The sequence below is a fragment of the Oncorhynchus kisutch genome, linkage group LG8, assembly GCF_002021735.2.
Source record: "Oncorhynchus kisutch isolate 150728-3 linkage group LG8, Okis_V2, whole genome shotgun sequence".
NCBI classification, from domain to species: domain Eukaryota; kingdom Metazoa; phylum Chordata; class Actinopteri; order Salmoniformes; family Salmonidae; genus Oncorhynchus; species Oncorhynchus kisutch.
Genome location: NC_034181.2, coordinates 8,820,975 through 8,925,123, shown reverse-complemented (window position 1 = coordinate 8,925,123; position 104,149 = coordinate 8,820,975). Strand labels below are relative to the sequence as shown.

The 104,149-nt window shown below is 42.6% G+C and overlaps 6 protein-coding genes across 17 annotated transcripts; 4 read left to right on the top strand and 2 right to left on the bottom strand.

The window, feature by feature from the left end:
* Positions 1-4,051: 4,051 nt before the first annotated feature.
* Positions 4,052-16,512, bottom strand: rad17 (RAD17 checkpoint clamp loader component). Of its 2 annotated transcripts, XM_020470582.2 has the most exons (17): positions 16,366-16,512; positions 15,917-16,011; positions 15,549-15,815; positions 15,377-15,457; positions 14,864-15,044; positions 14,359-14,501; positions 14,124-14,176; positions 13,893-14,018; positions 13,677-13,746; positions 13,291-13,402; positions 12,640-12,840; positions 12,220-12,314; positions 12,000-12,146; positions 11,170-11,298; positions 10,859-10,979; positions 5,253-5,310; positions 4,052-5,130 (listed from the first exon to the last, which is right to left on the bottom strand). In XM_020470582.2, the coding sequence occupies exons 2-17, from the start codon at positions 15,959-15,961 to the stop codon at positions 4,836-4,838; spliced, it is 2,124 nt and encodes a 707-aa protein (XP_020326171.1). In that variant the 5' UTR covers positions 15,962-16,011; positions 16,366-16,512; the 3' UTR covers positions 4,052-4,835. The 2 variants fall into 2 exon arrangements, with proteins under 2 accessions (XP_020326171.1, XP_031685493.1); XM_031829633.1 differs by lacking the exon at positions 5,253-5,310.
* Positions 16,513-16,525: 13 nt separating this feature from the next.
* On the top strand, positions 16,526-23,632 carry ak6 (adenylate kinase 6). Its single transcript, XM_020470583.2, has 5 exons — positions 16,526-16,803; positions 17,207-17,299; positions 21,201-21,259; positions 21,410-21,555; positions 22,121-23,632. The coding sequence occupies exons 1-5, from the start codon at positions 16,767-16,769 to the stop codon at positions 22,308-22,310; spliced, it is 525 nt and encodes a 174-aa protein (XP_020326172.1). The 5' UTR covers positions 16,526-16,766; the 3' UTR covers positions 22,311-23,632.
* Positions 23,633-24,291: 659 nt separating this feature from the next.
* Positions 24,292-37,395, top strand: marveld2b (MARVEL domain containing 2b). Of its 4 annotated transcripts, none has more exons than XM_020470572.2 (8): positions 24,292-24,763; positions 26,073-26,166; positions 26,827-28,069; positions 28,187-28,222; positions 28,532-28,710; positions 34,643-34,814; positions 35,448-35,498; positions 36,077-37,395. In XM_020470572.2, exons 3-8 carry the CDS (start codon positions 26,843-26,845, stop codon positions 36,194-36,196), a joined length of 1,785 nt encoding a protein of 594 aa, XP_020326161.1. In that variant the 5' UTR covers positions 24,292-24,763; positions 26,073-26,166; positions 26,827-26,842; the 3' UTR covers positions 36,197-37,395. The 4 variants fall into 4 exon arrangements, with proteins under 4 accessions (XP_020326161.1, XP_020326162.1, XP_031685491.1 ...); XM_020470573.2 differs by having other exon boundaries at positions 24,538-24,763; positions 26,822-28,069; XM_031829631.1 differs by lacking the exon at positions 24,292-24,763 and adding an exon at positions 24,820-24,937.
* Positions 37,396-38,951: 1,556 nt separating this feature from the next.
* Positions 38,952-56,927, top strand: oclnb (occludin b). 3 transcript variants are annotated; one of them, XM_020470555.2, is made up of 9 exons: positions 38,952-39,128; positions 40,869-40,980; positions 41,335-42,031; positions 42,781-42,948; positions 48,029-48,144; positions 49,051-49,158; positions 50,866-51,037; positions 55,124-55,165; positions 55,294-56,927. In XM_020470555.2, exons 2-9 carry the CDS (start codon positions 40,928-40,930, stop codon positions 55,390-55,392), a joined length of 1,455 nt encoding a protein of 484 aa, XP_020326144.1. In that variant the 5' UTR covers positions 38,952-39,128; positions 40,869-40,927; the 3' UTR covers positions 55,393-56,927. The 3 variants fall into 3 exon arrangements, with proteins under 3 accessions (XP_020326144.1, XP_020326146.1, XP_020326145.1); XM_020470557.2 differs by having other exon boundaries at positions 39,008-39,128; positions 40,874-40,980; XM_020470556.2 differs by having other exon boundaries at positions 39,127-39,189.
* Positions 56,928-59,915: 2,988 nt separating this feature from the next.
* Positions 59,916-65,286, top strand: gtf2h2 (general transcription factor IIH, polypeptide 2). 5 transcript variants are annotated; one of them, XM_020470579.2, is made up of 11 exons: positions 59,916-60,142; positions 61,299-61,402; positions 61,888-62,002; positions 62,098-62,184; positions 62,307-62,357; positions 62,708-62,762; positions 62,980-63,085; positions 63,226-63,316; positions 63,850-64,045; positions 64,143-64,313; positions 64,632-65,286. In XM_020470579.2, the coding sequence occupies exons 2-11, from the start codon at positions 61,347-61,349 to the stop codon at positions 64,883-64,885; spliced, it is 1,182 nt and encodes a 393-aa protein (XP_020326168.1). In that variant the 5' UTR covers positions 59,916-60,142; positions 61,299-61,346; the 3' UTR covers positions 64,886-65,286. The 5 variants fall into 5 exon arrangements, with proteins under 5 accessions (XP_020326168.1, XP_020326170.1, XP_020326167.1 ...); XM_020470581.2 differs by lacking the exon at positions 59,916-60,142 and adding an exon at positions 60,319-60,340; XM_020470578.2 differs by lacking the exon at positions 59,916-60,142 and adding an exon at positions 60,569-60,794.
* On the bottom strand, positions 65,286-100,786 carry erap1b (endoplasmic reticulum aminopeptidase 1b). Of its 2 annotated transcripts, XR_004210730.1 has the most exons (21): positions 100,556-100,778; positions 99,752-100,137; positions 99,213-99,383; positions 97,852-97,990; positions 96,360-96,494; positions 95,959-96,079; positions 95,609-95,763; positions 87,998-88,111; positions 87,295-87,426; positions 86,857-86,988; positions 86,680-86,763; positions 85,299-85,456; positions 81,142-81,221; positions 80,861-81,044; positions 78,897-79,053; positions 78,531-78,715; positions 78,243-78,404; positions 67,226-67,366; positions 66,885-66,966; positions 66,359-66,624; positions 65,381-66,325 (listed from the first exon to the last, which is right to left on the bottom strand). XR_004210730.1 is itself a non-coding variant. In XM_031829629.1 (20 exons), exons 2-20 carry the CDS (start codon positions 100,105-100,107, stop codon positions 66,439-66,441), a joined length of 2,874 nt encoding a protein of 957 aa, XP_031685489.1. In that variant the 5' UTR covers positions 100,108-100,137; positions 100,556-100,786; the 3' UTR covers positions 65,286-66,438. The 2 variants fall into 2 exon arrangements, 1 of the variants encoding a protein (XP_031685489.1); XM_031829629.1 differs by having other exon boundaries at positions 65,286-66,624; positions 100,556-100,786.
* Between the last annotated feature and the right edge of the window lie 3,363 nt (positions 100,787-104,149).

The window sequence follows — 104,149 nt, the reverse complement described above, 5'->3', positions numbered from 1 at the left end:
TAACATTTGCCTACTACATCTAGCTACATATTTAACGTCCATCCTCTCAGGCCAGGGGCACAACGATGTATGTATGAATTAATTAATGGTTGGATCAGAATCACTGTTATAATCATTGGCCAGTACAGAGAATTAAGTAAAACCACCAGCGGTGGGGAAAGTACCCAAATGTCATACTTGAGTAAAAGTAAAGATACTTTAGTAAAATACTACTTGAGTAAAAGTCAAAAAATATTTGGTTTTAAATATACTTAAGTATCGAAAGTATAAATCGTTTCAAATTCCTTTATTAAGCAAATATTTGTAATTTACAGATAGCCAGAGGCACACTCCAACACTCAGACATAATTTAGTCCATCAGATCAGAGGCAGTAAGGATCCCCAGGAATGTTACCTTGATTAGTGTGTGAATTGGACCATTTTCCTGTTCTGCTAATCATTAAAAACGTAACGAGTACTTTTGCGTGTCCATGAAAATGTCTGGAGTAAAATGCGCGTACGTTTATTTAGGAATGTAGGTATAAGTACAATTAGTCAAAAATATGAATAGTAATGTATAGATACCACAAAGAAACAACGTAAGTAGTACTTTAAAGTATTTTTACATAAGTACTTTACACCACTGAAAACCACAAATCCAAATCCCTATCTCAATCCATGGCTAGTTTAGCCACAGGAAGACAACACAACACGATGCAAGAATTCAAGTTTTTCTGTCAATGAGGTATTGCTCTCAATGGGATTTGATAGTAGAAAACCCAAATCCAAGCTGGCTTCCATTGACACATTTTTTTTTTGGGGTTCGCCAGGACCATTCACAGTCGAGCTCGCTCAGTTTAGATCAACGATGATTTACATATTTTTAATTGTTTTCTTTTGTTGAGAGGCCAGATGCTCGTTGGCTTCCCTTGCATTCAATGCTACTGGCTGCAACAATGTCATACTCGTTTGGACCAGACAGCATCAGATAGATGACCTACACATACGGAGACAGAGGGGTGCTGTTTCGCTCGCTGGGATGCTTTCTCCTGTTAGATAAATTCAGCCTCTTGCGAATTGAAGGAAACTTATGAAACACAGAGAGATGAAAGATACATTATTTTCCTTTTTTCTTGGTCCATTTCTTTGGAAGCCTAGCTACCCTTGACATCCATGAATACACCCCACTGTTAATGTGCAACATTGGGCTAACCTAATCAGGTAAAACTCCAGACTCAAGTTAAGTTGTAGGGTATGACATAGTAATAAATCAGCTGTAAAACGGTCTTATATGGTGTTATGACATTTTAGCATTGGGCACCAATTTGGGTTTAGAAAAGTGGGGGGACATAACCTGACGGAGGGGTCCTGGGGGACCTCAGACATCATTTTATGAGGCATCTAAAGCTCATTTCCTGATTTTTTTACACAATCCGATATGACATCTCTAGTTAGAACAAACATTTAAGCAGAAATGGCGACAGTCATCAAGCTAGGTAAGAGATTATTATTAAGCATGTTTAAGTGATTAATGATAACTGGATCATAGGTAATTCAACAATAAATATTGTCTTGCACCTTTAACCAATAGCCTGACCAATGAACAACTCTTAATAAAATGCAAAGACTTGATTGTCTTTATTAAGATCCTCTATTATCAAATTCCAGCCAGATCAACCAGCCAGCCAGCAACCAGCCAGCCAGATCAACCAGCCAGCCAGATCAACCAGCCAGCCAGCAACCATCCAGCCAGATCAACCAGCCAGCCAGATCAACCATCCAGCCAGATCAACCAGCCAGCCAGATCAACCAGCCAGCCAGCAACCATCCAGCCAGATCGACAAGCCAGCCAGATCAACCAGCCAGCCAGATCAACCATCCAGCCAGATCGACAAGCCAGCCAGCAACCATCCAGCCAGCAACCATCCAGCCAGCAACCATCCAGCCAGCAACCAGCCAGCCAGATCAACCAGCCAGCCAGATCAACCAGCCAGCCAGATCAACCATCCAGCCAGCAACCATCCAGCCAGATCGACAAGCCAGCCAGATCAACCAGCCAGCCAGATCAACCAGCCAGCCAGATCAACCATCCAGCCAGATCGACAAGCCAGCCAGATCAACCAGCCAGCCAGATCAACCAGCCAGCCAGATCAACCAGCCAGATCAACCATCCAGCCAGATCGACAAGAAAGCCAAATCAACCAGCCAGCCAGATCAACCAGCCAGCCAGATCAACCAGCCAGCCAGATCAACCATCCAGCCAGATCGACAAGCCAGCCAGATCAACCATCCAGCCAGATCAACCAGCCAGCCAGATCAACCATCCAGCCAGATCAACAAGCCAGCCAGATCAACCAGCCAGCCAGATCAACCAATGAGCCAGCCAGCCAGATCAACCAATGAGCCAGCCACCCAGATCAAACCAGTCTAGTCAATAACTCAACTCTCTCCTGACACAATTTCCTTCCCAGTTCACACCTTGATTTTTTTGTTCCAAGAGAAAGGTTTGGAAACACAAAAAAACATACACCTCAAATATACATTAATACACACAGAAACAGCAACTTCCTCCATATAATTAATCTCATAGGACTAATAGTACTGTAGAGGTATTTTTACTTACACACAATATACGTAGCTGGGTCAACCCCCTGTCCTGTCCCTAGGTGTCCATCACCCTGCAGCGCCCCAACACACTCCACTCAGCTTTAGGATCTTAGTGAAACATTAATTATTGGTTTTGGTTGTGTAAGGCCAAGGCCAGAGTGACAATCCACAGGAGGGCAGACCCCCAGGGCCAGGACTGAGCAGCCTAGCAGCTAGGGATTGCTTAAATAAGGGTTGGCGGGTAGCCTAGTGGTTGGGTCAGTAACCGAAAGGTTGCTGGATCGAATCCCTGAGCAGACATGGTAAAAAGGCAGAACGAGCAAGGCATCTGATCCTGCTAAGACATGATGAGCATAGTGTTCTGTACTGACTGCACTAGAGGGCTGCATTCCCGAATTTTTTATGCTGTGAGCGGGAGGGAACGGTCAAACAGACGATTTTGGGATGAAAATAATTTTGTTTTGTCGCGGATTATTCGGAAATGGTCCTCTTTCGGCTTTGTGTGCGTTAGCCTACCTACTGGATTAAAAACACATTTTTCGCATTATTCACACACTCAGAATTCGCTGCATCAACTACAGTAGCCCTACCTCTCCTAGATGGGCGTGAGAGTTCAAATGTGTGGCTTTCTACATGGGCGGAGAATCACGTAGCAGTTCACTTGAATAAAAAATAAAACTTAAATATGATTAGACTGTAGTTTACCACAGAGTCTGTAAATAAATATTGATCATGGAAAGAAGTGGAGGACGCTCAACCAACGTGAGGCGAAGTACAATAAAAAATGTAATCCTAATTGAAAAGAAAAAGACAACGTGCACATAGGTTAGGCTACTACGGTGAGCGAGCGTTGCGCCTTTTCATTTTCAATTAGTATCGATTACTCATTTGTCTCTGCCAGCAAATCGTGACCCCCCCCCCCCCCCCCCGCCCAGTCAGTTGCGCCCCTTGCATTTTAGGATGGGTAACTGAATAGTCCGAAAAATGTATCATGCGGCCAACACCGCGCCATTAGGCAGAACCTGTTTTGATTTAAACGAAATACAGGAAGGCCTTATACACTGTAGTTTGTTAACACCATCTGCTCTCATTTTCTCACAAAACAGTCATTCAAAAAATATCTAAATGCCTATTTCCATGAATCTGATTGAGATCAAACGATTGGTATGCATTCTGTCGTTCTGCCCCTGAACAAGGCAGTTAACCCACTGTTCCTAGGCCGTCAGTGTAAATACGAATTTGTTCTTAACCGACTTGCCTAGTTAAATAAAGGTTAAATAAAGTAAAATAAGACCTATCTCACCATAACACATTGATATTTGTTTAAAATGACTGTTATTCACTGCTTAGCTTGCTGTAGTTCTATAGGCATCTTAAACTGGTTATGACATATTGGGGTTCTCTGATATGATGCCCATAAATGGAAGAGACTTGGATTACATTATTTCTATACTCAGAGGAAACATTACATTTTAACAAAATACTTTATTTCACTTTCTGTTTTACACTTCCGTTGAGTTAAGATGGAGGCCACAATTTTTTTGTAATCTTTTCTTCAAGATTCAGTGGAAGCTAGAGAGGGGTGAATGTTAACTTTTCACTGCCAAGCACACTAGGCATGGTCATTTACAAAAAGACAAGGATGAAGAAAAAAATCTAATTGCAAAGCCAGGCATGTATAATAAGCCAGCCTACCACTGTACACATCTCCATGTTCTCAACAGTTCTAAAGCCAAACAAAATATATTCCAAGATAAGTGCTCTAAAACAAACAAATAAATAAACACTAACAAACACACAAAGTCTGCAGTAAAGCTATCCACAACATCTGTCATGTGTGTTTTGTTAATACATGTTTCAAATAAATCAGTGTGTCAGGTCCAATTCCATTTCAATACAAGTCACTTGTTCAGATATGGAATCAGACAGGAATTGGGATGGAATTTGACCCCCCCCCGAACTCACTGAGGAAAAACACAAATGAATAATACCAGAAATTCATTGATATGAAAACTATGGTCATTACCATAAGATACAATAACAGATACAGTGACAGTCAGACATATAACAACAACGAACGCAAACTTCTTCTGTTCTGTCCTGTAAGTGATCACAGTTTTTAAGTAAGGCAGGAGGGCGGGACAATGTTAGAAGTCCTCTTATTGGAACGTCGGCTCTGTCAATCACAAAGTCGGGAGGTGACTGTATCAGAAGTCTCTGTACTGTGATTGGAGTGTCAGCTCTGTCAATCAGAAATCACTGTCGTATTCCTCTATGACTACGTCCTCCTCCTCCAGAAGGGCTGAGGTGGTAGTGGGCTGAGGCTGGGAGGCAGGGAGGTCTCCACCTGGTCCCCCGGCCCCTGGGCCCTGGCTGCCTGGTAGAAGAGGCTCCAGGGAGGGATCCCCCTGGTCTCCTGTCTCCCCAGAGAGGGTGCCCGAGGTTTGGTCGACAGATGAAGACACGAGCCCCCCCTCCTCCTCTTCCTCACTGTCCAACTCCAGCAGCCCTGGGTCTTTGTCTGTCAGAGCCTCCAGTTTCAACCTGAACAGATGTAGAGAGAGGAATACAATTTTTTTTAATAGAGGTCAGTGTCATAGAAAATATGGAAGACAACATCCCACTATGGCGCAAATATAGTAAAAGATCGCTTATAGGTGATGTACCTGCCAGGCAACTTTCTGCGGGAAAGACAACCCACATCCTGAATGAAGGCTATCTGAGCTGTATGGGAGAGACCAAGAAGGAGGGAGGGGGGGCAGAAAGAGGGACACGGAGACGTGGAAGGAGAGAGGGAGTCAGATGTCTTAGTACTGGGCTGTAACAAAAACCTGCACACACAACAGCTCACCAGAACCGTAGGTGGAGAACCCCTCTACTGTTCTAACACAATACTCCAATTAGTTTAGCAAGCTAGACTAGCATAACATGCTACAGGTGGGTTATCTTAGTAGCATGCAAGCTAATCAAACCTGCCTGGTGGCTCGTTTCCTTAAAAGCAACCTTGATTAACACCATCAAATGGAAACTGAATTAAGAACAATGATATTCAGCAAGAACTATTGTACATGTTACTGACATAGACAGTAGGGGTGTGCCAACCTGGCCGTACTTGTAAATTGACAGTTGAAAGTTGGATGATACTCGTGATCGTAAAGTGTTTAAATATGCCTAAATAGATTGTTGTCAAAATACCCGTCTGCAAGTTTATAGACCAAATAGCCTGCAGATTATGAGCAGCGTGGAGGGGTGCATGTCTGTGTTTTCAATTTGCGGCGGCAGTTTGCTGTTACTAAATCATAATGCTCATTGGCAGTTCATATTTTGTCCCTAATTATCGCCCCCACTAAGCTATCACACGTCCTCACCGTTTGATTTATCATAGTACCAGGCTAACACGAGGCAGCGTCGATATAAATGATCAGACCTTAAACATGCGAGGAGAAGTGATCGGGTGAAATTATGAAGCAAAGCGAGTTGACCATGCCTAAAATTAACACCAGCCACCTGGCAAATGTGGGTTGATTTTGGCATTGTCACATTGGTTGGCGGGTGGTCAGGGCTCCACGGTGTGAGCATTTCACTAGCATTTGTGAATTGAAATAGTCAAGTATGATCACGTTCATAATAAAATAAATGCTGCAGTAGCTGTTTTGTTTCACAGCTGGAAAATGTTTATTGCCCAAAGAACTACGAATCCTTTATCCTATCCGACCTCCCGCTGCAACACTGCCTGGCAGGGGGCTGTGCGCACGTGAACAGCGGAATGAAATATACATTTTTAGAAGCGCTGCTTACAGGCACAACAATTGGTCTAATTTATTTGAAACGAAAGTCTACTGAAGTGAGACGTTGTCCTTGTGTTTCTTGGCTATTTACCTTGTTTTGTTCACAAGCTATGTTGTTTTTCACTGTTTGAGTTTCAACTGTTAGGGAAGAGAAGGCTGCTAACTGGTCAGACTCTCAATCTCACAGGCACAAACACGTCTGAGTCGCGTTACCAAGGTAATCGTCAACCCTTTAAAGGGCAGGGGAACATTTTTGTCCCATCTGTGATATTTCGGTTGAGACTAAAGTCACCAAAAAATGTAATGAAACAATAGACCACATTACTATATTGAACGAAAAATATTTAAATATAAATCAGAAATGTTCCATACACACAAAAAGCTTATTTCTCTCAGATTTTGTGCACAAATTTGTTTACATCCCTGTTTAGTGAGCATTTCTCCTTTGCTGCTGGACCAAAAGGTTCATTTTAGGCCCTGGAGTGGACCGAGAAATAAAGCGTCGCTCTAACCAATCAGAGCAGCAGGATCAACATACAGCCCCGCCCTTCTCTTTAGACAGGCAAACTAGCTATTCACAACATGTACCACCTCACACTTGATTTAACTGGCACCTGAAAATATATATATTTTTTTATCACAGATGATTACAACAACAACAAAAAAATACTCAGATTATAATCATGTCAGGAAAATTGCCCATATCCAATTCAATAGTGGTTTTATTGGACTACTCAACACACCCCTAGTCGTCAGACACTAGTAGCAATAGCAACACAGGTTCAAGAGCAACATGGCTTTCAGATGCAAATCAACCACCTGCACTCTGCATTACTCATAAGTATAGTCAAAACAACGGACCCTGTCCTTCATTTGAATGTGATCTGCATGTGTTTAACCTCGTAAGGAGGACAGAGCTCTTTTGTCTGCTGGTGTGGGCAGGCAAGAATAACAAGGACATTCTGTTCAGAACTTCCAGGCGTCCTGAGACACCAGACCCTGTCTCAGGGACAGAGATCCTGTCCATCTCCACTCAGTTAGGTAAAGCTGCTTTAAAATGTAGCTTTGTTGTACCTTACTTTTGTAATAATCTCCAAGGCTCTCTAAAATATTAGAAATTGTGTGCATCTAGGGCATGGGTTGATAACAGGTGGCCCACAGGTCCAAAACCTGTTATATTTTATGCCCCTAAAAGTGCGTCGCCGGGAATGAGTTTAATTTAGGAAATCCGTTCCCAAGTTTTCCCACAAATCATTTTTATTTTTATATGTTATCGTGTCTCAATGTAATCAAGGTATGAAATGATTGTTATTTTCAAATACGAATCTCTTTTGGGGTTTAGTTGGTCAATTTGAGTTGTACAAATGATTTGAATTATCTTGCAGCCTCTGACCATCCGCTCCGACAGAAAAAGGACAGGCCGTGGCTGAATCTAGTTGCCTACCCGCTGTAGGGAAATTCAGATGGCTGACTGAGGACCTTTTTAACTGAAGAATGGGTTTGTTTTCTATCATTGTGTTTTGCCCTATGTGTACTGATGTGAATATAGATGTGTACTGATGTGAATATAGATGTGTACTGATGTGAATATAGATGTGTACTGATGTGAATAAAGATGTGTACTGATGTGAATATAGATGTGTACTGATGTGAATATAGATGTGTACTGATGTGAATATAGATGTGTACTGATGTGAATATAGATGTGTACTGATGTGAATATAGATGTGTACTGATGTGAATATAGATGTGTACTGATGTGAATATAGATGTGTACTGATGTGAATATAGATGTGTACTGATGTGAATATAGAGGTGTTTAGATGTGAATATAGATGTGTACTGCTGTGAATATAGATGTGTACTGCTGTGAATATAGATGTGTACTGATGTGAATATAGATGTGTTTAGATGTGAATATAGAGGTGTACTGATGTGAATATAGATGTGTTTAGATGTGAATATAGAGGTGTACTGGTGTGTTTAGATGTGAATATAGATGTGTACTGATGTGAATATAGATGTGTACTGATGTGAATATAGATGTGTACTGATGTGAATATAGAGGTGTACTGATGTGAATATAGATGTGTTTAGATGTGAATATAGAGGTGTACTGGTGTGTTTAGATGTGAATATAGATGTGAATATAGATGTGTACTGATGTGAATATAGATGTGTACTGATGTGAATATAGAGGTGTACTGATGTGAATATAGAGGTGTACTGGTGTGTTTAGATGTGAATATAGATGTGTACTGATGTGAATATAGATGTGTACTGATGTGAATATAGATGTGTACTGATGTGAATATAGATGTGTACTGATGTGAATATTGATGTGTACTGATGTGAATATTGATGTGTACTGATGTGAATATAGATGTGTACTGGTGTGAATATAGATGTGTACTGGTGTGAATATAGATGTGTACTGATGTGAATATAGATGTGTACTGATGTGAATATAGATGTGTACTGATGTGAATATTGATGTGTACTGATGTGAATATACACTGCTCAAAAAAATAAAGGGAACACTAAAATAACACATCCTAGATCTGAATGAATGAAATATTCTTATTAAATACTTTTTTCTTTACATAGTTGAATGTGCTGACAACAAAATCACACAAAAATGATCATTGCAAATCAAATTTATCAACCCATGGAGGTCTGGATTTGGAGTCACACAAAATTAAAGTGGAAAACCACACTACACGCTGATCCAACTTTGATGTAATGTCCTTAAAACAAGTCAAAATGAGGCCCAGTGGTGTGTGTGGCCTCCACGTGCCTGTATGACCTCCCTACAACGCCTGGGCATGCTCCTGATGAGGTGGCGGATGGTCTCCTGAGGGATCTCCTCCTAGACATGGACTAAAGCATCCGCCAACTCCTGGACAGTCTGTGGTGCAATGTGGCGTTGGTGGATGGAGCGAGACATGATGTCCCAGATGTGCTCAATTGGATTCAGGTCCGGGGAACGGGCGGGTCAGTCCATAGCATCAATGCCTTCCTCTTGCAGGAACTGCTGACACACTCCAGCCACATGAGGTCTAGCATTGCCTTGCATTAGGAGGAACCCAGGGCCAACCGCACCAGCATATGGTCTCAAGGGGTCTGAGGATCTCATCTCGGTACCTAATGGCAGTCAGGCTACCTCTGGCGAGCACATGGAGGGCTGTGCGGCCCCCCAAAGAAATTCCACCCCACACCATGACTGACCCACCGCCAAACCGGTTATGCTGGAGGATGTTACAGGCAGCAGAACGTTCTCCACGGCGTCTCCAGACTCTGTCACGTGCTCAGTGTGAACCTGCTTTCATCTATGAAGAGCACAAGGCGCCAGTGGCGAATTTGCCACTCTTGTTGTTCTCTGGCAAATGCCAAACGTCCTGCACAGTGTTGGGCTGTAAGCACAACCCCCACCTGTGGACGTCGGGCCCTCATACCACCCTCATGGAGTCTATTTCTGACTGTTTGAACAGACACATGCACATTTGTGGCCTGCTGGAGGTCATTTTGCAGGGATCTGGCAGTGCTCCTCCTTGCACAAAGGCGGAGGTAGAGGTCCTGCTGCTGGGTTGTTGCCCTCCTACGGCCTCCTCCACGTCTCCTGATGTACTGGCCTGTCTCCTGGTAGTGCCTCCATGCTCTGGACACTACGCTGACAGACACAGCAAACCTTCTTGCCACAGCTCGCATTGATGTGCCATCCTGGATGAGCTGCACTACCTGAGCCACTTGTGTGGGTTGTAGACTCCGTCTCATGCTACCACTAGAGTGAAAGCACCGCCAGCATTCAAAAGTGACCAAAACATCAGCCAGGAAGCATAGGAACTGAGAAGTGGTCTGTGGTCACCACCTGCAGAACCACTCCTTTATTGGGGGTGTCTTGCTAATTGCCTATAATTTCCACCTGTTGTCTATTCCGTTTGCACAACAGCACGTGACATTTATTGTCAATCAGTGTTGCTTCCTAAGTGGACAGTTTGATTTCACAGAAGTGTGATTGACTTGGAGTTGCATTGTGTTGTTTAAGTGTTCCCTTTATTTTTTTGAGCAGTGTAGATGTGTGTATTGATGTGAATATTGATGTGTTTAGATGTGAATATAGATGTGTGTATTGATGTGTACTGATGTGAATATTGGTGTGTATAGATGTGAATATAGATGTGTGTATTGATGTGTACTGATGTGAATATAGGTGTGTATTGATGTGTACTGATGTGTGTATTGATGTGTACTGATGTGAATATTGATGTGTGTATTGATGTGTACTGATGTGAATATTGATGTGTGTATTGGTGTGTATTGATGTGAATATAGATGTTAATATTTTAGAAATGTATGTATACAGGGCTCATGTGGAAACTATCAAATAAAAGGTTCAACAAAGATGAGGATGTTTCTGTTATGGTAATCTATTTCTATAATTGTAAGGTTGTAGGGCAATGCAGGGTCACGTGTGTGTGTCTAACCTGGATTCCTCAAGGGGTTGCTGAGCTGGGCGAGGTAAGGAAGTAGCTCTGTCTGGAGACTAACAGGCGTCAGGCAGAAACTGATGAAGAGGGACTGGGCGGCCTGGCAGTTCTCACGGTACTGAAATCACACACACACACACGAAAGTCTCCTCATGTTACTGGTGTCAACCCCAATGTGTGTGTGAGTGTTTCCATCATAACCCTCTGACCTTTCACCTTATCTTGACCAGGAGCAAGTTGGGTTTGAGCTTGGGCCTGAATATGTTTGTGTGAGTGACCGTGTAAGCGCTTGTGCGTGTTAAAGTTACCTTCTTGTTGACCAATAGCCAGTTGGGTTTGTGCAGGGGTCTGAAGCCTCCAGCCACGTGACCAGAGTTGGAGTGTAGAAGACCTCTGGTGGCAACAGAAGAGCCGTACTCCCCCATGGTGCTACGGGACTACACACACAATGACACTGCCTGCTAGCCAGGAAACATTTTGCAACAGTAACTCAATAAGCTTGTGATATGATACCAGTGGGGCATCATATGAAAAACTTGACTTGACTACAGTGTCCCAAATCCAAGTACTCAATGTTAGATTTAAATATTTCATAGTCTCACGGTCCTGACATTTTGACATCCGAGTGCTCGATGTTGTCATGTACATTTGGACAACGGTGTTTTTTCTATTCTAGAAATACTAGAAATATAAAGATTAGCATAATGTTGATGAGACCGGTGTTAATGTTCTATAGTGCCTGCTACATGTAGTCACTCATTATTAGTCAATGTGCATTATGCATGGTTCTGGTAAAACATAGTTTTTTATAAAAAGGCCATTTTCAGAGACTTGACAGCCAGATCAGTGATGAATTGCAACAAAAAAAAGCTGGTTAAACTATTTTGATCAAATAATTACATTATTAGTGGGTCTTATGATTGTGGAAGGCTTAAATTTAGCCTAGGTACAATTTCACAAACTCTGAATTCATTAGATTATTGCTGACGGTTTGAAATGCAGTTTCTTTGACCTTTAATATTGTACAACAAAGCAAATTTAGAGAAAATGTTATGAAACAAAAAATGTAGATATATATCGTGAAATCGGCCATGTTTGATTTTTTAGGCCAATAATGCCCAGTCCTAGTGCTACTCACACTCCACTCGGCAGTGAGGAAGTCAGCATCAGACAGGTACTCTGAGGCCCGGGCCACATCCTCCACATCAGAGAAGAACTCAAGGTAATTCTGCTGCAGGTACAGGCTGAAGAACTCTCCTGACATGTGGGAGCGTTCTACAACAGCCTGATAGGGGAGAGGGAGATGGGGGTTACACAATGACACGTTAGGTCTGTCTATGTGTTGGTCTGTGTTGTACCTCTGGGTCCACCAGTAACCTGTCTCTGTGGTGCTCTGAGAGATGTGCAGGCAGACTGGGTCCCTGGGAACCTTCTGAACCCTCAGGGCTCTCCCCTGTCAAATCATAAACACACCAGCCAATCAAAATCCATCCACTTCAACAGAGCCCCTCCTCCCAGCAATGTAACATTGTGGAACATCACTGCTATAATTGTGACGAGCAGAGCTGTTCCGATTCCTTATTCTACATGTCAGAGACGCACGTTCTCTATAATACATCTCTATCTGAATGTTCCCCAATGTTGTATCCCTGCTGAATCTAAATGCTAAGAAAAGGCTTCCTCTCCATCGCTCTATTCCACTCACACTGGACAGGTAAAAGCTATTTCCCTGATAGGCTTTCACCATGTACTGCCCATTTCCCCCTGACGTCACTCACTCTTGCAGTAGAGGATCTTGCCGAGTGCTCTGAAGAGAAAGAGGGAGGAGTCTTTCCCCCCTATTGCCAGCTCCTTGTCCTGCCCCTCTGAGTCTTTGGCCTTCCTCTTCCCACGCATTGCCTTGACAACAGCTCTCCCCGACGAGGTCGCTGTGGCCTTTCCCCTTTCCACCGCCGAGAACCCCTTCTTCATAGACTGGTCTGGAACATTATAACCGTGGAGAACAGCTTTTACAAGGTGGTTCACTGACATTAATATATGAATCACTTCAGCAGTTCATCAGTAGACTACTGGTCTGTAACCTTTCAGTCAGCAGTTCTTCATCAGTAGACTACTGGTCGGTCATAGTCTATTACCTTTCAGTCACAAATTAAGTCTGGGTCCTGGCTAAAGAGGCCGGTTTCTCTGACAGATTACGCCTAGTCCTATACTTAAAAAAAATACTCTTTAAAATTGAGAATTTCCATTGAATATGTGTCTTAGCCCAGGACCAGGCCATATGTGTCGAGGAAAGCAAAAACCCAAAAGTTCTAGGTGTGTCACAATGCTATACGGTTCGGAAGCCATTGATTTTAGACCAGCAGGATTAGGAGCAGCAGGTGACTGACCACTGAACCGTTGTGTGGCATTTATGGGTGTGGCGCCCTCACCTGTGAGACAGGAGAACTGCAGGCTGTTGATGGCACTGCGGATGTCCCCGGAGGATCCTGAACACAGCAGTTCCAAAGCAGCCTTGTCAGGAACACACATCTTTCCTCCACTCTGTGGACACACACACATCCAGAAAAGAACAGCACATACACACTCATGTACATTATTATTATTATTTATTACATTTAACCAAGTTAAGAACAAATTCTTATTTACAATAACGGCCTACTGGGGAACAGTGGGTTAACTGCCTTGTTCAGGGGCAGAACGAAAGATTTTTACCTTGTCAGCTCGGGGATTCAATTCAGCAACCTTTTGGTTACTGGCACAACACTAACCACTAGGCTACATACACTCCCATGCATACAAAGACATGTTGTTTCACCTTTACTGCCTGTACAGACACAATCCGGCTCAGAACCTTCATCATACTGGTGGGAGCCACAGGGTTAAAACTGGAAACAGAAGAAGAGGGCCACTGGGTTAGAGAAAGATAACCTGTCAATCTACCTGATGATGCTCATGTTCACTTCCTCCTGTACATGTTTAGGGAACAGTGGGCGGTGTGTTGGGTTAGTGTACAGAGTTTACTATAAAGTACCTTATGTTGCAAACCCCCAGCTCTTCCTGTATGTGTTTAGGAAACAGCAGTCTGGAGCTGCTGTCTCCACTCAGACTGTCAGACACGATGAACAGCAGGGGACGCCGGCACGTCTTCACAAACCGCCTGACAGAGGAAGAATATGTACATACACACACAAATTAATACAGAACAAAACCTCAGTATTAACATCTTCTGCAGTCACAGCGAGTCGCTCAACGGGGAGCTCACCTCAGAACATCATGCAGGGACCCAGGCTGTCTGTAGAACTGGTTAGGAAAGTCCTGAGAGCGTGTGAGAGAAACAAACGGAGAAATTAACACCAGATACACAAATGATTTACTCAACGTCAAGAAAGAAACGTCAAAAATACGTAAAGCTTTTCCTTACTACTGTAAATGTTTAAGTGCCGTGTTGTCATGGCAACGATACTGTCTGTAAGTACTAAGTAGGTAGTGTACTGTACCTCCACCAGTATGAGCTTCCTGTCTGAGTCCGAGGCCCCTCCCTCTCCGCTCATCTGCAGGCGGTTGTACTTGTTGGCCCTGAGAAGGAACTCCTGGAACAGGCCTGTTTGAGAGCTGCCATAGAAACAATTGAACCTCGAGTCTGGGGAGGAACAAAGAAAACGGTAAAGTTCATGTGATTATGTGTTGGATGTACGCTGGCAATCCAACTGTTATTTGTCCAATGACATTTATTGCGTGTAGGTCTTGAACATACAGTACAATAAAATGAATGATCAACAAAAAAAACAAAAAAAGGGAAAATACAAAATAGGAGGTACAAGCCTGTTTGGTCCAGACAGACCTCGGGCCTGTTTAGGAGGGTGCAACGTTACAAAAATGTACTAAACAGATAGGATAGTTTGTTATGTAGAATAAGGAATAATGTCAGACCCACACAATCAATTTCTATCTGCAACGTTCAGAAAGTTTTACACCACTGAATAGACACCAGGTTTTTCTCACCTGGGTCGAAGGTCTGTCTGTAAGTGTCAGGGTCTGCGCGGTCTGCGCTGGGTCGGTACTCTGAGAGGCTGGATGGGTTGCTCCACTCCTGCACCCTGTAGCCCAGTTCCTGGGCCAGAACCTGCACTGTAGCTGACTTCCCACACCCCGACGGACCGGTCAGCAGCAGGACAGCGCCACCCTGTGGACACGAGGGCACAGTTTGAGTACAGAGAGCTTTCAGAAAACTTGTGTGTAGATTAGATATCATAGAAATGGGAAATGTTTGGGGCGGTGCAATGAAATGTGCTTGTGCACTATATATATATATATATTCATATTTTTCATGGGGTGCTGTTGGTATAAATGAGCAGTAATGTTTTAGCTTTGATTTGGTGTATTATTCTCAATTGAAAACACAACCATTCAGAATTTGAAGTGATAAAAGTGTCTTTAAAACTGTAATGAATGCATAGTGACATAAACAGTGATCTATAGGCCATATTTTGAGCTTTAAAAAAATCAGAGCCAAACCTTTGCAGTCTTGGGGTCCACGTGTACTCTCATCCAATCCTCCACCTCTTCAATCTTCTTTTTGTGGACGGCCAGTTCAGCCTACACAAGGCCAAACAGAGAAGTGTGTGATGAATAAACCACTTCACTCCAGTGGGGTCTGGTGGTCTAGTCTTTCCCCCATGATGGTTACCTGAGAGTGGGGTTTGTGTGTGTCCACCCAGGGCTCATCCTGGTCGCCCTGTGCAGGCTCTGTGGAGGTAGAGGTCTGGAGCTTGGAGACGTTGGGATCTGCCCTCCTCTTACGGAGGCGTTTGCTGCTGTTGAGGTCGGTGCTGGACGGCCGGGCCTTGCCAACCCAGGTACCTCCAGAGAGGGCTACGCCTCCAATGCCTGAGGAGAGGGAGAGGTTGGCATTGCCGAGGTGTTCACCGAATGATGGCTCCACCCAACGATCCAGCTGGGGGGAGAGAGATGTTAGTGAAGTGACAGTGACTCCTTAACGTGCTAGCGATCTACTTTGACCTCGCTCACAGACCCGCACCCACACCATGAACTCACTTTATTTGAAGCTACTTTTCCTCTCAGAGAAAGTTTTGACATCATAAGATGTGGTACTTCACATTGACAAAAGGCGCCAGCTGGTCAATGCAAGGCTGAGGAAGATGGAATAGAAAACAATCATTAACTTATATCATAACGAATGCAGAAAACAGACTAGCTAGCTAACGTAGCCACCTAGCGCTAATTCTACTAACGTTTGCTAGCGATTGAGTTTGCTACTGAGTAATAGCCATCTACGTGGCATAACTAAGTAGGAATAAGGTCGATTATGTCACCAGAGCTGCAATAGTAGCGAACACATCCAACGTTTCGTCTACCTATCTCTAGTTGGCAAACAAGTTAACAAAGTAACGTTAAGCTAAAGTTGCTAGTTAGTTAGCTACCGACGCAGACTTCACTTCTCACGTAACAAACCAAGCTAGATAAACGAAACAAAGTACGCATACCATTCTTGGCCATCCTCTGAAGTAATTCCAAACTTTGAAAGTCACATGTATTATAACTTAAGTCTGTAACAGAAACGCAAATGCATAACAAACGTCGAATCAAAACACCACACAGCAAGGAGCGTTTTCCCTTTAAAATCGAGGTCCTTCTTGACAACTCGGCGCGCAATACTGACGTCACATCGCGCACACGGGGTTCGCGTGTTCTCCAAATACACGATTCACGAAGCTTTGTTGTATTTTACTCATAAGTAACTTTGATTGAGTGGGTTACTGATTGTTACAAGTGGTCTGGTTTTGTTAACAAAAGTAACAAACAAAATAGGAGAACTTTCCAAGGTCTACGGTACCTTTGTAATTGGTCACGTGTAGAGCACGCAAGGCAAGAAAAAAAAACAGCGATGAAAATCATGAAGCGACCAAATATTCTACTGACAGGTAATGTTAAACAAGTCTCCATCCAACGAGTTAACTATCTATTTAACTACCACTGTATACCCGCCTCTATAACGATATTTAATTTGTAAGTGTATAGACCGTTCAGGGCGATTTATGTGCTTGTGGCTAGCCAATGATGCACCACAAATAAGCTCGAAAGATGCTGCGTGGTCGAAATTCCTGGCGTTAGCTAGCTACTAGTAGGTGCTGTACCTAACAACCCCCTTCGTAACTTTAGCATCATTCACTTGCAAATGGTTTGCATAGATACCACATGTAGAAATAGAAAAGTATGATGTTTGGGACGTGGTTGCAGATGTACAACGGCGAAGTAGGCTAAATGTGAGGTAGCTACCCACCTAGTTAGCACGTTGTTTATGATGATTATGCCGTCCTCTGACAGGCACCCCTGGCGTAGGGAAGACCACCCTGGGGAAAGAGCTTGCCCAGAGGACAGGACTAACCTATGTCAATGTAGGCGACCTGGCACAAGAAGGTAAGAAGACACACTAGGGGTCTATTCATTAGTCTGATCCCGCTGCAAAACGTTGTGCAATGGAAACCGTTAACTCCAAACGGAAAATGTTTTGCAGTGAAAACGAGTTTCTATTAGTCAGTTAGGACCGTTCTTTGCATTTGGATCATAAAGGATTTCTGTTGCGGGAAAAAAAAATTAAGTTTTCCAAACGTATTCTGACTAATGAATAGACCACAGATGACCAAGTACATAAGGGTACACTAGCTACGTTCTCTTCAGAAAGTATTCACACACCTCGTCTGTTTCCACATTTTGTTGTTACAGACTGAATTTAAAAAGGATGAAATTGAGAGAGAAACATTGTCACTGGCCTACACACAACACCACATAATGTCAGCGGAATTATGTTATTTGACATTTTTACTAATTGATGAAAAGGTTACATTTCTTGAGTCAATAAATATTCAAATATTTGTTATGGCAAGCCTCAATAAGTTCAGGAGGAAAAATGTGCTTAACACGTCACGTAATAAGTTGCATGGATGCACTCTGTGTGCAATAAGTGTTTAACATGATTGTTGAAATAACTCTGTACCCCACACATACAATTATCTGTAAGGTCCCTCAGTTGAGCAGTGAATTTAAATCACAGATTCAACCACAATGACCAGGGAGGTTTTCCAATGCCATGCAAAGAAGGGCACCTATTGGTAGATGGGTAAACATTTTTAATAAGCAGACATTGAAATATCCCTTTGGGCATGGTGAAATTATTAAAGATACAGGCGTCCTTCTTAACTCAGTTGCCGGAGAGGAAGGAAACTGCTCAGGGATTTCACAATGAGGCCAATGGTGACTTTAAAACAATTACAGAGTTTAATGGCTGTGATAAAAAACTGAGAATGGATCAACAACATTGTAGTTACTCCATAATAATAACCTAATTGACATAGTGAAAAGAAGGAAGCCTGTACAGAATAAAAAATATCCTGTTTGCAACAAGGCACTAAAGCTCTGTGGCAAAGCAATTAACTTTTTGTCCTGAGTACAGTGATCTGTTTATGCAAATGCAACACATTACTGAATACCACACTTTTTTTTATTTCAACTTTATTTAACCAGGTAGGCCAGTTGAGAACACGTTCTCATTTACAACTGCGACCTGGCCAAGATAAAGCAAAGCAGTGGGACACAAACAACAAAGAGTTACACATAAACAAACATACAGTCAATAAACACAATAGAAAAGTCTATGTATAGTGTGTGCAAATGTAGAAGAGGGAATAAATGGGCCCTAGAGGCGAAAATAATTAACACTGGAGTGATAGATGTGGAGATGATGATGTGAAAGTAGAGATACTGGGGTGTAAAAGAGAAAGAGGATAAGTAACAATATGGGGATGATAGTTGGGTGTGCTATTTACAGATTGGCTGTGTACGGGTACAGTGATCAGTAAGCTGCTCTGACAGCTGATGCTTAAAGTTTGAGAGGGAGATTTTAGACTCCAGCTTCAGTGATTTTTGCAATTCATTCCAGTCATTGGCAGCAGAGAACTGAAATGAAAGGTGGCCAAAGTAAGTGTTGGCTTTGGGGATGATCAGTGAAATATACCTGCTGGAGCGTGTGCTATGGGTGGGTGTTGCTATGGTGACCAGTGAGCTGAGATATGGCGGGGCTTTACCTAGCAAAGACCTATAGATGAGCATAGTGATGGCAGCGTCATGTTATGGATATGCTTCTAATCGGACTGGGGAGTTTTTCAAGCTAAAAAAGAAACCGAATGAAGCTAAGCACAGACAAAATCCGAGAGGAAAACCTGTTACGTCAGCTTTCCACCAGACACGGGGAGATTAATTCACCTTTCAGCAGGACAATAACCTAAAACACAAGGTCACATCTACACTGGAGTTGCTTAACAAGACAGTGAATGTTCCTGAGTGGCCGAGTAAGTCAAAACTGTAACATTACCAGTCAAACGTTTGGACACACCTCATTCCAGGGTTTTTCTTTATTTGTAATATTTTCTACATTGTAGAATAATAGTGAAGACATTAAAACTATGAAGTAACACATATGGAATCATGTAGTAACCAAAAAAAGTGTTAAACAAATCAAATATATTTTCTATTTAAGATTCTTCAAAGTAGCCACCCTTTGCATTGATGACAGCTTTGCACACTCTTGGCATTCTCTCAACCAGCTTTGACATAGTCACCTGGAATGCATTTCAATTAACAGGTGTGCCTTGTTCAAAGTTCATTTGTTAGTTAGTTCATCTGTGGAATGTATTATCTTAATGCGTTTGAGCCAATCAGTTGTGTTGTGACACGGTAGGGGTGGTATACAGAAGATAGCCCTATTTGGTAAAAGTCCAAGTCCATATTTTGGCAAGAACAGCTCAAATAAGCAAAGAGAAATGACAGTCCATCATTACTTTATGACATGGTCAGTCAATCTGAAAACTTTCAAGAACTTTGAAAGATTCTTAAAGTGCAGTCGCAAAAACCATCAAGCGCTATGTTGAAACTGGCTCTCATGAGGACCGCCACAGGAACGGAAGACCCAGAGTTACCTCTGCTGCAGAGGATAAGGTCATTAGAGTTAACTGCACCTCAGATTGCAGCCCAAATGAATGCTTCAGAGTTCAAGTAACAGACACATCTCAACATCAACTGTTCAGAGGAGACTGTGTGAATCAGGCATTCATGGTCGAATTGCTGCAAAGAAACCACCACTAAAGGACACTGAAGAAAAAGACACTTGCTTGGGCCAAGTAACACGAGCAATGGACATTAGACTGGTGGAAATCTGTCCTTTGGTCTGATGAGTTTTTGGTTCCAACTGCTGTGTCTTTGCGAGATGCAGAGTCTGTGATTTATTTAGAATTCAAAGCACACTTAACTTGCATGGCTACCACAGCATTCTGCAGCGATACGCCATCTTATCTGGTTTGTGCTTAGTGGGACTATCATTTGTTTTTCAACAGGACAATGACCCAAAACACACCTCCAGGCTGTGTAAGTGCAATTTGACCAAGGAGAGTGATGGAGGGCTGCATCAGATGACTTGGCCTTCACAATCATACAACCTCAACCCAATTGGGATGAGTTGGACCGCAGAGTGAAGGAAAAGGAGACAAGTGCTCAGCATATGTGGGAACTCCTACAAGACTGTTGGAAAAACATTCCTCATGAAGCTGGTTGAGCGAATGCCAAGAGTGTACAAAGCTGTCATCAAGGCAAAGGGTTTCTACTTTGAAGAATCTCAAATATAAAATATATTTTGATTTAACACTTTTTTGGTTACTACATGATTCCATGTGTGTTATTTCATAGTTTTGATGTTTTCACTATTATTCTACAGTGTAAAAAAAAAAAAAACTTGTAGGTGTGTCCAAACTTTTGACTGGTACTGTAAATCTACTTGAAAGTCTATGGCAAGACGTGCAAATGGTTGTCTAGCAATGGTCAGCAACTAATTTGACAATGCTTGAATAATTTAGTTAATAATCATGGACAAATGGTGCACAATCAAGGTGTGAAAAGCTCTTAGAGACTCAAAGATTCACAGCTTTAAATCACTGCCAAAGGTTTGACTTGGGTGTGAGTACTTTTGTAAATTAGATATTTCCTATATTTCTCTTCAATACATTTGCTAAAATTTCTAAAAACATGTTTTTACTTTTTAGTGAGGAACCCCCCCCCCCCCCACAGATTTAATCAATTTTGAATTCAGGCTGTAATACAAATGTGTAATATGTCAAGGGTATGAATACTTTCTGAAACCACTCTGTATCTACCATAACACTACCCCATCACGACTCATTGTGTTGTCACATGACGGGAGTATAAATAGGCCTGTCTAATTAGAAGTTTCGGAGAGCATGCTGATGACGTTGTTTGTCTTGGTCTCTTCTAGGGCAGCTGTTTGATGGATTTGATGAAGAGTACCAGTGCCCAGTGTTAGATGAGGACCGGGTCAGTCTTATCTCATCTAAAACAGTCTATTCACATCTCATGACAAAAGCCTGTGTATTTTTAGGTGCTGCAGTTACCCTGCCACAGGACTTGTGTTTTTGTTTCCCCTCGTGTTTTTTTAAGGCTGACTGTTTCACTACCTTGTTCCAGGTGGTGGATGAGCTGGAGGATAAGATGGGCGACGGAGGGGTGATAGTGGACTACCACGGCTGTGACTTCTTCCCAGAGCGTTGGTTCCAGATTGTTTTCGTGCTCCGCACAGACAACACCAACCTCTACAGTCGGCTGGAGGGCAGGTGGGGTTTCCTCCTGGCAAATTGGAGAAAAAAAAAAGAGTTTTTAACAGTGTATTTGCTAGACGTCGAGAACACGAACTACATTATCACTACCGTGCTGTTTTCCGGGCTACAGGCACTATGACCCTGTGTGCGCCTCCTTCTTACTTTTTTTCCATTCTTTCTTACTGTCGTGCCAACCTAAATCTTTTTACGCTGGCTCAGCGGTTCTATTTGCTCATTGTGCTTTCAGCAAGGTTCCAGCTACTATGGTTGGCGCATTAACAGGCCAGTGGCTCACAACCCAGTATGGCTCGGGCTCAGTAGTCTAAGAAGGGTCTCTCTCCCTCTCCTACCACTGGCTGGCATGCTCCTCCCTTTCCTTCTCCTTCATCGGGGGGGGGGGGCTACATAGGGAAGTGTTTTGTACAATCTCTTATTTCTCTGTGTACCCCCTATAGAAGAAATGCAAAACACACAGAGGGAGAGACTGTACAGAACACTTTCCTCTTCCCTGGTAAGACCCTATAGGGGATTCAGAAAGCTCTAACACATGATGTGTATTTTTCTCTCTCTCTCTCCACAGGGGCTACACAGGGAAGAAATTGCAGGACAATGTCCAGTGTGAGATCTTCCAGACCATCTACGAGGAGGCCATGGAGGCCTACAAGGAGGAGATTGTCCACCAGTTGCCCAGCAACGAGCCTGAGGACCTGGAGCGCAACCTGGAGCAGGTAGTCCAGTGGATCGAGCAGTGGGTGAAGGACAACAACTAGCATGGACACAAACCCTAGAAACCAAAACAGTGCATGGCTGGAATCTTCTTCATACTAAAAAAAAAACATACCAATGGACTCTTTATGTTTGTTGAAAAAAAAAAATAATAATAACTATATGCCTTTAACTTATAGCAATCACACACATACTAGGATAGTACTGAGGCTTTAAGTCCTGGTCCTGGTTTTGGTTCGAGCACAAAATGTATCACACCTGATTCTGAATTGATCAACCAATCATTGAGTTGTTGAAATGGGTGTGATAGTCTTGGACTGGAACAAAAATATGCCCCAGGTCTGAAAACGAAATTCATCTAGCATAGTTGACAACATTGATGACATAAAATTGGTAAACAATACACACTCTATTGTAGACATGTTTACAGTCTAAGACATGGACAAGCGTGGTTACCTCACTGAGTAGAGGCCCAGTGGAATGATAATAAATATCTACGTCTCAAATGGCAGCCTGTTCGCTATATAGTGCACTAATTTTGATCAGGGCCTAGGACACTGGTCGACGGTAATGCACTATATGTGGTAGCTGGCGTCAGTTGAGACTGTTGGCTGTGTTTATTCCCTGCTTGGACTGTATGGTTAACCACACCTTCATTTAGGATGAAAGCTAGGGCAGTAAGCATGTTTGGATACTGACTTGTGTTGCAAGAGCTGTTCATGGACAAGCTAGATGTCATGAAACACCATGTCATCACAAGATTTGGGCAGTATTCAAGTCCAAATGCATGCGTCACTATATCTCTACTCTCCTAAGGGAAATGTTTTGTCATTTTAGAGTCTTAAGGATGGGCAAAATTGAATGTGTAGTTAGTTAGTTAGATGCATGCTGCATTTTCTTGTGGCATAGATTGATTTAAAACCGATTACAATTTATTTTGCATTTATTGCATTGCAATGGTTTATCTACATAACACAAAAAAAACATGCCTTTTGGTTAAATGTGTTTTTTGTTTTACATTTATTTTTGAATTGTATCTTTTAAATTCATAATTTTTTGTGGACATTGGTAGCCATAAACCTAGTCATGTCATTCAGATTTCAACAACACAGGCCATAATGCAGGAATTATGTTTTTGCCAGAAGTTTATTTTTTTTTAAATTTTAGGTTTCATATTTCCATTTTATTTAAGAAAAGATGCATGAAACATTTCATTTTGTCCTCATACCGCTAGTATTTCCATGAAATACTCACAGGTTTTAACAGTAGACAGTGGTTGTTTTTGTATGGCTAAAGCTTTATACTGTACAAGGAAGGAATGATGGTGGAACAACATAATAAAGAATACAAATGCATTTACGATGAACTGGGGATTTTATTGGATCTGAGGCTAAAGGCCAGGGGTGTGTATAAAGGCCAGGGGTGTGTATAAAGACCAGGGGTGTCTATAAAGACCAGGGGTGTCTATAAAGGCCAGGGGTGTCTATAAAGGCCAGGGGTGTCTAACTCATTTTGCGCTGGAAGCTGCAGTCGGTCTCGGACGAGGTCCGGATTGGTTATATTTCCTCCCCATCAAAACGTTTTGGTTCCCTGACTGTCGAGTTTTAATTTCTGGGATTATTAGTGAGCTGATGAATGTTGGTCCATTTATAATTTCTACCCAGGGATAATCTCAATTGCATACTCCTCACCACCTCTTCTCGACTCCTCAAAATCCATTGGAGGAGAAGGTCAGAGGGACCCCCTGGCATATGTTTCACACCCCTGCTACAGGCTATAAACTAAACTGAGCTTTTATTTCTCTTGATGTGTTGCATCTAACTGAAATAGCCAGCTGGAGGAGCAAGTCTAGTCTGCAAAAAAAACGAGTAAAATGCAAATTAGAGTAACGGCAGAAAAAGTAGCAATTAGTAGTCAGAAGGGCCAAGGGGGGTTTCAGATCATATCACTGGTTTCGATCCCCGTTTTAAGAGCGTGCCAGTTACACCCACCGCACCAGGGGTGCGTTCAGTTCGATTGAACATGTGCTACGTTGCGTAAGGGCTTGTACTGAACGGCACGTTTCCCCAAACCGCAACCAAACCCCTCCCCGTTTTTAACCTAATCGCTTAGAAACGAGCCGTAATTGAACGTTGCATTACGTTTTTTCAGCCCAGTTAAGTCTGAGTTGTATGCATTGCGTCTTGCAACAGGTCGTTTATCGTTTAAGAAGCAAACGAAACGGTGAGCGACCTACCTACCTAAAAAGTCCAATAGAAACTCGTTTTCGTTGCAAAATGTTTTCCGTTTGGAGTTGGCCTTGAACAGTTTCGCAACAGACGAACGTTTTGCTAAATAATTGGCGTAATGAATACACCCCTGGTTCGACCGGACAGCCCAGGTGTTGTTCTTGTCAGACGGCTATGTCACGCACAGGGACTGGTTGGTCACATGGTCCAGCTCCTACGTTCTGCGGAAATTAATTAGCGGAAGAAACAGGTGAATGTATCATCCGCAGGTAAGCGAAATTCAAATACATTTCGTAATAAAACGTCAACTGAGTTGTCACATTTAGGAATATATATATATTACAGATGTTTTAATATATGTGCTTATCAGTTTTATGTAGGTTATATGTGATGATGCGAGTAACAATTTCATGGGGATGGTAAACTGTCTGGACAGCAACCTGGTAATGTTACAAATCAGGTTAATATTAATAAAAACATAGATAATGCCGTGAGAGATCAGTAGTTCTGTACTCAGAGGTTAGGCCAATAATAATAATAATAAGTGTTTGTAGAATGTTCCCGAAGCTCCTATTCGCCATGTGGTGGACTGCAATGCCAAAATGAAATTGTGGACACGAGTTTTAGTTCAGATTTGATGTAGCCTTGTCATGTGGTTTAGATTTTTTTTTTTATGTCGACAAAGACGCACACCTAACTTCCAAGTTGTAATGGAGTTGTAAATCGGCTGCTACAGTCTCTCTTAAAATTGCTATGTTAGGTCAGAACAAATAAGGTCATCAGATTGAGCCTTTTTGCAAACCTAGAGTACAGTTATTAAAGTATGTAGGATATACTGTAGATATTCAGTACACAACCTTGCTCCCGCTTTACCCCAACCTACATGTACAAATTACCTCGACTAATTAGTACCCCTGCACATTGACTCGGTACCGGTACCCCCTGTAATATAGCCTCGTTATGTTGTAACTTTTTTTTCCTTATTTACTTTAGTTTATTTAGCAAATATTTTCTTAACTGTATTTTTTTTAAAACTGCATTGTTGGTTAAGGGCTAAGGGCTTGTAAGTAAGCATTTCACGGTAAGGTCCACACCTGTTCTATTCCCGAGCACGTGACAAGTAAGATATTTGATTTGATGCGTGTAGGTCATTGAGGGAGTTGTATTACGCGGGCCCGGGATGAACTGGGCAATGGCCAGTCACGTTATTGGGCAAAATCGGAGAGGGAGGAGCGCCCTTCTCAAATCAAACAGTAATCTTCGCTGCTCGGTCATGTTGTCAACAAGGCAGCATGGCGCATCATCCAGAAACATGCATACCTTTTCCATAAAATACATTTTATCAATTGCGTTTTTATCAAAATCACATCTGAATGTGAAAAACACATACTTAATTATGACACGTTTGTTTTCATCCGATTTCGCCATCAACGAGAGAGAGCAGGCACTTGGCTCACGTCGGGAGGCAGCCTGGCGTCACTTTTCTCCTGGTTCAAACTTCTTCCACCGGGGTAACCCGGGCCAGATAAACAAACTCCCTCAGTGTAACTGACTGTCGCCTGTTTGTCCTCATTCCAGGTGACACAGCCAGAGAGGAAATCAGAGCCATATAAACATATTCATACTGAACAGCAAGGCCATGTGAGTCTGGCCCGGTGACTGTGTAAAAGAGGTATTATTCCAACTATTTTCCTTTTTTTTTTTTGCGATGTTACTATTGATGCAATATACAACAATGCCAAAATTGTGAAGAGATGTTGATATTGTGGTCCTTTGGTGATGGGAGTTTTACTTGAGTTACTTGACATGCTATAGAAAACTATAAACTTGTTACCAAATTTTCCCCACATTGTTCTGTTTGTGGGAGACAGACATTTTTTTAAATTTCATTTTTTATTGATTTAACCACCAAGATAGTCCACTCACTAAAAATGTATTGCTTTCCAGTAATCCTCATGAGGTTTAGGTGAATCTGGGTAGGTTATTTGTGTTATACTGTTACCCCCCCAGATATCTGGCATTGCCAATAACCAGGAAGCCCCTGATTGAAGACTGTGCCCGTTTGCATGCAACTACTGCACACACACACACACACACACACACACACACACACACACACACACACACACACACATTGTAATGGTAATCCAGATCATGTCTCATGTCTTGAGGTTAACAATCTTTGTCCTGTTATGCTTTTGTAAAGGTAGTTTAGAGGTCAAACAAAGTATACGGCATAGATTTGAGACTATCAAGCAGCTCATCCTTTGGCAATATTGTCCTGCATTTTCTAACCACAGCCTCTCTCCTCTCTGTGTCTGTTCGAGGGCAGAGACCAGTGCGTCCCCATGTCTGCTAGAGGAGGTTCCTCTGGCCGTTTCAACATTGTCCGGGATGCAGAACCTCACTACGACCAGGTCCCAGTGGGCTCCTTATGGAGGGACCAGGACCTCCCTCCTCCTCCCCGCTCCCTTGGGGGTTTCAGGGGGGCAGACTTGGCTGTGAGCTCTGACCCCCTCCCCCCCCCTCCCCTCCCAGACCAGCCCCCCGTGGGCCCTGACTTCTATCCCCCTAGTGACGGTGCCTCGGAGCGCCTTGACAACGACAGTGCGGCCATGGACATCAAACCCGTCCGCCGCTTCATTCCTGACTCCTTCAAGAACTTCTTCCGCGGCAACAGTGTCCGTGGTAGCAGCAACAAGCCCTTCTCCTTACCCCCCTCCCCACCGCTGACGGAAAAAGACGACCTCAAACCAGGAACCACTAGAGGTGTCCCCTGCTCCCCTCCCCCCTCTCCCTCCCTCCCTGGCTCCTACCTGGATCCGTACGGCGGCTCTGGCGGCAGCTACAACTCCAGAAAAGAACGTGACGCCATGTTGCTAGGAACCGATGCATTCGAGTCTGTCTCAGGCGTCACATTCCGCTCAGCCAAGACCTACAGCGAGCGGGTGGAGGATTACCACCAGCGCTACGCCTATATGAAGTCCTGGGCGGGGTTACTGCGCATCCTGGGCTGCGTCGAGCTCCTTTTGGGCGCTGTCGTCTTCGCCTGCGCGTGTGCTTATGTGCACAAGGACAACGAGTGGTTCAATATGTTCGGCTACTCCCAGCCACAGTTGTTTGGGGGGTTAGGGGGCGGCGCAGCAGCGTACGGAGGCAGCGGATCGTTCAGCTACGACGGACCCAAAACCCCCTTCATCTTGGTAGTGGCTGGCCTGGCCTGGATAGTAACAGTCATTATGCTAGTCCTGGGGATGACCATGTACTACCGTACCATCCTCCTAGACTCGTCTTGGTGGCCATTGACTGAGTGTGTAATTAACCTGGCCCTTGGGTTTCTCTACATGGTAGCAGCGGTCATGTACGTCAGGGACACAACCAGAGGAGGCCTCTGTTACATCCCTGTCTTCAACAACGGAGTCAATGGAGCCTTCTGTCGCACAGAGGCCGGCCAGACCGCCGCCATTATTTTTCTGTTCGTCAACATGATGATATATTTTGTGGGCGCCGGTGTGTGTCTGAAGCTGTGGCGGCACGAGGCGGCGAGGCTGAGGAGGGAGGGGTTAGCGCAGGAGGTGAGGGCGGGATTAGACACACACACACACACAGTTGTCCTTTTGGGCTGAATTTTTTTTGTGTTCCATGACAAATCCTTTGCCTCATCCTTTCCCATTGGTCTTCTTTGTTCTCAGATGAAAACCATTGGATCTTCCCTGCCAATATCTGCTGTAAGTCTCTTAGTACACTAGTAGAAAACTTTAATTCATATTTATTCATTTAATTTGGAAAGTTCTTTTTTTTTTTCACAACCAAGGTGCAAATGTCACATTCTTCATTCCATTAAGCTGAGTATACATACTGACAACCATGTTAAATTCCAGTTAATTCAGGAAGCACACTGACACACTTGACTTTCCTCTTGAACTTTTGGAATTGGAATTTGGGTTACTTTCTGAATTGACATGAATTAAAATGGAATTGACCTCAACCCTGCTGACAACTCAGTAATCATACCGCCGATCCCCATCCTTCCCCAGCTGGGCGGTTCCAGGACCTCAGCGCAGACCCCTCTCCCCACCCTCCAGACTATCCCGGAGGTGTTGGACGGCCATGTTACCTCTCCAGCCGCCCCTCTGATGATGGAGCCAGAGATCCTCCGAGGACACATCCCCGCAGGACACATCCCCAAACCTGTAATCATCGCAGACTACGTGGCGTGAGTACTGACCACCCATCTAACTTTAGTTGACCTGTTCTCTGACAGATAGAGTTTGTATTGTTGTGTATCATACTACTGCCTTTGTTCGTTGTCATTTGAATCACTGCTTCCTTATTATGTACTTTGTATTTGCTTAATTTTTTGTGAAGAAAAATAGACTTCAGTCTCAATGGAAATTCCCTATATATATATATATACACATGTGTGTGTATATATATATATGTGTGTGTGTGTGAGTGTGTGTGTGTGTGTGTGTGTATATATATATACACACACACACACACACACACACACACACACACACACACATATATATATATGTATGTATATATATGTATATGTATGTATATATATGTGTATATATATATATGTATGTGTGTGTGTGTGTGTGTGTGTATATATATATATATATATATATACACACTGCTCAAAAAAATAAAGGGAACACTAAAATAACACATCCTAGATCTGAATGAATGAAATATTCTTATTAAATACTTTTTTCTTTTATATAGTTGAATGTGCTGACAACAAAAATCACGCAAAAATTATCAATGGAAATCAAATTTATCAACCTATGGAGGTCTGGATTTGGAGTCACACTCAAAATTAAAGTGGAAAACCACACTATAGGCTGATCCAACTTTGATGTAATGTCCTTAAAACAAGTCAAAATGAGGCCCAGTAGTGTGTGTGGCCTCCACGTGCCTGTATGACCTCCCTACAATGCCTGGGCATGCTCCTGATGAGGTGGCGGATGTTCTCCTGAGGGATCTCCTCCCAGACCTGAACTAAAGCATCCGCCAACTCCTGGACAGTCTGTGGTGCAACGTGGCGTTGGTGGATGGAGCGAGACATGGTGTCCCAGATGTGCTCAATTGGATTCAGGTCTGGGGAACGGGCGGTCCAGTCCATAGCATCAATGCCTTCCTCTTGCAGGAACTGCTAACACACTCCAGCCACATGAGGTCTAGCATTGTCTTGCATTAGGAGGAACCCAGGGCCAACCGCACCAGCATATGGTCTCACAAGGGGTCTGAGGATCTCATCTCGGTACCTAATGGCAGTCAGGCTACCTCTGGCGAGCACATGGAGGGCTGTGCGGTCCCCCAAAGAAATGCCACACCATGACTGACCCACAGCCAAACTGGTCATGCTGGAGGATGTTGCAGGCAGCAGACCATTCTCCACGGCATCTCCAGACTCTGTCACGTCTGTCACGTGCTCAGTGTGAACCTGCTTTCATCTGTGAAGAACACAGGGCGCCAGTGGCGAATTTGCCAATCTTGGTGTTCTCTGGCAAATGCCAAACGTCCTGCACGGTGTTGGGCTGTAAGCACAACCCCCACCTGTGGACGTCAGGCACTCATACCACCCTCATGGAGTCTGTTTCTGACCGTTTGAGCAGACACATGCACATTTGTGGCCTGCTGGAGGTCATTTTGCAGGGCTCTGGCAGTGCTCCACCTACTCCTCCTTGCACAAAGGCGGAGGTAGCGGTCCTGCTGCTGGGTTGTTGGCCTCCTCCACGTCTCCTGATGTACTGGCCTGTCTCCTGGTAGCGCCTCCAAGCTCTGGACACTACGCTGACAGACACAGCAAACCTTCTTGCCACAGCTGCATTACCCGAGCCACTTGTGTGGGTTGTAGACTCCGTCTCATGCTACCACTATAGTGGTAGCATTCAAAAGTGACCAAAACATCAGCCAAGAAGCATAGGAACTGAGAAGTGGTCTGTGGTCACCACCTGCAGAACCTCTCCTTTATTGGGGGATGTCTTGCTAATTGCCTATAATTTCCAGCTGTTGTCTATTCTGTTGGGAATTCACTGAGTTCCCTGAATTCCTATCGGACCTTGTAGTCATAGCAGATAATATTCTAATCTTCGGTGACTTTAATATTCACATGGAAAAGTCCACAGACCCACTCCAAAAGGCTTTCGGAGCCATCATCGACTCAGTGGGTTTTGTCCAACATGTCTCTGGACCCACTCACTGTCACAGTCATACGCTGGACCTAGTTTTGTCCCATGGAATAAATGTGGTGGATCTTAATGTTTTTCCTCATAATCCTGGACTATCGGACCACCATTTTATTACGTTTGCAATTGCAACAAATAATCTGCTTAGACCCCAACCAAGGAACATCAAAAGTCGTGCTATAAATTCACAGACAACACAAAGATTCCTTGATGCCCTTCCAGACTCCCTCTGCCTACCCAAGGACGCCAGAGGACAAAAATCAGTTAACCACCTAACTGAGGATCTCAATCTAACCTTGCGCAATACCCTAGATGCAGTTGCACCCCTAAAAACAAAAAAAATGTCTCATAAGAAACTAGCTCCCTGGTACACAGAAAATACCCGAGCTCTGAAGCAAGCTTCCAGAAAATTGGAACGGAAATGGCGCCACACCAAACTGGAAGTCTTCCAACTAGCTTGGAAGGACGGTACCGTGCAGTACCGTAGAGCCCTTACTGCTGCTCGATCATCCTATTTTTCTAACTTAATTGAGGAAAATAAGAACAATCCGAAATTCCTTTTTAATACTGCAAAGCTAACTAAAAAGCAGCATTCCCCAAGAGAGGATGACTTTCACTTTAGCAGTGATAAATTCATGAACTTCTTTGAGGAAAAGATTATGATTATTAGAAAGCAAATTACGGACTCCTCTTTAAACCTGCGTATTCCTCCAAACCTCAGTTGTCCTGAGTCTGCACAACTCTGCCAGGACCTAGGATCAAGAGAGACGCTCAAGTGTTTTAGTACTATATCTCTTGACACAATGATGAAAATAATCATGGCCTCTAAACCTTCAAGCTGCATACTGGACCCTATGTGCACAAGGACAACGAGTGGTTCAATATGTTCGGCTACTCCCAGCCACAGTTGTTTGGGGGGTGACCCAGGAGCTGCTTCCTGTGCTTGGCCCTCCTATGTTGAACATAATAAACGGCTCTCTATCCACTGGATGTGTACCAAACTCACTAAAAGTGGCAGTAATAAAGCCTCTCTTGAAAAAGCCAAACCTTGACCCAGAAAATATAAAAAACTATCGGCCTATATCGAATCTTCCATTCCTCTCAAAAATTTTAGAGAAGGCTGTTGCGCAGTTTTAGACCCCATCATAGCACTGAGACGGCACTTGTGAAGGTGGTAAAACATTTTAATGGCATCGGACCGAGGCTCTGCATCTGTCCTCGTGCTCCTAGACCTTAGTGCTGCTTTTGATACCATTGATCACCACATTCTTTTGGAGAGATTGGAAACCCAAATTGGTCTACACGGACATGTTCTGGCCTGGTTTAGATCTTATCTGTCGGAAAGATATCAGTTTGTCTCTGTGAATGGTTTGTCCTCTGACAAATCAACTGTAAATTTCGGTGTTCCTCAAGGTTCCGTTTTAGGACCACTATTGTTTTCACTATATATTTTACCTCTTTGGGGATGTTATTTGAAAACATAATGTAAACTTTCACTGCTATGCGGATGACACACAGCTGTACATTTCAATGAAACATGGTGAAGCCCCAAAATTGCCCTCGCTAGAAGCATGTGTTTCAGACATAAGGAAGTGGATGGCTGCAAACTTTCTACTATTAAACTCGGACAAAACAGAGATGCTTGTTCTAGGTCCCAAGAAACAAAGAGATCTTCTGTTGAATCTGACAATTAATCTTAATGGTTGTACAGTCGTCTCAAATAAAACTGTGAAGGACCTCGGCGTTACTCTGGACCCTGATCTCTCTTTTGAAGAACATATCAAGACCATTTCGAGGACAGCTTTTTTCCATCTACGTAACATTGCAAAAATCAGAAACTTTCTGTCCAAAAATGATGCAGAATAATTAATCCATTCTTTTGTCACTTCTAGGTTAGACTACTGCAATGCTCTATTTTCCGGCTACCCGGATAAAGCACTAAATAAACTTCAGTTAGTGCTAAATACGGCTGCTAGAATCCTGACTAGAACCAAAAAATGTGATCATATTACTCCAGTGCTAGCCTCTCTACACTGGCTTCCTGTCAAAGCAAGGGCTGATTTCAAGGTTTTACTGCTAACCTACAAAGCATTACATGGGCTTGCTCCTACCTATCTCTCTGATTTGGTCCTGCCGTACATACCTACACGTACGCTACGGTCACAAGACGCAGGCCTCCTAATTGTCCCTAGAATTTCTAAGCAAACAGCTGGAGGCAGGGCTTTCTCCTATAGAGCTCCATTTTTATGGAACGGTCTGCCTACCCATGTCAGAGACGCAAACTCGGTCTCAACCTTTAAGTCTTTACTGAAGACTCATCTCTTCAGTGGGTCATATGATTGAGTGTAGTCTGGCCCAGGGGTGGGAAGGTGAACGGAAAGGCTCTGGAGCAACGAACCGCCCTTGCTGTCTCTGCCTGGCCGGTTCCCCTCTTTCCACTGGGATTCTCTGCCTCTAACCCTATTACAGGGGCTGAGTCACTGGCTTGCTGGGGCTCTCATGCCATCCCTGGAGGGGGTGTGTCACCTGAGTGGGTTGATTCACTGTTGTGGTCATCCTGTCTGGGTTGCCCCCCCCCCCCTTGGGTTGTGCCGTGGCGGAGATCTTTGTGGGCTATACTCAGCCTTGTCTCAGGATGGTAAGTTGGTGGTTGAAGATATCCCTCTAGTGGTGTGGGGGCTGTGCTTTGGCAAAGTGGGTGGGGTTATATCCTTCCTGTTTGGCCCTGTCCGGGGGTGTCCTCGGATGGGGCCACAGTGTCTCCTGACCCCTCCTGTCTCAGCCTCCAGTATTTATGCTGCAGTAGTTTATGTGTCGGGGGGCTGGGGTCAGTTTGTTATATCTGGAGTACTTCTCCTGTCCTATTCGGTGTCCTGTGTGAATCTAAGTGTGCGTTCTCTAATTCTCTCCTTCTCTCTTTCTTTCTCTCTCTCGGAGGACCTGAGCCCTAGGACCATGCCCCAGGACTACCTGACATGATGACTCCTTGCTGTCCCCAGTCCACCTGGCCATGCTGCTGTTCCAGTTTCAACTGACCTGAGCCCTAGGACCATGCCCCAGGACTACCTGACATTATGACTCCTTGCTGTCCCCAGTCCACCTGGCCATGCTGCTGCTCCAGTTTCAACTTCCACCTGACTGTGCTGCTGCTCCAGTTTCAACTGTTCTGCCTTATTATTATTCGACCATGCTGGTCATTTATGAACATTTGAACATCTTGGCCATGTTCTGTTATAATCTCCACCCGGCACAGCCAGAAGAGGACTGGCCACCCCACATAGCCTGGTTCCTCTCTAGGTTTCTTCCTAGGTATTGGCCTTTCTAGGGAGTTTTTCCTAGCCACCGTGCTTCTACACCTGCATTGCTTGCTATTTGGGGTTTTAGGCTGGGTTTCTGTACAGCACTTTGAGATATCAGCTGATGTACGAAGGGCTATATAAATAAATTTGATTTGATATTCCATTTACACAACAGCATGTGAAATGTATTGTCAATCAGTGTTGCTTCCTAAGTGGACAGTTTGATTTCACAGAAGTGTGATTGACTTGGAGTTACATTGTGTTGTTTTAAGTGTTCCCTTTATTTTTTTGAGCACTGTATAAAGGTTGAATAAAATGAAACGTATGAACCTTAAGTACCAAAGGCTGACTGCCACAGTCTGCTTCCTACTAGACTTATCTATCCACGGTCATACGGCGCAGAACTCCATCTCACGAGGGCCACACTCAGTCCTGCTTTTTCTATCTCTCTCTGCCACTTAATTGATCCGTTGATGTCATTGCTGGGCTTGGCAAGAGTTCACACACACCTGGTTGCCCAGGTGGTAGACATTTGTTTCTACATATAAAGGCCTTAAAAAACCAACCCTGTGTTTGTGTAGGACGAGTCATTTTAGACTATTTGAGATGCTTGTTGATGACCTCTGCTTTGTATTTGTTGTGTGAACAGGAAGTACCCGACAATCCGTACGGAGGAGGAGAGGGACCAGTACAAGGCTGTGTTTAAGGACCAGTATGCTGAGTACAAAGAGCTGCATGCTGAGGTCCAGGTCATGGCCAAGAAGTTTGACGAGATGGACGAACTGATGAGGAACCTGCCTCCACGGCCCTCCAGTCAACTGGTACTGAGACCGAGAGAAATACACAAGCACGTCACACGGAGACTTCTCACACACACACACACACACACACACACACACAAAACATAAAGCTCCCTGGGCCTCCCAGGTGGCGCAGTGGTTAAGGGCGCTGTACTGCAGCGCCAGCTGTGCCACCAGAGACTCTGGGTTCGCGCCCAGGCTCTGTCGCGACCGGGAGGTCCGTGGGGCGACGCACAATTGGCATAGCGTTGTCCGGGTTAGGGAGGGTTTGGCCGGTAGGGATATCCTTGTCTCATCGCGCACCAGAGACTCCTGTGGCAGGCCGGGCGCAGTGCACGCTAACCAAGGTTGCCAGGTGCACTGTGTTTTCTCCGACACATTGGTGCGGCTGGCTTCCGGGTTGGATGGCCAGTGTGGCTTGGTTGGGTTGTGTATCGGAGGACGCATGACTTTCAACCTTCGTCTCTCCCGAGCCCGTACGGGAGTTGTAGCGATGAGACAAGATCGTAGCTACTAACAATTGGATACCACGGAATTGGGGAGAAAAAGGTAAAAATACATTTAAAAAAACATAAAGCTCCCATAAATTATAGCCTCATGTCATTCTAGTGCTTTTTACCAATCCCTTGTTCAAAGTTAAAGATCTTCTTTCAGGAGAAGGAACGCATCAATACCATAGTATCGGAGTACCAGAGAAAGAAAGCGGTAAGTGATTTTTGAGTCTTATTTGAATAGAAAATGTATATAAGTAGGGGACCCACTACAGGTCCTGAGCCTTAATGATGACCTGTAGAGTAGTTTTTAGGTTTCAGTAATATGTTTATGGACGATGCCCAGTAGAAGCTGATCTGTAGAACCGGTTTGTGTAGGCGGGGAGTTTTACATAGTTTCAGGTAGTTTCCCTTTCAGGTAAACCAATGATGTGTGACGGACTGACAGTAGATCAGAGCACTTCCTATTCGCTCCTCTCTCCTCTTTCCTCACTCCTCACTCCGCTCTCCTCACTCTTCACTCCTGTTTGAAACGTTTATCTTTGTCCTTTCTACACTCACACTGCAGACGAGGACATTTGTAAGATACATCAAATGCAACTATGCCCTTATCCTGATGGCTTTCGGTTCCACCATTTATTACCTTATGAAATGACAAGACGGGATATGGGACTTGTTGCCACAGTTGTGTGTGTGTGTGTGTGTGTGTGTGGGATAGATGGTGAAAGAGAGAGATGGAGACAGGAAATGAACAAACAAATGTTAACTTCTCTCTCTCTCTCTTGTTGTCAGGATCCTACGTTCCTTGAGAAGAGGGAGAGGTGTGAGTACCTGAAGAACAAACTGTCCCACATCAAACAGAAGATCAACGAATACAACAAGGTCATGGACTGGAATGACGGATTCAACTAGACGAACACACACTCTGAACTGTGCAGCTTAACTGAGCCAGGTCAAGCCCGAATGCTGAAGTTTACCCTCCACTACATTATGTTGGATGCCATTCCTTGCCAGTTATATGCATTATGTGGATATGCCATGGGTCAAATCATATAAAGATTTTAGTGCCACAAAAATTGATATTGAGGCTGGTTTTATAATCTACACGTTTTCTTATCTGATCCATTTTGTTTTTATTGATGTCGGTGATATTTTTGTTCACTGCCATAATTGTAAGTTGGTTGCCACTGCCACTGCGGCAGCGTAGCCTAGTGGTTAGAGCGTTGGACTAGTAACCGGAAGGTTGCGAGTTCAAACCCCCGAGCTGACAAGGTACAAATCTGTCGTTCTGCCCCTGAACAGGCAGTTAACCCACTGTTCCCAGGCCGTCATTGAAAAAAAGAATATGTTCTTAACTGACTTGCCTAGTTAAATAAAGGTAAAAAAAAAATATATATATATAGAAAATTAAAAACCTGAAGGACAGATCAGTCTCTACACAGTACCCCAACATCAATTTGATCATGTGGGCAGATGTCATTCTTTGTTGTGTTTAATTATTTATCTCTATTGTACCATTTTGTAAACTCTAGATACTGTAACAGTATGAATCTTAACAAATCTGTTATGTTTTCCTCAACAGACTTTTCTGCAATAATTGTTTAAATTAAGTGACAAAGCATCTCCTATGTCGTTGTTGACTTGTGTTTTTCAAAAATTATTTTTGCAGCTTCTGGGTGTACATGAACACAGTCCAATGTTGTACACTGATGTCAATCGAGGTGGTTTATTTGGAACACGTGGCCTCTCTGGTATAGTTTGTACATTTATGTGTAGAAACATTATACAGTATCATATATTTCTGTTTTGACTTGCTTACCGATGTACTTGTAATTTCTTGATAATTGAAGGAAAGTCTGTAAAGTTTGATTTCAGCACAGTTTGATAAAGATCCTAAAAACTATGATGCCTTCCCCCCCCCCCCCCCCCCCAGTAGTAATGACCGTTATATTAATCACAGAAGAGTGTGTGGGTGACTGACTATGTCAATGGTTGATGAATGTCAGAGAATAATGGAAATTGGATCCGTTTTCTGTCAGTCAGTGTCTGTTACAAAAGGGCATCTTGCCTAAACAATGTCTCTCTCACACACTCACACACACACACACACACACTTCCTGTCGGTGTGGAATCTTGCCTAGTCCTCATGACATGGCTGTTGTTGGTCTCGTTAAAGCCTGGAGGACTGGTTTGGTCATGATGGACACGAGGGGGGAGAGGGCGTTGGGTATCACAGTCCCCTATTCAAATCAACGGTGTAGAGTTCTGGCTCCACTGCAACTCCCACCAAGGTGTCATCTTACACACACACCATAGGCCCTTATAGTTTGAAGATACACAGGCAAGTTACGATTCCACGCGGAAGCTTTTAAAATTAACAGATTCATCGAACCAGCGCTGTTGCTAAATAGCATATCTGGTTCCTTAGTTTAGAATTTGTCCTTATTTATGCAAAGAGTTCTGGGATATTAGAACCCTCATGACTTAACCTTGGCTATCTTCAACCTAGCATAGGACCAGGAAGTTATTTTTAATAATAATATATATATTTTTATTGCAACAGTAACAATATTACACATCAATACAAATCAAATTGTATTAGTCACATGCGCCAAATACAACAGGTGTAAACCTTAGAGGGAAATGCTAACTTACGAGCCCTTAACCAACAATGCAGTTTAAAAAAAATACGGATAAGAAAAAAAGTAATTAAAAACAGGGACATTACTGTGAATACAATGAAAGAACTGAAATAATAGAACATCAGGCAAATTCAACAATAAGTGGATACGACTGGCAGTTAATGAAGCCATTTTTGGTGATTCTAATTCAATATATTGCTATGGAAGTGACCAACCCATGCTATGGTCAAAAGCGACAACCTTTTATCCAGTTATCCCAAAAGTTAAAGAAACTCATTTTAAAATATTTCCTTCCATCTAACCTGTTAATGATTTCTTGCACAAAAGATTCAATTTTGACAAAATGCCTGGTGTTTTTTGTTCCTCTGATTCAGAATCTGTAGAGCATTTTTTTCCCCATGTCGCCATTCTAGTAAACTGGATTGAAATCCATAAATTCTTATGTATATTACCTATGTTTACCTTTGACGATGTTAAATGCTTATCCTTGTAATTCCGAACGATCATAACTATTTTATTAACATTATTATTCTCTTGGACAAATATTATATTCACAAATGTAATTTCGTTATTTTTTAAAAATTGAACTGTTACAATTGTATAAATCCCTCAAACTTGTGAAACTTAAAAAGTCGGGGAAATTATTAGAAGTCATGTCTCTGAATGTCTGTTAATGTTGCCTTGTCACATATTAAAGACCAGGAAGTTAACAGATGTCAAGGCAACATAGCCTATCTACTTCTGTATCACATACTCTGTCAGCGAACATTCTGACCCAACGTTTCAATATTATCTGCATCCCGTTTTATCCATTATTGATTAATAAACACATGGGTGACAAACAACAATGATTTTGTGTGTCCAAATGTACCTAAACTCTCCCACCGTCAATTTGTTCTTGATCTACTACCTGTTTTTGCGTATTCGATGTTGGTGGATATTAGGCCAAAAAGGAAGACTAGTCGATAAGGAATGTCATACATTTCAAACAAAGATTGTAGGCACAGACAGGTTAGTTTTCCTTCACAATAGTAACCTGTTCTGCATAGGGGAGTGACAAGGAGGAGAACTCACGACTGTCATCTCCAAGAGAGAGCGACCTGCACGCAGTTTTGATCGGTGACGTGCATAGGCGTGTTCGACAACAGCATAGGAGTTTCAGCATCCGTAATCAAAAGAAACGCAGATTCTCCTCGGAACAGGTGAGTTTGCCGTAAATGTTTTTTGAAACTTTAGGTGATATATTCATCTGTAATTTACCATGTAGGTCTACCAAATTACATTTTTCTTGGATTTTCAATCATGTGGTGTATTTTTGCTGGTCTGTGAATTTTAGATAAATGTTTATTTTATCGCAAAGCTGGAGAGTAGGCTACCATTGCGGGCATGATTGAAGTTGAACTGGATCATGTACATATTTTATTCTGTAGAATTACATTTAAAAACGTCCCTCGACTGTGTTGATCTTTGGGGCGTTTGCTATACACACAGATCATTATTTCCTACAATTTACAAACTGAGGTGTAAAAAAAACACAAAAAGGCACTTTTTCCACCCTCATTCATCAGGTTATTTTTATTGCAATCTAATTCAATTCAAATCATGACATTGTTTTATGACCCCCCCCCCCCCCCCCCCCCCCCAACATTAAAAAATATCAGGGAAATTCATTCTAAGTATAGCCTATAATACACAACTATTGTATAACGGCACCCAACTCCAGCCTGTTATAATACCAAGCAATTCTGTAGGTCAGGATTATCCCTTGATCATGAGTCTGTTATTACATTACACACAAAGTCATTGGACAATTGCATTTTCTGTAAGAGAGTTTGTTAAGAGCTCGGACGCTCAATCTAAACATTAACACTTTACTTTGCAGTAAGGTTTTGGAACCATAAGAACCTTATCTTTCGTAGCAGCAATACATTATTTTCGAAAGACAAAAGGTTAAATTGATACACATCTTGCTAGGGTTAGCGTTTCTGTTTCCACACCGCCATATTTCCATGTTACAGCGCTTGTTTACGGAAAACAGATGGAAGACAGAGTGGACTACCTGTGCTAACTAGCTATCTGCGTCTCTGAGCACCTGTGTGTAAACGGATGCCACAAACGCGTTGTCACTGAAAAACACTGTCGGTTGCAGCTGCGTTACAACCAATTAGAACAATGTACATTAAGTGTCTATTTCTCATTTATTTTGATTTGCTATGAAAGTATAGGGATTTATGTTTATAGAACGGTACCGCAATTGAGAATCGATTCACGTTTAGAACGAGTATTTGGCTCCAAACAGAACACGTAATGTCCTTGGACTATAAGGAGTAACGTTAGGCTCCTTTAGTCTATTGGGCTAGTTTCTGGAAAGAAAGACAACATGTGGAGAGCATGGTATTGCTGCTGTGCTCATAACCTCTATTAGGTTGCAGAAGGGCCTACTTACTATGCGGTAGATGTTTGCGTAGTCAGTGCATTTATCCCAAATGGCACCCCGTTCCCTACATAGTGCGCTACTTTTGGCCAGATTCCTTTAACCGGGATCTATAGTGGTGCACTATAGAGAATAGAGTGCCATTTGGGAGATTTCCTTTGTGTAGTCAGTAGTAGCAGCAGGACACATTTGGAAAGGCCATCTCTCTTCAAGTCATGTTCAAGTGTTTTCACTACATTCCAGGGTTTAGACGATTCTTCTTCTTTAGGAAAAGGTTAAAGATAATATTTGGGGTGTCCTGATCTCGATATAAAAAATATAAAAACCTTTTTTTAAAGTAATGTACTTTAACGGTAAACCACATTTTCTTTGGAAATTAACGGTAACATACTGTACCTCATTTGCAGGTAACTGGCTTCCAATAACCGGAAAAACAACCAGATTATTTTTACAGTGTACTGTTTTTGTTGTATTTGCTAAGGTGATTTCTATTTAATTTTTTTATTAGTGCAGCAGTGACTGGATAAAGTGAAGAGCTGAGACCTAGGTGGACCAGAGGATCCCAGTATGCCCTCTCACAACAAACGCACCTCTCCTTCCTACCATCCCGGCAGCAGACGGTAAGTCCTCCTTCTCTCTCATCCTATGTCCTCATCCCACACAACTCTTCACCCATCTATCGACACTCATCCTATGTCCTCATCCCATCTCACTCTTCTCCCACCTCACTTACCTCATCATCGCCAGCATCCCCATCACTCTACATTAATATACACAACCCACCTGTTGTTCTCCTCCATCAGATCATTCATACCACCCTACTCTTCCACCCCACCATCCCCTACAACCCACCTAAAACCTACCCATCTTTGCAAGTTAATAGGAGTAATACATTTTATATGTCCACCCCTCTAACATCTCCTCTCCTCCTCTTCTTCTCTGTCCTCCTCTCCCTCCCCTCCCTTTTCTTCCAGCCATGAACACAGGCACAAGCATAGCGAGCATGTCTCCAACCCAGCCTACTCTTTCTACCCAGAGGAGGAGCTCCTCCACTTCTACCGCTGGACCTCTCCTCCAGGGGTGATGAAGATCATCTCCATCATCATCATCATCATGTGCGTAGCGGTCTTCGCCTGCGTGGCGTCTACGCTCGCCTGGGACTACGACATGAGCATGATGGGAATGAGCGGCGGCGTCGGCGCCGGGATGGGCATCGGAGGCGGAGGATACGGTGGGAGCTACGGCAGTAGTTACGGCGGTGGCTCGTCCTACGGCGGCGGTATCGGCGGAGGCTCGTCCTACGGCGGAGGTAGCTACGGAAGCGGGACCCAGACTGACCCCCTGGCGGGGAAGGGCTTCATCATTGCCATAGCAGCCATCACCTTCATCGCCGTGCTCATCATCTTCATCCTAGTGGTGTCGCGGCAGAACGCGTCCCGCTCGCCTAAGTTCTACCTGGGGGCCATCATTGTGTCTGCCATCTTGGCGATACTAATGCTCATCGCTACTATAGTCTACCTGGTGGCAGTGAACCCCACAGCCCAGTCCTCAGGGTCCGTCTACTACAACCAGATCATACAGCTGTGTTCCCAGTACCAGAATCAGAACCAAGCCCAGGGCATCTTCATCAACCAGTACCTCTATCATTACTGCGTGGTGGAACCTCAGGAGGTAGGTACTATCTTCATCAACCAGTACCGCTGCCATTACTGCGTGATGAAACGTCAGGAGGGGGTCATTAAGTGCTGCATCTCTGCTAGCCTATGGGACATTTTCCTGCAGTCTCTGTTAGAGATCCAGCAGGTGCTCCTGTCAGATTGTGTCAGAGATGTGCTTAGAGAGAGCTATTAGCTAAAGACTCCCTATCGCCGATAACACGTTTCACCCTGGTGCATTATCCTTCTTCCTGTGTGGAACATGCTAACCCACTGACCCTCCTCTCTGTCCCAGGTCATAGCCATCTTGTTTACATCGTCTCTCTCCCCTTCTCTCTATAGGTCATAGCCATCTTGTTTACATCGTCTCTCTCCCCTTCGCTCTATAGGTCATAGCCATCTTGTTTACACCGTCTCTCTCCCCTTCTCTCTATAGGTCATAGCCATCTTGTTTACATCGTCTCTCTCCCCTTCTCTCTATAGGTCATAGCCATCTTGTTTACATCGTCTCTCTCCCCTTCTCTCTATAGGTCATAGCCATCTTGTTTACATCGTCTCTCTCCCCTTCTCTCTATAGGTCATAGCCATCTTGTTTACATCGTCTCTCTCCCCTTCTCTCTATAGGTCATAGCCATCTTGTTTACATCGTCTCTCTCCCCTTCTCTCTATAGGTCATAGCCATCTTGTTTACATCGTCTCTCTCCCCTTCTCTCTATAGGTCATAGCCATCTTGTTTACATCGTCTCTCTCCCCTTCTCTCTATAGGTCATAGCCATCATCCTGGGAATCTTGGTATTCGTGGGTCTGATCATCCTGCTGGTGTTTGCTGTGAAGACGCGTCAGAAGATCAGACGTTGGGGCCCAGACAGAATCCTCTGGGAGGAGACCAAGGTTATCAGCAACAGCCTGCGCACACACACCATCGGAGAGTGGGTGAGTGTATGTGTGTGTTTCCAGATAGGGGATGTTTACAGAGGTGTGTGTGTGTGTGCTGTTAAAACAAGGACAGGGACTGACTGTAAAGTCAATGTAATCTGTGATGATTTGATGTACATAAAACATTTAACTACTTCCATGGTTACCAGGGAAACTGCATTCTACTAGTGTACATCCACGGCTAATTGTGTGTGTGTGACAACATGACAAACATGCAATGGAATTAACTCTCACAGTGACAGTATAGAGTAATGGAACACTGTCCTAAAGAAAGTATTCACACCCCTTGACTTATTCCACATTTTGTTGTTACAGCCTGAATTTAAAATGGATTCAATTGTGATTTTTGTGCCACTGGCCTACACACAATACCCCATAATGTCAAAGTGGAATTATGGTTTTACAAATTAATTACATTAAAAAGCAAAAATGTCTTGAGTTAATAGGTATTTAACCCGTTTGTTATGATAAGCCTAAATAAGTTCAGGATGTGCTTAACAAGTCCCTTAATAAGTTGCATGGACTCACTCTGTGTGCAATAATCGTGTTTAACATTATTTATGAATGACTACCTCATCTCTGTACCCCAACACATACAATTGTCTGTAAGGTCCCTCAGTCGAGCAGTGAATTTCAAACACAGATTCAACCACAAAGACCAGGGAGGTTTTCCAATGACTCACAAAGAAGGGCACCTATTGGTAGATGGGTAAAACAATTGAAAAAGCAGACATTGACTAACCCTTTGAGCCTGGTGAAGTTATTATTACACTTTGGATGGTGTATCAATACAGCCAGTCAGTACAAATATACAGGCGTCCTTCCTAACTCAGTTGCCAGAGAGGAAGGAAACCACTCAGGGATTTCACAATGAGGCCAATGGTGACTATGAAACAGTTAGAGTTTAATGGCTTTGATGGGAGAACTGAGGATGGATCAACAACATTGTAGCTATTTCACAATACTAACCTAAATGGTGGAGTGAAAAGAAGGAAGCCTGTACAGAATACAAATACTCCAAAACATGCATCCTGTTTTCACGAGGCACTAAAGTATAACTGCAAAAAATGTGGCAAAGAAATGATCACAATGTACTGAATACAAAGCATTATGTTTGGGGAAAATCCAACACATCACTGAGTGCCACTATTCATATTTGGTGGTGGCTGCATCATGTTATGGGTATGCTTGTCATCGGCAAGGACTAGGCAGTTTTTCACGATAAAAATAAACAGAATAGAGCAAAGCACAGGCAAAATCCTAGAGGAAAATCTGGTTGTCTGCTTTCCAACAGACACTGGGAGACAAGTTCACCTTTTAGCAGGACAATAACCAAAAACACAAGGCCAGATTTACACTGGAGTTGGTGACCAAGACAACTTTGAATGTTCCTGAGTGGCCTAGTTACAGTTTTGTACCTGAATCTGCTTGAAAATCTATGGCACGACTTTAAAGTGGCTGTCTAGCAATGATCAATATCCAACTTGAAAGAGCGTCTAGAATTTTTTCTTTAAGAATATTGTGCAAATATTGTACAATCCCGGTGTGAAAATCTTAGACTTTTCCAAAAAGACACAGCTGTAATCGCTGCCAATGGTGATTCTAAAATGTATTGACTCTGGGTTGAATACTTACGTAATCAAGCGATATTATAGTTTTATTTTTCATCAATATTTTACAAATGTTATAATTTTTCTTCCACTTTGACATGAGTATTTTCTGTAGATTGTTAAACCCAAAAAAATGAATATTCAATCCATTTTAATCCCACCTTTTAACACAACAAAATGTGGAAAAAGTCCAGGTGTATGAATACTTTCTGATGGCACTGTATCTGTGCTACAGGGCCAGTGTTGAAAGTGTTTTGGGAGAAGTAGTCGAGTGCTGATCTGGGCTCAGGTCCCCATCCCCCCGTCCGTCTGTGTGTGTTTATCTAAGCAGACGGTCACAGCAGAAGCATATCTTTCACCACAGGTGCTTTAGGACAGATGAAGTGTATAGGTATGTGTTGTGTCAGGTGCAGAGGGAGGGGGGGAGAGTTTCAAGTCCAGTTTCTGGGAGTGGCTTCCCAAGGCACTATTTTCATTTGTAGCTATGTCATGGTAAAGAGTTGGTTGATAAAGAGCGACTGCCCCTAAAAAGCCACTTCCCGTTATGAAAATGGCCTATGTTGCATCGATATGAGTCAGTTATTTTCCACTCCCTATATATATATATATATATATATATATATATATATAGCCATGATATTTTTATTCACTGTCTCTATTTATTCCTTGTCACATTATAGTTTAAAACAATCTCATCTTTAACTCATCATTGTTGGAAAAGGACCCGTAAGTAAGCATTTCACTGTTAGTCTAAACCTGTTGACTACGACGCATGTGACAAATACAATTTCATATGAAACATTTATTCTAGTGTCAAAATTAACTGTAATATAAAGTGTAATATAGGATCATTTTGGTCGTAAAGTAAGTCAGGGATTTGCGTGATGATGGGGAAACGACGGTATGTCACAGAATGAAGGGTACTGCAACAGTTGTCAGTGGGTTGGGGTTTATTTCAATCCTGCCCACAGCTGGCAGCACCCAAGCAATCCTCAATTCGGAACGATCGTAAATGTCCCATGGTCAATTTGGTTTGCCATTCGATATCCGTATGGGGCTAGTTGGGGGACCATCAGTAAATTTACACCATGTACATGGGACCATATTTCTAACAGGTTCATAGCAAAACACTTTCAATGACTTAACGTCAAACCAACTTTAACGAGACGACTAAAAGACGTGGAACAAGAAAATATTATTATCCCGTTTACATTTGTTCTTTATTGACGGTCCCCAAACTATCCCCAGAGAGGAGCAATCCAAAGTCTAAACAACAACAAGCAAACCAGCCAGCTGAATCTAATTGGCTAAATGATTTGGATAACTCTTTCCAACTGCGAACACACATAAGAGACATCCACATCAAGGTACACCCCGAAATTAACTCAAGTTTGAATTCAGTCATGGCAGCTAGCGTTCCTTAATGAATCAAATCTAAAAACGAGGCCTAATCAGGAAGTGCAGTCGCCCTCAAAAATAACATTCTAAAGGAAAGGTGCTTTCATGTTTCAAAATGGACAAAGCATTGTTTTTATTAAAACTGGAAACTTGACAGACATGGTTTGCGCATATTTAATGTTTCGACTGTGATTAGCTATAAGCTGTTGTTCCAGGGTTTCTTCCCGTCTCTGGTTATGATTGTATCTGTTGGTGTTTGGGCTGTGGAGGATGGAGTGAGAAGTGGAGAAACCGGTCGGTCCTGTGTGGGAGCGCTCAGACTGCCACACCATTTTACCTCACAGCGACAACAATTAATGGCACACTGTATCTGTGCTACAGGGCCAGTGTTCAAAGCGTTTTGGGAGAAGTAGTCGAGTGCTGATCTGGGCTCCGGTCCTCATCCCCCCCCGTCCGTCCGTGTGTGTTTATCTAACCAGACTGTCACAGCAGAAGCATATCTTTCACCACAGGTGCTTTAGGACAGATAAAGTGTATAGGTATGTGTTGTGTCAGGTGCAGAAGGAGGGGGGGGGGGGGGGAGTTTCAAGTCCAGTTTCTGGGAGTTGCCTCCCAAGACATGAGTCTCGTTTGTAGCGATGTCATGGTGAAGAATTGGTTCTTAAAATAGCATTCTGATCATGTAGTACAAGGAGCAGTTGTGATTGGCTATGAGGTGTTGTCCTAGTGTTCCTCCCTGTATCTCGTTGTGATCAAATCATCTGTGTTATTTAGGCTGTGAAGGCTGGAGGGGGGGAAGTGGAGGAACTGGTCGGTCCCGGATGAGAGCGCTCAGTCAACCACACTATTTACCTCACAGCGACAACCACACCTCTGAGTAATATGTGAGAGGAGGGGGAAACCTTACGACAACCTCCAAGTAACCATACAAACAAAACCACTTTAGCAACCCTAAAGCTATTGGATTCACAAAAGATTCAGATTCAATGCGTTGTTGGATTCACAAAAGATTCAGATTCAATGTGTTGTTGGATTCACAAAAGATTCAGATTCAATGCGTTGTTCGATTCACAAAAGATTCAGATTCAATGCGTTATTGGATTCACAAAAGATTCAGATTCAATGCGTTGTTCGATTCACAAAAGATTCAGATTCAATGCGTTATTGGATTCACAAAAGATTCAGATTCAATGCGTTATTGCCATATCAACTTAATAGACTTGGTGCAGCTATAAAACTAGGCAAACTGCACATACATGGGTTACAGCCATACCTGGTAGCCTAGGCATAAAGTCAACATGAGACACCGTTCAACACCATGCCATATGTGTTTTAACGAAGACAATCTGGTCCTGTAGTTGTCAGGCCATCCACGTTGAACTAAAGACTGGTTTGGTTGGATCATAAGTTTGATCTCAAAGGTTTCTTCAGTCGACAAAGTTGGTTCATCATTGACTTGCTTTCAAGGCGTGGCCTGAAATTATGAGTAGAAGTTTATTCAGGAATTTCATAAATGTGATGTTTACATTGACGATATGCATAATGTTTTCTGGTAATTGTGTTTATACCTCTGTTCCTGGATGATTGGAATGCTCTTGAGCCTTTTGTTCTTACCCACCTGTGGTGTATTATTTAAACACACGCTGTGTGAAGGTGTGTGAAGGCCACTTTAACTATGCCACTTTGTTTACATACTCATCTCATATGTGTATATACTGTACTCAATACCATCTACTGTATCTTGCCTATGCCGCTCTGTACCATCACTCATTCATATATCTTTATGTACATATTCTTTATCCCCTTACACTTGTGTCTATAAGGTAGTAGTTTTGGAATTGTTAGCTAGATTACTTGTTGGTTATTACTGCGGAACTAGAAGCACAAGCATTTCGCTACACTCGCATTAACATCTGCTAACCATGTGTATGTGACAAATGCAATTTGATTTGATTTGACATTAGTGGCTGTTTGTTGCCCTCTGTCTCAATATGATGTCTGACTCTTGACCTCCTCTCTGTATTGAATTCAATTGAATAAACTTTATTGATCCCTGTCTCTTCCTGTAGGTGAATAACGTGTCTGGTCAGCCGGACACTCTGGTGAATGAATACAACGACAAGGTGGGGGGCTCCAGGAACTTCCTGGACCAGCTGCCAGACCACAGACCTCTGTATCTGCCTGGGTAAGGTCACCTTCACACTGAGATTTTTGCAGTGTCAAAAACTGATCCAGAGAAATGCATTTCAATGAGAACCTGAAGTTGGTAAGGGCCGACCCCATAGGTATGAGCTGGAACAATGCTCTGCTGCACATTTTAATTAATTAAACTTTTTTTTTAAGAATCTGTGGTCAGCTAATCGTAACCTTTAGTGGGGGAATACCCAAACGCTGACCTGTCCACAGGCATCTTCATCATTCTCACTCAGTAGAATAACCATTTTGTTTCCTTTGGCGAAAGTTAAAGGGCTCTGTTTGTTTTGGGTTGTTTCACCCGCATGTTTTCACCCGGCAAAGAGAAAGTATTTCCTCAACACAAAGAAGTGTTACTCAATAAATTATTTTGGCAAGGGAAGACCATTAAGCTATTTGTTATAACATACTTAGATAAATGAAGAAGCACGTCAGATCACCTTTTTCCACCATCGATGGTTGTCTGCCACCCCAATATACTCGGTGTATTTACCATGCCAAATGAACTCATGACATAATCATGAATTAGTTGTTCCATTTGTCACGTTAGAACTGGAAATAAGAAAGTGTATTTCCTGGTTGAATGCTGTGGCTTTTTTATGCACTTACCAGAAGTTGGTAGAATGTTGGGAATGTGTTCTTTGGTTCAATCTTGTTGTCGGATGATTTGAGGTTTTGTGTGACACCGTCATCCTGACATCACTCGATCAGGATGAGCTTGTTTCAGAGAAAAACAAACACTTCTGTTATGAGAAGACAGATTCTAGTGCTATACAGTCCTCTAATACACAGTTTTACTGATTCCATTCAAATGGAGTTTATTAGAATAATTGTGATGATATTTAGGTTATATGCAACAAGGTGTATTATTGAATAATATATATATTTTTTTTTTCAGGAGCTCAGACATAACAAGTTCGTTGGGAGGACTGAAGAGCAAGCTGAGGGACTACGACACTGGTGCAGAATCGGGAGGAGAGGATCTGGATGAGATCGACTTTAACTCGTGAGTGGAGGGACGACTGGTGGAATGAAAGTTGCCTGCTTTCAGATCTGTTTTGTAAAGTATAGCCAAATCCTGAACAGTTTGCCATACTTAACAGATCTGGGATCAGGCTAGAATGACAGTAGAATCAGGGTCTGAACGAGATCCTAATAAACTGCATTCATTGGGGTGGCAGGGTAGCCTAGTGGTTAGAGCGTTGGAATAATAACCGGAAGGTTGCAAGTTCAAATCCCCGAGCTGACAAGGTACAAATCTGTCGTTCTGCCCCTGAACAGGCAGTTAACCCACTGTTCCTAGGCCGCCATTGAAAATAAGAATTTGTTCCTAACTGACTTGCCTAGTTAAATAAAGGTACAATTAAAAAAAAAATGACAGACATGTATTTGTTTGAAATATAAAATTGATGGTTTCATTTTAGAGAGACAGAGTTGAGAGAGTTGTTGCTAAACGCTATACCTCCACCTCCCTCTCAGAGAAACACGTTCACCCTGATTCTACTAGGTTTTACACTCAAATGTAACTTTTTTTTTTTTAAATAAAGAACTACAAATGATACATTTGCGACATCAATATTGTAAGAAATAAAAATAATCAATACAGTAATGAGATCTGTATGTAAAATATTTACATTTGACATTTTATTAATTTAGAAGATGCTCCTAACCAGCACCAGATGCTCCTAACCTGCACCAACTCACAGTTAGTGCAGTGAGACAATCACAGATCAGTCAAATCCACAGGATACCAACTTTCCATTTCAGCTAAACAATGGATATACAGTGGGGCAAAAAAGTATTTAGTCAGCCACCAATTGTGCAAGTTCTCCCACTTAAAAAGATGAGAGAGGCCTGTAATTTTCATCATAGGTACACTTCAACTATGACAGACACACATTGTAGGATTTTTAAACAATTGGTGGCTGACTAAATACTTCTTTGCCCCACTGTATAGCGTTTTTTGCAACAACCAATTTTAATACACATCTATGAATTAAAAATCAGAACAGCAATATTTAACACGCACATAAGCAATCATTTCTGATGAAACAAAGGAAATTGGTGTGTATATAGCGTTTTTTAACTAAACTTCTAATATTGTGGATATATTGAAATAGTATGTACTATTTAGGAAATACTATTAGTTGAAGGCAGCCAATCCAATAGTTTCAGAAAAGTAGTCACTTCCTAAGATCTGTATTAAAATAAAAAAATTTAAGTAGTTGCTTTCTTTGATCTATATTCAAATAGTTTACAAAAATAGTCACTTTCTGAGCTCTGTATTGAAGTAGTTTTGAAAAGTCATAATTTTTGTGGATCTGTATTCAAAAGAGAGTTGTCCCAGGTCTGTAGTTAAAACTAGAGTTGTCCCAGGTCTGTAGTTAAAACTAGAGTTGTCCCAGGTCTGTAGTTAAAACTAGAGTTGTCCCAGGTCTGTAGTTAAAACTAGAGTTGTCCCAGGTCTGTAGTTAAAACTAGAGTTGTCCCAGGTCTGTAGTTAAAACTAGAGTTATCCCAGGTATGGTGTATAGAAGTTTTGGAAGGGTATTTTAGAGGTATTTGTGGGTAGAAAGTTATAGACATTAACTTGAGTTTCCTTTTCACTCTCTTATCTTTGATGGATGGAAACACACTAAGGGAAGGGGTATAATACTGTGTGTGTGTGTATGCATATATATATATAACTCACTCTATCCATCCTGTCTCTCAGCGAGTTCTCTGCCATCATGAATGAGCAGGAGCGTCTGGACTACAAGAGGGAGTTTGACCGGGACCATCTCGAGTACAAAGAGCTGCAGGCTGAGCTGGATGACCTCAACATGGGCCTGGCTGACCTGGACAAGGAACTGGACAGACAACCAGAGGGCAGCCCACAGTTCCTGGTGAGGACTTTAGAGATACTATATAAATGTTATATTTAATGTTCTATGTGTGTGTGTGTGTGTGTGTGTGTGTGTGTGTGTGTGTCAATAGCTATGTTTCCATTAACTTGTCCAGTGATTTATTTATTTTTTGACGACATTTTAGAAAGTTTGCATAGAAACTAGATTTGACAATTCTATGTAACCAGGTTGTGTCGATTTAAAAACACCTGGATATAATGACGTAACTCCTACAGTAACCAGGTTGTGTCGATTTAAAAACACCTGGATATAATGACGTAACTCCTACAGTAACCAGGTTGTGTCGATTTAAAAACACCTGGATATAATGACGTAACTCCTACAGTAACCAGGTTGTGTCGATTTAAAAACACCTGGATATAATGACGTAACTCCTACAGTAACCAGGTTGTGTCGATTTAAAAACACCTGGATATAATGACGTAACTCCTACAGTAACCAGGTTGTGTCGATTTAAAAACACCTGGATATAATGACGTAACTCCTACAGTAACCAGGTTGTGTCGATTTAAAAACACCTGGATATAATGACGTAACTCCTACAGTAACCAGGTTGTGTCGATTTAAAAACACCTGGATATAATGACGTAACTCCTACAGTAACCAGGTTGTGTCGATTTAAAAACACCTGGATATAATGACGTAACTCCTACAGTAACCAGGTTGTGTCGATTTAAAAACACCTGGATATAATGACGTAACTCCTACAGTAACCAGGTTGTGTCGATTTAAAAACACCTGGATATAATGACGTAACTCCTACAGTAACCAGGTTGTGTCGATTTAAAAACACCTGGATATAATGACGTAACTCCTACAGTAACCAGGTTGTGTCGATTTAAAAACACCTGGATATAATGACGTAACTCCTACAGTAACCAGGTTGTGTCGATTTAAAAACACCTGGATATAATGACGTAACTCCTACAGTAACCAGGTTGTGTCGATTTAAAAACACCTGGATATAATGACGTAACTCCTACAGTAACCAGGTTGTGTCGATTTAAAAACACCTGGATATAATGACGTAACTCCTACAGTAACCAGGTTGTGTCGATTTAAAAACACCTGGATATAATGACGTAACTCCTACAGTAACCAGGTTGTGTCGATTTAAAAACACCTGGATATAATGACGTAACTCCTACAGTAACCAGGTTGTGTCGATTTAAAAACACCTGGATATAATGACGTAACTCCTACAGTAACCAGGTTGTGTCGATTTAAAAACACCTGGATATAATGACGTAACTCCTACAGTAACCAGGTTGTGTCGATTTAAAAACACCTGGATATAATGACGTAACTCCTACAGTAACCAGGTTGTGTCGATTTAAAAACACCTGGATATAATGACGTAACTCCTACAGTAACCAGGTTGTGTCGATTTAAAAACACCTGGATATAATGACGTAACTCCTACAGTAACCAGGTTGTGTCGATTTAAAAACACCTGGATATAATGACGTAACTCCTACAGTAACCAGGTTGTGTCGATTTAAAAACACCTGGATATAATGACGTAACTCCTACAGTAACCAGGTTGTGTCGATTTTAAAAACACCTGGATATAATGACGTAACTCCTACAGTAACCAGGTTGTGTCGATTTAAAAACACCTGGATATAATGACGTAACTCCTACAGTAACCAGGTTGTGTCGATTTAAAAACACCTGGATATAATGACGTAACTCCTACAGTAACCAGGTTGTGTCGATTTAAAAACACCTGGATATAATGACGTAACTCCTACAGTAACCAGGTTGTGTCGATTTAAAAACACCTGGATATAATGACGTAACTCCTACAGTAACCAGGTTGTGTCGATTTAAAAACACCTGGATATAATGACGTAACTCCTACAGTAACCAGGTTGTGTCGATTTAAAAACACCTGGATATAATGACGTAACTCCTACAGTAACCAGGTTGTGTCGATTTAAAAACACCTGGATATAATGACGTAACTCCTACAGTAACCAGGTTGTGTCGATTTAAAAACACCTGGATATAATGACGTAACTCCTACAGTAACCAGGTTGTGTCGATTTAAAAACACCTGGATATAATGACGTAACTCCTACAGTAACCAGGTTGTGTCGATTTAAAAACACCTGGATATAATGACGTAACTCCTACAGTAACCAGGTTGTGTCGATTTAAAAACACCTGGATATAATGACGTAACTCCTACAGTAACCAGGTTGTGTCGATTTAAAAACACCTGGATATAATGACGTAACTCCTACAGTAACCAGGTTGTGTCGATTTAAAAACACCTGGATATAATGACGTAACTCCTACAGTAACCAGGTTGTGTCGATTTAAAAACACCTGGATATAATGACGTAACTCCTACAGTAACCAGGTTTCCATCCAACCTTTTCTTTTTATAAGAGTACATGTCAGATAAACAGAAATGTCATGACAGGCCTGATGGAAACACAACAGTTTGTCGGTAAACTTTTCAAATGTCGACAAAACAAAATACACTAGACAAGGTGGGATCTTTCTGTCAGTAAAATGAATTATGTGAGAAATGTCGGTGGAAACACTTACGCCCAAATCTTGATATAACCATAATATTGAAGTTAACTTGGGAGTCATGCGGATGACATGTTGTGTGTCCTCCCACTACAACTCATCGGGAAAGCCTGGAGTTTATTAGGCTACAGATGAAATAAATGAACTCCACAGGGTGGTGAAAGTACAAGGTGATGAGTTTGATGCTCCTTTTCAATAATTATTAAGGGTCTCATTCTGGTGACATGATGATTGATGATTGGCTGCTGATTGACAAATACAAATAATCTCGCTCTTCTGTCCATAATAATCTCATCATGTAGACTATACCCACACAGTATCTCATCATGTAGACCATACCCACACAGTATCTCATCATGTAGACCATACCCACACAGTATCTCATCATGTAGACCATACCCACACAGTATCTCATCATGTAGACCATACCCACACAGTATCTCATCATGTAGACCATACCCACACAGTATCTCATCATGTAGACCATACCCACACAGTATCTCATCATGTAGACCATACCCACACAGTATCTCATCATGTAGGCTATACCCACACAGTATCTCATCATGTAGACCATACCCACACAGTATCTCATCATGTAGGCTATACCCACACAGTATCTCATCATGTAGACCATACCCACACAGTATCTCATCATGTAGGCTATACCCACACAGTATCTCATCATGTAGGCTATACCCACACAGTATCTCATCATGTAGGCTATACCCACACAGTATCTCATCATGTAGGCTATACCCACACAGTATCTCATCATGTAGGCTATACCCACACAGTATCTCATCATGTAGGCTATACCCACACAGTATCTCATCATGTAGGCTATACCCACACAGTATCTGAGCTGTAGGCTATACCCACACAGTATCTCATCATGTAGGCTATACCCACACAGTATCTCATCATGTAGGCTATACCCACACAGTATCTCATCATGTAGGCTATACCCACACAGTATCTCATCATGTAGGCTATACCCACACAGTATCTCATCATGTAGGCTATACCCACACAGTATCTCATCATGTAGGCTATACCCACACAGTATCTCATCATGTAGACCATACCCACACAGTATCTCATCATGTAGGCTATACCCACACAGTATCTGAGCTGTAGGCCATATGTGTCAAACTCATTCCACGGAGGGCCCCGCTCCACCCTTGTAATTGATTGATGAATTAAGGTCACTAATTACCTTGTTGTCTAGGTCTTAATTGAAAGGAAAAAAACTGAAATCCGCGGACACTCGGCCCTTTGTGGAATGGGTTTGACACCTGATGTTGGCCCTTCACTCAACTCAGGACCTCAAAACCAGTTCCACAGTATTTTTTTAATGGTTCCCCTTTACTCAGGGACTGATTTAGACCTGGGACACTAGGTGTGTGCAATTAATTATCAGCTAGAACAGAAAAACAGCAGGTTGAATACCCCTGCTCTGCTGTAGGCTATAAGAAAGTGTGACGCTAATTGTGTTTTTTTTTTCTATCCTTACAACAGGATGCTATGGATAAGTACACCCGGATGAAGAATATGAAGAAGGTATGTTCCACTACACCACTATTACCTTTTTTTGAGTAACTTTTTTTCGTGAGAATTTGATTCAACCAACCCAACCACAGTAGGTTTCAACATGTTTTTTAAAAGTTAACCTCCACTTCTCTCCACAGTCCTCAGACTATCAGCTGAAGAAGAAGAGGTGCAAGCATCTGAAGGCCAAGCTGTCTCACATCAAGAGGAAGGTCAGCGAGTATGACCGCAGACCCTGAACCCTGACCACCAACCCCAGTCCAGAGCAGACTACACCCTTGTCTGTCCAGGAAACTGGCCCCAAAAGAAGGAAGACCATAATGGGAGAGAAGACCCAGAAAAGGCTTTTTTTCAATGTGAAGTAATATGAACTTTTTTTAAGAGGGAGAATTCTCTGGATGTCAAATAATGTTGTTTTATTTTCTTATTAAGCCCCAGGATTGTACCCACAGCCGCGGGAAGTAGGGATGCTGCCACACCCCCTGAAAAATCTTGATGTGGCTCAGTTGCTAGAGCATGGTGCTTGCTATGCTATGGTTCTGGGTTCGATTCCCACAGAGGACCAGTACAAAAATCTGTGCACTCACTACTGTAAGTTCCCTCTGGATAAGAGTGTTTACTAACATGGAAAAGGAATGAATAGACCATTTCAATTTTCACACAGAAATGAGTTGCAAAGTATTTCAAGAAAATGGATAACATATCAATAAAGTTTTTTATATTCCACAAGTATTTTAAAATGACCTGTTTTGTACAGATTATTATCAGACTCAAGTTAAAAATGCTGGTAAACACTCCAATACATTTGGTACATTTTTCCCCACACAAAAGCAGTGCATTGGGCCTGTATTAGCGGACCGACATATAGACACTCCATATACGCTCCCCTTGTCGTCGCAGCAACCCCACCCCCAAACTACTTCCAGCGGCTATGATAATACCTCTAATATGTAGCCTATGCCGAGTCCCCAACAATCGAATGTTCCGGTTTTGGAAAGAGCCTGTGACTCGACTTCAGCTTTTGGACATGAAGGTGACCAGCCATCTTAACTCCTCCACATTTACTGGATTGATTGAACAGTACAGAAGAGAACCTCCCCAGACAGTTATTTTATTTTTTATAAACAATATTTATGGGATCTAGTTTCAGGCGTTTATTTTAAACCTGCTACGTTAGGTTAACAGTTGGGTAATGATGGATGGCGCAAGATGCTAAAGGTTATTAGAGCGCCCTCTAGGGTATAGATACATGACATGGCCAATGAACGTTGTTTTTACATGTTTGTACATTTTTGTTTTAACAAAGGTTCTCAGGGGATGCTCCTGTATCCAAATAAAATATTTTATCTATAAAAAATAAATACCTGGTGTGTCCTTATGGAATTGTACAGTTTTTTTTTATCAGCTTTTACAAATTCATTTTGTCGCGGTCTTTTACTGACATCCGGGCACCGGATGTCTAGTAAGCACCGTCCACTGTATAGTAAGCAAATTAACGATGTTTTCCCTTTTTCGTACCTATATATTTTTGTGAATTTCCAAAAATGTTTTGCCATTCATGTAAATTGTAATTTTCTCAGACATTTCTGTCTGTTTAGTTAAAAAAATGAAATGTGAACATTGTGATGTATTGAAGATATCCATCTTCAACAATAGTCTGAGGTTAAATATTGTCCATACAGAGATGCAGGCAAGTAACCTACTACTATGGTGATTATGTACAATGTAGGATTTATTGTGTAAATGTTATTTAATAAAAAATAAAAACACTTTATTTGCAGCTTCAAAAAATATTTATTTTTATTATTTTATTTAACCAGGTAGGCTAGTTCTCATTTACAACTGCGACCTGGCAAAGATAAAGCAAAGCAGTGCGACACAAACAACACAGAGTTACACATGGAATAAACGAGAGTACAGTCAATAACACAATAGAAGAAAAGAAAGTCTATACACAGTGTTCAAACGGCGTGAGGAGGTAAGGCAATATATAGGCCATAGTAGCGAAGTAATTACAATTTAGCAAATCAACACTGGAGTGATAGATGTGCAAGTAGAAATACTGGTGTGCAAAAGAGCAGAAAAGTAAATAAAAACAATAAGGGGATGAGGTAAGTAGAATGGATGGGCTATTTACAGATGGGCTATGTACAGCTGCATCGATCGGTTAGCTGCTCAGATAGCTGATGTTTAAAGTTAGTGAGGGAAATATAAGTCTCCAGCTTCAGCGATTTTTGCAATTCGTTCTAGTCATTCGCAGCAGCGAAATGGAAGGAAAGGCAGCCAAAGGAGGTGTTGGCTTTGAGGATGACCAGAGAGATATACCTGCTGGAGCGCGTGCTACGGGTGGGTGTTGTTATCGTGACCAGTGAGCTGAGTTAAGGCGGAGCTTTACCTAGCAAAGACTTATAGATGACCTGGAGCCAGTGGGTCTGGCGACGAATATGTAGCGAGGGCCAGCAGACGAGAGCATACAGGTCGCAGTGGTGGGTGGTATATGGGGCTTTGGTGACAAAACGGATGGCACTGTGATAGACTGCATCCAGTTTGTTGAGTAGAGTGTTGGAGGCTATTTTGTAAATGACATCGCCGAAGTCAAGGATCGGTAGGATAGTCAGTTTTACGAGGGTATGTTTGGCGACTTGAGTGAAGGAGGCTTTGCTGCGAAATAGGAAGACGATTCTAGATTTAATTTTGGATTGGAGATGTTTAATGAGTCTGGAAGGCGAGTTTACAGTCTAGCCAAACACCTAGGTTTTTGTAGTTGTCCACATATTCTTAAGTCAGAACCGTCCAGAGTAATGTTGCTAGTCGGGCGGACGGGCGGGTGTGGGCAGCAAACGGTTGAAAAGCATATGCATTTAGTTTTTACAAGCATTTAAGAGCGGTTGGAGGCGACGGAAGGAGTGTTGTATGCCATTGAAGCTCATTTGGAGTTTTGGTAACACAGTGTCCAATGAAGGGCCAGATGTATACAGAATGGTGTCGTCTGCGTAGAGGTGTATCAGGGAACCAGCTCGGAAACCGGATTGCACAGGGGAGACGGTACGGTGGGATTCAAAATGGTCAGTGATCTATTTATTAACTATGCTTTCGAAGACTTTAGACATGCAGGGTAGGATAGATATAGGTCTATAACAGTTTGGGTCTAGAGTGTCACCCCCTTTGAAGAGGGGGATGACCGCTGCAGCTTTCCAATCTTTAGGGATCTCGGACGATACGAAAGAGAGGTTGATCAAACTAGTAATGGGGGTTGCAACAATGGCAGCGGATAATTTTAGAAAGAGAGGGTCCAGATTGTCTAGGCCAGCTGATTTGTAAGGGTCCAGGGTTTGCAGCTCTTTCAGAACATCTGCTATCTGGATTTGGGTGAAGGAGAAGCTGGGGAGGCTTGGGCAAGTAGCTGCTTGTTGGAATAGCCAGGAGGAAAGCATGGCCAGCTGTAGAGAAATGCTTCTTGAAATTCTCGATTATCGTGGATTTATCAGTGGTGACAGTGTTACCTAGCCTCAGTGCACTGGGCAGCTGGGAGGAGGTGCTCTTATTCTCCATGGACTTTACAGTGTCCCAAAACTTTTTGGAGTTAGAGCTCCAGGATGCAAATGTCTGTTTGAAAAAGCTAGCCTTTGCTTTCCTGACTGACTGCGTGTATTCGTTTCTGACTTCCCTGAAAAGTTGCATAACGCGGGGACTATTCGATGCTAGTGCAGTCCACCACAGGATGTTTTTTGCTGGTCGAGGGCAGTCAGGTCTGGAGTGAACCAAGGGCTATATCTGTTCTTAGTTCTAAGGGGCATGCTTATTTAAAATGGTGAGGAAACAACTTTTAAAGAACAACCAGGCATCATCAACTGACGGGATGAGTTCAATATCCTTCCAGGATACCCGGGCCAGGTCGATTAGAAAGGCCTGCTCGCAGAAGTGTTTTAGGGAGAGTTTAACAGTGAAGAGGGGTGGTCGTTTGACCGCGGACCCATAGCGGATGCAGGCAGTGATCGCTGAGATCCTGATCGAAAACAGCAGAGGTGTATTTGGAGGGCAAGTTGGTCAGAATAATATCTAAGAGGGTGCCCATGTTTACGGATTTAGGGTTGTACCTGGTGGGTTCCTTGATAATTTGTGTGAGATTGAGGGCATCTACCTTAGATTGTAGGACTGCCAGGGTGTTAAGCATATCCCAGTTTAGGCCACCTAACAGAATGAATTCTGAAGATAGATGGTGGGCAATCAATTCACATATGGTGGCCAGGGCACAGCTTGGAGCTGAGGGGGGTCTATAACAGGCGGCAACAGTGAGAGATTTATTTCTGGAGAGATTTATTTTTTTAATTAGAAGCTCGAACTGTTTGGGCATAGACCTGGAAAGTATGACAGAACTTTGCAAGCTAACTCCTCCCCCTTTGGCAGTTCTAGCTTGATGGAAAATGTTGTAGTTGGGGATGGAAATCTCCACATTTTGTGGCCTTCCTAAACCAGGATTCAGACACGGCAAGGACATCATGGTTGGCGGAGTGTGCTAAAGCAGTGAGTAAAACAAATTTAGGGAGGAGGCTTCTGATGTTAACATGCATGAAATCAAGGCTTTTTCGGTTACAGAAGTCAACAAATGAGAGAGCCTGGGGACACGCAGGGCCTGGGTTAACCTCCACATCACCCGAGGAACAGAGGAGTAGGATGAGGGTATGGGTAAAGGATATCAAAACTGGTCGTCTAGTGCGTTGGGGACAGAGAATAAAAGGAGCAGATGGGTAGGATAGAACTTATTGCTGTCTAAACTGTCCACTTAAATCCTAAACTTTAAACGTTTTTAATGACAATAGTTTCTGGACATTTACATGCAATTTATGAGCTCATCATCCACAAAAACATAAGTTTACCCATTGCTCCCCCACAAAAAATCTGAGGTCGGAACTATTTTTTCCTTTAGACCATGTTTCCTGGGGCGGGAAGCTCTTCTGTTACACCAAACATGGTTGCTTCCTTCAGCAGGTATGCGAATGTTGTGTTTTTGTTTTAATCTTATTTGAATGTTTCTATATCATATTAAACTAATGTACATTTATTCAGCCTACGATTTAACTAATTTAGTCGAGTAACTCATTCATGAAATGTAGACGATTAATTTAGCAACGCATTCGAATAACATCCGCCAGTTTCACAGCAAGGCGCAGCAGCAACAGTCAATGAGTTAGTTATAAAATATCTTTGGCGCTGCTGAACCAGCATCTTGGGTTTACAGGAGACGTTGAATATGGCGATTTTCCTTTAAGCGCATTCAACTTGCTATTCTCCAGCTTTTCAAGATTAATGTCATATGTTTGGTACTTACCAAATAATTGAGTTTGGCTGAGCAACTAACGTTAGTATTGTAATGACGTTACTGCCGTTCCGGCCGGTATGTACTCCACCCCCCTAAAATAAAAATTCAAAGTTACATGCAACCGAAAATAATCGTATCGTTTTTGAGAAAATGCCAAATCCACCTCTTCTGCACCACCAATAAAATCACCAATTACTACCACGCACAGTTCGGCTGATCCAGCAGCAGAAAGGTCATTGATTTGATCACCTTCAACAGTTTATGAACGCCATACCTATCTGTTGTTTCACCCGCGCTACACCGAACGCAATAATATTTCATGTAAGTAGACAATATAGGGTACTTTTAAAGTTGTATATTTCTAATTAAGCTTTATTTAGTGTTTTAAATCCATTACTAATATTGCAGGATGTGCAAAACTGGCATTCATTCGATTGCATGTGACTTTTTATATAGACTATTTTTGGAAGTACATACCGTCAAAAGGTAGTAATGACGATAGTTGCTCAGCGAAACGCCATTCTTTGGTAAATCCCGAACGTATTTTGACATTATTACGCTTGAAAAGCTGATGAATGGTAAGTGGAATGACTGCTTCCTGGGTTTAAAGGAGAATTGACGGATCGAGTGCTTGTGATTTGCTTGCATAGATAGCTACATTTTCCAACCAATATACATAAGTACTGGTATGGGGATGAGTTGGCAGCTATGTTGTTTTTGAAAATAATTGTATTTGCATGATAATGCCACGGTTTATAATATAATAGCTACAAAGCATTACAAAGTTTTTAAAGCTTCTAATTCACCCTCTTGTCATTTATACAGATACTTCAGGTTTTGATTGAACTGCATTTGGAGGGTGACTCAATCAAGATGGACGAAGAGCCAGAGAGAGCCAAGCGTTGGGAGGGAGGTTATGAGCGAACATGGTAAGGCGCTCACTAAACGTAAGCTTAGGATGAATATAATTATTGGACTGTTGTGTGCGTTTTTACATTTGCTCTTCACCAACTTCAAGAGTAAGAGGCTCTATTGGCAACCAGTCTTTAGGGTGTTATTGTTTGACTCAAGCGAACGTCACCAAAGACATGACTGAAACGGGAACCAATTTGCTGTAATTCATGAGTGGCCCGCAGTGTATAAATACATGTTGTTGAGGCTCTGTCTCACTAATTGGTTGTGTAATATACACACATATGATTTTAGTTTGTGTGTTTAAAAACATTTTTTATAAAGAATGGCAACACTGCCATGTTGATCTGAGCCTCGCTGTTAAAAAAACACATTAGTGTCTGACTTTTGGCTGTCGCAGATGCACCTCCCCCGACTAAACTCCTCGAACTTTGGTCTACAGTGAGGCTGCAACAGCCTTACCACTGAAATGCGGACACTGACTGACTGTCTGTCCATATAGGGAGATCTTGAAGGAGGACGAGTCTGGATCTCTCAAAGCCACTGTAGAGGAAATCCTTTTCCAGGCCAAAAGGAAAAGGGTGTTTGAGAGTCATGGACAAGTTCGGCTTGGGATGGTGAGTTGATTCCTCACCCTCTATTTGCCTTCTCAGATGCCATGTACTTCTTCAGTAAAGTAAGAATGATAACACTACAATATCACGTGTTCCAGATGCGTCACCTGTACGTGGTAATTGACACCTCTAGAACCATGGAAGACCAGGACCTGAAACCCAATCGCCTCACCTCTACACTCAAGGTGAGGAATAGGAGGAGGAAGAGGGGATGGTAGAGATGAGGAGAAATCCAAATACTTGTGAAACATATGGAGCTGAAAAATATTTTGTGATTTGTTTTCTCTCTCTCTCTTCAACTCTGCAGCTGGTGGAATATTTTGTTGAGGAATACTTTGACCAGAACCCCATCAGTCAGGTAGGCCCTCGTTCCACCATTCAATTAGAGTGGGTTTTGTTGTCCCACTGTCATTCGTTCCTGAGCGTTTGTCAATGTAAGCAGCCCTTGGAGCTTGGCTCCTCTCTAGGTTTCTTCCCAGGTTCCAGCCTTTCTAGGGAGTTTTTTTTCTAGCCACAGATACCTCTGCATTGCTTGCTCTTTGGGGTTTTAGGCAGGGTATCTGTAAAGCACTTTGTGACACCTCTGGATGTAAAAAGGTGCTTCATGAAATACATTTGATGGATTGCTACGTCAGCAACGGTGTGTCCTCCTCCTATATGGTCTAGTAATCTAAGAGAACTTAGTCTCTCCTATGGTCTCTTCTTCAGGTGGGCATCATCACCACAAAGAACAAGAGAGCGGAGAAGCTGACTGACCTGGCAGGTGAGAGGTCCGCCTTGGGTCATTCTATGAGGTGTCCCAAGCTTATTCAATATAAGTGCTGTACTTTTTTTGTTGAGATGTTTAAAATAGTTTTCATTTGTATAGATTTATTTTCCATTGTAGGCATTAACGTTTGTGGCTTGCAGGTGTTTTGAGAGTGCATGTTAGTTGTGTGCTGGTTACAGTTCTGCTGACAGTGCTGTTATTCTATCCACAGGCAACCCAAAGAAGCACATTGATGCCCTGAAGAAAGCAAAGGACTCTACGTGTGGAGGAGAACCCTCTCTATATAACTCCCTCAGCCTGGCCATGCAGACACTCAAGTATGCTTCCTGTGTGGTGTGTGTGTGTGTGGTGTGTATATCCATATACTTTTATTTTGTCCCAAGATGTCTGATCCACTTTGTGTTTTCACCCCCTGGCTCTGATCCACTTTGTCTTTTCACCCCCTGGCTCTCCTCAGACACATGCCAGGCCACAGCAGCAGAGAAGTCCTCATCATCTTCAGTAGTCTCACCACATGTGACCCAGCTAACATCTACGAGCTGGTCAAGGTAACAGCAGATCTGGCTGTCTCTGTCTCTTATCACTTACATCCAGGCTGTATCACATTCGTCCGTGATTGGGAGTCCCATACGGCAGCACACAATTGGCCGTGATTGGGCCATACGGCAGCACACAATTGGCCGTGATTGGGAGTCCCATACGGCAGCACACAATTGGCCCAGCGTCGTCCGGGTTTGGCCGGTGTAGGACGTCTTTGTAAATAAGAATTTGTTCTTATTAACTGACTTGCCTAGTTCAATTAAGGTTAATAATTTTCTCTCTCACTTTCCCCAGATGTTTTTCTCTGGTGTTTTCTCTCATGTAGAAACTCTGGTGTAGTTTCTATGTGGTCTTTCTCCTTGTCTCCCTGATCTCTCACTGGTGTCTCCCATTTCATATCTCTGGTGTTTTCTATGTGGTCTTTCTCCTTGTCTCACTGATCTCTCACTGGTGTCTCCCATTTCATATCTCTGATCTCTCCCTGATCTCTCACCGGTGTCTCCCATTTCATATCTCTGGTGTTTTCTCTGTTCTCCATCAGACTCTGAAGGCTCTGAAGATCCGTGTGTCTGTGATTGGCCTGTCAGCCGAGGTGCGTGTCTGCACGGTGCTCACCAGAGAGACCGGAGGGTCGTACCATGTGATCCTGGATGAGAGCCACTTCAGGGAGCTGCTGATGTTTCATGTGAAGCCTCCTCCTGCTACCTCCTCCTCCGAGTGTTCCCTCATACGCATGGGTCAGACACACATAGAGCTTCAGCACATAGACTGGCTCAGTCCTAACCACACAACGTTATTTCTGATCTCCACTGTTTCTATTCTCTCTCCCTCCAGGTTTCCCCCAGCACACCATAGCCTCTATATCAGACCAGGATGCCAAGCCTTCTTTCAGCCAGGCCCATCTGGACAGCACTAGTGGTGGTCCCGGTCTGTCTATGGGAGGGTACTTCTGTCCACAGTGCCAGGCCAAGTACACTGAGCTACCTGTCGAGTGTAAAGTCTGTGGTACGTGGTGCCTAGCTTACTGTGAAGTCTACCGAGTGTTTAAGTCTAGTGTGTGGTGTCTAGCCGAGTGTTTGTCCCAATCGTCTCTCCTTCTTCACTTGTTTACTATTTCCCACATCTTAATGCATTGGTTTGCTGTAGGCACGGGCTAGAGGGAGTTTCTCAAAGCAATAATTTTCTTTCATATCGGGAAGTGAACAAGTGTACACTTCGGGAGGAAGGCATTTTGGGAAATACCTTCTGCGTACATATATTGAGATGACCCGTGTTTGTGTGTGTACTACGACAGACGTGACTAAAGTGTGTGTGTTCCCCCAGGGCTGACACTTGTCTCCGCTCCTCACCTGGCCCGCTCCTTCCACCACCTCTTCCCCCTGGAGGCCTTCCAGGAGAGTCCTCTGCTGCTGCACCACACAGAGAGGTTCTGTGAAGCCTGCCAGGGGGAGCTGAAAGACAAGAGTGTGTTCACGTGTCCGTCGTGCAACAGTGTGTTCTGCGTGGAGTGTGACCTGTTCATCCACGACACGCTGCACTGCTGCCCCTCTTGCATCCACAGCCGCAGTGCCCCCTGAGATGCTGTGGTCAAAAGTAGAGGACTATGTAGGACTTATGGGTAACCTCAGACAAGTGCCAATATATCTGCACACACTTTAAAGATGTTTACTCATTTGGAGGTCCTTCAGTGCTTTGGGCCCTTACAGAATTTACCTCTGGAGTTGTGTTGCTAGGACATTTGGAATTGACTTTGGCTGTATTACTTGGAGTTGATCTTGGAGTTGACTTTGGAGTTGTCCTGTATCCAGGCTGACATCTAAAGCTAGAGGAACGACTTTACCTCAATGATGGTTGGATTGAGATGGAACTGCTGAAACTCTGAGCATCGATATCACCGGTTGGCTAGTGCCGGATGGCTCCGGCAGCAGCATAGAATGGACCAAACCTTTTCAATAAACTTCAGCTCTTTTGTAGAGATCTTATTGTATGTTCTCTTTATTCATGTAGACTCGTCTGTCTGTCCCCATCTCTTAGCCAGAGCCTTCCATTAAATGACAGGGTTTTACAATCAATATTTTTCATTTCAACATTTTAATTCTCACAAAATCTGAAAAACACACAGGCACAACAAACAAAGCCCCAGCAGGGCATCTGAGATCAGTGCATGTACTGCATTGAGACATTACGACGCCAAATCATTACATCGTAAATGCAGCAAAAACACACCAAGATCAGCAAAAACACACAACAAGTGAGGCAACAAATGCAATAGTAGGAGCCTCCTCTGAGATGCAGGACTGGGCTGTTTCTCCTGGGATCAGTAACCAAGATAACGCTTATGTGGAGAAAATCTCCTGGTGGTTATGATCCCCTAAGAAGTGGGGACAACCATTTTATATATATATATATATAAAAAAAGGCACATTTATGCTGACAGTATTGTATAATAAATTCATCACACAAAAAAATGACAAACCGAGTCGTAGACACGTCTGTTTTAAAAGTTGAGGTGAGGATAACTGATTAACTGAGTAAATTCTTATAAATTTACCGAAGATGAAAAATAAAAAAACAAAAATGTGCCAACCGGTGTTACCAACACTGCTCAATGCACTGAGGAAATATTATTCTTTAAAAGGGGAGTCGAGATTGACAAATTTACAAATCATCTTGCATCATAAATAACTAGTCAGTATTATTTCTACATCAGTTAGTCACAATTTCCGCATAATTGATCCCGGTTTTGATGCTCTCAAAAACAGCCATAATCATTCTGCGATCTAGACCAGGGATTATCGACGAGATTCAGCCGCGGGATGATTTTTCTCTTGGGGGGGGGGTACATAATTCCAAATCATTTGTAGACCACAAGAGGCCCAAACATATGTTTGACGAAAACATAATCATTTCGAACCTTGTTTACATTTGTATACGATCATGTCTCCCTATTATGCGTGAAAATCAGCTGGTTGATTTCCTGGGGTTTTTAAGATTTTATGTCCCAACAATAAAAAAAATATTTTCTCAGAAAACTTTGGGGGGGCAAATAAAACCAGCTACGGCCAAATTCGGCCCGCTAGTTGGGGAACCCTGCTCTAGACCCCTCCCTGCCCTGTACTGCATAGAAGGCCTATAGATCCTCGTGGCCCCGTGTCTCTGTCCTGGCTCCCTGGGCCTGTCTGTCCAGCCAGGCCTTTAGCTGGGGCAGGTGCTGGTCCATCCAGCGGATGTTTTCTTCAATGCTCTCATATGTCTGCTGAATACACCTCAGACCAGAACCTGTCTCCTCAGACAGAGAGTCAAAGAACCCGCGAACCTGGGGGGGGGAGGGGAGGGGGGGGGGGAGACATGGGCAGACTGCTTACAATAGATCTTAAACACATCTACTATATACAGCTAAATGTGAGCCTATGAACACGCAGACAGTAATACACTAACAGTAGGGTGTTATTATGAGGGAAACATTTGAGTGCCTTTTGAATTTTGTCGTTATTACAGCTGACAAAAACTATATAGCTACATAATGTAAGGTAATGGTAGTGGTATTATCAAACACCAGAGTAGACAGACTCTTACCTCGTCCATCATCTCCCTGGTGGAGTACTGGTTGGTCACACCGGTCACCATGCCTGAGATAGAGTGGGACCCCAGGTCAAACCTACAGGTCAAAAGGTCATGGGGGTTAGGTATACAGACACCTCAAAGAAAATGACAACTTTATGCAAATGATCAACGCAACCAGATAATCAATCAGAGGGAGGGTTTTGCTAGCTAGTTCTGACACCATGCTGGACAGGCTAACAGCCAACAGTTCCGCTTTGCATGCTGTTCTGAAGATACCATGAGGGGAGATCTTGGTGATTCCTTGCTACAAGGTAGTTTCTAGTATAACCACAGCGTAAGATCATCAGACTCACTTCTTCACCAGTGTGTGCCAGTTGTGTCTGAGGAAGTCCCAGGCCAGCTTGTACCCTTTGGGGTTCCTGCTGACAGAGATGACCACATGAGGAAGGTCCTGAGTCTTCATCACCTCGCCCGCAAGACTCTGCTCCATTAACCTGGGGGGGGGGGGGGGGGGGACACAGGGGGTGTGAGGGAGAGGTCAAACCACCGCATCTGCTATGCAAAGTGGCAGAGCTAAAGCGTTGTTTGTCAGACCAGGAGACATCCCACAAAACAGTCTTCTCATGAAAACGTAGCGCCACGTAACGGTGAGACTCTCACGAACACGATGGCGTTCTCCGCTTTGCTCTACGATGCCCACAAACCCCCCGGGACTCGTCTGAAGGTAACCCGGTATCACTTTAAAACATTTATGGAGGTATGAAGGTCGTTTTGAGACAACACAAAAGGGGTTAAATATGTGATATAGATTTAGGACAGACTTTAATCTTTATTCTGGAATGTCTGTTTTCCATTTATGAATGTTATTCAGTGTATTTCTATTGGCTATAGTAGTAAAGCCCAAATTCATTTTTTTTTTTATACCTACCGGGGTCCTAAAATTCTAAATCAAATAGCTAAATGATCCATGGTATGACCGCACCTCAAAGGTTTAGACTTTTAGAGGTTTAAATGCAATACAGAGCAGCAAGATAGCAGAGCAGCAAGTTCTGAGGACTGTAGCTTACAGAGAGATAGTTCTGAGGACTGTAGTTTACAGAGAGATAGTTCTGAGGACTGTAGCTTACAGAGAGATAGTTCTGAGGACTGTAGCTTACAGAGAGATAGTTCTGAGGACTGTAGTTTACAGAGAGATAGTTCTGAGGACTGTAGCTTACAGAGAGATAGTTCTGAGGACTGTAGCTTACAGAGAGATAGTTCTGAGGACTGTAGCTTACAGAGAGATAGTTCTGAGGACTGTAGCTTACAGAGAGATAGTTCTGAGGACTGTAGCTTACAGAGAGATAGTTCTGAGGACTGTAGCTTACAGAGAGATAGTTCTGAGGACTGTAGCTTACAGAGAGATAGTTCTGAGGACTGTAGCTTACAGAGAGATAGTTCTGAGGACTGTAGCTTACAGAGAGATAGTTCTGAGGACTGTAGTTTACAGAGAGATAGTTCTGAGGACTGTAGCTTACAGAGAGATAGTTCTGAGGACTGTAGCTTACAGAGAGATAGTTCTGAGGACTGTAGCTTACAGAGAGATAGTTATGAGGACTGTAGCTTACAGAGAGATAGTTCTGAGGACTGTAGCTTACAGAGAGATAGTTCTGAGGACTGTAGCTTACAGAGAGATAGTTCTGAGGACTGTAGCTTACAGAGAGATAGTTCTGAGGACTGTAGTTTACAGAGAGATAGTTCTGAGGACTGTAGCTTACAGAGAGATAGTTCTGAGGACTGTAGCTTACAGAGAGATAGTTCTGAGGACTGTAGTTTACAGAGAGATAGTTCTGAGGACTGTAGTTTACAGAGAGATAGTTCTGAGGACTGTAGCTTACAGAGAGATAGTTCTGAGGACTGTAGCTTACAGAGAGATAGTTCTGAGGACTGTAGCTTACAGAGAGATAGTTCTGAGGACTGTAGCTTACAGAGAGATAGTTCTGAGGACTGTAGCTTACAGAGAGATAGTTCTGAGGACTGTAGCTTACAGAGAGATAGTTATGAGGACTGTAGCTTACAGAGAGATAGTTATGAGGACTGTAGCTTACAGAGAGATAGTTCTGAGGACTGTAGCTTACAGAGAGATAGTTCTGAGGACTGTAGCTTACAGAGAGATAGTTCTGAGGACTGTAGCTTACAGAGAGATAGTTCTGAGGACTGTAGCTTACAGAGAGATAGTTCTGAGGACTGTAGCTTACAGAGAGATAGTTCTGAGGACTGTAAGCAGGAGAGATAGTTCTGAGGACTGTAGCTTACAGAGAGATAGTTCTGAGGACTGTAGCTTACAGAGAGATAGTTCTGAGGACTGTAGCTTACAGAGAGATAGTTATGAGGACTGTAGCTTACAGAGAGATAGTTCTGAGGACTGTAGCTTACAGAGAGATAGTTCTGAGGACTGTAGCTTACAGAGAGATAGTTCTGAGGACTGTAGCTTACAGAGAGATAGTTCTGAGGACTGTAAGCAGGAGAGATAGTTCTGAGGACTGTAGCTTACAGAGAGATAGTTCTGAGGACTGTAGCTTACAGAGAGAGAGTTCTGAGGACTGTAGCTTACAGAGAGATAGTTCTGAGGACTGTAGCTTACAGAGAGATAGTTCTGAGGACTGTAGCTTACAGAGAGATAGTTCTGAGGACTGTAGCTTACAGAGAGATAGTTCTGAGGACTGTAGCTTACAGAGAGATAGTTCTGAGGACTGTAGCTTACAGAGAGATAATTCTGAGGACTGTAGCTTACAGAGAGATAGTTCTGAGGACTGTAGCTTACAGAGAGATAGTTCTGAGGACTGTAGCTTACAGAGAGATAGTTCTGAGGACTGTAGCTTACAGAGAGATAGTTCTGAGGACTGTAGCTTACAGAGAGATAGTTCTGAGGACTGTAGCTTACATAGAGATAGTTCTGAGGACTGTAGCTTACAGAGAGATAGTTCTGAGGACTGTAGCTTACAGAGAGATAGTTATGAGGACTGTAGCTTACAGAGAGATAGTTCTGAGGACTGTAGCTTACAAAGAGATAGTTCTGAGGACTGTAGCTTACAGAGAGATAGTTATGAGGACTGTAGCTTACAGAGAGATAGTTCTGAGGACTGTAGCTTACAGAGAGATAGTTCTGAGGACTGTAGCTTACATAGAGATAGTTCTGAGGACTGTAGCTTACAGAGAGATAGTTCTGAGGACTGTAGCTTACATAGAGATAGTTCTGAGGACTGTAGCTTACAGAGAGATAGTTCTGAGGACTGTAGCTTACAGAGAGATAGTTCTGAGGACTGTAGCTTACAGAGAGATAGTTCTGAGGACTGTAGCTTACAGAGAGATAGTTCTGAGGACTGTAGCTTACAGAGAGATAGTTCTGAGGACTGTAGCTTACAGAGAGATAGTTCTGAGGACTGTAGCTTACAGAGAGATAGTTCTGAGGACTGTAAGCAGGAGAGATAGTTCTGAGGACTGTAGCTTACAGAGAGATAGTTCTGAGGACTGTAGCTTACAGAGAGATAGTTCTGAGGACTGTAGCTTACAGAGAGATAGTTCTGAGGACTGTAGCTTACAGAGAGATAGTTCTGAGGACTGTAGCTTACAGAGAGATAGTTCTGAGGACTGTAGCTTACAGAGAGATAGTTCTGAGGACTGTAGCTTACAGAGAGATAGTTCTGAGGACTGTAAGCAGGAGAGATAGTTCTGAGGACTGTAGCTTACAGAGAGATAGTTCTGAGGACTGTAGCTTACAGAGAGATAGTTCTGAGGACTGTAGCTTACAGAGAGATAGTTCTGAGGACTGTAGCTTACAGAGAGATAGTTCTGAGGACTGTAGCTTACAGAGAGATAGTTCTGAGGACTGTAGCTTACAGAGAGATAGTTCTGAGGACTGTAGCTTACAGAGAGATAGTTCTGAGGACTGTAGCTTACAGAGAGAAAGTTCTGAGGACTGTAGCTTACAGAGAGATAGTTCTGAGGACTGTAGCTTACAGAGAGATAATTCTGAGGACTGTAGCTTACAGAGAGATAGTTCTGAGGACTGTAGCTTACAGAGAGATAGTTCTGAGGACTGTAGCTTACATAGAGATAGTTCTGAGGAAAGTAGCTTACAGAGAGATAGTTCTGAGGACTGTAGCTTACAGAGAGATAGTTATGAGGACTGTAGCTTACAGAGAGATAGTTCTGAGGACTGTAGCTTACAAAGAGATAGTTCTGAGGACTGTAGCTTACAGAGAGATAGTTATGAGGACTGTAGCTTACAGAGAGATAGTTCTGAGGACTGTAGCTTACAGAGAGATAGTTCTGAGGACTGTAGCTTACATAGAGATAGTTCTGAGGACTGTAGCTTACAGAGAGATAGTTCTGAGGACTGTAGCTTACATAGAGATAGTTCTGAGGACTGTAGCTTACAGAGAGATAGTTCTGAGGACTGTAGCTTACAGAGAGATAGTTATGAGGACTGTAGCTTACAAAGAGATAGTTCTGAGGACTGTAGCTTACAGAGATAGTTCTGAGGACTGTAGCTTACAGAGAGATAGTTCTGAGGACTGTAGCTTACAGAGAGAGAGTTCTGAGGACTGTAGCTTACAGAGAGATAGTTCTGAGGACTGTAGCTTACAGAGAGATAATTCTGAGGACTGTAGCTTACAGAGAGATAGTTCTGAGGACTGTAGCTTACAGAGAGATAGTTCTGAGGACTGTAGCTTACAGAGAGATAGTTCTGAGGACTGTAGCTTACAGAGAGATAGTTCTGAGGACTGTAGCTTACAGAGAGATAGTTCTGAGGACTGTAGCTTACATAGAGATAGTTCTGAGGACTGTAGCTTACAGAGAGATAGTTCTGAGGACTGTAGCTTACCGAGAGATAGTTATGAGGACTGTAGCTTACAGAGAGATAGTTCTGAGGACTGTAGCTTACAAAGAGATAGTTCTGAGGACTGTAGCTTACAGAGAGATAGTTATGAGGACTGTAGCTTACAGAGAGATAGTTCTGAGGACTGTAGCTTACAGAGAGATAGTTCTGAGGACTGTAGCTTACATAGAGATAGTTCTGAGGACTGTAGCTTACAGAGAGATAGTTCTGAGGACTGTAGCTTACATAGAGATAGTTCTGAGGACTGTAGCTTACAGAGAGATAGTTCTGAGGACTGTAGCTTACAGAGAGATAGTTCTGAGGACTGTAGCTTACAGAGAGATAGTTCTGAGGACTGTAGCTTACAGAGAGATAGTTCTGAGGACTGTAGCTTACAGAGAGATAGTTGTGAGGACTGTAGCTTACAGAGAGATAGTTCTGAGGACTGTAGCTTACAGAGAGATAGTTCTGAGGACTGTAGCTTACAGAGAGATAGTTCTGAGGACTGTAGCTTACAGAGAGATAGTTCTGAGGACTGTAGCTTACAGAGAGATAGTTCTGAGGACTGTAGCTTACAGAGAGATAGTTCTGAGGACTGTAGCTTACAGAGAGATAGTTCTGAGGACTGTAGCTTACAGAGAGATAGTTCTGAGGACTGTAGCTTACAGAGAGATAGTTCTGAGGACTGTAGCTTACAGAGAGATAGTTCTGAGGACTGTAGCTTACAGAGAGATAGTTCTGAGGACTGTAGCTTACAGAGAGATAATTCTGAGGACTGTAGCTTACAGAGAGATAGTTCTGAGGACTGTAGCTTACAGAGAGATAGTTCTGAGGACTGTAGCTTACAGAGAGATAGTTCTGAGGACTGTAGCTTACAGAGAGATAGTTCTGAGGACTGTAGCTTACAGAGAGATAGTTATGAGGACTGTAGCTTACAGAGAGATAGTTCTGAGGACTGTAGCTTACAAAGAGATAGTTCTGAGGACTGTAGCTTACAGAGAGATAGTTATGAGGACTGTAGCTTACAGAGAGATAGTTCTGAGGACTGTAGCTTACATAGAGATAGTTCTGAGGACTGTAGCTTACAGAGAGATAGTTCTGAGGACTGTAGCTTACATAGAGATAGTTCTGAGGACTGTAGCTTACAGAGAGATAGTTCTGAGGACTGTAGCTTACAGAGAGATAGTTATGAGGACTGTAGCTTACAAAGAGATAGTTCTGAGGACTGTAGCTTACAGAGATAGTTCTGAGGACTGTAGCTTACAGAGAGATAGTTCTGAGGACTGTAGCTTACAGAGAGATAGTTCTGAGGACTGTAGCGTACAGAGAGATAGTTCTGAGGACTGTAGCTTACAGAGAGATAGTTCTGAGGACTGTAGCTTACAGAGAGATAGTTCTGAGGACTGTAGCTTACATAGAGATAGTTCTGAGGACTGTAGCTTACAGAGAGATAGTTCTGAGGACTGTAGCTTACAGAGAGATAGTTCGGAGGACTGTAGCTTACAGAGAGATAGTTCTGAGGACTGTAGCTTACAGAGAGATAGTTCTGAGGACTGTAGCTTACATAGAGATAGTTCTGAGGACTGTAGCTTACAGAGAGATAGTTCTGAGGACTGTAGCTTACAGAGAGATAGTTATGAGGACTGTAGCTTACAAAGAGATAGTTCTGAGGACTGTAGCTTACAGAGATAGTTCTGAGGACTGTAGCTTACAGAGAGATAGTTCTGAGGACTGTAGCTTACAGAGAGAGAGTTCTGAGGACTGTAGCTTACAGAGAGATAGTTCTGAGGACTGTAGCTTACAGAGAGATAATTCTGAGGACTGTAGCTTACAGAGAGATAGTTCTGAGGACTGTAGCTTACAGAGAGATAGTTCTGAGGACTGTAGCTTACAGAGAGATAGTTCTGAGGACTGTAGCTTACAGAGAGATAGTTCTGAGGACTGTAGCTTACAGAGAGATAGTTCTGAGGACTGTAGCTTACATAGAGATAGTTCTGAGGACTGTAGCTTACAGAGAGATAGTTCTGAGGACTGTAGCTTACCGAGAGATAGTTATGAGGACTGTAGCTTACAGAGAGATAGTTCTGAGGACTGTAGCTTACAAAGAGATAGTTCTGAGGACTGTAGCTTACAGAGAGATAGTTATGAGGACTGTAGCTTACAGAGAGATAGTTCTGAGGACTGTAGCTTACAGAGAGATAGTTCTGAGGACTGTAGCTTACATAGAGATAGTTCTGAGGACTGTAGCTTACAGAGAGATAGTTCTGAGGACTGTAGCTTACATAGAGATAGTTCTGAGGACTGTAGCTTACAGAGAGATAGTTCTGAGGACTGTAGCTTACAGAGAGATAGTTCTGAGGACTGTAGCTTACAGAGAGATAGTTCTGAGGACTGTAGCTTACAGAGAGATAGTTCTGAGGACTGTAGCTTACAGAGAGATAGTTGTGAGGACTGTAGCTTACAGAGAGATAGTTCTGAGGACTGTAGCTTACAGAGAGATAGTTCTGAGGACTGTAGCTTACAGAGAGATAGTTCTGAGGACTGTAGCTTACAGAGAGATAGTTCTGAGGACTGTAGCTTACAGAGAGATAGTTCTGAGGACTGTAGCTTACAGAGAGATAGTTCTGAGGACTGTAGCTTACAGAGAGATAGTTCTGAGGACTGTAGCTTACAGAGAGATAGTTCTGAGGACTGTAGCTTACAGAGAGATAGTTCTGAGGACTGTAGCTTACAGAGAGATAGTTCTGAGGACTGTAGCTTACAGAGAGATAGTTCTGAGGACTGTAGCTTACAGAGAGATAGTTCTGAGGACTGTAGCTTACAGAGAGATAATTCTGAGGACTGTAGCTTACAGAGAGATAGTTCTGAGGACTGTAGCTTACAGAGAGATAGTTCTGAGGACTGTAGCTTACAGAGAGATAGTTCTGAGGACTGTAGCTTACAGAGAGATAGTTCTGAGGACTGTAGCTTACAGAGAGATAGTTATGAGGACTGTAGCTTACAGAGAGATAGTTCTGAGGACTGTAGCTTACAAAGAGATAGTTCTGAGGACTGTAGCTTACAGAGAGATAGTTATGAGGACTGTAGCTTACAGAGAGATAGTTCTGAGGACTGTAGCTTACATAGAGATAGTTCTGAGGACTGTAGCTTACAGAGAGATAGTTCTGAGGACTGTAGCTTACATAGAGATAGTTCTGAGGACTGTAGCTTACAGAGAGATAGTTCTGAGGACTGTAGCTTACAGAGAGATAGTTATGAGGACTGTAGCTTACAAAGAGATAGTTCTGAGGACTGTAGCTTACAGAGATAGTTCTGAGGACTGTAGCTTACAGAGAGATAGTTCTGAGGACTGTAGCTTACAGAGAGATAGTTCTGAGGACTGTAGCGTACAGAGAGATAGTTCTGAGGACTGTAGCTTACAGAGAGATAGTTCTGAGGACTGTAGCTTACAGAGAGATAGTTCTGAGGACTGTAGCTTACATAGAGATAGTTCTGAGGACTGTAGCTTACAGAGAGATAGTTCTGAGGACTGTAGCTTACAGAGAGATAGTTCGGAGGACTGTAGCTTACAGAGAGATAGTTCTGAGGACTGTAGCTTACAGAGAGATAGTTATGAGGACTGTAGCTTACAGAGAGATAGTTCTGAGGACTGTAAGCAGGAGAGATAGTTCTGAGGACTGTAGCTTACAGAGAGATAGTTATGAGGACTGTAGCTTACAGATAGATAGTTCTGAGGACTGTAGCTTACAGAGAGATAGTTATGAGGACTGTAGCTTACAGAGAGATAGTTATGAGGACTGTAGCTTACAAAGAGATAGTTCTGAGGACTGTAGCTTACAGAGAGATAGTTATGAGGACTGTAGCTTACAGAGAGATAGTTCTGAGGACTGTAGCTTACAGAGATATAGTTATGAGGACTGTAGCTTACAGAGAGATAGTTCTGAGGGCTGTAGCGTACAGAGAGATAGTTCTGAGGACTGTAGCTTACAGAGAGATAGTTCTGAGGACTGTAGCTTACAGAGAGATAGTTCTGAGGACTGTAGCTTACAGAGAGATAGTTCTGAGGACTGTAGCTTACAGAGAGATAGTTCTGAGGACTGTAGCGTACAGAGAGATAGTTCTGAGGACTGTAGCTTACAGAGAGATAGTTCTGAGGACTGTAGCTTACAGAGAGATAGTTCTGAGGACTGTAGCTTACAGAGAGATAGTTCTGAGGACTGTAGCTTACAGAGAGATAGTTCTGAGGACTGTAGCTTACAGAGAGATAGTTCTGAGGACTGTAGCTTACAGAGAGATAGTTCTGAGGACTGTAGCTTACAGAGAGATAGTTCTGAGGACTTTAGCTTACAGAGAGATAGTTCTGAGGACTGTAGCTTACAGAGAGATAGTTCTGAGGACTGTAGCTTACAGAGAGATAGTTCTGAGGACTGTAGCTTACAGAGAGATAATTCTGAGGACTGTAGCTTACAGAGAGATAGTTCTGAGGACTGTAGCTTACAGAGAGATAGTTCTGAGGACTGTAGCTTACATAGAGATAGTTCTGAGGACTGTAGCTTACAGAGAGATAGTTCTGAGGACTGTAGCTTACAGAGAGATAGTTATGAGGACTGTAGCTTACAGAGAGATAGTTCTGAGGACTGTAGCTTACAAAGAGATAGTTCTGAGGACTGTAGCTTACATAGAGATAGTTCTGAGGACTGTAGCTTACAGAGAGATAGTTATGAGGACTGTAGCTTACAAAGAGATAGTTCTGAGGACTGTAGCTTACAGAGATAGTTCTGAGGACTGTAGCTTACAGAGAGATAGTTCTGAGGACTGTAGCTTACAGAGAGATAGTTCTGAGGACTGTAGCGTACAGAGAGATAGTTCTGAGGACTGTAGCTTACAGAGAGATAGTTCTGAGGACTGTAGCTTACAGAGAGATAGTTCTGAGGACTGTAGCTTACATAGAGATAGTTCTGAGGACTGTAGCTTACAGAGAGATAGTTCTGAGGACTGTAGCTTACAGAGAGATAGTTCGGAGGACTGTAGCTTACAGAGAGATATTTCTGAGGACTGTAGCTTACAGAGAGATAGTTATGAGGACTGTAGCTTACAGAGAGATAGTTCTGAGGACTGTAAGCAGGAGAGATAGTTCTGAGGACTGTAGCTTACAGAGAGATAGTTATGAGGACTGTAGCTTACAGATAGATAGTTCTGAGGACTGTAGCTTACAGAGAGATAGTTATGAGGACTGTAGCTTACAAAGAGATAGTTCTGAGGACTGTAGCTTACAGAGAGATAGTTATGAGGACTGTAGCTTACAGAGAGATAGTTCTGAGGACTGTAGCTTACAGAGAGATAGTTATGAGGACTGTAGCTTACAGAGAGATAGTTCTGAGGACTGTAGCTTATAGAGATAGTTCTGAGGACTGTAGCTTACAGAGAGATAGTTCTGAGGACTGTAGCGTACAGAGAGATAGTTCTGAGGACTGTAGCTTACAGAGAGATAGTTCTGAGGACTGTAGCTTACAGAGAGATAGTTCTGAGGACTGTAGCTTACAGAGAGATAGTTCTGAGGACTGTAGCTTACAGAGAGATAGTTCTGAGGACTGTAGCGTACAGAGAGATAGTTCTGAGGACTGTAGCTTACAGAGAGATAGTTCTGAGGACTGTAGCTTACAGAGAGATAGTTCTGAGGACTGTAGCTTACAGAGAGATAGTTCTGAGGACTGTAGCTTGCAGAGAGATAGTTCTGAGGACTGTAGCTTACAGAGAGATAGTTCTGAGGACTGTAGCTTACAGAGAGATAGTTCTGAGGACTGTAGCTTACAGAGAGATAGTTCTGAGGACTGTAGCTTACAGAGAGATAGTTCTGAGGACTGTAGCTTACAGAGAGATAGTTATGAGGACTGTAGCTTACAGAGAGATAGTTCTGAGGACTGTAAGCAGGAGAGATAGTTCCGAGGACTGTAGCTTACAGAGAGATAGTTCTGAGGACTGTAGCTTACAGAGAGATAGTTCTGAGGACTGTAGCTTACAGAGAGATAGTTCTGAGGACTGTAGCTTACAGAGAGATAGTTCTGAGGACTGTAGCTCACAGAGAGATAGTTCTGAGGACTGTAGCTTACAGACAGATAGTTCTGAGGACTGTAAGCAGGAGAGATAGTTCTGAGTGTTGTAAGCAGGAGAGATAGTTCTGAGGACTGTAAGCAGGAGAGATAGTTCTGAGTGATGTAAGCAGGAGAGATAGTTCTGAGTGATGTAAGCAGGAGAGATAGTTCTGAGTGATGTAAGCAGGAGAGATAGTTCTGAGGACTGTAAGCAGGAGAGATAGTTCTGAGTGATGTAAGCAGGAGAGATAGTTCTGAGTGATGTAAGCAGGAGAGATAGTTCTGAGTGATGTAAGCAGGAGAGATAGTTCTGAGTGATGTAAGCAGGAGAGATAGTTCTGAGTGATGTAAGCAGGAGAGATAGTTCTGAGGACTGTAAGCAGGAGAGATAGTTCTGAGGACTTCATGTTAACCCACCGCTTTAGCTTGTGTTGCAGAGGGCTGATGGACAGGGCAGACTTGATGCGGCTCTTGACAGATGTGTGCTGCGAATGGCGGTACTTCTCAAAGAGGAAATCCCACCCCTCGGGGTCACGAGCACCAATGGCAAACACCGCCAAGCTGACATCACTGGGGAGACTGAGGAAGAAGAGAGAGAGAGGGGGTTGTCCCAATACTCTAGCATGCTCTCCTTCTTTTCTCTCTTTACCTTCAGGACAAAAAAAAAAGGTTATTTTCATTGAATTGAATGGTTTGACCTCTGACCTCATGTTGCCGTCGGAGGCCCTCCACTTGTTGAAGAGGTGTGTGGCGGTAGCGACACAGGGGGGATGGTTCCTGACAGAACCGAACAGCAGCAGGTAGCTCCTTAGAACCCTCTGGGAAACAGAGCCCTCGTCACTCCACGTCTGACGGTCTATCAAACCCCGGAACAGCTCCACGATGTAGTCCTGACAAACAGATATTATATCTCTATTCAATCCATCAATCAAACGTATTGATAAAGACCTTTTTTACATCACCAGTTGTCACAACCTCTAGTCACCGAAGAGCAAGCAGAAGCACAGTGACAAAAGCTCAGTCAAAAAACTCTGGAAGAAAGAAACCTGAAGAGGATCCGGACCCCCTTACCTTCATCTGATTCTCCAGACCCTCCATGTCTCTCTTCTCCATCAGTTTGTAGAGAGGAACCAGCTCCCCCAGACCCTGGGTGACAGGCATGATGTCTGTCTCCTTGGACAGATACAGAGACAGGTCCAAGGCTGTGTCCAGTCCTACCTTACCAACACTACAATGGAGAAAGGGGACATGATATTAGGGACAGATACTGGGACAGGTCCAAGGCTGTGTCCAGTCCTACCTTACCAACACTACAATGGAGAAAGGGGACATGGTGTTAGGGACAGATAATGGGACAGGTCCAAGGCTGTGTCCAGTCCTACCTTACCAACACTACAAAGGAGAAAAGGGACATCACACATGACTATTCTGTGTTGAGCGGATAAAGTGATCACGTCCTCCTATACGCTCACAGTTCTAATGTAACTTTAGTTGTGATACCAAGCCTTCGGCTGTTGTTTTGATCTGTAATACAAGGCTGCATGATGCCACTCTAATTTAAAAAATAAATCAAAAAGTCTCATGAAAGGCTCTTCTCTGTTTCTTACGTAGGCTGCACACACTCCATCAGTCTCTCATTCACACACACACCGCGGTTACGTTTTAATATGCCAGGTAGGCTGCACACACTCCATCAGTCTCTCATTCAACAAGAGGTTACCCTGCCAGGTAGGCTGCACATAATCCATCAGTCTCTCATTCACACACACACCGCGGTTACGTTTTGAATATGCCAGGTAGGCTGCACACACACCGCGGTTACGTTTTAATATGCCAGGTAGGATACACACACACCGCGGTTACGTTTTGAATATGCCAGGTAGGATACACAGGTTGTAAAGCAGATTAAATGTGCTTCATGTTAAGAATTGACATGACTGGGCTTATAAGAACACGTTTCACTCGACTCTGTAGGCTATGTGCTCTCCAACCCTGTTCCGACTCTGTAGGCTATGTGCTCTCCAACCCTGTTCCGACTCTGTAGGCTATGTGCTCTCCAACCCTGTTCCGACTCTGTAGGCTATGTGCTCTCCAACCCTGTTCCGACTCTGTAGGCTATGTGCTCTCCAACCCTGTTCCGACTCTGTAGGCTATGTGCTCTCCAACCCTGTGCTCTTTATTGGAGCAACTCTCTTAAACACAACCATTTGACATCCATAAATACACTGAACAAAAATATAAACGCAACATGTAAAGTGTTGGTTCCATGTTTCATGAACTGAAATAAAAGATCCCAGAAATGTTCCATACACACAAAAAGCTTATTTAGCAAATTAGTTTACATCCCTGTTAGTGAACATTTCTCTTTTGCCAAGATCATTCATCCACCTGACAGGTGTGGCATATCAAGAAGCTGATGAAACACCATGATCATTATACATGGACAATAAAAGGCCACTCTAAAATGCGCAGATTTGTCACATAACACAATGACACAGATCTCTCAAGTTTTGAGAGAGCGTGCAATTGACATGCTGACTGCATGAATGTCCACCAAAGCTGTTGCCAGATAATTGAAATGTTAATTTCTCTACAATAAGCCACCTCCAATGTCGTTTTAGAGAATTTGGTAGTACGTCCAACCAGCCTCACAACCGCAGACCACGTGTAACCACACCGGCCCAGGGCCTCCACATACGGCTTTTTCACCTGCGGGATCGTCTGAGACCAGCCCCCCGGACAGCTGATGAAACTGAGGACTATTTCTGTCTGTAATAAAGCCCTTTTGTGGGGAAAAACTCATTCCCATTGGCTGGGCCTGGCTCTCAAGTGGGTGGGCCATGGCTGCGCCCCTGCCCAGTCATGTGAAATACATAGATTAGGGCCTAATACATTTATTTCAATTGACTGATTTCCTCATATGAACTGCAACTCAGTAAAATCGTTGAAATTGTTGAATGTTGCATTTATATTTTTGAGCAGTATACATAAAAAACGACATTTTACAATATTATACACTATGTTGACAGACTGACCTGACCAATTGGAAGGCATTGTTTATGAGGGAGGCACGGTCGTTGGAGCTCAGAGCCCTGTGATTGGTCAGCAGCAGGGAGGTCAGAGAACGCCAGCCTTCCCCCTCGTAATGGACCATGTAGTAACCACTCATATCCACGTTAAACTTGACCCACTCCACCTCCTCTGGTAGGTACAGCACGTCTAGAGGGGGACGTAGTTAGTTAGTATTACTATACTGTTACCAGGCGAGACTAATGCTAGAACTGTTAGGTCACAAACCCCAGACAGAGACGCCTACCTGTCCTGGTCTTGAGCAGGAAGCGATGCACTGTGTTGGAGCTGCTGGTAATGTAGGTCAGAGGAACCTGCCACAGGAAGCTGCATGTGGGGGGGAGGGGGTCAGGAGTTAATATTGAATGACTTGGTTATTCATAAACACCTGAATTACCAAGCCTGAACTACCATCTCTACAAAGGAAATTAAACTATGATGTTTCCTGGATATCTAGTTCCAACTGCACAGTCAGAGGGTTCAAATCCTCCCTACTGCCCTCTGACACATTCTCTCTCACTGACATCTGACACATTCTCTCTCACTGACATCTGACACATTCTCTCTCTCACTGACATCTGACACATTCTCTCTCTCACTGACATCTGACACATTCTCTCTCTCACTGACATCTGACACATTCTCTCTCTCACTGACATCTGACACATTCTCTCTCTCACTGACATCTGACACATTCTCTCTCACTGACATCTGACACATTCTCTCTCACTGACATCTGACACATTCTCTCTCACTGACATCTGACACATTCTCTCTCACTGACATCTGACACATTCTCTCTCACTGACATCTGACACATTCTCTCTCTCACTGACATCTGACACATTCTCTCTCTCACTGCCCTCTGACACATTCTCTCTCACTGACATCTGACACATTCTCTCTCACTGACATATTCTCTCTCTCACTGACATCTGACACATTCTCTCTCTCACTGACATCTGACACATTCTCTCTCTCACTGACATCTGACACATTCTCTCTCTCACTGCCCTCTGACACATTCTCTCTCACTGACATCTGACACATTCTCTCAATTCAATTCAATTCAATTCAATTCAAGGGCTTTATTGGCATGGGAAACATGTGTTAACATTGCCAAAGCAAGTGAGGTAGACAACATACAAAGTGAATATATAAAGTGAAAAACAACAAAAATGAACAGTAAACATTACACATACAGAAGTTTCAAAACAGTAAAGACATTACAAATGTCATATTATATATATATACAGTGTTCTAACAATGTACAAATGGCTAAAGGACACAAGATAAAATAAATAAGCATAAATATGGGTTGTATTTACAATGGTGTTTGTTCTTCACTGGTTGCCCTTTTCTCGTGGCAACAGGTCACAAATCTTGCTGCTGTGATGGCACACTGTGGAATTTCACCCAGTAGATATGGGAGTTTTTCAAAATTGGATTTGTTTTCGAATTCTTTGTGGATCTGTGTAATCTGAGGGAAATATGTCTCTCTAATATGGTCATACATTGGGCAGGAGGTTAGGAAGTGCAGCTCAGTTTCCCCCTCATTTTGTGGGCAGTGAGCACATAGCCTGTCTTCTCTTGAGAGCCAAGTCTGCCTACGGCGGCCTTTCTCAATAGCAAGGCTATGCTCACTGAGTCTGTACATAGTCAAGGCTTTCCTTAATTTTGGGTCAGTCACAGTGGTCAGGTATTCTGCCGCTGTGTACTCTCTGTGTAGGGCCAAATAGCATTCTAGTTTGCTCAGTTTTTTTGTTAATTCTTTCTAATGTGTTAAGTAGTTATCTTTTTGTTTTCTCATGATTTGGTTGGGTCTAATTGTGCTGCTGTCCTGGGGCTCTGTAGTGTGTGTTTGTGTTTGTGAACAGAGCCCCAGGACCAGCTTGCTTAGGGGACTCTTCTCCAGGTTCATCTCTCTGTAGGTGATGGCTTTGTTATGGAAGGTTTGTGAATCGCTTCCTTTTAGGTGGTTGTAGAATTTAACAGCTCTTTTCTGGATTTTGATAATTAGTGGGTATCGGCCTAATTCTGCTCTGCATGCATTATTTGGTGTTCTACGTTGTACACGGAGGATATTTTTGCACAATTCTGCGTGCAGAGTCTCAATTTGGTGTTTGTCCCATTTTGTGAAGTCTTGGTTGGTGAGCGGACCCCAGACCTCACAACCATAAAGGGCAATGGGCTCTATGACTGATTCAAGTATTTTTTGCCAGATCCTAATTGGTATGTTGAAATTTATGTTTCTTTTGATGGCATAGAATGCCCTTCTTGCCTTGTCTCTCAGATCGTTCACAGCTTTGTGGAAGTTACCTGTGGTGCTGATGTTTAGGCCAAGGTATGTATAGTTTTTTGTGTGCTCTAGGGCAACAGTGTCTAGATGGAATTTGTATTTGTGGTCCTGGTGACTGGACCTTTTTTGGAACACCATTATTTTGGTCTTACTGAGATTTACTGTCAGGGCCCAGGTCTGACAGAATCTGTGCATAAGATCTAGGTGCTGCTGTAGGCCCTCCTTGGTTGGTGACAGAAGCACCAGATCATCAGCAAACAGCAGACATTTGACTTCGGATTCTAGCAGGGGGAGGCCGGGTGCTGCAGACTTTTCTAGTGCCCTCGCCAATTCGTTGATATATATGTTGAAGAGGGTGGGGCTTAAGCTGCATCCCTGTCTAACCCCACGACCCTGTGTGAAGAAATGTGTGTGTTTTTTGCCAATTTTAACCGCACACTTGTTGTTTGTGTACATGGATTTTATAATGTCGTATGTTTTACCCCCAACACCACTTTCCATCAGTTTGTATAGCAGACCCTCATGCCAGATTGAGTCGAAGGCTTTTTTGAAATCAACAAAGCATGAGAAGACTTTGCCTTTGTTTTGGTTTGTTTGATTGTCAATTAGGGTGTGCAGGGTGAATACATGGTCTGTTGTACGGTAATTTGGTAAAAAGCCAATTTGACATTTGCTCAGTACATTGTTTTCATTGAGGAAATGTACGAGTCTGCTGTTAATAATAATGCAGAGGATTTTCCCAAGGTTACTGTTGACACATATTCCACGGTAGTTATTGGGGTCAAATTTGTCTCCACTTTTGTGGATTGGGGTGATCAGTCCTTGGTTCCAAATATTGGGGAAGATGCCAGAGCTAAGTATGATGTTAAAGAGTTTTAGTATAGCCAATTGGAATTTGTTGTCTGTATATTTGATCATTTCATTGAGGATACCATCAACACCACAGGCCTTTTTGGGTTGGAGGGTTTTTATTTTGTCCTGTAACTCTTTCAATGTAATTGGAGAATCCAGTGGGTTCTGGTAGTCTTTAATAGTTGATTCTAAGATCTGTGTTTGATCATGTATATGTTTTTGCTCTTTATTCTTTGTTATAGAGCCAAAAAGATTGGAGAAGTGGTTTACCCATACATCTCCATTTTGGATAGATAATTCTTCGTGTTGTTGTTTGTTTAGTGTTTTCCAATTTTCCCAGAAGTGGTTAGAGTCTATGGATTCTTCAATTGCATTGAGCTGATTTCTGACATGCTGTTCCTTCTTTTTCCGTAGTGTATTTCTGTATTGTTTTAGTGATTCACCATAGTGAAGGCGTAGACTCAGGTTTTCCGGGTCTCTATGTTTTTGGTTGGACAGGTTTCTCAATTTCTTTCTTAGATTTTTGCATTCTTCATCAAACCATTTGTCATTATTGTTCATTTTCTTCGGTTTTCTATTTGAGATTTTTAGATTTGATAGGGAAGCTGAGAGGTCAAATATACTGTTAAGATTTTCTACTGCCAAGTTTACACCTTCACTATTACAGTGGAACGTTTTACCCAGGAAATTGTCTAAGAGGGATTGAATTTGTTGTTGCCTAATTGTTTTTTGGTAGGTTTCCAAACTGCATTCCTTCCATCTATAGCATTTCTTAATGTTACTCAGTTCCTTTGGCTTTGATGCCTCATGATTGAGTATTGCTCTGTTTAAGTAGACTGTGATTTTGCTGTGGTCTGATAGGGGTGTCAGTGGGCTGACTGTGAACGCTCTGAGAGACTCTGGGTTGAGGTCAGTGATAAAGTAGTCTACAGTACTACTGCCAAGAGATGAGCTATAGGTGTACCTACCATAGGAGTCCCCTCGAAGCCTACCGTTGACTATGTACATACCCAGCGTGCGACAGAGCTGCAGGAGTTGTGACCCGTTTTTGTTGGTTATGTTCTCACTGACATCTGACACATTCTCTCTCTCACTGACATCTGACACATTCTCTCTCTCACTGACATCTGACACATTCTCTCTCTCACTGACATCTGACACATTCTCTCTCTCACTGCCCTCTGACACATTCTCTCTCACTGACATCTGTTCAATCAAACCAGAAAATGGGAAAGGAGTGGGAATTATCTTACCCGTGTGTCTGTGAGGGATCGTCGGTCTTGAGGTATCTCTCCTGGCTGAGTCTGACCTGGCGACCCCTGACCTCTACAGTGACCAGGGGAAACCCCTCCTGCAGCGTCCACGTGTCCATGATGGCCCTCACATCCAGCTGATCACCTGAGTACCACTTCTACAACACAAACACACAGACACAGTCACCTGAGTACCACTTCTACAACACAAACACACAGACACAGTCACCTGAGTACCACTTCTACAACACAAACACACAGACACAGTCACCTGAGTACCACTTCTACAACACAAACACACACGCTCAGACACAGACACCTGAGTACCACTTCTACAACACAAACACACAGACACAGTCACCTGAGTACCACTTCTACAACACAAACACACACGCACAGACACCCGAGTACCACTTCTACAACACACACGCACAGACACAGTCACCTGAGTACCACTTCTACACGAACACACACGCACAGACACAGTCACCTGAGTACCACTTCTACAACACAAACACACACGCTCAGACACCTGAGTACCACTTCTACAGCAAGCCAGGAAGGACACAGGACAGGATACATTACCCCACAGGACATGAACACCACAAGACATTAACTGTTACAGTGTGTTGACTGTTGTAGTGTGTTGACTGATAATGTGTGTTGACTGTTAAGTGTGTTGACTGTTAGTGTGTACTGTTACAGTGTGTTGACTGTTACATTGTGTTGACTGTTAGTGTGTACTGTTACAGTGTGTTGACTGTTCCATTGTGTTGACTGTTGGTGTGTACTGTTACACACTACTGTGACAGTGTGTACTGTTACAGTGTGTTGACTGTTACATTGTGTTGACTGTTCGTGTGTTGTCAGTTACAGTGTGTTGACTGTGACAGTGTGTACTGTTACTGTGTGTTGACTGTTAGGGTATACTGTTACAGTGTGTTGACAGTTACAGTGGGTTGACAGTGACAGTGGGTTGACTGTGACAGTGTGTTGACTGTGACAGTGTGTTGTCAGTTACAGTGTGTTGACTGTGACAGTGTGTACTGTTACAGTGTGTTGACTGTTAGGGTATACTGTTACAGTGTGTTGACAGTTACAGTGTGTTGACTGTGACAGTGTGTCCTGTTACTGTGTGTTGACTGTTAGGGTATACTGTTACAGTGTGTTGACAGTTACAGTGGGTTGACAGTGACAGTGGGTTGACTGTGACAGTGTGTTGACTGTGACAGTGTGTTGTCAGTTACAGTGTGTTGACTGTGACAGTGTGTACTGTTACAGTGTGTTGACTGTTAGGGTATACTGTTACAGTGTGTTGACAGTTACAGTGTGTTGACTGTAACAGTGTGTAGGAGGGGTTTGCTGGTGTGTTGTGACTTACAGGAGCTCCAGACTGGGCCTTTTCCTGAGAACAGAACCCATCGTCTTTCAGTCTGCCCTCATCCAGATCATCTGACTGGCAGATCTGTTATTAAGACACACACATTATTGGCTTGGTTGGGTTCGACTCAGTAGTGTGAAAAGGGTATGAAGCTCAGGTAGCTGTATACACACTCACGTTAGTGAGGCTCTCCCACAGATGGCTGTTGACAGTGTTCTGATAGCTGTACCGTCTGAGGTAACGGACAATACCAATCTTAAACGCCTCTGGGGTCAGGAAGTCTCTCAGCATGTTCAGAATACACGCCCCCTGGAAAAACAATAACACATGAATTCACAGAAATCAACTCACTGACTAGACTGGAGTACTTTCAGAAGAGATAGCAAACCTATGTTCAAATCATATTTTAAATCTTTCTAGTATTTTGAGTGTTTGTTTTAGCATGTCTAGAGTTTCAGGTGAAGGGGGTTTGCACTTTTGGGGCTCTTCTATTGGTTCCATTTCAGTGAAGTATTTGAAACTAGGTCTGACGGATAGTCAGCATGAAGTGAATAGACTGGACAGGAGTCAGACCTTTGTTGATTGATTGATTGATTGATTGGATGGGAGTCTAACCTTATCGTAGGAGACATCGTCAAACATCTCCTGGATCTGAGTAGGAGTGTCCACCTGGCTGGAAACGGGGTGGGAGGAGCTTAATGAATCCACCTCCATCGCCTCAAAACACTTCCCTAGGAAGAAGTCATTCTGAGGGGGAGGGGAAGGGAGGAAGGGAGAGAGAGAGAGAGAGAGAGAGAGAGAGAGAGAGAAAACAGAAAGAGAGAGAGAAAACAGAAAGAGAGAGAAAACAGAAAGAGAGAGAGAGAGAGAGAAAACAGAAAGAGAGAGAGAATGAGAGAGAGAAAACAGAAAGAGAGAGAGATAGAGAGAAAACAGAAAGAGAGAGAGAGAAAGAGAGAGAGAAAACAGAAAGAGAGAGAGAGAGATGGAGAGAAAACAGAAAGAGAGAGAGAGAAAGAGAGAGAGAAAACAGAAAGAGAGAGAGAAAGAGAGAAAACAGAAAGAGAGAGAGAAAGAGAGAGAGAAAACAGAGAGAGACAGAGAGATAAAACAGAAAGAGAGAGAAGTCCTTTGTCAGTTAGTGATATCACAACAACCCTGATTTCCCTACACATACATCCAGCAGCCTGCCTATCAACTAGCTCAGTATTTGTTCAGGTACGTTTCTATACAAACTCTCTACTATACTCTTTCATTCCATACTAAATCAACAAAAGAAATACAGAAAATGAATATTAAAAACCAAACAGAGGCTTACCACTTGCAGCTCAGGATTGGTGATGTTAACTGACACAAACTCCATGAACTTTGCAAAGCCCTCGTTGAGCCACAGGTCATTCCACCACTGCATGGTTACTAGGTTACCGAACCACTGGACCAACAGGAGTAGAGACAGGGTTAGGACAAGATAGTCACTAGGTTACCAACTCACTAGACCAGCAGGAGTAGAGACAGGGTTAGGACAAGATAGTCACTAGGTTACCAACCCACTAGACCAACAGGAGTAGAGACAGGGTTAGGACAAGATAGTCACTAGGTTACCAACCCACTAGACCAACAGGAGTCGAGACAGGGTTAGGACAAGATAGTCACTAGGTTACCAGCTCACTAGACCAACAGGAGTAGAGACAGGGTTAGGACAAGATAGTCACTAGGTTACCAACCCACTAGACCAACAGGAGTAGAGACAGGGTTAGGACAAGATAGTCACTAGGTTACCAACCCACTAGAACAACAGGAGTAGAGACAGGGTTAGGACAAGATAGTCACTAGGTTACCGAAACACTAGGTAAAAAACATAAAGAAATCTCCCAGGAAATGTAGTGCATTACCCAAAACTACTAGAACACTGGTAACACTTCATATTAGAGCACAGAAACAAGCTAATAATTAATCAATAAGGCCTGAGGGGGTGTGGTATATGGCCAATATACCACGACTAAGGGCTGTTCTTAAGCACAACGCAACACGGAGTGCCTGGATACAGCCCTGAGCCGTGGTATATTGGCCATATACCACAAACCCCCGAGGTGCCTTATAAACTGGTTACTAACGTAAATAGAGCAGTTAAATACATGTTTTGTCATACCCATGTTATACGGTCTGATGTCAGCCAATCAGCATTCAGGGCTCGAACCACCCAGTTAAATACATGTTTTGTCATACCCATGTTATACGGTCTGATGTCAGCCAATCAGCATTCAGGGCTCGAACCACCCAGTTAAATACATGTTTTGTCATACCCCATGTTATACGGTCTGATGTCAGCCAATCAGCATTCAGGGCTCGAACCACCCAGTTAAATACATGTTTTGTCATACCCATGTTATACGGTCTGATGTCAGCCAATCAGCATTCAGGGCTCGAACCACCCAGTTAAATACATGTTTTGTCATACCCCGTGTTATACGGTCTGATGTTAGCCAATCAGCATTCAGGGCTCGAACCACCCAGTTAAATACATGTTTTGTCATACCCCATGTTATACGGTCTGATGTTAGCCAATCAGCATTCAGGGCTCCAACCACCCAGTTAAATACATGTTTTGTCATACCCCATGTTATACGGTCTGATGTCAGCCAATCAGCATTCAGGGCTCGAACCACCCAGTTAAATACATGTTTTGTCATACCCCATGTTATACGGTCTGATGTTAGCCAATCAGCATTCAGGGCTCGAACCACCCAGTTTATAACAGGGAATATACCATGTGCCTTCAGAAAGTATTCACACCCGTTGACATTTTCAACAACAAAACAAATTGTGTTACAGCCTGAATTTAAAATGGGTTTCATTTCGATGTGTTGGTCACTGGCCTACCCACAATTCCCCATAATGTTGAAGTATTTTGATAAATGTTTACAAATTAAAAAATTTGAAAAATGAAAAGCTGAAATGTATTGAGTCAATAAGTATTCAACCCCTTTGTTATGGCAAGCCTAAATAAGTTAACAAGTCACATAATAAGTTGCATGGACTCACTTTGTCTGCAATAATAGTGTTTAACACGATTTTTTAATGACTACCTCATCTCTGTACCCCAAACATACAATTATCTGTAAGGCTCCTCAGTCAAGAATTGAATTTCAAACACAGATTCCACCACAAAGAACAGGAAGGTTTTCCAATGCCTATTGGTAGAATACCAATAGAATCTTCCTTTGAGCATGTTGATGTTATTAATTACACTTTGGATGGTGTATCAATACACCCAGTCACTACAAAGATACCGGCGTCCTTCCTAACTCAGTTGCCGGAGAGGAAGGAAACTGCTCAGGGATTTCACCATGAATCCTATGGTAACTTTAAAATAGTTACAGAGTTAAATTGGCTGTGATATGAGAAAACTGAGGATGGATGAACAGAAAGGAAGAAAGCCTGTACTGAATATAAATATAACAAAACATGCATCCTGTTTGCAACAAGGCACTAAAGTAAAACTGCAAAAAATGTGGCAAAGCAATTCACTTTTAGTCCTCAATTACAAAGGTTTTATGTTCGGGGAAAATCTAATACAACAACGGTGCTGAGTACCACCCTCCATATTTTCAAGCATAGTGGTGGCTGCATCATGTTATGGGTATGCTTGTAATCGTTATGGATTGAGGAGTTTCAGGATAAAAAAGAATTGGAATGGAGCTAAACACAGGAAAAATCCTAGAGGAAAACCTGGTTCAGTCTGCTTTCCACCAGACACTAGGAGATGAATTCACTTTTCAGCAGGACAATAACTTAAACACAAGGCCAAATCTACACTGGAGTTGATTACCAAGAAGAGAGGGAATGTTTCTGAGTGGCCGAGTTACAGTTTTGACTTAAATCTGCTTGAAACGCCATAACTCTATGGCAAGACTTATAAAGAGATGTCTAGCACTGATCAACAACCAATTTGACAGAGCTTGAAGAATTTTGCTCTTAAGATTAAGAGACTTACCCAGAAAGACACACAGCTGTAATCGCTGCCAAAGGTGATTCTAACACATATTGACTCAGGGTGTGAATACTTATGTAAATGAGATATTTCTGTATTTCATTTTGGGCTGGGCGGTACACCGTATTTGACGAAACACCAGTATTGATGTACGGACCAGTTTGAGTTTTTACTTTACTTTCTATAACGGTATTTTAATGTTTGGTTTGTTAAATGTGATACGCTTTGTGTAACATCTACTTGCATAGTTTACTCCGCTACGTGTGTCATCTCTCTCTGCTCTCTCTCTCTCTCCATGCTGCTTTCCACACAGACCTAGTCCCATCCCGTCACTCAAGGAGCGCATTTGTCATTGCTCGACCACAATACACTTGAGTTCAGTCCGCATGGTCAATGAAGCACATGCAACAATGTTGATGACTACGACGCCGTTTCCACATGCTTCTTCATGCTTCTTAATATAAATCCACAAGCGTTCTATAATTACACTATTAGTTTGTGTTTCTTACATCTGCAAACAGCTAGTTTGTCTTTTCTTAGCAAGTTGTGGTTAAGTCGTGTTAGCAGCGAATGCTAATCACTAGTTAGCTGGCTAGCTAGCTAATAAATGTACTGAGTCAGAACAAACGTAGCTAGCTAATACAGCCTGATATCAGTGATGGTGTAGGCCAAAATCAGCATGTTGTTTGTGCAAACAGTATCTTGTAAGTAAAGAAGAATAGGTGAAGCATGAAAATGCTACATGAAGTAGCTAAGAGAAAACATTTAATTGTTTAGAGTCTAAGACATTGGGGAGGTGCTAAGCTGACATGTGGAATTGTTTTAAGATGATAATACTATGGATCATTTAGCTATTTGATTTTGAAGTTTAGGACTCCTTTAGGTATAAAAAAAATATATATATACCAAAATTATTTGATCAAATATTGATCTCGGCCTTTACAGTTGAACCCGAAAGAAATACATTGAATAACACATTCATACAAGGCAAAAAGAACAGTCTAAAAATAAATAATGACAAACAAGGCTTTGAAGTGTCTGTCCTTAATCTAGGAGATATACTTGTAAAAAACAAAACAGGAAATAGCTTATTATTATACATACAGTACCAGTCAAAAGTTTGGACACACCTACACATTCAAGGGTTGTCTTTATTTGCGTATCGCTACAGAATGCTGTGGTAGTCATGCTGGTTAAGCGTGCCTTGAAATCGAAATAAATCACAGACAGTGTCACCAACAAAGCACCCCCACACATCACACCTCCTCCTCCATGCTTCACGGTGTGAACCACACATGCAGAGATCATCCGTTCACCTGCTCTGCGTCTCACAAAAGACACGGCGGTTGGAACCAAATATCTCAAATTTTGACTCTTCAGACCAAAGAACAGATTTCCACCGGTCTAATAACCATCGCTTGTTTAATGTCATTAGCTCATGTTTCTTGGCCCAAGCAAGTCTCTTCTTCTTATTGGTGTCCTTTAGTAGTGGTTTCTTTGCAGCAATTCGACCATGAAGGCCTGATTCACGCAATCTCCTCTGAACAGTTGATGTTGAGATGTGTCTGTTACTTGAACTCTGCGAAGCATTTATTTGGGCTGCAATTTCTGAGGTGCAGTTAACTCTAATGCACTTATCCTCTTCAGCAGAGGTAACTCTGGGTCTTCCTTTCCTGTGGCAGTCCTCATGAGAGCCAGTTTCATCATGGTGCACAATGGTTTTTGCGACTGTTGTTCAAATTTTCCTCATTGACTGACCTTCATGTCTGAAAGTAATGATGGACTGTCATTTCTCTTTGCTTATTTGAGCTGTTCTTACCATAATATGGACTTGGTCTTTTACCAAATAGGACTATCTTCTGTATACCACCGCTATCTTGTCACAACACTACTGATTGGTTCAAACGCATTAAGATAATAAATTCAACAAATTACCTTTTAACAAGGCAGACCTGTTAATTGAAATGCATTCCAGGTGACTACCTCATGAAGCTGGTTGAGAGAACGCCAAGAGTGTGCAAAGCTGTCATCAAGGCAAAGTGTGGCTACTTTGAAGAATATAAAATATAACATATATTTTGATTGAACACTTTTTTGGTTACTACATGATTCCATATGTGTCATTTCATAGTTTTGATGTCTTCACTATTATTCTACAATGTAGAACATAGTAAAAATAAAGAAAAACCCTGGAATGAGTAAGTTTGTCCAAACTTTGACTGGTACTGTGTGTATATATATATATGGTACTGATATATATATATATATATATTATTTTAACCCCTTTTTTTGGGGTAGGCACAAAAATCCCTTCATACCTCCATTCATTTTTTAAAAACCAGTACTAGTTAACTTCAGACAAGGGGTCATAAAGCAAAACGGAGAACACCCTCGAGTCTCCCCTTCCCATAAAGTTGTCATTATAGTTTGTAGGTCAAACCATTCAGACGCTACAGAAGTTTACGTGTGAAGACCGATTTCCGGAATGTCTCATGGTCTGACAAACACCGCTCTTAGCTCTCCCACCTTCCACCGCAGATGTCTCACCGCTCTTAGCTCTCCCACCTTCCACTGCAGATGTCTCACTGCTCTTAGCTCTCCCACCTTCCACTGCAGATGTCTCACCGCTCTTAGCTCTCCCACCTTCCACTGCAGATGTCTCACCGCTCTTAGCTCTCCCACCTTCCACTGCAGATGTCTCACCGCTCTTAGCTCTCCCACCTTCCACTGCAGATGTCTCACCGCTCTTAGCTCTCCCACCTTCCACTGCAGATGTCTCACCGCTCTTAGCTCTCCCACCTTTCACTGCAATGTCTCACCGCTCTTAGCTCTCCCACCTTCCACCACAGATGTCTCACCGCTCTTAGCTCTCCCACCTTCCACTGCAGATGTCTCACTGCTCTTATCTCTCCCACCTTCCACCGCAGATGTCTCACCGCTCTTAGCTCTCCCACCTTCCACTGCAGATGTCTCACCGCTCTTAGCTCTCCCACCTTCCACTGCAGATGTCTCACCGCTCTTAGCTCTCCCACCTTCCACTGAAGATGCAGAAGTGTGATGCCGGTGGATGTGATGTATTGAGATGTATCCAATGCAAAAGTAGCTTAAGCTGACTGATTTTGATGGAATGTTTTTGTTATGTAACTTAGATTGACACACCTGTGCGTCAATCGACTCTAGTGGGTTAATGTAGCCAAACATTATAGGGTCCCCTAGGAAACACTGACCAACACTTTGGTTCCTATTCTGTCACAATAACTCCTCCCTGGCATTTTCAATTTGTTGTCATGGCAAACAACATTGTATTCAATGTGCCCACTATCTTCTAACTATAACCAAGTGTTTTGATCTAAATCGCAAGTCAAATCGCAATTGCAACATTTGGTTAACATTTGTCCATATCGTGCAGCCCTACGTGGCAGCATGGAAATGATCTCAAATGAGTGCTGGAAATGGAAGAAAATGTAAAAAAAAGTATTTTTGGTTAAGTTGAATTGAACAGTATAAAACAATGAAAATGAGGAGAGGCCCATTGAAATCACTTAGAGTCTATGTGTTGCCACCCTAGGGTCACTCACAACTTACTGAGGAAGCACATTTAGGACTTGTATTATTCAAAACCCATAAAATACTGTAAAATACCCATCATACATTAAAACTAATACTGTGATATGATATTTTGGCCATATCGCCCAGCACTAATTTAATTTTCAAGAAATGTGCAAACATTTCTAAAAACTTGTTTTCACTTTGTCAGTTTTGGGGTATTGTGTAGATAGGCCAGGAAAACAAATATTTTGTCATTTTTGGGGTATTGTGTAGATAGGCCAGAAAAACAAATATTTTGTCAGTTTTGGGGTATTGTGTAGATAGGCCAGAAAAACAAATATTTTGTCAGTTTTGGGGTATTGTGTAGATAGGCCAGAAAAACAAATATTTTGTCATTTTTGGGGTATTGTGTAGATAGGCCAGAAAAACAAATATTTTGTCATTTTTGGGGTATTGTGTAGATAGGCCAGGAAAACAAATATTTTGTCAGTTTTGGGGTATTGTGTAGATAGGCCAGAAAAACAAATATTTTGTCAGTTTTGGGGTATTGTGTAGATAGGCCAGGAAAACAAATATTTTGTCAGTTTTGGGGTATTGTGTAGATAGGCCAGGAAAACAAATATTTTGTCAGTTTTGGGGTATTGTGTAGATAGGCCAGGAAAACAAATATTTTGACAGTTTTGGGGTATTGTGTAGATAGGCCAGAAAAACAAATATTTTGTCAGTTTTGGGGTATTGTGTAGATAGGCCAGGAAAACAAATATTTTGTCAGTTTTGGGGTATTGTGTAGATAGGCCAGAAAAACTCATATTTTGTCATTTTTGGGGTATTGTGTAGATAGGCCAGAAAAACAAATATTTTGTCAGTTTTGGGGTATTGTGTAGATAGGCCAGAAAAACAAATATTTTGTCATTTTTGGGGTATTGTGTAGATAGGCCAGGAAAACAAATATTTTGTCAGTTTTGGGGTATTGTGTAGATAGGCCAGGAAAACAAATATTTTGTCAGTTTTGGGGTATTGTGTAGATAGGCCAGAAAAACATACTTTGTCATTTTTGGGGTATTGTGTAGATAGGCCAGAAAAACAAATACTTTGTCATTTTTGGGGTATTGTGTAGATAGGCCAGAAAAAAATACTTTGTCATTTTTGGGGTATTGTGTAGATAGGCCAGAAAAACATACTTTGTCATTTTTGGGGTATTGTGTAGATAGGCCAGAAAAAAATACTTTGTCATTTTTGGGGTATTGTGTAGATAGGCCAGAAAAACAAATATTTTGTCAGTTTTGAATTCAGGTTGTAACATAACAAAATGTGGAATACTGTCTGAAGGTATTGTATATTCTGACAAAGCATCTGATTGATGAACCAACAGAGGTTAGTCCCACTTACCTGGTGTGCCAGCTCATGTGCGATCACCATGGTGATGCCTAGCTTGTCAGAGGCGGAGCTCTTGTTGGGGTCAAAGAGCAGCCCAGCCTCTCGGTATGTGGTCAGACCCCAGTTCTCCATTGCACCCGACTGGAAGTCTGGGATAGCTGCCAGGTCTGGGAGGAACACATAGGAATACATCAGGAAATGCTTTATTTAAAGGTCTACTTACAAAAATGTGTATAAACCATTATTAAACATAGACCTACATTAGCATAAACTGTCAGCTAGTGCCACCTCCTGCTACCGAATGCACCCCAGTAAGTCTATGTGTGGTGCGGCGTAGTGTATGTGCATTGTGTTCTACTCACCCTGTTTGGGTAGAGGATATGGGATGTCAAAGTAGTCATCGTAGAAGTCCAACAGTCTGACTGCAGCATTCAGGGCAAAGTCTGTCTGGTTGATCTTGTCTGGTACAGCATAGACTGAGATCTGATAGGACAATACAGAGGAAGAGGTCAATCATATAAATATGTTGTTGAGCACTTCCACACAGCAGGGACTAGGGAGCTATAATGATGTGTATGTATAAACTAGTCATAGTCAGTGAAACAAAGAAGTAGCACAAGGTTTCAGATAGAACCTGATCAACAAGACAGGGTACAACTCCCTTTTCCACGTGAAAGTTATTCAATGCACTTAATTTCTATTTGCAGGTTGGGCATCTTAAGCTACCCTTTCATTCTGACCAATGAGAGGACTTCCTGCTCACCTTGACTCCGTGACTGGTGGTCTTGCTGACAGACTGGAAGTCAGAGACGATGAAGGCCACCAGGTAGGTGCTCATCCTAACGCTGGTGTCAAAGTGGTCCTCCAGCACGCCACCTGGTAACTCTACTGTCTTTACCTGTGGAGGGAAGAGGTAGAGGATATGTTCATTATGACACCTGCCTCTCCCTGGAATTCAAACGGTGTGGAGAAACAGGTACTTTGGGATGTTTCAGAACTCTTTGCTCATAAAGGGGCTTGACAGATGAAAGCGACATGGTGAAAATGCTTAAATGGATATAATTTTTTTGCGTTCATCTGCCCCGTTTATCACCTGTTAATAGATCAGTCATATCACCTGTTAATAGATCTGTTATATATCACCTGTTAATAGATCAGTCATATCACCTGTTAATAGATCTGTCATATATCACCTGTTAATAGATCTGTTATATATCACCTGTTAATAGATCTGTTAAATATCACCTGTTAATAGATCAGTCATATATCACCTGTTAATATATCAGTCATATCACCTGTTAATATATCAGTCATATCACCTGTTAATATATCAGTCATATATCACCTGTTAATATATCAGTCATATATCACCTGTTAATATATCAGTCATATCACCTGTTAATAGATCAGTCATATATCACCTGTTAATAGATCTGTTATATATCACCTGTTAATAGATCAGTCATATATCACCTGTTAATAGATCTGTCATATATCACCTGTTAATAGATCAGTCATATATCACCTGTTAATAGATCAGTCATATATCACCTGTTAATAGATCTGTCATATATCACCTGTTAATAGATCTGTTATATATCACCTGTTAATAGATCAGTCATATATCACCTGTTAATAGATCTGTTATATATCACCTGTTAATAGATCAGTCATATATCACCTGTTAATAGATCTGTTAAATATCACATGTTAATAGATCTGTTATATATCACCTGTTAATAGATCAGTCATATATCACCTGTTAATAGATCAGTCATATATCACCTGTTAATAGATCTGTTAAATATCACCTGTTAATAGATCTGTTATATATCACCTGTTAATAGATCTGTCATATATCACCTGTTAATAGATCTGTCATATATCACCTGTTAATAGATCAGTCATATCACCTGTTAATAGATCTGTTATATATCACCTGTTAATAGATCAGTCATATATCACCTGTTAATAGATCTGTTATATATCACCTGTTAATAGATCAGTCATATCACCTGTTAATAGATCTGTTATATATCACCTGTTAATAGATCTGTTATATATCACCTGTTAATAGATCAGTCATATATCACCTGTTAATAGATCAGTCATATCACCTGTTAATAGATCTGTTATAGATCACCTGTTATTAGATCTGTTAATAAATCTTTTCAATATCAAGTGAAGGAATGGTGACTAGGAGAGAAAGACACTTGAGACTATTGAGATGCAGCCTGTGGTGTTTCCCAGGGTACCTTGGGCATGTTGGAGAGGGCGATGTGGCGTGACTCCCGTCGTATCTGGATGGTGAAATTGGCTTTGAACGCCGGCTCATCGAAACAGGGGAAGGCTGCTCGGGCACTGGTCGCTTCAAACTGAGTGGACGCCATAAATCTAACAGGACAGAGGAGGGAAAAAAGTGTTGTTTACAATTAAGATATACAAATGAATGTAAAGTTTATGATTGAGTAATTCATTATAGTGGCACACCTTTCAGCAGTGTTGTAATACTCGATTCAAGGACTCAGACTTTCCTGACCCGTGACCAGTTGTGACTGTTGTCAGAATATCTATATATTTTGCATAATTCAACATACGATCTACAGCAGTGTAACGGATGTGAAATGGCTAGCTAGTTAGCGGTGTTCGCGCTAAATAGCGTTTCAATCGGAGACATCACTTGCTCTGAGAACTTTTGTGGAGCGATGGGTAACGATGCTTCGTGGGTGACTGTTGTTGATGTGTGCAGAGGGTCCCTGGTTCGCGCCCGGGTATAGGCGAGGGGACGGTCTAAAGTTATACTGTTACAGCAGCAAATGTTAGATAGAGGTATTATCTATTTAGCCTTACCAATGTGCAACACTGGAATTACATTTTTGACTTAAAAAATGGTTGTACAGCTACTTTTGGCACTACCAAGGGACTCGTGACTCGATTCGTGACTCGAACTTGAACAATAAGGACTTGGGACTCGTGACTCTAGGTTCGTGACTCGAACTTGAACAATAAGGACATAGGACTCGTGACTCTAGGTTTGTGACTCGAACTTGAACAATAAGGACATGGGACTCGTGACTCTAGGTTCGTGACTCGAACTTGAACAATAAGGACTTGTGACTCGATTCGTGACTCGAACTTGAACAATAAGGACTTGGGACTCGTGACTCTAGGTTCGTGACTCGAACTTGAACAATAAGGACTTGGGACTCGTGACTCGATTCGTGACTCGAACTTGAATAATAAGGACTTGGGACTCGTGACTCGAACTTGAACAATAAGGACTTGGGACTCGTGACTCGATTCGTGACTCGAACTTGAACAATAAGGACTTGGGACTCGTGACTCGATTCGTGACTCAAACTTGAACAATAAGGACTTGGGACTCGTGACTCGATTCGTGACTCGAACTTGAACAATAAGGACTTGGGACTCGTGACTCGAGGTTTAGTGACGTGACTACATCACTGCCTATGGACGATTTGATCACTCTAAGTGGTTGGTCACTTTCACTGCATATTCTTTTGGAATGCACTGTAGAATGATTGACGTGTGTTTTCAGTGCTCTAGGTGACCACCTATCCAGCCCAGGGCCAATCCTGATGGTTCGTATTCTTACCTGACCTCTCCCGTGGTTGTGCGATAGGAGCTCTTGTAGAAACCGTGGAAACTGTCAGACAGGTTGGCAGAGAACTCCAGACGAACCTTGTACATCCCACCTCTGACCAGCAGCACATCAGACATCAGAGCTAGCTGGTGGAAGGCTGGGTACTCCAACACCTGCAGAGGCCTTGAAAAAAATCAGAATAAGAAAACCTTATTACCATGCAACAAATATTACTAGGAATTTTATATTGGTGTTGTAGCTACATAGAAGCACTGACAATCACATCCACATCAACAATGAATCCAATTACCATCAACACAGATACAGACATCAGTATCAATAGAAATACACAAGACAACCAGGGTTGGGTTCAAGTTCATTTGAATTCCAGTCAATTCGGAAAGTCAACCCATATTCCAATTTCAATTCCAAAATGTCCTCCTTGAAAAGCATTGAAGATCATTGGAATTTCAGTGTAGGTCCTGAATTGCCTGGAATTTAAATGTAATTTGACTCCAACACTTGTAGAAAAAGAAGGGATCCGATCATACACTGGCAGTGACCCTGGACCTTCTGGTGCCAAGAGCTCAGCTTTAGCTATCTGGAGTTCCTTGCTGTGGAGGATGATGGTAGAGGTGTCCTCGAAGACCTGGAGTTGAATCTGCACCGCTCCGGTGAAGTCTAGGCTGGTCAGGTTAGGGTGGACGAGGAGGTCATAGTGGATTGGAGAGACAGTTTCAGGAAGTCTCATGTGGACCCAGGGGAAAGGTTGGCCATTAGTGGCGACGGGAGGTAGAAGTGAGGAAGACTTGTCGTTGGTATCATGGTTTCCTGGAAGCTGTGCCGCTAATGATGGGGCAAAGGATACAAGCAGGAGCACCAGGATGGTGACAGTTAACGTCGTCATCCTCACGCCTGAGAAAAAGTCGGCAGTTTCCTACAGATGGAAGAAATTAAGTCAGGTCACATTGTAGCAAAACGAATGGTGGAGCAACGTGGAGCATTGATTGATACAGTATGACTCCTTGTATCAACTAGTAGCACAGTAAATAATGTATCAATCCATCTGTAACATTTCTATTGAAGTGAATAGCCCAATAATGCATATTCGAAAGCTGTACAACACATTCAACAGGAACGCGTGGACATGACATTGCAAATGTAAAAGTTACTGTTACGTTCGATTTCAGCTCAAGATTCAAAACCTGTGCTATTCATTAAAACAAAACCTTGCATTAGCCTATTCATCCACAATATTAGGCTAGCTAGGCTACAGCGAAACGTACATTTAAACAATTTAAACAGCGAACAGTCAACTTGTAGATAGATACATTTTAAGACATTACTGTACTTACTGTCAGGTTATCTGTCCGACTTGATTGTGAAAGTGAAAATAAAAAGGACCTGTACAGATTTGCATTCTGGGACAATCTGAATGACAGCCCGACTCATACTATGAATGCCCCATCACTTTAAACACTGACAATGTTAAGAGAAGCATTGAAATAGGTGAGATAATGATTGGATCCACAACAAACCATTATTTGCAAACGGCTCATTTCAATACAGGAAGTCAAATAAACCCAGCTCTGTTTTGGTTTTGACCCATAGTGCATACTATTGGCCACTAGGGTGCACCAGATAGCCATGTTTATTTATAAAAGTGTCGTGTTTCAGTGTTTTACAAGTGCCATGCATAGCCTACCAGTCCAACAGCACCACCTGACCTGAGCACAATATTTCCAGAATCCAAAAATGATATTGCCAGTGAAATGGATGCTCTGCAATGACTACATTGACATTGACAGCCTTGGTTTCTCAAATGATTGCCTCGCCTGGTTTACCAACTACTTCTCTGATAGAGTTCAGTGTGTCAAATCGGAGGGACTGTTGTCCGGTCCTCTGGCAGTCTCTATGGGGGTGCCACAGGGTTCAATTCTCGAGCCGACTCTCTTTTCTGTATACATCAATGATGTTGCTCTTGCTGCTGGTGTTTCTCTGATCCACCTCTACGCAGGCGACACCATTCTGTATACTTCTGGCCCCTCCTTGGACACTGTGTTAACTAACCTCCAGACGAGCTTCAATGCCATACAACTCTCCTTCCATGGCCTCCAACTGCTCTTAAACGCAAATAAAACTAAATGCATGCTATTCAATCGATCACTGCCCGTACCTGCCTGCCCGCCCAGCATCACTACTCTGGACGGCTCTGACTTAGAATACGTGGACAACCACAAATACCTGGGTGTCTGGTTAGACTGTAAACTCCTTACAGACTCACATTAAGCATCTCCAATCCAAAATTAAATCTAGAATCGGCTTCCTATATTACAACAAAGCATCCTTCACTCATGCTGCCAAACATACTCTCGTAATACTGACCATCCTACCGATCCTCGACTTCGGCGATGTCATCTATAAAATAGCCTCCAACACTCTACTCAACAAACTGGATGCAGTCTATCACAGTGCCATCTGTTTTGTCACCAAAACTCCATACACTACCCACCATTGCGACCTGTATGCTCTCGTTGGTTGGCCCTCGCTTCATACTCGTCTCCAAATCCACTGGCTACAGGTTATCTACAAGTCTCTGTTAGGTAAAGCCCCGCCTTATCTCAGCTCACTGGTCACCATAGCAGCAGCCACTCGTAGCACGCGCTCCAGCAGATACAGTGGGGCAAAAAAGTATTTAGTCAGCCACCAATTGTGCATGTTCTCCCACTTAAAAAGATGAGAGAGGCCTGTAATTTTCATCATAGGTACACTTCAACTATGACAGACAAAATGAGGAAAAAAATCCAGAAAATCACATTGTAGGATTTTTTATGAATTTATTTGCAAATTATGGTGGTCAATAACAAAAGTTTACCTCAATACTTTGTTATATACCCTTTGTTGGCAATGACAGAGGTCAAACGTTTTCTGTAAGTCTTCACAAGGTTTTCACACACTGTTGCTGGTATTTTGGCCCATTCCTCCATGCAGATCTCCTCTACAGCAGTGATGTTTTGGGGCTGTTGCTGGGCAACACGGACTTTCAACTCCCTCCAAAGATTTTCTATGCGGTTGAGATCTGGAGACTGGCTAGGCCACTCCAGGACCTTAAAATGCTTCTTACGAAGCCACTCCTTCGTTGCCCGGGTGGTGTGTTTGGGATCATTGTCATGCTGAAAGACCCAGCCACGTTTCATCTTCAATGCCCTTGCTGATGGAAGGAGGTTTTCACGCAAAATCTCACGATACATGGCCCCATTCATTCTTTCCTTTACACAGATCAGTCGTCCTGTTCCCTTTGCAGAAAAACAGCCCCAAAGCATGATGTTTCCACCCCCATGCTTCACAGTAGGTATGGTGTTCCTTGGATGCAACTCAGCATTCTTTGTCCTCCAAACACGACGAGTTCAGTTTTTACCAAAAAGTTATATTTTGGTTTCATCTGACCATATGACATTCTCCCAATCTTCTTCTGGATCATCCAAATGCTCTCTAGCAAACTTCAGACGGGCCTGGACATGTACTGGCTTAAGCAGGGGGACACGTCTGGCACTGCAGGATTTGAGTCCCTGGCGGCGTAGTGTATTACTGATGGTAGGCATTCACTAGGTCCCCCCGTGTGGTTCTGGGATTTTTGCTCACCGTTCTTGTGATCATTTTGACTCCACGGGGTGAAATCTTGCGTGGAGCCCCAGATCGAGGGAGATTATCAGTCGTCTTGTATGTCTTCCATTTGCTAATAATTGCTCCCACAGTTGATTTCTTCAAACCAAGCTGCTTACCTATTGCAGATTCAGTCTTCCCAGCCTGGTGCAGGTCTACAATTTTGTTTCTGGTGTCCTTTGACAGCTCTTTGGTCTTGGCCATAGTGGAGTTTGGAGTGTGACTGTTTGAGGTTGTGGACAGGTGTCTTTTATACTGATAACAAGTTAAAACAGGTGCCATTAATACAGGTAATGAGTGGAGGACAGAGGAGCCTCTTAAAAAAGAAGTTACAGGTCTGTGAGAGCCAGAAATCTTGCTTGTTTGTAGGTGACCAAATACTTATTTTCCACCATAATTTGCAAATAAATTCATAAAAAATCCTACAATGTGATTTTCTTAATTTTTTTTCTCATTTTGTCTGTCATAGTTGAAGTGTAGCTATGATGAAAATTACAGGCCTCTCTCAGGACTACCTGACATGGCTCCTTGCTGTCCCCAGTCCACCTCCAGTTTTCAACTGTTCTGCCTGTGATTATTATTATGTGACCATGCTGGTCATTTATGAACATTTGAACATCTTGGCCATGTTCTGTTATAATCTCCACCCGGCACAGCCAGAAGAGGACTGGCCACCCCACATAGCCTGGTTCCTCTCTAGGTTTCTTCCTAGGTTTTGGCCTTTCTAGGGAGTTTTTCCTAGCCACCGTGCTTCTACACCTGCATTGCTTGCTGTTTGGGGTTTTAGGCTGGGTTTCTGTACAGCACTTTGAGATATCAGCTGATGTACAAAGGGCTATATAAATACATTGGATTTGATTTAATAATTATTTTACCTTTATTTTACTAGGCAAGTCAGTTAAGAACAAATTCTTATTTTCAATGACGGCCTAGGAACAGTGGGTTAACTGCCTGTTCAGGGGCAGAACGACAGATTTGTACCTTGTCAGCTCGGGGGTTTGAACTCGCAACCTTCCCGTTACTAGTCCAATGCTCTAACCACTAGGCTACCCTGCCGCTCCTTCGCCACCACGGCCTATTTATTTCCTTAACTTACCTCATTTGCACTCACTGTATATAGACTTTTTGTTTTCTTTTGTTCTACTGTATTATTGACTGTATGTTTTGTTTATTCCATGTGTAACTCTGTGTTGTTTGTGTCGAATTTCTTTGCTTTATCTTGGCCAGGTCGCAGTTGCAAATGAGAACTTGTTCTCAACTAGCCTACCTGGTTAAATAAAGGTGAA

What these genes read in the sequence shown, in the direction of transcription:
- rad17 (XM_020470582.2), bottom strand. Translation starts at nt 15,961, where the DNA reads ATGATGTCAAAACTTTCTCTGAGAGGAAAAGTAGCTTCAAATAAA. An exon ending in GGAAGCTCATACTGGTGGAG is followed by an intron (nt 14,177 to 14,358) that starts GTACAGTACACT and finishes ACACGCTCTCAG; the next exon opens with GACTTTCCTAACCAGTTCTA. An exon ending in TCCTCACTGCCGAGTGGAGT is followed by an intron (nt 11,299 to 11,999) that starts GTGAGTAGCACT and finishes TTGTGTGTGTAG; the next exon opens with TCCCGTAGCACCATGGGGGA.
- erap1b (XM_031829629.1), bottom strand. Translation starts at nt 100,107, where the DNA reads ATGACGACGTTAACTGTCACCATCCTGGTGCTCCTGCTTGTATCCTTT. An exon ending in GATCCCTCACAGACACACGG is followed by an intron (nt 81,222 to 85,298) that starts GTAAGATAATTC and finishes CCCCACATGCAG; the next exon opens with CTTCCTGTGGCAGGTTCCTC. An exon ending in CTGCAACACAAGCTAAAGCG is followed by an intron (nt 67,367 to 78,242) that starts GTGGGTTAACAT and finishes CCCCCCCCCCAG; the next exon opens with GTTAATGGAGCAGAGTCTTG.
- oclnb (XM_020470555.2), top strand. Translation starts at nt 40,928, where the DNA reads ATGCCCTCTCACAACAAACGCACCTCTCCTTCCTACCATCCCGGCAGC. An exon ending in TACCATCCCGGCAGCAGACG is followed by an intron (nt 40,981 to 41,334) that starts GTAAGTCCTCCT and finishes CTTTTCTTCCAG; the next exon opens with CCATGAACACAGGCACAAGC. An exon ending in CACACACCATCGGAGAGTGG is followed by an intron (nt 42,949 to 48,028) that starts GTGAGTGTATGT and finishes CTCTTCCTGTAG; the next exon opens with GTGAATAACGTGTCTGGTCA.
- marveld2b (XM_020470572.2), top strand. Translation starts at nt 26,843, where the DNA reads ATGTCTGCTAGAGGAGGTTCCTCTGGCCGTTTCAACATTGTCCGGGAT. An exon ending in CTTCCCTGCCAATATCTGCT is followed by an intron (nt 28,223 to 28,531) that starts GTAAGTCTCTTA and finishes ATCCTTCCCCAG; the next exon opens with CTGGGCGGTTCCAGGACCTC. An exon ending in AGTACCAGAGAAAGAAAGCG is followed by an intron (nt 35,499 to 36,076) that starts GTAAGTGATTTT and finishes TCTTGTTGTCAG; the next exon opens with GATCCTACGTTCCTTGAGAA.
- gtf2h2 (XM_020470578.2), top strand. Translation starts at nt 60,735, where the DNA reads ATGAACGCCATACCTATCTGTTGTTTCACCCGCGCTACACCGAACGCA. An exon ending in GACAAGTTCGGCTTGGGATG is followed by an intron (nt 62,003 to 62,097) that starts GTGAGTTGATTC and finishes CACGTGTTCCAG; the next exon opens with ATGCGTCACCTGTACGTGGT. An exon ending in TGTCGAGTGTAAAGTCTGTG is followed by an intron (nt 64,314 to 64,631) that starts GTACGTGGTGCC and finishes GTGTTCCCCCAG; the next exon opens with GGCTGACACTTGTCTCCGCT.
- ak6 (XM_020470583.2), top strand. Translation starts at nt 16,767, where the DNA reads ATGAAAATCATGAAGCGACCAAATATTCTACTGACAG. An exon ending in AGGCGACCTGGCACAAGAAG is followed by an intron (nt 17,300 to 21,200) that starts GTAAGAAGACAC and finishes GGTCTCTTCTAG; the next exon opens with GGCAGCTGTTTGATGGATTT. An exon ending in TACAGTCGGCTGGAGGGCAG is followed by an intron (nt 21,556 to 22,120) that starts GTGGGGTTTCCT and finishes CTCTCTCCACAG; the next exon opens with GGGCTACACAGGGAAGAAAT.